General features: G+C 64.5%; 11 protein-coding genes across 19 annotated transcripts in view; 4 read left to right on the top strand and 7 right to left on the bottom strand.

The window, feature by feature from the left end:
- The window catches only part of COL2A1 (collagen type II alpha 1 chain), a 21,416-nt gene extending 8,125 nt beyond the window's left edge, over nucleotides 1-13,291 (bottom strand). The window contains exons 1-26 of the mRNA XM_062597087.1: nucleotides 13,207-13,291; nucleotides 9,981-10,187; nucleotides 8,948-8,964; nucleotides 8,576-8,608; nucleotides 8,410-8,442; nucleotides 8,202-8,255; nucleotides 7,381-7,482; nucleotides 7,090-7,167; nucleotides 6,782-6,826; nucleotides 6,626-6,679; nucleotides 6,448-6,501; nucleotides 6,257-6,310; nucleotides 6,061-6,114; nucleotides 5,890-5,943; nucleotides 5,713-5,757; nucleotides 5,518-5,571; nucleotides 5,311-5,355; nucleotides 5,150-5,203; nucleotides 4,936-5,034; nucleotides 4,788-4,832; nucleotides 3,956-4,054; nucleotides 2,319-2,372; nucleotides 1,646-1,753; nucleotides 1,504-1,557; nucleotides 1,304-1,402; nucleotides 1-23 (exon numbers count right to left, since the gene is read on the bottom strand). The exon at nucleotides 1-23 is cut by the window's left edge and continues 31 nt beyond it. Coding sequence (XP_062453071.1) covers nucleotides 1-23; nucleotides 1,304-1,402; nucleotides 1,504-1,557; nucleotides 1,646-1,753; nucleotides 2,319-2,372; nucleotides 3,956-4,054; nucleotides 4,788-4,832; nucleotides 4,936-5,034; nucleotides 5,150-5,203; nucleotides 5,311-5,355; nucleotides 5,518-5,571; nucleotides 5,713-5,757; nucleotides 5,890-5,943; nucleotides 6,061-6,114; nucleotides 6,257-6,310; nucleotides 6,448-6,501; nucleotides 6,626-6,679; nucleotides 6,782-6,826; nucleotides 7,090-7,167; nucleotides 7,381-7,482; nucleotides 8,202-8,255; nucleotides 8,410-8,442; nucleotides 8,576-8,608; nucleotides 8,948-8,964; nucleotides 9,981-10,187; nucleotides 13,207-13,291 — 1,703 coding nt within the window. The remainder of the gene's footprint in view (nucleotides 24-1,303; nucleotides 1,403-1,503; nucleotides 1,558-1,645; nucleotides 1,754-2,318; nucleotides 2,373-3,955; nucleotides 4,055-4,787; nucleotides 4,833-4,935; nucleotides 5,035-5,149; nucleotides 5,204-5,310; nucleotides 5,356-5,517; nucleotides 5,572-5,712; nucleotides 5,758-5,889; nucleotides 5,944-6,060; nucleotides 6,115-6,256; nucleotides 6,311-6,447; nucleotides 6,502-6,625; nucleotides 6,680-6,781; nucleotides 6,827-7,089; nucleotides 7,168-7,380; nucleotides 7,483-8,201; nucleotides 8,256-8,409; nucleotides 8,443-8,575; nucleotides 8,609-8,947; nucleotides 8,965-9,980; nucleotides 10,188-13,206) is intronic.
- A 16,042-nt stretch (nucleotides 13,292-29,333) lies between these two features.
- On the bottom strand, nucleotides 29,334-47,331 carry SENP1 (SUMO specific peptidase 1). Of its 4 annotated transcripts, none has more exons than XM_062597189.1 (18): nucleotides 47,246-47,331; nucleotides 46,829-46,879; nucleotides 46,300-46,430; nucleotides 45,347-45,419; nucleotides 45,067-45,226; nucleotides 43,547-43,706; nucleotides 43,126-43,229; nucleotides 42,801-43,048; nucleotides 42,593-42,647; nucleotides 42,205-42,243; nucleotides 41,464-41,548; nucleotides 41,017-41,169; nucleotides 40,282-40,413; nucleotides 39,615-39,818; nucleotides 38,565-38,644; nucleotides 32,712-32,796; nucleotides 32,179-32,274; nucleotides 29,334-31,465 (listed from the first exon to the last, which is right to left on the bottom strand). In XM_062597189.1, exons 2-18 carry the CDS (start codon nucleotides 46,830-46,832, stop codon nucleotides 31,403-31,405), a joined length of 1,872 nt encoding a protein of 623 aa, XP_062453173.1. In that variant the 5' UTR covers nucleotides 46,833-46,879; nucleotides 47,246-47,331; the 3' UTR covers nucleotides 29,334-31,402. The 4 variants fall into 4 exon arrangements, 3 of the variants coding, with proteins under 3 accessions (XP_062453173.1, XP_062453174.1, XP_062453175.1); XM_062597190.1 differs by lacking the exon at nucleotides 47,246-47,331 and adding an exon at nucleotides 47,162-47,201; XR_009960967.1 differs by lacking the exon at nucleotides 29,334-31,465 and adding an exon at nucleotides 36,748-36,815 and having other exon boundaries at nucleotides 32,260-32,274.
- A 1,896-nt stretch (nucleotides 47,332-49,227) lies between these two features.
- On the top strand, nucleotides 49,228-56,510 carry PFKM (phosphofructokinase, muscle). Its single transcript, XM_062597171.1, is given in 23 exon segments — nucleotides 49,228-49,468; nucleotides 50,643-50,716; nucleotides 50,869-50,946; nucleotides 51,318-51,507; nucleotides 51,664-51,829; nucleotides 51,963-52,007; nucleotides 52,103-52,121; nucleotides 52,123-52,212; nucleotides 52,310-52,405; nucleotides 52,527-52,619; nucleotides 52,703-52,828; nucleotides 53,003-53,067; nucleotides 53,155-53,218; nucleotides 53,311-53,457; nucleotides 53,667-53,737; nucleotides 53,962-54,049; nucleotides 54,140-54,292; nucleotides 54,451-54,615; nucleotides 54,762-54,823; nucleotides 54,953-55,064; nucleotides 55,213-55,312; nucleotides 55,487-55,592; nucleotides 55,896-56,510. Coding segments are annotated over 23 exon segments (2,349 nt in total). The 5' UTR covers nucleotides 49,228-49,377; the 3' UTR covers nucleotides 56,044-56,510.
- Nucleotides 56,511-56,933: 423 nt separating this feature from the next.
- On the bottom strand, nucleotides 56,934-63,061 carry ASB8 (ankyrin repeat and SOCS box containing 8). Of its 2 annotated transcripts, XM_062597319.1 has the most exons (5): nucleotides 62,980-63,061; nucleotides 61,593-61,752; nucleotides 59,737-59,841; nucleotides 58,498-59,137; nucleotides 56,934-57,217 (listed from the first exon to the last, which is right to left on the bottom strand). In XM_062597319.1, the coding sequence occupies exons 2-4, from the start codon at nucleotides 61,707-61,709 to the stop codon at nucleotides 58,505-58,507; spliced, it is 855 nt and encodes a 284-aa protein (XP_062453303.1). In that variant the 5' UTR covers nucleotides 61,710-61,752; nucleotides 62,980-63,061; the 3' UTR covers nucleotides 56,934-57,217; nucleotides 58,498-58,504. The 2 variants fall into 2 exon arrangements, with proteins under 2 accessions (XP_062453303.1, XP_062453302.1); XM_062597318.1 differs by having other exon boundaries at nucleotides 56,934-59,137.
- A 2,560-nt stretch (nucleotides 63,062-65,621) lies between these two features.
- On the top strand, nucleotides 65,622-73,838 carry LOC134152047 (zinc finger protein 501-like). The gene is made up of 3 exons (XM_062597088.1): nucleotides 65,622-65,682; nucleotides 67,241-67,828; nucleotides 72,717-73,838. Exons 1-3 carry the CDS (start codon nucleotides 65,622-65,624, stop codon nucleotides 73,322-73,324), a joined length of 1,257 nt encoding a protein of 418 aa, XP_062453072.1. The 3' UTR covers nucleotides 73,325-73,838.
- Nucleotides 73,839-74,270: 432 nt separating this feature from the next.
- On the bottom strand, nucleotides 74,271-76,904 carry PFDN5 (prefoldin subunit 5). Its single transcript, XM_062597364.1, has 6 exons — nucleotides 76,807-76,904; nucleotides 76,113-76,215; nucleotides 75,627-75,658; nucleotides 75,121-75,195; nucleotides 74,703-74,808; nucleotides 74,271-74,600 (listed from the first exon to the last, which is right to left on the bottom strand). The coding sequence occupies exons 1-6, from the start codon at nucleotides 76,876-76,878 to the stop codon at nucleotides 74,521-74,523; spliced, it is 468 nt and encodes a 155-aa protein (XP_062453348.1). The 5' UTR covers nucleotides 76,879-76,904; the 3' UTR covers nucleotides 74,271-74,520.
- A 782-nt stretch (nucleotides 76,905-77,686) lies between these two features.
- On the bottom strand, nucleotides 77,687-89,670 carry ESPL1 (extra spindle pole bodies like 1, separase). Its single transcript, XM_062597089.1, has 30 exons — nucleotides 89,590-89,670; nucleotides 88,340-89,458; nucleotides 88,021-88,125; nucleotides 87,720-87,840; nucleotides 87,289-87,425; nucleotides 86,979-87,172; nucleotides 86,659-86,901; nucleotides 86,282-86,426; nucleotides 85,703-85,858; nucleotides 85,271-85,462; nucleotides 85,006-85,140; nucleotides 84,814-84,933; nucleotides 84,437-84,608; nucleotides 84,028-84,156; nucleotides 83,755-83,911; nucleotides 83,572-83,681; nucleotides 81,977-83,124; nucleotides 81,119-81,524; nucleotides 80,816-80,974; nucleotides 80,356-80,569; nucleotides 79,997-80,181; nucleotides 79,739-79,866; nucleotides 79,532-79,654; nucleotides 79,269-79,424; nucleotides 78,972-79,142; nucleotides 78,791-78,895; nucleotides 78,545-78,657; nucleotides 78,381-78,464; nucleotides 78,093-78,257; nucleotides 77,687-77,921 (listed from the first exon to the last, which is right to left on the bottom strand). The coding sequence occupies exons 1-30, from the start codon at nucleotides 89,668-89,670 to the stop codon at nucleotides 77,687-77,689; spliced, it is 6,708 nt and encodes a 2,235-aa protein (XP_062453073.1).
- Nucleotides 89,671-91,768: 2,098 nt separating this feature from the next.
- Nucleotides 91,769-96,127, bottom strand: MFSD5 (major facilitator superfamily domain containing 5). 5 transcript variants are annotated; one of them, XM_062597272.1, is made up of 2 exons: nucleotides 96,064-96,127; nucleotides 91,769-93,672 (listed from the first exon to the last, which is right to left on the bottom strand). In XM_062597272.1, exon 2 carries the CDS (start codon nucleotides 93,619-93,621, stop codon nucleotides 92,263-92,265), a length of 1,359 nt encoding a protein of 452 aa, XP_062453256.1. In that variant the 5' UTR covers nucleotides 93,622-93,672; nucleotides 96,064-96,127; the 3' UTR covers nucleotides 91,769-92,262. The 5 variants fall into 5 exon arrangements, with proteins under 5 accessions (XP_062453256.1, XP_062453253.1, XP_062453254.1 ...); XM_062597269.1 differs by having other exon boundaries at nucleotides 91,769-93,906; nucleotides 96,064-96,124; XM_062597270.1 differs by lacking the exon at nucleotides 96,064-96,127 and adding an exon at nucleotides 94,953-95,095 and having other exon boundaries at nucleotides 91,769-93,906.
- Nucleotides 96,128-98,580: 2,453 nt separating this feature from the next.
- LOC134152050 (nuclear receptor subfamily 1 group D member 2-like) lies at nucleotides 98,581-115,632 on the bottom strand. Its single transcript, XM_062597090.1, has 9 exons — nucleotides 115,629-115,632; nucleotides 112,473-112,766; nucleotides 104,647-104,934; nucleotides 104,069-104,157; nucleotides 103,234-103,378; nucleotides 102,243-102,571; nucleotides 101,318-101,503; nucleotides 98,910-99,120; nucleotides 98,581-98,822 (listed from the first exon to the last, which is right to left on the bottom strand). Exons 1-9 carry the CDS (start codon nucleotides 115,630-115,632, stop codon nucleotides 98,626-98,628), a joined length of 1,743 nt encoding a protein of 580 aa, XP_062453074.1. The 3' UTR covers nucleotides 98,581-98,625.
- Nucleotides 115,633-118,785: 3,153 nt separating this feature from the next.
- Nucleotides 118,786-126,288, top strand: RARG (retinoic acid receptor gamma). Its single transcript, XM_062597282.1, has 8 exons — nucleotides 118,786-118,982; nucleotides 122,513-122,661; nucleotides 122,762-122,903; nucleotides 123,273-123,430; nucleotides 123,781-123,957; nucleotides 124,035-124,239; nucleotides 124,501-124,659; nucleotides 124,749-126,288. Exons 1-8 carry the CDS (start codon nucleotides 118,835-118,837, stop codon nucleotides 124,922-124,924), a joined length of 1,314 nt encoding a protein of 437 aa, XP_062453266.1. The 5' UTR covers nucleotides 118,786-118,834; the 3' UTR covers nucleotides 124,925-126,288.
- Nucleotides 126,289-129,310: 3,022 nt separating this feature from the next.
- The window catches only part of ITGB7 (integrin subunit beta 7), a 6,483-nt gene continuing 4,387 nt past the window's right edge, over nucleotides 129,311-131,406 (top strand). Inside the window, exons 1-4 of the mRNA XM_062597091.1 lie at nucleotides 129,311-129,319; nucleotides 129,689-129,878; nucleotides 130,607-130,777; nucleotides 130,887-131,128. Of these exons, the coding sequence (XP_062453075.1) occupies nucleotides 129,311-129,319; nucleotides 129,689-129,878; nucleotides 130,607-130,777; nucleotides 130,887-131,128 (612 nt within the window). The remainder of the gene's footprint in view (nucleotides 129,320-129,688; nucleotides 129,879-130,606; nucleotides 130,778-130,886; nucleotides 131,129-131,406) is intronic.

Below are 131,406 nucleotides of genomic sequence, written 5' to 3' on the forward strand. Positions count from 1 at the left end.
TCGCCAGGGCGGCCGGTGAGACCCTAGGAGAAGAGGGGAGGCAATAGGGGACGGCTGCGGGTGCCGGGTGCCAGGGTGCGACCTGCCTCCGGCATGGAAAAGCGGGTGCTCCGCTCACGGAGGAGGCACCAAGGGAGCCGGCGAACCCCAGAGAGCACCATCGTGGCCCCAGAGGGCACCCGCGCCAGACCCAGCGAGCACCTCCTAGAGCCCCAGGAGCACCCACACCAAACCCAATGAGCACCTCCTAGAGCACCCACACCAAACCAGTGAGCACCTCCATCAGCCCCAACAGCACCCACACCAAACCAATGAGCACCTCCAACAACCCCAACAGCACCCACACCAAACCAATGAGCACCTTCCTCAGCCCCAAGAGCACCCACACCGAACCAATGAGCACCTCCATCAGCCCCAAGAGCACCCACACCAAACCCAATGGCACCTCCAACAACCCCAAGAGCACCCACACCAAACCAATGAGCACCTCCATCAGCCCCAAGAGCACCCACATCGAACCAATGAGCACCTCCAACAGCCCCAACAGCACCCACACCAAACCCAATGAGCACCTCCAACAGCCCCAACAGCACCCACACCAAACCCAATGAGCACCTCCTAGAGCCCCAACAGCACCCACACCAAACCAATGAGCACCTCCATCAGCCCCAACAGCACCCACACCAAACCAATGAGCACCTCCAACAGCCCCAACAGCACCCACACCAAACCCAATGAGCACCTCCATCAGCCCCAACAGCACCCACACCAAACCCAATGAGCACCTCCTAGAACCCCAAGATTACCCACACCAACCCCAATGAGCACCTCCATCAGCCCCAAGAGCACCCACACCAAACCCAACGAGCACCTCCAACAGCCCCAAGGAGCATCCTCAATAGCTCCAGGGAGCACCCACACCAAACCCAATGAGCACCTCCAAGAGCCCCAGTTGCCACCTCCATTAGCCCCAGGGGGGCACCTCCACCAGCCCCAGAGATGATCTTAGCCCCCACAGAGGGACCATGAGCCACCACGCACCGTCCCCCTCCCCTGGCGGCACTGACCCAGCCGAGCTCTCCTGCCCGCCAGGAGGGACGAGGCAGCGGCCGCCTGGGCCGGCGCGACCCTCCTCTTCCTCCGGGCAGCTGCCGCCGGGCCGGGCGGCTTCACCCCACCGAGGCACCCGTTTAACGGGAAAGACCCGGGAGCCGGCGTGGGGCTCGGTGCCGGCACCGGGGGGGGGGGGGGGCCCTCGTTTCGGGGCGCCGGCCCCAGCGTCCCCACCGCGGTGCTTGCTTACCCTGGCGCCGGGCAGGCCGGGCTCTCCGGGACGGCCGGGATCGCCGGTGGCTCCCTTGGGACCCGCGAGGCCGGCGGGACCGCGCTCGCCTGGAGCGCCCTGCGGGGGGGGGGGGGGGAAATGGGTGATTTTCGGGTGTTCACCGGGGGTGCCCGGGAGCCCCCCCGCAACCCGCAGCCGGCGTCGCCCGGCCATCCCACCTTGGGGCCGGCCAGCCCGTCTTGTCCGGGGAATCCGCGATTGCCGGGAGCGCCCTGGGGGAGGAAGAAGAGGGGGAGGAAGAGGAGTGAGGGCGGGCGGCAGGTCGGCAGCCCGCGCCGCGGGGCCGGGGCGCCCACGCACCCGCTCGCCGGGGGGTCCGACGGGGCCGGCAGCGCCGGGCTCTCCGCGGGCTCCTCTCTTGCCTTCCTCACCAGCCGGTCCGGGAGCACCTTGGGGTCCTGCAGGGCCCTGAGGAAGAGGAGGAGAGCGGGTCGCGACGAGCCTTCCTCGTCCTGGGGGCGCGGGGAGGCGACACCCGCCGGTGCAGCCGTCCGCGCTCCCCCCATACCCACCCCGTCCTTGCACTTTGGTGTGGGGAGAGGGGGGGGGACCCGTGGGGCAGGGCAGCACCCCAGGGTGGTGGCGGGGGACGGAGCGGAGGAGAGGAAGAGGAGGATGAAGGGGGGGAGGGAGGATGGCCGGGGGTGGGGGGAGGATGGAGGGCGGGGAGGTGCCGCCGTTCCGTGTCCCGACCGCGCCGGGGCTCAGCGGCACCCGCCGGGGATCCGGCCCCGGCGCATTGAGGCTGGTTAATGAAGCGACGGGGGAATTTTTCCCGGCCCCGGGAAGCGGGAGGCCGAGACCCGGAGCAACACAGCGGCTATTGTTCCCGGGCTCGGCGGCGCGGGAGGGGGGGACGCTGCCCGTCAAGGGGCCTCGTTAGGGGAAGAGGCTCGTTAGGCGCCGCCGAGACGCCGGTTCGCGGTGGGAGGGGGGACCCCGAGGTGCCGGGGGCGGCCCCGGAGCTACTCACCGTCTCGCCCTTGGGTCCCTGCTCGCCCTTGAAGCCTGCGATGCCGGGTTCTCCCTGGGGAGCGGGGAGAAGGCGGCTGGGTGCCGGCTCCGTCCGATCCCCGTGCCCGTTCCCGGCCCCTTCCTCGGCCTCAGCCCAGCCTCGGCCCCGTCTCTCTCCCCGGGCTCTTTCCTGTCTCCTTCCATCTCTTCCTTCTCCCTGTCTCCATCCTCACGCCTATCCTCACTCCCAACTCTTTCCCCATCCCCGTTCCCGTCTCCATCCTCTCTGCTGTCCGGTCCCCATCCCTGTCCCCATCCTCATCCTTGTCCCTATCCCCATCACATCTCCATCCTCATCTCCACCCATCTCCATCCCCGTTCCGGACCTATCCCTGTCTCCAGCTCCATCCCTGTCTCTGTACCCGTCCCCATCCTATTCCCATTCCTGTCCTTGTCTCCATCCTCATCCTCATCCCGTCCCTGTCCACATTTTCTTACCTGTCCCCATCCCTGTCCCTGTCTCCATCTTCATCCTTGTCCCTATCCCATCTCCATCCCCACTCCTGCCCCACCTCTGTCCCTGTCCCCATTCTCTTTCCTGTCCTTATCCCTGTCCCCGTCCCATCCTCATCCCATCCCTGTTCTTGTTCTCTTTCCTATCGCCGTCCCTGTCCCCATCCTTGTCCCTATCCCATCTCCATCCCCATTTCTGTCTCATCCCTGTCCCTGTTCCCATCCTATCCTTGTCCTTTCCCTGTCCCCATTCCTTCCTGTCCCCATTCTCTTTCCTATCCTCATCCCTGTCCCCATCCTTGTCCCTATCCCATCTCCATCCTTATTTCTGTCCCATCCCTGTCCCCATCCTGTCCTTGTCCTTTCCCTGTCTCCATTCCTTCCTGTCCCCATCCTCATCCCTGTCCCCATCCATCTCCATCCTCACCCACACTCTTGTTCCCAACCCATTCCCAAACCCCATCCTCTTTCCTGTCTCCATGCCTGTCTCCATCCCTGTCTCCATCCCCATCCTTATCCCCATCCCTGACCTATCCCTGTCTCCATCTCCATCTCTGTACCAATCCCCATCCTATTCCCATTCCTGTCCTTGTCTCCATCCTCATCTCCATTCTCATCCTCATCTCATCCTTGTCTCCATTTTCTTTCCTGTCTCTATCTTCATCCTTGTCTCTATCCCGTCTCCATCCTCATTCCTGTCCCATCCCTGTCCCTGTCCCATCCCATCCTGCTCTCATCCCTGTCCCCATTCTCTTTCCATCTCTGTCCCTGTCCCGCCTTCATCCTTGTCCCTGTCCCATCTCCATCCCCACTCCTGTCCCATCCCTGTCCCCATATCCACCCCCTTCCTCATTCCCAGCTCTGTCTCTGTTCCCATTTCCATCCTCATCCTCTCTCCCATCCCCGGCCCCCTCCCGGTCCCCAGGGGTGGCACGAGGGGGATCGGGGCAGGGGAAGCAGCTGCCCCCGGGTGACGTGGAGAGGGGACCCCACCGAGGGGACCCCACCGAGGGGACCCCCCAGCCCCCGACCACGGCCAGCTGGGGGCGGAGCCTGCGGCCAAGGGGGAGGAGCCGAGACGCCTGGGCAGAGCCTGGGCGAGGTTGGGGGGGCTGGTTTGGGGTGGGGGTGGGGGTCACTTACCGTCTGGCCTTTGGGTCCCAGCGGGCCGGTGGCACCCTGGGGGCCGGGCGGGCCGCGGGGGCCGGGGAAGCCCGGAGCACCCGCGATGCCCGGGGCGCCCTGCGGGCAGCCGCCGCGTGAGCCCCCCGCGTCCTCGACGTCCCCGAGCGGCCCGCGGCCCCCCAGCATCCCCCCCCAGGGTCCCCCAGTAACTCACCCCCCCCCAGCGTCCCCATGTCCCCCAGCATCGCAGGTCCCCCCACGTCCCCCAACATCCCCATGTCCCCCAGGCCCCCCATGTCCCCCAGCATTGCAGGTCCCCCCACATCCCCCAACATCCCCATGTCCCCCAGGCCCCCCACGTCCCCCAGCGTCACGGTATCCCCCCATGTCACCCCACACCTCCACATCCCCCAGCATCGCGGTGCCCCCCATGTCCCCCAACATCCCCATGTCCCCCGGATCCCCCCATGTCCCCCAGCATTGCGGTGTCCCCCCCACGTCCCCCAACATCCCCATGTCCCCTGGGTCCCCCCATGTCCCCCAGCATCGCAGGTCCCCCCACGTCCCCCAACATCCCCATGTCCCCCGGATCTCCCCATGTCCCCCAGCATCGCAGTGTCCCCCCATGTCCCCCCACACCTCCATGTCCCCCAGCATCGCAGATCCCCCCCCGGCACCGCCCCAGCATCCATATGTCCCCCAGCATCGCGGTGTCCTCCCACGTCCCCCGACCACCCCACATCCCCCTTGCCCCCCCCACGCCTCCCCACGCCCCCCCACGCTGGGGAGGTGTGTGGGGCGGGGGGGGGGAGGCTCAGGGCCCCCCGACGCCCTCCACCGCCGCGCTCACCGCTGATCCTTTGGCTCCGGGGATGCCGTCGGTGCCGGGGTTACCCTAGGGAGACGAGGCGCTGAGGCCGTGCCTCAGTTTCCCCAACGCTCGGCAGCGCCGGGGAACGGACGGACAGACAGACGGGACAGAACGGGACGATACTTACGGGGGCTCCGGCGGGGCCGGGAGAGCCGGGGGTGCCGGATTCGCCGCGGGGGCCTTGGGCGCCCTCGGGCCCCCGGGCGCCCGTGGGGCCAGCTTCGCCCTGCCGAGAGATGGGGGTGAGGCGGGGGGGGGGAGGAGGCGGCAGCGGGGGCGCACGGTACCCCACTGCCTCCCCCCCCGGCACGTTCCCACCCCCAACCTCACCGGTGCCTCACCTTGGAGCCGGGGGCGCCGGGGAAGCCGGGTGCTCCGGCGGGTCCGACGGGTCCCTGCGGATTTGGGGGGGGGGAGGGAGGATGAGAGCGTCAGCGGCGGCGGAGGGGTTTGGGGGGGACGGAGATGGGGGGGGGGACGGGGCGCGGAGCCCTGTACTCACGGGGGGGCCGGCGGGGCCGGGGAGGCCGTCGTTGCCGCGAGCGCCCTGCGGAGGGAAGCGCCGGGTGTCGGAGCGGGGCCGGGTGGGGGGGGGATTTCACCCCCTCCCCCAAACCCCTGCCAGCGGGGTGCAGGAGGAGGCGGCGGGGGGGGGGGAGCCCCAATCTTCCTCCTCCTCCCGCTGCTCCAGGTTTCGCGGGATACTCACGGCAGCGCCGGAGGGGCCGGGACGTCCTCTCTCGCCGGGCAGCCCGCGGGGTCCCTGCGCAAGGAGACGGCGGAGGCAGCTGAGGCCCGGGAACGGTGCCCCCCCCGTGCCCCCCACCCCACCCCGTGACCCCCACCCACCCCCCCGGCACTCTCCGTGCCTCGGTTTCCCCCTCCCGCCACTGCGGGGTCTCACCATGGGTCCGGGCGAGCCGTTCTCTCCTGGGGAGCCGGATTCACCCTGCGGGGAGGGTGGGGGGAGAGGAAAAAAAAAAAAAAAAAAAAAGCAGGAATGATTCGGGCGGCCGCCCCGACGCTGCGGCGATGGGCTCGTGGCCCTCGCCACCCGCTCCGTCCCGCGCCGGCGCGTTACCTTCGCTCCGGGGGCTCCTGCTTCTCCTTTGGCGCCGTCCAAGCCGGGGTAGCCCTAAAGTGGGGAGGGGGGGGGGGAAAGCAGGGATGCGGTGTGGGTGGGGGGGGGGGTGTCACCCACCGGCAGCGCCGAGCCGCGGGGGCACCGGGGTTACGCCCGGCGGGGACTTACGCGGTGACCTTTCACTCCGGGGAGACCCGGCGTGCCGGGGAAGCCGCGAGCACCCTGCAAGAGAGAGCGCGGAGAAAGGGTGGCGGGGAGGGGGGGGGGGTCAGGGTGGTGGTGATGGGGTGGGGTGGGGGGCGAATGTGGCACCCCCCCCCCCGCCCCGTCCCCGACCGCCCCGCGCCGCCGGCGTCGGCCTCACCTGGGGGCCGGGAGCGCCGCGCTCGCCGGCTTTGCCGGGTTTGCCCGTCTCACCCTGCGGGGTTGGGGGGGGGGAGAAGAGAAAAAGCCGTGAGCTCCGGGGGCCGGGAGGATTTGGGGGGGGGGGGGGCGCCGGCAGCACCGGCATCGCCGCCGGCATCAGCGGCACGAGCCGCCCGTTCTCAGACTCACGTCGTCGCCGGGTTTCCCGGGAGGCCCCGGCGGTCCCCGGGGACCCATCGGACCCTAGGAAGGACAGAGACGGAGCGGGCTGAGCGCCGGGTGTCTTCGGCACCGGGAAAGGGGAGGGGGGTGGGGGGGGGGTTTCGGGGGGGGGTCGTGCCGGCTCGGCTCGCCCGCCGGTACTCACAGCGGCGCCGGGCTCGCCGGGCTCGCCGGGGTTGCCTTGAAATCCTTGCGGACCCTGCGGGGGGGGGGGGGGAGAAGGGAGCCGTCAGCCGCGGGCGCCGGAGCCGCCGGGAAGGGTGGCGGCGTTGGAGGTAAGGGGGGGGGGGCAGGTACTTACGGGAGCGCCGGTGGGGCCGGGGGGGCCGCGGGGTCCCATAGGGCCCTGTAAAGGGGACGGGGACGGACAGAAAGACGGCCGTGAGGGCCGGGCGAGGCAGCGGGGGCCGGGGCGCGGGAGCCCACCCGGCACCCGGCCACGCTCGCGCCGCCGCCGCCGCCGCCGCTCGGGCAGCGCTTGCCAAGCGGCGCTCGCGGGGCGGCGATTCCCAGCAGGAAGGTTTTTCCCGGGAAAAACAAAACAAAAAAAAAATTCCTCCGCCCCCCCCCCCCAACACCGCGCCGCCGGCTCCGGGCGCCCGGCGTTACCATGGGGCCTTGCATGACGCCCATCTGCGCGCCTCCGGCCTTCTCGTCGAAGCCGCCCGCCATCTGCGCCGCGAAATTCTGCGGAGAAACGACCCCCCCCCCACCCCAGCAGCTCAGGGCACCGGCGAGACCCGACCCCCCCCCCAACCACCACCACCCCCCCCAACCACCACCACCTTCTCTGCCAGCACCGGCGGCGGCGGAGCCGGGAGGGTCCCGTCCCCGCGGCGCTCGGGGCGCCAAGGACCCCCCCCCCCCGCCAACCCCCACCCCCCTCCGCCATATACTCACTCCGCCAAGGCCGGGGGGACCGGGAGGGCCGGGGGGGCCGGGCGGGCCGGGGTTACCGGGGGTGCCGGGTTCGCCATCCCTGCCCCGGGGGCCGGGAGCGCCCTGTGGGGGGGGGGGAGACACCGAAGTTGGGGCGGGAGGCGGCGGTGGCGGTTTGGTGCCCGCGGGACGCCGCCGGCCCCCGATTCCTGCGCTGGCCACCCCCCGCCCCCCAATTCCCATGCTCACCGCCCCTCACCCCCCAATTCCCGTGCTGGCCACCCCCCGCCCCCCAATTCCCACGCTGGCTGCCAAATTCCCACGGTCCCGGCCGCTCCCCGCCCCCCAATTCCCGCACCCACCACCACCATCTCTGGATTCCCGCGCCCACCGCTGAATTCCCACAGTTCCGGCTGCCCCCCGCCCCCCCAATTCCCACGCTCACCACCCCCCGCCCCCCAATTCCCGCACCCGCCGCCAAATTCCCGCGGCCCCGGCCGCCCCCCGCCCCCCAATTCCCGCACCCACCACCACCATCCCCAGATTCCCGCACCCACCGCTGAATTCCCGCGGTCCCGGCCACCCCCGCCCCCCAATTCCCGCACCCGCTGCCGAATTCCCACGGTCCCTGCCGCCCCCCGTCCCCCAATTCCCATGCTCACCACCCCCCGCCCCCCAATTCCCGCACCCGCTGCCGAATTCCCGCGGCCCCGGCCGCCCCCCGTCCCCCAATTCCCATGCTCACCACCCCCCGCCCCCCAATTCCCGCACCCGCTGCCGAATTCCCGCGGCCCCGGCCGCCCCCCGCCCCGCGTTCCCGCGCCCGCCGCGGCGCCTCTCACCTTCTCCCCTTTCTCGCCGCGGTCGCCTCGTTGTCCCTGTTCGCCTGCGGGACCCTGGTTGGGGAGGGTGGGGGGGGGGGGAAGGGGGATGAGGGACGGGGTCAGGACAGACGCCCCCCCCCCAGATTCCCACCACCGTCCATCCGTCCGTCCCCCCCCTTCCATCCCCAAACGCGCCAGCGACGCCGGCGGAGGAACGTGCTCCCACCTGCGGTCCCGGAGGCCCTCGGGGTCCTACGACCTGCAGCAGCGGGGTTTTGGGGGGGGGGGGAGGGGGGAAAAAAGAAAGAAATAAGTAAAAGCGCAGAGTCAGCCGGGTTCGTGCTGCGGGCGGGGGGGGCCAGGGGGGCCGGGGGCGCCCGGCGCGCACTTACATCTTTGATATCGCCGGGTTCGCCCTTCTGTCCCTGAAATGCAAAGCCCGGGTGAGCGGGACCCGCGTTCCCCTGGGTTTCCCACTTTTTTTGGGGGGGGGGGCATGCTGTGATTTCCCCCCCCCCCCCGCGCCACGGTTTCCTCCATCCAGCCCGAATTTCGGCATATCTCGCGCGAGGACGATGCCGCCGGCCCGGCCAGGAGGCCGCGGCGGGGACCGAGCGTCGAGGCCACGAGGCGTCCCGTTTTGTTTTGGTTTTTGTTTTTTTTTTTTGGGGGGGGTAAAAACTGCGGGAAATGGGGCCCCTCGGTGGGGAGGGCGCCCTGCATCATGGGGGGGGGGTGGAGGGGGGGGGGTGCATCAGCCTCACCTTGGGGCCAGGTTGTCCTGTTGGAGGAAAAAAAAAAAAGAAAAAGAAATTAGCAGCAGGACGTGCCGGGGGGGGGCGGCGGTGGGGGGGGGGGGACACGGCCCCAGCCACAGCCCGGGAACCGGGGAGGGCGTGTGGGACCCCCCCCCCCGGGGTGCGAGGGTGCAGGGTGGGAGACTGGGAAGCTCCCGCGAAGCCTGCGGGGGTGGGAGCGGGGGGGGGGGGGCGAAAAGCGGGACGGGGCCGCAGCGGCCGGCAGCGCTCCGGGCTCGACCCTTCCTCCCGCCCGGGGGGAAGCGTTCGGAAAAGCAACCGGAAAAAAAAAGGCAACTTCTGCATTTTGGGGGGGTTGGGGGGACTCCCGGGCAGCCCTGAGGCCGCGCGCGGGGCTGCCGCTGCCCCCGGTGCCCGTTTCCCTTCCTATTTTGCTTTCTCCCCCCCCACACCTTTTTTTTTTATTTTTTGCCCCCGGCAATATTGGGAATTTCGGTTCTGCGGCAGGTGCCGCCGGGATTTTCCCGCGCTGGCAGCGCCCGGGGGCCGCTCGCCGGCCGCCGTTCCCAGCCTGCGGTTTGCGGTTAGGAAAAAGCCGGCTGCGCGCGGGCCAAAAAATAATTAAATAGATAAATAAAAGAAAAAAAAAAAAGAAAAACTACCCGGGGGGGGGGGGAGTTGGTTTTCTAGGGATTCGAGGAAACCTCGCTGGGCGCCGCGCGGGGCTGCGGGCTCCGGGCCGGCCCTGGTGGAGCTTTATGTCCCGGGCGGCGGGGGCTTTTCCAGCTGGCATTCCTGGGGCAAAACAGCCCTTTCCTGGGGCAAAACAGCCCATTTCGGAGGGAAAACCTCCTGTTTTGGGGGAAAAACCTCCTGTTTCGGGGGGAAAAAACCTCCCGTTGCCGGGGCGGGCTGCAGCAGAAGTTGCTTTTTCCCAGCGGGACGCCGTGGATGAGCGGGCGCAGCTCATCCATCGCCGGTACCCGAGTCCGTTCTCTCCAGTAATTTATTTATGGAAGGGAAATAAATAAATTACGACCGCTGGCAGCAGGCTGGTCAGTGGGGCATATGGGGCAGCACTCTCCGAAGGGGATTTCTGGGCTGGGGCAGTCGCGCATCTCCTCGCAGATAATCTCGTCGCAGAGGACGGTCCCCGTGTCGCACACGCAGATCCGGCAGGGCTCCGGCTTCCACACATCCTTATCGCTATAGCTCTGCCCGTCCTGCACGCAGCTGCCTGCCTCCTCTGCGCCGAGCGGGAAGGGCGGCGGGACGGGGCCGGGACGGAGCGGGGCGGGGGGGGGGGCGGGGGCGAAGCCGGGGGCAAGGCGCGAGGATGGGGGGATGAATCCCCCCAAAATGGGGAAGGAGAAGGGGGAACGATGGGGAATAAATAGGGAAGGAGAGGGGTGAATGATGGGCAAGGAAAAATGGGGAATAAATGGGGAAGGAGAAGGGGGATCAATGGGCAAGGAAAAATGGGGAATAAGTGGGGAAGGAGAAGGGGGAATGATGGGGAATAAGTGGGGAAGGAGAAGGGGGAATGATGGGGAATAAATGGGGAAGGAGAAGGAGAGAATGATGGGGAATAAATGGGGAAGGAGAAGGAGGGAATGACAGGCAAGGAAAAATGGGGAATAAATGGGGAAGGAGAAGGAGGGAACGACGGGCAAGAAAAAATGGGGAATAAGTGGAGAAGGAGAAGGGGGAAACGATGGGCGGGGGGGGAACAATTACGCAAGGAGAGGGAGTAAGGGGGAAAGGAGAGGGAGAAATAGCATCACGGCATCGGCACGACTCGAGGCATCACCTGCCCCCAGGCCCTCCCGGCACCCCGGGGTGGCCTGAGGAGGGGGGGATGGGCGCCTCCCTCACAGGGTGCTGGCGGGCACGAGAAAGCAATGGGGCTGGGGGGGGGCTGCAAAGCGGCGCCACGCTTAAAAAATAAAATAATTTTTAAAAAAAGGTTTTTTTTTCCTTTTTTTTAATTAAAAAAAGGAAAAAAAAAAAAAAAAAAGAAATCCCCCTGCGCGAGGCCTTCGCCGCCGGGGGAGGCCCCGACGCGCTCCTCCTCGCCGGCCCCCGGCCGGCTGCTTTTCTCATTAGGCGCCGAGCGGGGTGCCGGCGGGGGCCGCGGCGGGCCGGACAGCGAGGCCTTTTGTGGGCCGGGCCGGGGGGCAGCTCCTGGGGGAGCCCCGAAGCGGGGGGGGGGGGGGGGGAGGAGGAGGAGGAAGGGGGGGGGGCCGGGTGTGAATGAAGCTCTTCTGGAGCGGAACAGAGCCCTCGATTCACGGGCGCCCGCCGCGGACCCGCTTTAAATAAATAAGGGCAGCGGTTCAACTCCATCTGGAAAGCGTCGCCGCCAGCCCTCGCCGCTGAGCAAACAAACCTGCACAAAGCGGGATTGAGCCCCCCCGACCTCCCCCCCCCCCGCAACCCGCGCCACAGCTGGGGGGGGCAGGAGGAGGAGGAGGAGGAGGAGGAGGAGGAGGAAGGACAGACCCCCCACCGCCTCCCCACCGCCTGCCTCCGCGGCACCGCGGGAACCCCGGGCACCGCGGGAACCTCCGGGGGGGCTGCGGGAACCTCTGGGGGGGCTGCGGGAACCTTCGGGGACCTCCAGGGCCCGCGGGAACCCCGGGGACCGCAGGAACCTCCGGGGGGGGGGGGGGCTGCGGGAACCCCAGCAACCTCCGAGGGGGCTGCGGGAACCTCCGGGGGGGCTGCGGGAACCCCAGCAACCTCCGGGGGGGCTGCGGGAACCTCCGGGGGGGGCTGCGGGACCCCAGCAACCTCCGGGGCCCGCAGGAACCTCCGGGGTCCACGGGGACCTCCGGGGGGGCTGCAGGAAACCCAGCAACCCCCCAAGGGGGCTGCGGGAACCCTGGGGTCCGTGGGAACCTCCAGGGACCGTGGGAACCTCTGGGGGGGCTGCAGGAACCCCGGGGCCTTTGGGAACCTCCGGGGGGGCTGCAGGAACCCCAGCAACCTCTGGGGGGGGCAGCGGGAACCCCGGGGCCTGCAGGAACCTCCGGGGAGGGGGCTGCAGGAACCCCGGGGTCCACAGGGACCTCCAGGGGGTCTGCAGGAACCCCAGCAACCTCCGGGGGGGGCTGCGGGAACCCCCATGGACCACGGGAACCTCCGGGGACCGTGGGGCTCCCCCCCAGACCCCCCCCCCCCCCCGCGGTTTCGTGCAGTGCAAGCGAGCGGGTGCCCCTGTTCGGGGGTGATTTTTGCCAGCCAACGAGGCATGGGGGGGGGGGGCGTGCAAGGGGGGGGGGTGAGGCCAGCGCGGGAAAAGGGGGCGCCGGAGCCGCGGGGAAGCGGAGCGCGGGGGTGGCGGGTGTCCCCGTCTCGCGTGTGTGTGTCCCCTCCCTCCCGCCCCCTCCCCAAAACACCGCCCCAAACACCGCCCCGATCCGCCGCCCCACACCCGGGGTCCGTCCCCCCCCAATAGGGCCCCAGCACCGTCCCCGGGACGTGGCCCGGGACGTGGCCCGGTGTCCCCGCCGTGCACCCCAGTGTCCCCGGGCCTCCCCCCCCCCCCCCGGACATCCTCCTCTGGCCCCCACGGCGCCCCGCTCCCCCCCGTTCTGCCCCCCGCTCCCCTTACGCTGTCCCCCCCAGCTTATCCCCCGTTGTCCTTACACTGTCCCCCACTATCCTGCGCTGTCCCCCAGGGTCCTTATGCTGTCCTTACCCTTCCCCCTTCTGTCCCCCGCTGTCCCCCGCTGTCCCCCCGCCCCATATTATCCCCCACTGCCCCACGCTGTCCCCCACTGTCCTTACACTGCCCCCCACTGCCCCAACTTGTCCCCCACTGTCCTCAAACTGTCCTATCTTGCCCCCACTGTCCCCTTCTGTCCCTTGCTGTCCCCCACTGTCCTTAAACTGTCCCCAACTGTCCCCCACTGTCTCATCTTGTTCCCCACTGCTCCCCTCTGTCCCCCCAACTGTCCCCACTGTCTCATCTTGTTCCTCACTGTCCCCCTCTGTCCCCCCCCCTGTCCCCAACTGTCCCATCCTCTCCCCCACTGCCCCTCGCTGTCCCCCACTGCCCTACCTTGTCCCCCCCGTCCCGTCTTGTCCCCCCACTGCTCCCTGCTGTCCTTAAACTGTCCCCCCGCTGTCCCCCCCTCCCCCAGGAGCGCTTGTGCCGCCCCCTCGCAGCGCCGCTCCGCGAGGCCCGACGGCGGCGGCGGCTCTGGGGGGGGGGGGTCGGCCGGGTGGGGGGGGGTCGCGGCGGCCCCGGGGCCACTCACGGAGGTCGCGCTGCTGGGCGGCGGCGGCGGCGACGAGGAGCGCGACGGCGGCGGCGAGGCGGAGCAGGCGGCGGCCGGCGGGCATGGCGAGGCGCCCCTCACCGTGCGGCGGGCCGAGCAGTGCCGCGCCGCCCCGCCGCCGCCTATATGTGCCGGGCGCGGCCCCCCCTCCCTCGCTGTAACCCGAGCCGGGGCGGGAGCGCGGCCGCCGGCGCAGCGGGGGGGGGGGGGGGGGGGGGGGGAACGGCGCCGGGGGCACCGGCCCCCCCCCAAAACTGCCCCCCCGGGCCACATCCAAATGTCGGGGAGGGGGGGCTCCCCCCCTCCCCCCCCCCGCCATCTCCCCCTCCGAGCCTCAGAGGGGTCTGGGAGGAGGGAGACCCCCCCCCTCGAATCCTTGGGGGGGGTGTGAGACCCTCCGCCTGGGGGGGGGGCTGAACCCCTATCCTAGGGGAGGGGGGCTTGAGTCTATGCCCCCCCCGCCCCCCAATCCTAGGGAGTCCTGGGAGTCTGAGCTCTCCTACCCCCCCCTCAAAGTCCTGGGGGTCCTGGGGGTCCTGCCCCCCATCCCAGTGGTCCCAGGGGTCCTGGGAGTCTGAGCCCCCCCCATAAAAAAAATCCTGGGGGTCCTGAGGGACTGAGTCGCCCCCGGGTCCTGGACGGTGCTGGGAGGCCGGGACCCCTCCCCATCGTGGGGGGTCCTGGGGGGCTGAGCACTCCTCCTAGGGGTCTGTGGGGGGGGAAGTGAACCCCCCCCCCGAAGGTCTGAGCCCCCCCCCCCCAATCCTTGGGGGTCGGGAGAGCCTGAGCCCCCACTCCCACTCCTCAGATCCAGGCGGGGGGGTGCTGAATCCCCCTCCTGGGGGTCCAGTGGGTCCTTGGGGGCAGAACTCCTCCATCGGGGGGGGCTGAGTCCCCCCCCTAATCCTGGGGGGTTCTGGGGGGCTGTATCCCCCCTCCCCTGGGAGTCCTGGGAACCATATCCCCCCCAGCTCATCCTGGGGGTACCGGGGGGCTGAATATCCCCCCCCCAATCTCAAGGGGTCCTGTGGGACCATATACCCCCATTGCTGGTGGTCCTGGGGGGGCTGTACCCCCCATCCCTTCCTACATGGGGGGGTCTGGGCCCCCCACAGTCCCTGCCCTAAATGCCCCTCCTCACCCTGGGTCCCCCCCATTCCCAGCTCCGGACCCCTCCCTGCACCCCCTGCCAGCCCCAGATACCCCCATCCCTCTCCCCGCCCCAATTCTGGCTGGTTCGTAGCTGAAAAAGGGGGTTCAAGCCCTAAACTGACAGCTCCCCCCAACATCAGCTTAGCCCCCCCCCCAAGTCGTTCATCTGTCTGGACACGGGCCCAGCATCCCCCCCCCCAATAACAAGGGGTGCAAATTAGGGGGGGGCAGGACCTGATCCCTCCAAGCCCCCCAAACTGTCCCCAAGCTCCCCCCCCCCGCATCTGCCCCTTCCAGTTTTGCAAACGTGGGTCCCCCCCGCCATGGGAGGTGGGGGGAGAATAGGGTGATGGTGGGGGTGGGGGTCCCGCACCCCCAGGGCGGCGATGGGCGATGGTGGTGGGGGCGTTGCAAGGTTGCGGGGTGGGGGGGGAACATTTTCCAGCCCGTGGCAGCGCCCCGGGGCCAGCTCCGGCCCCCCCCCATCGCTGCCCCCCCCCCCCGGTGCCACGTGCGCACCCCAGCCCCGCTGGCCGCAGCACCCTGGCCGGAGTCGCACCCCCCCCCCCCGGAGGTGCTGCAGGCGGGGAGGGTGCTGGGTGCTGTCAGGTGATGGACGGGGCCTGCCCCGGCCTTTAAAAGTAGCTCGGCGGCTCCGGGAGCAAATTCCTGGCGCCGACGCCGCTCGCTCCCGGCTTTGCGCCGTCCCGGCAGCCCGAGTTTGTGCCCGTGGTGCCGGCGGGCGGAGGGCATCGCCCCCCCTCTTCCCCCCGACAAATAAATGTGATTTTTTAGTTATTTTTTCGGAGGCAGGAGGGGCGCAGTTTTGCATTTAGGGTTTTGCAAAAGTGACATGAAAAAAAAACAACAATAAAAAAAGGATTTTCGGGGGTGGGGGCGGCTCCGAAGCCTCGCGGGGTCCCCGGAGGCGCCCGTGCAACAAGGCGCCTCTGTTCCGGCACCGGGCTGGTCCCCCCGGCCCGCCGGGGAAGCGGCGTGGGCAGCGGCGCCGGAAAGGCCGGACGCTCCGCTCCGCTCTGCTCCGCTCGTCCCGGGAGCCGGGCGGGATGTTGCCAAGGAAGAACGAGGCTGGGAGAGGATGGAGCCAGAAAAGGATGGGACTGGGGAGGGATGGAACTGGGAGGGATGGGACTGGAGTAGGATGGAGCTGGGGAAGGATGGAGCTGGGGAAGAATGGGAACAAGGAAAGATGGAGCTGGGGAAGGATGGAGATGAGGAAGGATGGAACCAAAGAAGGATGGAGCTGAGGAAGGATGGAGCTGAGGAAGGATGGAGCTGAGGAAGGATGAGACCAAGGAAGGATGGACTGAGGAAGGATGGAGCTGAGGAAGGATGGGACCAAAGAAGGATAGAAGCTGGGGAAGGATGGAGCTGAGGAAGGCTGGAGCTGAAGAAGGATGGAGCTGAGGAAGGATGGAGCCGAGGAAGGATGAGACCAAGGAAGGATGGAGCTGAGGAAGGATGGGACCAAGGAAGGATGGAGCTGAGGAAGGATGGAGCCGAGGAAGGATGAGACCAAGGAAGGATGGAGCTGAGGAAGGATGGGACCAAGGAAGGATGGAGCTGAGGAAGGATGGAGCCGAGGAAGGATGAGACCAAGGAAGGATGGAGCTGAGGAAGGCTGGAGCCGAGGAAGGATGGAGCTGAGGAAGGATGGGACCAATGAAGGATGGAGCAGAGGAAGGATGAGACCAAGGAAGGATGGGACCAAGGAAAGATGGAGCTGAGGAAGGATGGGACCAAGGAAGGATGGAGCTGAGGAAGGATGGAGCTGAGGAAGGATGGAGCAGAGGAAGGATGAGACCAAGGAAGGATGGAGCTGAGGAAGGATGGAGCCGAGGAAGGATGAGACCAAGGAAGGATGGGACCAAGGAAGGATGGAGCTGAGGAAGGATGGAGCAGAGGAAGGATGAGACCAAGGAAGGATGGGACCAAGGAAGGATGGAGCTGAGGAAGGATGGAGCTGAGGAAGGATGAGACCAAGGAAGGATGGGACCAAGGAAGGATGGAGCTGAGGAAGGATGGAGCAGAGGAAGGATGAGACCAAGGAAGGATGGGACCAAGGAAGGATGGAGCTGAGGAAGGATGGAGCAGAGGAAGGATGAGACCAAGGAAGGATGAGACCAAGGAAGGATGGAGCTGAGGAAGGATGGAGCAGAGGAAGGATGAGACCAAGGAAGGATGGGACCAAGGAAGGATGGAGCTGAGGAAGGATGGAGCTGAGGAAGGATGAGACCAAGGAAGGATGGAGCTGAGGAAGGATGGAGCTGAGGAAGGATGAGACCAAGGAAGGATGGACTGAGGAAGGATGGAGCTGAGGAAGGATGAGACCAAGGAAGGATGGAGCTGAGGAAGGATGGAGCTGAGGAAGGATGGGACCAAGGAAGGATGGAGCTGAGGAAGGATGGAGCTGAGGAAGGATGAGACCAAGGAAGGATGGACCGAGGAAGGATGGAGCTGGGTAAAGACGGGACGAGGGAAGGCTGAGGCCGAGGAGGGCTGGATCCGAGCGAGGACGGGCCCGGAGCCGACCGGCTTGGGGGAAGCTGGGACCGGGGTGCAGCTGCGGCTCGTCCGGCCGCCGCCTCCTCCCGCGGCTCCGGCGAGGCGCTGAGCTCCACGTGCACCGCCGCTGCCTCCCCCAAAATCCTCCCCGGCAGCCGGCGCCGCACGAACCCGAGTGCCGCCCGAAAACTTGGCCGAAAACGCCGCGGCTCCGGCCCCCGTCGCACAGCACCGCTCATTTATTATTATTAATTATTATTATTATTAAAACCGCGGGTCGCCGCCGTGCCTCAGTTTCCCCGGGCGCCGGGGGAAGCCGGCGGCAGGCGGAGGAGCCGGCGCCCGGCCCTTGGCAGCCGGCGGCTCCGCGCAGCGGCCAGGAGCTGGCTCCCGCCGGCGCTTTCCAGTGGAAAACCGGCGCCGGGAATCAACAACGCTCCTCTCCGCCGGCTCGTCCCGTTAACCCGCCGGCCCCCGGCGGCTCCGGCGCCCCGCGGCCGCGCTGGATCCGCCGGGGACGAGCGAAGCCCGGAGGCCCCGACGGGGTCAGGCAGCCCCTTTTTTTGGGGGGGGGGGGGAGGCACGAGGGAAACGCAGCGGCTGTGGCTGCCGGAGCGCTAAAGCCACGCGAGGGAGCGTCGGAAACCCGATTTCCTCCGGATCGGTGTTTTCCACGTGGGTTTTGGGCCGCGGCCGCCTTCCTCCCCGCGTCGCCCGCCGCTGCTGCAGCTGGAGCCTGGCGGAGCTGCCAAACTGGGCCGAACTGGGCTGGAATGGGTTGCAGCGGGCTGCAACAGGTTGCAACAGGTTGCAATGGGCTGCAGGAGGCCGAAACGAGCTGCAACAGGTTGCAAAGCTCTGCAGTGGGTTGCAGTGGGCTGCAATGGGTTGTAAGGGGCTGCAATGGGCTGCAACAGGTTGCAGTGGGCTGAGAAGGCTGCAAGGGGTTGCAATGGGCTAGAATGGGCTGCAAGGGGTTGCAAGAGGCCGAAATGGGCTGTAGTGGGTTGCAACAGGTTGCAATGTGCTGAAAAGGGCTGCAATGGGCTGCAATAGCTTGCACTGGGCTGCAGTGGGGTGCACTGGGCTGCAGTGGGGATGCACTGGGCTGCAGTGGGATGCAATGGGCTGCAGTGGGTTGCACTGGGCTGCAGTGGGGATGCACTGGGCTGCAGTGGGATGCACTGGGCTGCAGTGGGTTGCACTGGGCTGCAGTGGGGTGCAATGGGCTGCAGTGGGGTGCACTAGGCTGCAGTGGGATGCAGTGGGCTGCAGTGGGGTGCACTAGGCTGCAGTGGGATGCAATGGGCTGCAGTGGGATGCAATGGGCTGCAGTGGGGATGCACTGGGCTGCAGTGGGTTGCACTGGGCTGCAGTGGGGATGCACTAGGCTGCAGTGGGGATGCACTGGGCTGCAGTGGGTTGCACTGGGCTGCAGTTGGGATGCACTGGGCTGCAGTGGGGTGCACTAGGCTGCAGTTGGGATGCACTGGGCTGCAGTGGGGTGCACTGGGATGCACTGGGATGCAGTGGGTTGCAGTGGGCTGCAGTGGGGTGCACTGGGCTGCAGTGGGTTGCACTGGGCTGCAGTGGGGTGCACTAGGCTGCAGTGGGGATGCACTGGGCTGCAGTGGGTTGCACTGGGCTGCAGTGGGGTGCACTGGGCTGCAGTGGGGATGCACTGGGCTGCAGTGGGATGCAATGGGCTGCAGTGGGTTGCACTGGGCTGCAGTGGGGTGCAATGGGCTGCAGTGGGGTGCACTAGGCTGCAGTGGGGATGCACTGGGCTGCAGTGGGGTGCACTGGGCTGCAGTGGGATGCACTGGGCTGCAGTGGGGATGCACTGGGCTGCAGTGGGTTGCACTGGGCTGCAGTGGGGTGCACTGGGCTGCAGTGGGGTGCACTGGGCTGCAGTGGGGATGCACTGGGCTGCAGTGGGTTGCACTGGGCTGCAGTTGGGATGCACTGGGCTGCAGTGGGGTGCACTAGGCTGCAGTTGGGATGCACTGGGCTGCAGTGGGGTGCACTGGGATGCACTGGGATGCAGTGGGTTGCACTGGGCTGCAGTGGGGTGCACTGGGCTGCAGTGGGTTGCACTGGGCTGCAGTGGGGTGCACTAGGCTGCAGTGGGGATGCACTGGGCTGCAGTGGGTTGCACTGGGCTGCAGTGGGGTGCAATGGGCTGCAGTGGGGTGCACTAGGCTGCAGTGGGATGCAATGGGCTGCAGTGGGGATGCACTGGGCTGCAGTGGGGTGCACTGGGCTGCAGTGGGGTGCACTAGGCTGCAGTGGGGATGCACTAGGCTGCAGTGGGATGCAATGGGCTGCAGTGGGGATGCACTGGGCTGCAGTGGGGTGCACTAGGCTGCAGTGGGGATGCAATGGGCTGCAGTGGGTTGCAGTGGGATGCAATGGGTTGCAGTGGGCTGTAATGGGTTGCACTGGGCTGCAATGGGATGCAGTGGACTGCAGTGAGCTGCAATGGGCTGCAGTGGGATGCACTGAGTTGCAGTGGGCTGCAGTGGGATGCAGTGGGTTGCAGTGGGCTGCAATGGGTTGCACTGGGCTGCCATGCACTGAAACGGGCTGAAAAGGGCCGAAACGGGCAGATTCTGCCGCAGACGGAGGAACACACGGCCAGCGCGGTTTGAGGGACCCCCCCTCTTTTTGTCCCCCCCCCCCGACCCCACTCACGATCTGCAGTCTGCGGCCAGGAGCCCGCCCGGGAATTAAGGCGGCAGGTTGGATCTGCGGGAAGCGCCGGGGGGCTGCGGGGATTTTACCGGGAGGGGGGGGGGGGGCCGGAGCCGTCGGCGGGCGCAGGGGCCCCCGGAGGCCGGGCGCGAGCCGGGTCGGCTCCGGCCGCGCAGCCGGCGGGGGTAACGCGGGGCCGCCGGCACGAGCCCTCCCACGCTGGTGCCCCTCCAAAAATAGCATGGTTTTAATAGCTTGTTCTTTCTTTTTTTCTTTTTTTTTCTTTTTTTGCTTTTCCTTCACCTTCTCGGTTTTATCGCACCGGTGCGGGTTTCCTTCCTCGATCGCGGCAGCCCCCTTATTTGCTCCCTTTTCCCCCTTATTTTCTCCCTTTCCCCCTTATTTTCTCCCTTTCCCCCTTATTTGCTCCCCTTTTCCCTTTATTTGCTCCCTGCTCCCCCTTATTTACCCTCTTCCTCCCTGTTTCTCCCCTTATTTGCTCCCTTTTCCTCTTATTTGATCCTTTTCTCCCCTTACTCTTCCCTCCCATATTTTCTTCCTCTCTCCCCTTATTTACTCTTTCTTCCCCCTTTTTCCTCCCTTTTCCTCCTTATTTACTCCGCTTTTCCTCCTTATTCGCTCTCTTTCCCCCCTCCCTTATTTGCTCCCTTTCCCCCCTTATTTGCCCTCTTTCCCCCCTCTTTGCTCCATTTCTCCCCTTATTTGGTCCCTTTTCCCTTTATTTGATCCTTCCCCCCCCTTATTTGCTTCCCCCCCCGTATTTGCTCCCCTTTTCCCCTTATTTACTCTCGTCTTCTCCTCCGCTCCACTTCTCCTCCTCCTTCGCTCCACTTCTCCTCCTCCTCTGCTCCACTTCTCCCCCAATTCACCCCCCCACCCCTGCCTGGCCCCCCCCCCCCCCCCCGTGCCCCGGTCGGGGGCCGAGCGGGCGCCCCGGTGGCCCGCGGGGCTCTGCTAAGGCCATCGGCGGCCGCGGCGCCGCTGCCGCCGGGACGGGCCAAGGCAGCTCTGGAATTCGCCGCGGCGGGAGCGGAAGGAATGACATCAAGGCGGCGGCGCACCGGGACCCGCGCGCGCGGACGCCCTTAACTCTGCCCACCCCGGTGCCGTCTCGGCCGCCGCCCCCACCCCGCCGCCGGGGCCCCCCCCACACCTCCCCTGCCGCGCATGGCGCCAGCCGGATGGTCCCCAGCTTGATGCCACCAGCCAGGAGATGGTCCTCACCTTGGTGCTTCTGTCCCCACCTTGATGCCACCAGCCGGATGGTCCCCACCTTGATGACACTGCCCCCCATCCTGATGCCACCAGCCAGGAGATGGTCCCCAGCTTGGTGCCACCAGCCAGGAGATGGTCCTCACCTTGGTGCTTCTGTCCCCACCTTGATGCCACCAGCCGGATGGTCCCCACCTTGATGACACTGCCCCCCATCCTGATGCCACCAGCCAGGAGATGGTCCCCAGCTTGGTGCCACCAGCCAGGAGATGGTCCTCACCTTGGTGCTTCTGTCCCCACCTTGATGCCACCAGCCGGATGGTCCCCACCTTGACGACACTGCCCCCCATCCTGATGCCACCAGCCAGGAGATGGTCCCCAGCTTGGTGCCACCAGCCAGGAGATGGTCCTCACCTCGGTGCCACTGTCCCCCATCCTGATGCCACCAGCCGGGAGATGGTCCCTGCCTTGATGCAACTGTCCCCACCTTGATGTGACCAGCCACGATATGGTCCTCACCTTGGTGCCGCTGTCCCCACCTTGATGCCACCAGCTGGATGGTCCCCACCTTGATGACACTGCCCCCCATCCTGATGCCACCAGCCAGGAGATGGTCCCTGCCTTGATGCAACTGTCCCCATCTTGATGCCACCAGCCACGATATGGTCCTCACCTTGGTGCCGCTGTCCCCACCTTGATGTCACCAGGCAGGAGATCATCCCCACCTTGATGCCACCAGTCAGATGGTCCTCACCTTGATGCCACTGTCCCCACCTTGACACCACCAGCCAGGAGACAGTTCCCAGCTTGATGACACTGTACTTGTCTTGATGCCACCAGCCACAACATGGTCCCCACCTTGATGCCACTGTCCCCACCTTGATGTCACCAGCCAGGAGATCATCCCCACCTTGATGCCACCAGTCAGATGGTCCTCACCTTGATGCCACTGTCCCCACCTTGATGCCATCAGCCAGGAGACAGTTCCCAATTTGATGCCACTGTCCCCACCTTGATGCCACCAGCCAGATGGTCCCCACCTTGATGACACTGTCCCCACCTTGATGCCACCGCCCCCACCTTGATGCCACCAGCCAGGAGATGGTCCTCACCTTGATGCCACTGTCCCCACCTTGATACCACCAGCCATATGGTCCCCATCTTGATGCCACTGTCAGCAGCTAGGAGATGGTCCCCATCATGGTGCCGCTGTCCCCACCTTGATACCACCAGCCGGGGGTATGTCTCTACCTCGATGCCACCAGCTGGGGTGAGTGTCTCCAGGTTGATGTTCCCACCCGGATGCCAAGTTCCCCAGCTTGATACCACCAGCCAGGAGATGGTCTCTGCCTGGGTGTTGCTACCCAGAGTGAAGGTCCCCACCTGGGTGCCACCAGCCAGGGCAACTATCCCCACCCTGCTGCCACTACTGGCGTGAACGTCCCCGAGATGACGCCACTGGCCCCACGTTGGTGCCACCAGTGGGGGGAACTGTCCCCAGCTCCGGTGGCCAACGCCAAGCTGCAGCTTTCCAGCCTCCCCCCACCAAAAGAACCCTCATTTTGCCTTTAATTCCAAGCAAAACGATTGTGTTTTTACCTCCCCCCCCCCCAAGTTTTCGCTTTGAAAACAAAGAATTTTGGAGGAAAAATAAATAAATAAATTTGGGATGGAGAAAAGCACCATGGGGTAGGGGGGGGGCCGAGGGGCCCTTTTGCCTCCGGCCTCCGTTTCGGGCTTGTTTCTTTGCCCCATTCGGCGCTTGCCCAGCGCCGCGAAGCTGCCGGCTCCGGGGGGGGGCCGCGCTGCCCTTCGCCTCCCAAAATACCCGCGGTCCCGGGCAAAAATAGCCATCGGCCTCGGCTCCGAAACCCGGCAAATTTCTCTTTAATAAGAGTTTTTTTCAGAGGTTTTTTTTTAAAAAAAAAAAAAAAATAACTCCGAGCTGGGTTTCTCCCTGGAGCCTCGAACCTGGCAGCTCCGATTAACCTCAGACCTTCCCCCAAATATTTCCCCTGGCTCGGCCGGGCGGCGCGGGAAAGGGCCGGCAGAAAGGCGCTTTGTCCGGCGCCGCTCCCGCGTGGACGCGGCCCCGGCGGCAGGGAGCCGAGTCCGTCGGCTGCGAGGAGCTAAAGGGATTTTATTTATTTTATTTTATTTTTTTTTTTGGGGGGGGTGGCTTTTCCCGTTTTCTTTTTCTTTTTTTTTTTTCTTTTTTTTTTCTTCTTTTTGCCACTTTTCCCCGCGTTTCGGGCCCGGCCGCCGCAAGGTCCCGGCTCCTCCCGGAGCGGCCGCGAGGTGGGAAGGGGCCCGGGGAAGCCGCTGGCATTTTTGCGAGATGATGTCAAATAACTGCGGGGCGACGACAAGCCCCGGCAAGGCCGAATTCCCGCGGCCTCTTCCTCCTCCTCCTCCTCCTCCTCGGAGGGGCCGACGGGCCGGCGAGTCCCCGGGAAGGTGACGCCGGACAAAGGGCTCCATTGAGCCGGGCGCTGCCGGGAAGCAGACGCGGGAATCGGAGAGGGGGGAAACGCGACACGGTTTTTTTCCCCCGGTTTTTCCGGAGGCTGCTGGCGTGGCAAAAAAATAAAATGAAATAAAACAAACCCCCACCACTCCGAAACGGGGAATCTTCCCCCAAAGGGAGACACCGGGGGGGGTGGTGGGTGCAACCGTCTTATTAGACATCAGGGAATCCACCGGCTCGGGGGCCTCGTCCCGCTGCCCGGCCCGAGCCAGCCCCGCGGTGCGGGACACGACTCCGAAACGGTTATTAGAAATGGAGAAAGAAAAAAAGAAAATTAAATAAAAAAAAAAAAAAAAAAAAAAAAGAGGAGGAAAAGGGGTGGGGGGGAAAAGGCAAAATAACCAGAGCCGGAGCGCCGGGAGGGCCGAGCGGCGGGCGCCGGGGCCAGCGGGGCCGGCCGGGCCCTGGCAGCCAGCGCTGCCCGCTAATGAGAGCGCCGATTATCCCAAATTAATGAGGGCTGGAAGGAGGCCGGCGCGCGGGAGAAGCCCCTTCCCGCGGCGGGAACCGCCGCGTCCTCCCCCCCCGCCCCCCGTTTAATCCTGACACATCGTCCCATCCTGTCCCATCCCGTCCCGTCCCGTCCCGCCGCCGTTTCCCAAATCCGCAGCGCTCCGGGCCCGGGGGGAGGCGGAGAGCCCGGCACGTGGCGCCGGCGGCTCCCGGGGACGAGGCCGCCGCGGGAACAGGAGACCCGGTGGGAATGGGGATCCCTGCGGGAATGGGGGTTACCGTGGGAATGGGAGCTGCTGTGGGAACGGGAGACCTGGGCGGAATGGGAACCGCTGTGGGAATGGGAACCACCCTGGGAATGGGAGACCCAGGGGGAACGGGAGACCCAGGGGGAATGGGAACCACTGTGGGAATGGGAACCGCTGTAGGAATGGGAATCACCGTGGGAATGGGAGACTCAGGGGGAACGGGAGACCCGGGGGGGATGGGGACCTGGGGGAATGGGAACTGCCGTGGGAATGGGAGACTCAGGGGGAACGGGAGACTCAGGGGGAATGGGAACTGCTGTGGGAATGGGAACCACCCTGGGAATGGGAGACCCAGTGGGAATGGGGATCCAGTGGGAATGGGAACCGCTGTGGGAATGGGAGACTCAGTGGGAACGGGAGACCCAGCGGGAATGGGAACCAACCTGGGAATGGGAGACCCAGTGGGAACGGGAGACCCGGGGGGGATGGGGACCCAGGGGGAATGGGGACCCAGCGGGAATGGGAACCACCCTGGGAATGGGAGACCCAGGGGGAACGGGAGACCCAGGGGGAATGGGAACCACTGTGGGAATGGGAACTGCCGTGGGAATGGGAGACTCAGGGGGAATGGGAACCGCTGTGGGAATGGGAACCACCCTGGGAATGGGAGACCCAGCAGGAACGGGAGACCCAGGGGGAATGGGAACCACCCTGGGAATGGGAGACCCAGTGGGAATGGGGATCCAGTGGGAATGGGAGACTCAGTGGGAACGGGAGACCCAGCGGGAATGGGGACGCTGCGGGAACGGGAGCCGCCGCGGGAACGGGAGCCGCCGGCACTCTCCCCCCCTCTTAAAAACCGAGCGGCGGGGGCTTATTTTTATTATTATTGTTATTTCCACCCCTGCTCCTCGAACGCAGGGAGTAACCGAGCCCTCCCGCGTGTGCGTCCATCCGTCTGTCCGTGTGTCCCCCCCCCCCCCCCAGGCCGGCCGCCCCCTTGCAGCGACGCTTCCCCGCGGCCACCTATTTGGGGTGGCGGCGAGCCAGGTCCGGCCCCGCGCGGGGCTGCACAAAGCCGCCCTCTGTGCCGGCGGCCGGAGGATGCCGAGAAAGCCGGGGGGGGGGGGGGAAAGAAGAGGAGGAAAAAAGGAAAAAAAAAAAAAAAAAAAGAAAGAAAGAATCAGCGTTTCTTGCAGCGCGTGCGGGGCCCGGCCCGAGGGTCCCGCGGCTCGAACGGAGACCGGGCTGCGCCGGGAGCGCCCGCGGGGCTGCCCGGAGCCTTCGGCCTCGGCGGTGGGGCTGGGGGGGGGGGGGGACACACCGCAGAGGGGAGGTGGAGGCCGGGGACACTCACCCCCCCCCCCGCCCCGGCCACCCCTCTGCCACCCGCCAGGAGCCACGCGGCGACGGGGACGAGGAGCCAGGCGAAGCGACACGTGGCGCCAGCGTCCGTCCGTCCGTCCGTCCGCTCTCCTCGGGGTGGGGGGGGCTCTTACCCCCTGCAGAGGACAGAACAGGAGGAAAAACTCCTTTATTTTTATTTATTTTTTATTTTTTTTATTTTTTTTTTGCTAAGAGGAGGGAAAAAAAGGAAAAATAAAATGGGGGGGGCAGCGCTCTCCGCCCCCCCCGGCCCGCGCCCGGCGGCCCCAGCACAAGGCCGGCTGTGTCCGCGCGCGCCGTAAATCTGGGATGCTGCTTTGTAGGAACGCGACTAATTATTTAGCCGGAGCAACTGGAAAAAAAACACGGCGAGGCCGATGTTCTCGCCGGAGTTTACCCAACAATACGGATGCCAATCGCAACACGCAGCGGCTCGCTGCAGCCTACAAAGGGCATTTTTGTCCCGGACGAGCTTTTTTTTTTTTTTTTTCCCCTCCCCACCAGCAGGTCTTATTAATTTTGCGCGTCCATCGGCGGCGCTGGCGCTTGGTCGGGCGAGAAAAGCAAAGGGAAGGGAAGTCGCTTTTGGAAAGCGGTTGATAAGCAAAAGGCTTTGGAGGCTGCGGGCGGCTTTTCCGGCCGTTCGGAGCCGCTACCGCGCGGCCCCGGGAGGAGGCAGCTCGCGGCCAGGGCGGGTTGCGCGGTGCCACCTCGCCGCGTCTCCACGGCGGCCGCTCCGGCGTCCCTCGGGGCCACCGCGGCGGGCCGGCGGGTGGGAGAGGGCAGGCGGGTCCAGGACGAGCTCCGCGAGGTCCTTGCTTCGCCGTTGGCTTCCTTGCAGAGTTTCGGGCGAACGCGTCGCCTCCGCTCCCCATCCGTGGAGGTAGGAGGCCAGAGAAGAGCAGGAGATTCCTCGGAGCCCGGTCGAGCTGCATCACGGGAGCAGGTGCCGAGGCTCCAGGCCCCTTAGCCGCGGATACGGACACGGATGGATCCGACCCAGCACAGACATCACTTTTGGGTGGGCGACTGCACCACGGGAACAACGTCCCCGTGAAGGATCGATCTCTCCGTACCGGGGACCTCAGGTCTGGTCCTTGCCACCGCTCCGTCCTTTGCTCAAGGGGCTGCTGGGTGCCTGACGGTCAGAAGACCCCAAACTTGCTGTTGGGGGACGCTTCAGAAGGTGAAAGGCCCATCCTCTGCCACCCATGAGCTAACCTGGGCTAAAAAAAGTCACGAAGACGAGCCTGACCTCACGCTAGCTCTTTGAAAGTCAGATCTTCACCATCATCGGCGGGCTAGCTGGGAGCGGGGAGGAACCCTGCTTTGGAGACACCAACTGTCCATCAAGAGAAGCTCGTTCAACCAAATCCAGAGCAGAGCGACAGTGATTAGACTGGGAAGCATGGGAAGAACGTGGCCCAACGGCCCAAGAGAAGGCCCAGGCCTGTCCTCGCTCCACAGAGAGCCAAGGATGATCTGTTTACTCAGTAAATCGAGAAGGAAGCCAGAAGGTCAGCGGTGCTGCCCACCCTCCAGCCCCACATCTGGCCGCGGGCGCGGGTGGCCAAGTCCTCCGTCAAGGCACCGTTTTGTTGAGCCGATGACCCGAACCGCCTCTTGGCAACCTGCTTTCCCTCTGTTTGAGCATACCTGGTCCAGGTCAATATTTGGAGCCGCCTGGAGTTAGCAGGAGACAGGTGGCAAAGCTGGAACCTGCCCTGGAAACCAGCAGAGCCAACGCGAAGGATGAAGAAGCTCCAAGGGCCGTTCCAGGGAACGCGCGGCTCTCCGGGGACGGGGAGGTCCTGCCAAGCCCAGCCGCAGAGGGGGGCAGCTCCAAAGGGAGAGTCGAGGGCTTTCAGCACACGCTTTTTCCGCACTCCCCCCCCCCCTTACAAACCAAGAACGAGCCTAGAACGGGAGGAAAAGATGGAGAAAGATCCCTGGGCGCTTTGGTGCAAAAAGGAACATCTCGTTTCCGCGCGCTGGACAAAGCAAACAAAACTGGTTCTCCTAAGCGGTAACCTGCAAAGGTTTTATCCAGCGCGTTTGCAAAGGAACGTCACGGTCCCCGCGCCGGCAGGGCCGGCGTCACTAGCTGGTGCCTGCAGGTGGTCAGGAAAGGACAGGAGGGTTTAAGACATCCCAACTGCTGGTTTCAGCCCCGAGGGAGCCCGGTCAGTGCAAACCACCGCCGGGGGCTGCAAGCAAGGGGGCAATTTGGCACGGAGCATCGCTTAGCACGGGATATCGCAAAGATCGCACGCTCTCCAACCGCCTGGAGAAGCGTCGGCTCTCCAACCTGCAAGGCCGAGCCGCGCTCGCGTACCAAACCCTGCAGGGCCGGGCAGAGGGGCTGAGCCGGCTCCTCCAGGGAGAAGCTCCCCGGGCACGGACAGGGCTCAGAAGGGCTCCGAGTCGCCCCGCCACGATGCTGAGGTCCAGCACCTTGGCTAAAGACGTTTCACATACGAGAATCTCCAGGCAAAAGGTGCTCGAAATCCACGCGAGCGGGACGGGCCAGGACCTGCACCCTCAGCTTTGCTCTCCCACCAGTTAACCCCAACGAGTTCCTCCAGGGTGGCACCAAGCTGCAACCCCCTCATCCGGGCTCCTCGCGCCCGTCTCTGCAGCGCTGCCTTTCCCCACCCTGCCGTGAGCCCTCCGCCAACTCAGCCAGCAGCTCCGGACCGGCACCAGCTCCGGTCTGAGCTCAAAGAAAAGCTCCTGGAGCAAGACGCTGCACCAAGACGCTGCACCAGACGCCCCTCCCGGGGGATCGAGGCCTGGCAAGACACGAATCAAGGCCGCCAACGCTGGTGAAGACGCTCACGCCGTAAACCCAGTTAACACGCGTAAAACAGGGCGGATAATTCCCGACTTCCAGGCATAGCTTGCAAGCAAGAGATGAATGGAGCATTGAGCCTTTGGGTGGGAGACAGCGAAATGGGTATTTACAGAAGCCACGTGTGCGTGCATGTTTGCGAGGAATGTTAGAGATGCTAATAACTGGCCCTTTGGAAACATTAGGCACAAAAAAAAAAAATCTTGCTCATGTCTAGGAATAAGGATACAGGAAGGAGGAAAAAGTCAATATGACCTGAAAATCCCCAGACTGGGATGGGCAGGCAGGCTGGGCTACATGATTTATTCTATTAATAAGCCAGAAAGAAGGGCACGAATAAATGCTGAATGCATTTTTCGTGGCCGCAGAGGGATGGGAGCCGTGTGTCTAGGGAGGTGTGTACAAGCGTCTTTAGGTTACCGGCGTACGCGGGGCACAAGCCGCCTTTGACAACGGCGATTTTCTCCACGGCTTTTCGGAACTAGGGAGCCAACGAAAACAACGGACTTGTTGATTTTGTTACCGGGACATTGTAAGAGGCTCTTTCAGACCAGAACTACTGTTCCGAGTGTTTCGGTGGTGCCTGAAAGCTCCGACTGATACCGGGTCCTGCCTGGAGAAAGGGGAGGGGGGGAAGTAAGCAAGCCCTGAACCACTATATTACTGGAATGGCCCAGGAATCAAAAATCAGGACCCCGATTCCCAGCTCACAACCCACGCTCCGGCTCAAGGAAGCAGCGAGACGAAGAGGTGATAACGCACGAGTCTAAAAGCCTTTTAGCTCCGGCTTGCAGCGGTTTTAGGAAGAGAAAACTGGCTTTTTCCTCCCTCTATCAAATTCTTTTAGGTGGGAAACATGAGCACTAAAATGCCTCTATTCCGACAGCCTAAGCCTGCTGGGAGTGATTTATTTTAAGGAGAGGGTGAATTATGTAAACTAGCCTTCCATAAGCGAGCACTGTTCGCTAACAAAGACACTCCTGCTCCCGGTGCTAGCAGGGATACAGTTTTACAGCTAATTTTATTTAACAGCGAATCATTACAAAAAAGAAAAGATACAGTTTACTTTTTTTTTTTCCCTTAGATCTTTACTTGCAGTAAAAGATAGAAAAAGGTAATAAATCAGCTCGGTATAAAACAAACAGACAGGAGAGGGAGGGAGGGAGGGATACAAACCAGCCTACAAAGAACACAACTTGGTGGGAGCGAGGGGCAAAGGCAGAAATCTTGTACAAAACTACTGCTTACAGGTACAGAAAATGTATAAAATATTACTCCCTATCTGGAGACAAAAATACAAAAGTGGACATTATTTAATTTTTACTTATACTTAAAAAGATTATGTACACTAGAGAAAAGAACCAGGTTCAGCAGCTTGGAAAGCTTGTCAAACACTCACCACTTCCTCCCAAACCTCATTTGAGAATAAATTAAAACAGCTGAAAGCATCAGCAAAGCTTCATCCAAGACTGACCAGAGAGCCTAAAGGAATTAGGTGCTCAAGGTAAAATGCTCAAAAGCATCGAGGCATCCCGGGGGCCCCCAAAATCCCACTTCTGGAAGGTTTTTAAGTGCTTCTGAGCATTTTACTTTTCCCCCACTCACTGAACGAGACCCAGGTCGCTAGTCCTCAAGGCTTCCGGGAGTCACACGCTGAACATACCTAGAGATACCTTTGGAAGCACTTCTGAACTCGAATACGATGCCTGGATTCAGTGCCACCTTTGACCTCATGTCAGCATTCACCCCCAGGCAAAACATGTGCAAAATATCATGGAGAGAGGGGATGACATGGAACGATTTATATTCGTTCTGCTCAGCTGGGGTCAGCTGCACCAGGACCAAGGTGGAAAGAATCCACAGCCTCATCTCTTACTAGGAGATAAAGCACGGGCAGAAAAATGCACACTCAAAACTTTGTTCTTTGTCAACTCTAGAAAACATTTGAAAATATATACAAAACAACGAATTGATGCATTGATTCTACGCTACAACAAGTCAAATTTGTACCTGAATTCTGTAAACACTTGATGCTAAGAACTGGGAGACGAATTCCTCGGGCAGAAAAGTGACTCTGCAGAAACGGTATCCAGCGCAAACAAGTTACCTTCACGGGTCACCCAGGTCCTGCTTAACAGGCCTGTGGGACACCCTACCTGCCTCCTGGCCTCACGATGGCTCTTCAGGGAAAGCCCACAGCCACGTCTAAGCCACACCGCAGCTGTCCTAAGTACTGACAGCACAAGCAACAAGTAGGTTATAATCTCAGGATAGGTGACAGCAGGTAGAGTTTGTGATAGGTAACAGAAAAAATGCTGGCTTGGGGACAGAGGGGAGATAAGATGGGAGGCAACTGTAGAGGTCACATCAAAAAGCCAACGTTGCTCATCAGAATCACTTTTCCTGGCCATTTCTGAAAAGGGTTTGCTTCCTTCTTTCCTGTTCCTACCACACAACTGCCAGCCCAACCACCTTGTGGCAATCCAAGAGCAGCTGCTTGCTACACGATGGTTTTCCGTTTGGTTGGTTGTTTTGTTTTGTTTTTTTTAAAAACAGGGCTACCTCTAAGGGCAAACTCTCCCTACATCCATCCCCAAATAAACTTTAGTCTTCCCCCACCCAACTTACAAGCCCCCTTGGTACGGAGCACAGTTCTTCCAGTGCTCAGAGCATCCAAAACCGGTTAAGTGCCTTCCCTTCCCCTGAAATCCAGGCCACCCGCGCAAAGAGTCACATCATCAGCTCAGCGATGCTGACAGCAAGAGCTGAAAAAAGCAGAAAAACAAGAGTTCCTCGGAAGTCCAAAGCAGCCCCCCACCTGGAGTCTCAGCACCTGAAATTGCTTGTAAAAATAGGTTTTGAAATAATAAAAAAAAAAAAAAAGAAAGGCAAGTGTGCTTCTGAACATTTCCGTCGCGCATTGGTCCATGAATGATGTTTTATCAAAAATATCATACAGAGTTCATTTGCGGTTTCTTTGACTGAACCCCCGTGCGGGTCCATGCCTGCCACAGCTCTGACTGCTGAGCAGGGCAAATCTGGGCACTTCTGATACAATCTCTCAAGGAACCAGCTTTCGGCACATCATCATCATCATCACCACCATCATAACAGCTTGCGGTGAAGGATTTCCCAGGCCATCCGCTTTCGGAAATAGGGCATGTGTTGCTTTGGGTGGGAAAAGGAGAGACAGACAGACAGAGAGAAGAAAGAACGTATATCAGCACGTCTTTTGATGTTGGACCATGCACTGACCAGTCACTTCCCCGAGTGTGTGTGTGCATACATATATTTTTAATAAATGGTGCCTTTCATGGGGAATTTGCTTTCAGATTATTTAAAGCAGAGCAGCAAATAAGATGAGATGTAGGTAGTAACATAGCTGTGACGACATTCTCTAGCAACCAAAACACTCACACAAAGGATGTTCCATGGAGGCTAATAATCTTAAGCAACACTGACATTGCCTTGGGACTTGGGCTGCAATGCTCCACTTTTATTACCAGTATTACTGGTGCCATATGTATGAAAGACTATAGTTTTGTGAGCTATGGCCAACCATACTGGTCGCGTGTTTGGGTATAATAGAGGACCTGCAGATGTTTCTTCAGGACAATTTTATACAGCCAGTGGGGGAAAAAAACCCTGCCACTGGACTTCAGCTGACAGTCTACATTCGAAATAGCACCTTGTGCCAGCTCTTCTCAAAGTAGCACTGATATGACCAGGCACACGGGCAGGGAGGCATTTTTAACCAAACAGAAAGAAAGTAAAGGGAAAAATACTAAAATGAGAATATACACAAGTAAGTGTCACCCACTTCTGTCTCTCCCCTGAGCACAGGGAGCAGCAGAGCATGCCGGGGTGGTGGCCAGGCCTACCTGCGTGAAGTTGATGGGCTTGTCTTTGGTAATGCAGTCAGCGTATTTGCAGGCAAACATCCCGCAGTCGCTGCCGTTCATCTGCTGCGGGATCTCCTGCACCAAAACGACACAAACCCAAGTGTCATTTTTAGAGGAGCCAATCCCCACACTAATCCCAAAGGAGGAAGAGTTCCAAGTCAAGGAGCTCTGTCCAAGAAATCCGACAGGTCCTAAGGAAGCAGGTCAGGATGGATGGGTGAAGGTCGGCACGGGTAAGAGGAGGCCAATAGAGCAGGCAAGCTCTGCGTGGCAGGAACAGAGGTGGCACTGCAGCTGATGAAAGCTTCGCTACTACTACCATGGATAGACGGATGGGGATTTGCAGCAAAGCATTCGGCCACTGAGGATCAGGGACTTGTTCACCCTCCATAGTTACTGTGAGAATATGTCACCACCAATAAAACAACCCAGGAAGAGTTTATCCCAGCCCAAATCAAAAGCAAGGACCAAGACAGAGCCTTCCTTCCAGACTCCTGACTGCACAAACTTACCTGACTCTTCTTACTCAGCAAGGACCAGCCATTAGTGTCGAATTCTTTCCTTTTCTTGTCAAGACTTTCCTGTTTTAAGTATTGCCTGTAGGAATGAGAGAACAAAAAAGCTTACTTAGAGGAATAAGGAAAACTAGCCAACGTCCAATATGCTCAATGTCAGTTTACCTAAAATGTCCTCAGACACGTTTGCAGAATTAATGCAAAATGGAAGTCCAATATTTTCTTCTCAGTACTGGCCATTTTAAAAAGGGCTCTACAGACTCGCGCTTTGAGGAGCTCCAGGCAATCAAAAGAAGGACCAAGCAGAACCTAAAAACCCATCCCAAAAAAAATACCTGCCAAGCAAAGAGTCAAAACCACAAATAAACCAGTGAGAACAAATCTGATTTATTTGAGTGACTCACAGCAGAGAAAAGCTCAGCAACCACTGGGCTGCCTCAAAAAGCTTCTGCAGGCTGAGAGTTATGTTCAAGGAGAGACTGGAAAGGTGAACTCAGTCCATTATAGCTTCCTGCAGATTAAAGCCTCTTGTCTTTTGAGGATCTAGCTTAGCATAAAAGTAGATAGCACCGAGTATGTAATAATCTTAACAGCATCCCAGCAGCTCTGAAACAATCACCCTGGTGTAAATCAGGGAACACCACGAAACTCCTCTTCAGGCTGGTGGCAGGTTCAACACACTGGCAGGCTTTTTCCCAGGGCTTTTCTCTCAGGGTTCCCTCTCACTACAGACTTGAGCTTTCCTTACCCCAGCAGAACAGTTCAAGAACGCTTTCAAGTAGAGGCAAGCTAGGGAAGATGGACCCCTTGACCCTGATTTTCTCAAGTAAAATCCCAGGACTGGGGAAGGAGGAGAATCAGCAATGGGAAAAACCCACGCTACAGTCAGCCCTGAGGTACCTATACAGGAACTGAACCAAATGCAGTGGATGCTCACAAAAAAAGTGTCAAACCAACAGTAGGAAAGAGAGAAACAACCCTCTTCAATGACCAGGGCAAGCATGGAGCTGTTGGGAGATTGTACAGAGCACGAAACAGTATTGCAATAAACGAAGGTGGAGAAGGGAAGACCTGTTACTCCAGTAGGGAGCACCCAAAGATTATTTCAGAAGTAGCTGGAAATGAGCCAGGCACACAGGGGGGAAGAGGGAGAATGAAAGATACGTTTTACAAGCCTCCAACAGGTGAAGACAAACACTAGAACAGTCCTGTTCCAAGGCCCAGAACTGAGGAGTGAGGAAGCCCCGGCCACTCTTCCTCAGGATTGCTGACAGGTATTGTCACATCTTCTCTGCCCTAACAGGCTTCTGCCAATTCAGCCCAAATTACAGCACTGGACAAACAGGCAGGAAGTTTTTGTTTTTCCCTCTGGGCTAAGATCAGTATCTGCATGAAGAAGTTTAGAAACTCCACCAAGACCATGCACAGAGCATACCAAGGCAACTGTAAAGTTTTTTCCGTTGCAAATGAACACCTTGAGTCATTTGGTTTATGAGGAAACTCAAGAGGGGCACACTCACAAAGAGAGGCTTTAGGGAGCCTCAGGAGATAAGGTGATGTGGTCAAAATATTCTCAGCGGCCCCAAAGGAAACACTCTGTTGCCTACCAGCGTCACTAAGTGACGTTCAGCTTTTCAGACGCCCTGTTAATCTTAGTCACAAAAGAGCTGGACAGATCTACAGAAGTCATCTTCACGCTGGCATCTTCTCAAAACAGTTTGAGGATTCTTCTCACTGTTGTGGCTGTGATCAGAAAACTTGGAAAGAAAAAGGAGGGGATTAAATGCTGCTGGCTCGAATGGATGGGTCAAGAGAGCATCTGGCACAGAGAAGAGCGGAGAAGGTGGGTTTGGCCGCCAACACGGAGAGATGTGCCATCTTTTGGAAATTTGATCGACTAAGACTTGGCTAAATCACATCTTGCCATTAGCAAACTCTGAAATGAGATGGAGAAAAGGGGAGATGTGACCCACAGGCAAACCCAAGAGACAGAGGGTCAGAATTTTTCTATCCCAATTCTAAATAAGAAATAAAAAGAATATATACATCATTTGAAGAAAACTTCAAACGCTTTAGGCAAGTTAGAGGAAAAGCTCCCACACAGCTGGGTGATCAAAGACAGCCGGTATCTGACAGGGGAGATGCTCGAAGACTAGCAATTGTTCCCTCTAAGACAGTGCCACAAATAGGTTTTGCCGAACGTTAAGATATCAAGGAGGAGAGTCTCCCTTCTGGTAATCCACTGAAAACCAGACCACTTCCAGACAAGCATTTTCTATCAGCTTTTACTAGGCAGATGCATGCCCCGAGCCCAGTCTCCCAGCAAAGGGTCTGCCAGCTGCCAGCAATCGCTGTAATTGCTCTTGGGCAGCCCTCTGCCTGGCTGCTTTGACTGCTGCAGTTCAGACAAGACAAACTCAACAAGGGGGGCAAATCTTAAGGGAAAAAAAAAAAAAAAAAGCCTTTCATTGACAGCACAAAGCCTCTGTATCTCCTCTCCAGAAAAGAGCTAATAGACAGATAAGAAACTCCTTGTGACTACTTCAAAATAAGGGTGAGCTGAGCCTCCAGTGCTGGATGGGTGACTGCAGGAAGGCAGTAAATATCTGCACCACAATACAAACACCAAGAATACATTAATTAGCTAATGGCCTCCTTTCAGCTGCAAAGAAAAAGAAATCCTGGCAACTGCTGCCTGTCACAGAATCCATCTGAATCGTCAGTTTAAAAAAAAAGAGCAGTATCACACAGCCCACTCTGCTCCACATGGTAAGAGATGGGTAGTGAAGCCGCACAGATAAAGGGACACTTCACACGAGACGAGGATGAGCCTCCAAAGCGATGCTTCCACGTGGACTGGGTCTGCACATATGGGATGGGGGCGGACAGAGGATCTGAGCGCGAGACTCCGTCTGGCAGACGGAAGAAAGCGGTGAAGTTTAAACAGCGCCTGCGCTTCAGTGGATAAAGCCACCAAGTGGCTTCTACGTGTCCAGTTTCATCTGTAAGAAATACAAGCCAGAGCTACAACGCTGACACCTACACAGCAGCTAGGAAATTCCAAGTTGTTTTCTAAGAGAGCAAGGAATTAACTTACTACGCACAGTTTGCATTAACTGTGACCATCAGCATTGTGATTTCCTATAAGCAGTCTCTGCAGATCTAGCACACACAGACATCGGCTAACATCAGGTACTTGTAGTACCGGTCTTGCCTAGACAACAAGCTTTATGGAGGGGACTGAAAGAAAAATGTGCTAACTTCAAATTGTGAGACAATTCAGGGAGGCAGAATTTAACTGTACCTGCTGAACTTTGTCAGTACCTCAGTGAGAAAAGCTTAATACAATTTAATCTAATTGCATGCCAAATCAAAAGCCAACATACCTACGATCCCTGCCAAATACTGCAGGTTTCTAATCTCATTTTCCTAAATCCAAAAACGGATTTTTGCCCCTTGCAGTGCTTAGGCATGCAAGAATCGTCAAAATCAACTCTGCAGTACGCTGCTAAATGTCTAAAAGTCTTGGAAGTAAGGGGAATTTTTAAGGTAAGCATTACAAATATTGCTGCTAGCCAGAGACAAGATGATTTCACAGGCACAATTAACTCTGTGCACTCTTATCCCTTGAGACTTCCTCACTGGTGGACGCTAAAATCAAGATTTTAACTAACCGTAACAGGTTGGTTTATATCTGATCCAAAACACACAAGCCTCTAGCAGAGCTGAGATACCGAGCGTTGCCTTTCCCAAGGAGAAAATCCAGCTAAACAGAGTCAGCTTTCCTGAAATCCACTCCAGGAGGTCTGACAGCCAAGTCCCAGATACAAAAACAAAGTATGACAGCCAGTCCACCTACCAAGCCACAAACGTCTGTGGGCCCCCTTGCTCCTAGCCTGGCCAGTGGCCGTGGTGTTTAATCTGTTACCTTCTCTGTGCCTCAGTTTCCCTCCTCTGTAAAACAAGGCTAATCATCAGAAACTCACCACCTTTAGGAAGCTCTAAAGATTGAAAGCATGAAAGGGTCACTAACCATGAATAGGACCTCCGTCCCTTCTTCCCGGTGTGATCCTCCCACTGCATTCAACCAATAAAAGCCTCCTAAAAGGAAACAGAGGGAAAACAATTATGTCCAGGGCAACAGTGACCTGAAATCCTGGGTCTCCACCACTTATCCTGCATGGACTGATACAACTTGTATCCTCTGGTACTGCCTGCTACCAACTTGGAGACTCCTTCTTCATCCCAGACCCTTAAAAGAGCTATGGAGAGGATTTCTGGGGCACCCTCTCACCTCCCAGGTGTCTCATTTCACCAGATGCCTGTGCTTCTTCATCGCAATCAAAGAAATTCTAGTTGAAGGAACAGATCACCTAGATCACCCCTGCCCAAAGGCAGGCCAGCTCTGCCTGCACCATTCTTGAAAAAAGTTTGAACACAAAGGCATGAGCAACACAGCAGAGCTAAGAGAGACTCTGCTCAAAGCCATTTCTAAAGACTTCATATTTTCCCCTTCTATTTTCCCTGTTTGGACCAACACTACAGGCCACTAGTGAAAAGAAAGAGAAATAGCTGTTTTTACAGTCAGTTAAACAGCCTTGGTGCGTGCAGACTGCAAAGCACCTGAACTGGAAAAGGAAGGTGCTAAACAGACTGGAATTGATTAAATGGCATTTGTCTCCTGTCTGCCTTTATCATTATTAACATTCCTTGACTGAATGAGTGACACCTCCCTAGAAGCACTCAACCTCAGGCCAGAAGCTTTTGAGACTCAAGATCAGATTCCAAAGTCAGCATTAGAACAAAGCCAAGACAAGAAACAGAACCTAAGGATGACCCAGGGTCAACATCTGAGCAAGAGGTGCTTGCGACTGCTTTTCAAAAGTCACTCTGGAATCTGACTCGTATCAAGTCTGTTGGTCCTACATAACTTGTACCTTCAGAAAAGAGGAGGGTTTTTCCCCCCTACCCCATCGCTTTTAATCGCACTCTATTCAGGAGCTCCTTCAGACTATGGGAAAACAGGGAATATTTCAAGCTGGCCAATTCTGGATTTGACTTGCCAGTACAGCTCTAAAATTGCTCAGGAGAGTAGGCAGCCAACGCCACCCCCCCTCATACTACCACTCAGGTTGCTAAAAGCAAAACCATATTTGCTGTTTGAACCCAGCAAGAACAACTTCACCCAGCTCAGGCTTGGGACACAGCACAGCATGTTATATCCTGGTGGAACTCAATACAGAAGAGACTTTATGGACTTTATCCATATCCCGATTCAACAGACACTCCAGAATTCTACATACACCACTCTCTCCAGAAATCTCCTTCTCCAGACAAAAGACCAAGTTACTGAGTTGTTCTTTGCCACAAGCAGGAAAAGCTTCCACCTGAAACAAATGGCCAGGAGATGCCATTTCTTGAAGCAGCTGCAGGACTAGTGAAGAACCTCTACTCTTTAGGGTCTGAGAAGCTGCTGTTCTCCTATAGAAGATGCACAAGATGACCCTGCTACAGCAGATGGATAACGTCTGATGTCTTTAACAGACGGGTCTGCAACCTGTCTGTCCCTACAGAGGTAACACCAGCCTCACTGACAGATCTTCTGGGAACAGATGAAGACAGAGGTTCCATACAGGACTCTCTTGCAGACCAAGTGCCTTTATTATTGTGGACTGTGTGAGCAACACAGGATGAAACATAACGCATGAAAATCAAGATGTTCCTTCGATGCCTCCTCTCAGGAACCAGAAAGGGACTGTTACCATAAAAGAGTTGTTACTTCACAGTCAGAGCAAACCAAGAAGCTGTCTGATTTTGAACAAACATAACTCAAACTTAAGTGCTACTCACAACAGTATCCTGCAGGCTTCGCTGTTTATTCCACCCATGGAGTCATAATAGGTGATGGTTTTTTTCCTGAAGTCTACAACCTACATAAAGAGAGACTCATTAATAATGCAACAGGCAAGAGGAGTTCATCTGTTTGCCAGGACACACCTGCAAGTCTTGGCCTTGCTAGAACAGAAGTTAAGTTTAGAGCATTTCAGAGCAATTCCCCTAAAGACACAAAGGATTCCTAAGGACTTCTAGCTTCCTCAATACACCACAGCCCTCTCCCAAAATCTCCCCCTTGCTGCTGCATTACTTAAGCACTTCAATCTCTAAATCAGGTTCTCCTCAGAACACCCCAGCAAACACACAAGAGCACTGTTATCCTTATTGCTGAAGGCACAGACTGACGGATACAATTACAGAAGGGTTTGCTCCACCTGACTTAATGCGATTCAAGAAGTTAGACCCCCCAGGCTATTCTTTGGGGCCCCATGCCCCATTTCCACATCATCACCCACCAGCGTGGTAAGCATGGTCTTTCAGAGTAGCTTAACATCCTTCAGAAGAGGTTTGAACTAACAAGGCTGAAGCAGACTAAAAGGCCACGTGCAGTTTGTCACTGCACAGGGGCCAGCAGCCAAGCGAAGGGACATAACAAAACAGAGGCACAAGGTGGAGAGAGCTGCAACGTATCGGTCTTCTAAATCGTTCTAAAAGGATTCCGTGGCAATGTCTCTAAAGATGAGTTTGTGGGAATGTGGAAATGAGATCTTTCTCCAGAGAATAAGCAAGCCTTAGGTGACCTTCACAGCTGCCTCTTTTTCTTTGTTCTGTTTTTCTTTCTAAAGAAGTCCTTTAAAGGCTAGAAAGACACCAAAAAAGTTACAGCTCTCTTCGCTCACTCTAGAATTTGATTTTAGCTACAAACTTGAATTTTTCCCCCTATGCATAAGTGCCTGACAGCTATTTCACTCAAAGGCCACAACATTTTAGGTTCAGTCACAGGAGAGTTTATAGGATGATCTGCTCCAGCTTCATTCTGTTGTGAATTACTGTAAAAACACTTACTGCTAGGCACCAATGCACTCCTAGATGAATAGGCACCAAGAGGATGTCCACAGAGAAGATATCTACTTTTTTAGTCCACCGTTTCACTGCTTGGTACCCTGCAGTTTTTAATTTGGTGAAGAAGAAGGTATTGAATGCATGAACTGTTGGCAAACCCTTCTCTTTGCTCCGCTCCATCAGCAAGTTCATGTAGAAATTAATTATCTGGTGAAGAAAAAGCATTCACAGCACTTTAGATTGTTGGCACCTCTGCAAAAAGTGCTCTGCACATGCAGAAAAGTAGGTAAGAAGTTGTTTTTCCCTCCATCTGTCACTCTGAAGACCTATGTCAGGGAGATTTAAAGTAGCTCAACAGCCCTGAAAGCTTCAAAAGTCCTAAAAGACTTAGAAATGCAGTTGTACATATTTAGGATTTGGAATTTTTGCCCTTATCAAGTCTGTGGTCAGTCCCACTCCTCAATTTTTCTTATTTCTTCAAGTATATATTCTACAGAGGGGTTACTTCATAGATTAACCGCTCCAGCATGTGAAGCAGAGCCCTTAAGTGCTTTTCACCCTCAAATCACTCTGACGTCCTTATACAAAGAGAAGGCAGACATCTGCTCGTTTTAACATACTTTAAACTGCTAAAGAAGGATGCCTCAAGGGCACAAGGTGGACTCCTCACCTCATCGTTGAGCCAGTTCAGATTATTGAGGGTCTGAATGTCTTTCCGAGTGATTGTTAACCGAAAAGCTTCACTGAGGACCTCATCCTGATTCCCACCTCGGAACACATTCTTTATTTCTTTTTCCATTTCCTACAGCAGGAAAAGAAAAAAAAAAAAAAAACATCATTGAAGTGAGAGTTCCTGCTAGGCCCATCACAAAGGCTAAATTTAAACCCGGACTTTTCTTTACTTCTTGAAGGATACAGATTTAATTAAAAGCACAAAAAACAAGAGGGAACAGCTATCTCCTTCTGTGCGCAGGACTCAGAAAATTTTCTTAGTACTGGGAAAGGCAACAGCATGCAATTGGGACAAAGCTTTCGAGGAACCTATGTCACAGCAACAAAGAGAAAACACCTCTGAAAACAGGTTCAGGTCACCTCTTTAAATGGAGAAATTATTTGGCTTACTCACTAGTTCATGCAATGAGATAAACACAAGTCAGGTTTAAAGCATTAGCAGTAAGAATGATATGGGATACAGCTTTATTCAAACTAAACTTCCCTGCTGTTTGACTCACCTCAGGCTCCGATTCTGAGAGCCACGAATGACTTGTCTCGTCATTTGGTCCCACCTCCTAAATCGCAGGCCCCCAAAGGCCACCCAACTTGTGCTACCACTTGAGTTACAGCACATTTGAGCTTCTCATTTAGACTTGTATTACGCTTGTTCACTAGATCCAAGCGGATTTACCTCAGTGATTTCAGGGAACTCCTCTTCACCATCAGCTGACTTAGCATCTTCTTTCTCTTCTGGAACCACTGTGACAGGAATTTCTTTCTCGAGGGGAACTCGAAGATTTAAATCCACCAGATCCTGCACTGAGTGTTCCTGTTCCTGCAATCGCTAAAGGAGAGACCTTCAGATTACAAAATGTCCACGAGAGCCACCTGCCTGGGGGCTTATGAGGGAGCAACACGGAGCCAGCTGGTCCAGGAGATGCAGAAATGGGCATGGAGGGACAGCACGTACTTTGGCAGGGCTCTCAACAGTACTGTGGCCACGGAAAAGGGAAACAATGAAGACACTGGGGCTTGAAGGAGTACATTTTTGTTGTTTTTCCATTTCCAATTTGTTTTTTGTTCTATGATTTAACATTCTAACTTGCACAGGCTATTTTCAATAACTGCTCTCCATTACCTGGCTTTGCAGCTGTAAGGCCAGTGCTTTCTGCTCTTCGATTTGACGCCACCTCTCCCGAGCTCGTGAATCATAGACGCTGGTTCTGAAAAGCAAAGTTGATTTGAACAAATCAAAACTTTGCCTCATGCAAACACAGACAGCCAGAAAACAGATCCTTGAAAGGTAAGAAATGAGCCTGTAGGTACTCTATACAAAAAAAAAAAAAAAAAAAAAATCTGACATCTTAAAGAGCATCAGTGCAATTCTGGTGGCTGCAGAGGAGAATAAGAGACCTGTTACCAGGAATCAAAAGGTGCTATGAATTCCTCATCCCATGTCGCTCAGCTCACATGTTAAGTGGCACCGATGAGGGAGATGCTCTTTCCAGCACATGTCCAACAAAGCCACCCTTTCCTAACTCTGTTCTTCCTACCCTCCCAGCCTCATGGCTTCCAAGAGTAAAGGAGGGGCAATTTTAGTCCTGACAGATAGACGCTGAAGCAATAGGAAATAGAATTAATTGCAGAACTTAGGGTAAGGAGAATATATAAGACCGGGGCCTATATGACAATTTAAGCCCAAGATTTCAAGGCTCCAAGAGACTAGGTCACTCACTTTTTTCTTTAATCAAGGGAAGAAAAGCACTAGAAAGATAGTAAACTTTTGTAAATCTATTCCCAGAGTTTAGAAAAGCCTATTTAAACGGTCAGCAAACAACCAGAGCCAAAAGAAATCCCAAAATCACAAACATGCACTTACAGTTCCTTGATCCACAGTTCTGCCTGGAAGAACGGAAGGCTAGAAAGTGAGAGAAAAGACAAGTATGAAGTGTTTTCCTTTACATGCAAAGCAGATAACTGTCTGAAAACTGATTTATAAGCAGTATCTGGACACTCTTATTCCTAGAGGGATAAGAACTTCAGACAGATCTGTCTATAATTTGCATCCAGCTCTCAAGAAAGGTATGATATATTAAATTCAGACTAACTATTTATGAGCTTCTGTAAGTTACTACAGCAAACTGTTCTCTCCAAGCAAGGCATGCAAAGAATCAGGAGTCACCTTTTACTCTGCAATCTCATCTCTCAGTGGAATCAAAAAAGCTACTATAATCCTTCCCCCACACCCCTATTTTACAGCCTCTTACCTTGGAGCTGGAGTTCTGGAATCCTTTACCTTGAGCAAAATGACAGAGTCTGACCCTACAGAGGGCAAGATTAAAGAACAATGTTATCCTCAAAATTATTACTAACTTCCCCCAATGCTGCAAAATTCTAATTGCAGCATGGAAAAAGAAGTGGTTTTGCCATACACATTTAAGTTGATAGCTAAGATGTTTTGTTTTCTTTTGTTACCTTCAGACTGTGTGTTAGATGCTGGTAGATTTTCTTGGTGATGCTGGGCTGTGCAGTTATTGGACTCAAAGATATTTGAGGGATAGTTAGGTGCAGAGTAGAGCGATGGTTTATGGGATGGCTGCTCCTGTGCTCTAAGAGCACTGGTTGTTGAACTGGCTGGTGCAATATTGTGAGCTTCAAACAGCTTTGAATTCTGGCTGGGAGTTTCTTTCACTAAGGTTTTACTGGAATTCGAACACCTGGACCTAGGAACAACGGACAGTAAGTTTCCAGCAACTACATGCAGCACTGTCAGCTGGAGAAGCATATTTTACATACTCACATATGGAAGGGGAACAGTGAGGAGGGTTTGGACGTGGAGAATTGCTTTCCTGTGACCATCTGAAGTAACTGCCTGTAGATCTCTCGCTCTTCCTCTCGAACAGTCTGCAGGGAAATAACCAGACACCTCTAGCCAACGTGATTTTAAAACAAAGACACTACGAATACCAAGCAAGCACACTTGGTGCAAGTACATCCAGCGGTCCTGAAAAGTTCAACAGTCAGCTAAGATCAAACCGACTGCAACTTGAAGCGCGAGTATGAACAGGGTCCGAGGCAGTTTCTACCTGATGTAAGGAACAAATCCAGCACAACCAAAGTCAATTAGGGCAGCTTCACCTACCTCAAACTCTTCATGACGCTAAAGAGAAATTACTTCAGAAAGCAGCACACATTAATCAGCCTCCTGGCCTTATCTTTACCTCTTCAGCCGTACTGACGAATCGCCTCGGAGTTTTCTTAGGGCTAAGCAGGCTACGACGACATGGACCGCTCCAGGAAGGACTCTGAGCAGGTTTGATTGGAAAAGCTGATGCATGGCAATGGTGATTTGACTTTCCTACAAAACTGTTGGACGTCCCACTGTGAGCAGAAAAGCAAAAGGGTTTCTTTGATTTCATGCTTGTTTTATTAGGTAACACTATACCTCTTTGCCCCCAAACCCAGTCAAGATTCAGGCTACCCAACTTCAGTCAGAAACTAGTACTTTGCCTTTTAAACTATTTCAAAGCCTAAGTCTAGGTCTCCATCAGCTTGATCTGCCACCATTCCTGATGCTAGAGAACCAGTGACGCTTGTGTGACCAGACAGATGCCACCAGGTGGCACTGCAAGGCCGAGGAACCACAGCCTAGAAACCCGGACTGAGACCTTCCCGCCAGATCCAACTGCTCTCCCTCCCTTCTGATCCACAGTCCACAAAATGGCTGAACCTTGCCTTGAGTCACAAATCCCGACACTCTTTCAAAAAAAAAGGGGATGCTCTCCCTCGCCTTGCTTCTCCCCACTCCCCCAGGTCAGGCTTACCTCCTAGCCCATTAAAAATACACGGGTCGATTTGGAATTTCTCCCATTGAAAGAAATTCCACATACTGCAAACATCTGTCTCTGCTATAGCGATTTTCCACAGGACTAAGATTTGCCCTGGTCTAGAGGGGCACCTGCTCCCCGCAGCAGCCAGCCGCAAAACTAGCACTGCGTTCAGTCTCGTGCGCGCTAAGCACGGTTTCAGCACGACACTTTGATGTATTATTTCTCTCCTGACTCCCTGGTGTTATATCAATGCTCCCACCATCAGCGCTCCAAACGCACAAGCAAGGTTACTCTCAAAGCAATCGCTTTCCTCTTCCATCGTAGCCGCTGCTGTGCAGAGCTCCACAAAGATGCTCGCACAAACAACAGATCAAACCCTTTGTTTCTGAATAGCCACTTCGGGCTCAGCTGATCTGCAAAAAAACTTAAAAAGTCTCCCGCTGAGCGGTCAGAAGAGAGCTTTTAACTGGCCAGTTAGAGACTAAACTTTTTTTTCCCCCCATATAAATACACTATCCCACCTTCTCATATTCCAACTATCCTCATCAAGGGTCTTACAATAGGACAACTTAAAAAGAGACTGCCTTTTTGGATGGACTCAAAAATCAGCCTGTTACACTATTAGCTCCCAGGAGAGGCAGGTCACCCCCCACTGAGTGTTGCTTCTACTCTCAGTAGCAGTTTTCACGTCCTTTATAAAGGATCTTTGTCACAGGTAGGTTATAAACACTGAAAGGCACCTATGGACCCAACCATGACCCATTATAAACCCATGCAACCCATTTCTACACTGAATTGAATCTGCATTAATACTGCCAGTTTGTGTGGGTCAAATCTCCACTCACCCCCCTTCAGGTTCCCAACAGAGGGTCCTTTAGGGGAAGTTAAACACGGAGGAGATGCGGACGCACCTGGGGTTTTTGCGCGATTCCAGATAAGAACCTCGACTCACTCGAGGCTTCTGGGGCGCAGAACCCAGAGTGGGAACCAGACCTCTCCACTGCCCGTTGGCGCTTGAGCCGAACGGTCGAGGTTCTCCTGGTGCCTGGAGGGCATCAGGACACGGAACTTCTGCAGGGAAGAAACACAGCAACAGTCAAGAAAGAGTCACGTCTTCATCCCCACGCTACTGGAGGAAAAAAAAAAACAGGAAAAAAGAAATTTATATCCAGGGCAGAAACGATATCTTACCTGAGCTGTAATTGAGAGTACAAGATGCATTTCCAGCAGGGCAGGTGAAGCTGCCAATCTTGTTTGGTAAGAACTGTGCAAAGAGATTTTTTTTAAAAAAAGGTATTGCTCTCAGTTTTAAATCCCAGACGCAACAGAACTATGAAGGGACGTGACAAGTTACAGTTCCTCTTCATCCCTGATCACATAACTACAAATTAGGAACTAACGAAAGAGCAGAATGACATAATGTTACACCAGTGCTGGCCTGACTGCATAGCACGTTGTCACCAAGGTGTCACTCGCTCTCCAGGGAGCCTAAAATCAACTCTGCCAGGTAGGATTTCAGTTTTAACGAAAAGAGAAAAACAAATGTTGTTTTCACCTTGGTTTAGGGCAAAAAAAGAAAAAAAAAAACAGTTTCGTAGCTATGCTGGTACTGTCTCCTAGCCGACTCGTCGAGACACGCTTGCCTGACACATGCACGTACTTGCAGACTCCATAAAATGAACAAACCTCTGTACTGTTTGTACACACAGAGGCTCGTGTGTACACCAGCAATTTCAGTTTTATAAGCTAATTAGTAACTAACAGTACAGCTCTTACAGCACTCTATCAGTTCAGGAAGTATTTGGCACTATCGAGAGCAGGCAATCAGCACCACTCTACAACAGAAGAGTCGCCGCTTGAAACACCCAGCAGGGTTTGAATTCTAAGGTTAACACACGCTGGTATGTTATACTGCGACAGCAACTCGACGTTGCACAGAAAGGCCCTGCCCACGGTGGCTTCCAACTCAGGAGGAAGACAGACACCCAGAGGAAACAACGAGGGAAGTAATCGGCCCAAACGAGCAGCTGCCTACGCACAGCGTCCTCCGGGAGGGGTCGGAGCAGAGGCTTAAGAGCGAAAAGGAACAACATCAGGGACAAAGGACGGCTCTGCCAGGGGAGAGGAGTAAACAGGTTGCAAACCTTGCTGTCTGCCTGCGAAGGCGGATCCCGCAGGCTCGCTCTCGGTTGCGGGGGGAAAGCCTTGAACATCGAGCTGTGGTTAGCCAGCGCCGCGTCCCTGGCGTCCATCCTCATCGGGTCAGCAACTTCATCTGAGGGAAGAGCGGCCGTGAATCCCCAGAAGACTCGAGAGCAGAAGGTTCTGCCTGGTCGTGCTCGAAGAGGTTTGCTCTGCTTGGAGCAGAGCAGCTGCGGGCTGCGTTAAAAGGCTTTGCTTTTTATTTTATTTTTTTTTAAAGAAAACACAAATGCACAAGAAGATCAGTGAGAACTAGAGCCCTTTCCTCAGTCCGTGCAAGCCTCCAGCCAGCTCCTCCGATACGCACCCGCACCTCAGCGCTGCCTCTAACCTCCGAACACCTTTTTCGCTGTAATCACAAGAAACTACGCGAGGGGCGTCAAAAAGTCCCGAGAGCGGGGACGGAGAGCGGGCAAACCCCGGGGCGGCGCGACCCCCCGGCTGCGGCGGGGCGCAGACGCGGGCACCTACCCATCTGCGGGCTGCTCACATCCCGGCCCGGCGCCTCTCGCCCCGGCGGATCTGCAAGAGAAGGGGCAGAGCGAGAGCACCGCGCCGGGAGGGGAAATAAATACAAAATAAATTTAAAAAAGCGAAGACACCGCCGGGCCCGGGCGCCGCGGCGGCCCGGGGGAAGCGGCGAGGCGGCGGCGCAGCGCCGGGGCTGTTATTAAGCGAAGCCCGGGTGCGGAGGGGGGTCCCGGGCCGGGCCGCGCCGCCCCCCGCGGCTCCCACCGAGCAGCCGGCCCGGATTCCGCCTCCGCCTCTCTCGCAGCGCGGCCGCGGCGGCGGCGCGGGACGCACCGGCCGCCGCTACGCTCCCTCCCTCGCCGCGGCGGGGACGGCCCGGGGCTCCGGCGCGGGTTGGGGGGAGGGGAAGGTGCTCACCGGAAGCGGAAGCTCCGAACCGGAACCGGTGCGGAGCCGCGCGCGCGCGCGCGCGCGGGTTTCCCGGGCGCCTCCGGTAGCGCCCGGCAACGAGGCGGACGGAAGCGGAAGTCCGAGCAAAGCGCGACGGCGCCGGAAGTGACGAAGGAGGGGGGGAAGCGGCGGCGGGAAGGGGGCGCGCATGCGCGGTGTGGCGGGAGGCGGGGCGGGGGGGCCCCCTGGCGGCGCGGATGTCCCGGGTGTGTCGCCATGGGGGGCCCTATGGGGGGGGGGGGGAGACACCCTATGGGGCGGTATACGTGGGGGTGCCTCACCCTACGGGGGGATTCACCCTATGGGGGGGTGTCACCATATAGGGGGCATTCTATGGAGGGGGATTAATCTATGGGGGGGGCTTACCCTATGGGGGCAACCTAGGTGGGGAGTGACTCTATAGGGGGGCACCATATGGGGGCCCACTGTGCGGGGTGTCACCTTATGGGGGGCACTCTATGGAGGGTCCCCAGTTGGGGGGGGTCACCCTGTACGGCAGCGTCACCCCATGGGAAGGGCGGGTGCCGCTCTGTGGGGCGCCGCCCTATGGAGGGGACACCCTGTGGGGGAGGGTGTCACGCTGTGGGGCAGTGTCACCCCCATAGCCCCGCCTGGGGGGTCCCGTTACAGGGTCCCCTCAAGGCCGGTCCCGTTATAGGTGGTCCTTGCAAGAGTGATCCTGCTACAACGGGATCCCTGCACAGCCGCTCCCGTTACAGCCGCTCCCTGCACAGTCAATCCTGTTACAGATGGTTCCTGCACAGCCGATCCCGTTACAGCCGATCCCATTACAGCCGATCCCTGCACAGCCGACGCCTGCACAGCCAGTCCAGTTACAGATGGTTCCTGCACAGCCGACCCCTGCACAGCCGACCCCTGCACAGCCAGTCCCGTTACAGATGGTTCCTGCACAGCCGATCCCGTTACAGCCGATCCCGTTACAGTCGATCCCTGCACAGCCGGCCCCTGCACAGCCAGTCCCGTTACAGATGGTTCCTCCACAGGCAGTCCCTGCACAGCCAATCCTGTTACAGCCGATCCCACTGCAGATGGTTCCCGCACAGCCAATCCCGTTACAGCCGATCCCTGCACAGCCGATCCCTGCACAGCCGATCCGTGCACAGCCGTCCCCCCGGCATGGGGGCTTTCCCGGACCTCTCCCTGGAGGCCTCCAAGCTCCTCTTGTCGGCCTCGCTCACCTTCGCTGCCGTCTTCCTCTTCCTCACCCTCTTCCCCTTCAGCCAGAAAGGAGGGGAGCCAGGTCAGTGCGGACTGGGACCAGCAGGGCAATTGAACTGGTGCCAGCAGGGCACGCGCACCACTGCCAGCAAAGAGTTTGGACTGGGCCCAGTAGTGAGAGCAGACTGGTACCAACAGGAAGGGAAAGAAAAGGGGAAAGAGGTGAAAGGGGAAATGAAAATAGGGGAAAAGAAGGAAAGCAAAGGAAAAGGAAAGGAAAAAGCAAGGGGAAAAGGAAAAGAAAAAAAGGAAAGGAAAAAAGAAAGGAAAAAGCAAGGAGAAAAGGAAAAGAAAAAAAGGAAAGGAAAAAAGAAAGGAAAAAGCAAGGGGAAAAGGAAAGGAAAAAAGAGGAAAGGGAAAGGGAAAAAGGAAAGGAATAAGGGAAAAGGGAAACGGAAACGAGGAGGTTTCCCCTCTGCATCCCCGGGGAACTCAGCATTTTTTCCCATCCTGAGGTGCAAAATACCTGAGCTGGGTTTGCAAACAGGGTTGGAGGGGGAAACTGAGGCACGGGGTGATAAAGCCCCGTTTCACCTGTGGCTGGCAGCGTTTGGGGACCAACAGCCCCACCGTGTGTGCGTGTGTCCCTGTGTCCCCCCCGCCCCCCCCCCCCCGCAGTGTTTTTGCAGGGCTCAAGCGCCAGCTGCCCTGCTAATCTCGCCGCCCTCCCTCCCTCCCTCCCGATTTAGGGGCTGACGCGGCGGCCGGTGTCGCTTGCGCCACGACGTCCCCCCGCCTTGAAAGGCGCCGGGGTGCTCGGCGGCTCGCAGAGGGCGAGCGGCACCAGCCCGCTCTGATTTTCCCCCTTTCCGTGTTTTTTTTTTTTTTTTTTCCCATTTTTTCCCCCCGCAGCACGGAAGATGGAGCAGTCGTCCAAACTGCGGGGCCATGCCGAGAGCCTGGGAGCCGGGAAGGCCATCGCTGTGCTGACGTCCGGAGGGGACGCGCAGGGTAAGGCCGGGCTCTCTCGGGAGCTACCTGCAAAACCCTGGCGCCGATTTAATTGCCAAGTGGGCAAAGAAGGGGTTTATTCATGCCCAAACCCCTCCAAAATATTTGCACCCAAATCCTTCCAAATTATTTGCACCCAAACCCCTCGCTGCAAGGCTTCGTGTTCGCGTCAGGCATTCGGGGCTTGGGCAGGCACCAGGGCGCCTGTGAAAGCCCCCGACTCGGAAAGCGGAGCTGCTTTTGGTGAGTCTGGGAGGGTTTTTAGCTGCTGCTTTGGGATAATCGGTGCCATCCCCCACCGTGGCCTTTCTTGCCTTATGGAGAAAGCTCAAAGCAATAAATCAGGCTGGGAATAAACCACTTCAAAAGTCTCTGAAGGTTGGGAAACGCCGGGAGAAGCGGGGCGGAGCGGCGGCGTTACGGGCAGGCAGGGGCTGAAGGGCAGAGTTAAGGGGAATTTCCCCACCGTCGAAGGCTGGGAAAGAGCTCTGGATTCGTTTGCCTTTTCTGCTAAGGAAGAGGAGATAAAATCAGGAGATGCAGGGAGAGAGGAGGAAAGGGGCATCCGGGCTGCCCAGAAAAAGGCAAAAAACCCCGTGAGCTTCCCCAGTCCCGCTTAACCGAGCCGGGGAATTAAAGCAAATGCCACCAGGGAGCGTTTCCAGGTGAAGCTTTCGCGTCCGCCCCGCTGGGAGCTCGGCTCAGCCCTGCCGGGTATCTGCTTTGCTTCATCGGCCGGCACCTCGCTGTCAGCGCCGGGCTGGCGTGACACGAGTTGTGTCCGTCGGCGTCACATGAGCGCGGTGGCTTTTCTGGGAGCGCGGGCGGCTCGGGTTACGGGCGGCCCCCGGCGAAGCTATTTGCAGCCGCTAAATGTCAGCAGGGCAAAAATAAACAGGAGCTGGGGGGGGGGTAGCGGAAGCGGAGGCTGCCCCGTCCCGCGCGATGCCGGCACGCAGGGCTGATGCCGCCGCTCCTGGGAGAGCCGGGAATGGAGCCGGGATCGGGCCGCAGCTGCCCGGGAATGTGGAGAGCCCCCGGGATGCACCGAGCCCGGGGCAGGGAGGGGGGCGAGGAGCCTCCTCCCGCGGAGCTTTGCGGCCGCTTTGAACCGGGGCCGAAACGCCGCCGGGCGTTGCGTCCGCCACGCTCACGCTTTCCCTCCCCTTTGCAGGCATGAACGCGGCCGTCCGGGCCGTGGTGCGGGTCGGCATCTCCCTGGGCGCTAAGGTCTACTTCGTGCACGAGGTCGGTACCGCCTCGGCCCCCGCCAGCTGTCCCCCAAAGCGTGTCCTCAGCGCCGGAGCGGGTCGAGCCCGGAGGTGCCCGGCGCAAAGTCGCAGCCCGATTCGCCTGCCCCGAGCCCAGGCCCGAGGGCTCAAGCTCCACTTTCACCCTAGGGCTACCAAGGGCTGGTGGACGGGGGAGAAAACATCAAGGAGGCCACGTGGGAGAGCGTTTCCATGATGCTGCAGCTGGTGAGCAAGGGCAGCTCGACGCAGGGATGAAACCCGCCGTGAAGGTCACGGCGCTGCCGGGCAGGGCGGCCGCAACATCTTGACCTTCTCCTTGGCCGGGGCCGGCCCGTAACCGGACGCCGGGGCCACAGCGAAGGTCCACGTTCGAAAATAACGCGAAACCGGAGCCGGCGGCTCGCGTTTCGCAAACAAGCCCTGGCCGCAGGGCGTCGCCACGAAGGGGGATACGGGGCTCGAAGGCCCCGAAACGGGGCGGTCTCGCCCGCAGCGTAACGCCGGGGCGCGGGTCGCAAGAGGGGCAGGTCTGGGAGACGCTTCGCGCGGGTGAGAAATCCCCGACGCGGGAGGAATCGTTTTCTCGGCTCCGCCAGGGCGGCACGGTCATCGGCAGCGCCCGGTGCCAAGATTTCCGGACGCGCGAGGGCCGCCTGAAAGCAGCCCGCAACCTGGTGAAACGCGGCATCACCAACCTCTGCGTCATCGGCGGCGACGGCAGCCTCACCGGAGCCGACACTTTCCGGGCCGAGTGGAGCAGCCTCCTCGCCGAGCTGGTGAAGACGGGTACGGCCCCGGTTCCGCCGGCGGTTTTTTGCGGACGGGTCGGTTTCGTGCCCCGGTGAGGTTCGCGCCGCTCCGTGGGGAAAAGGCAGGCGGGGGCGACGGCGGCGCCCGCCGCGTCCTTCCTTGCGCCGGTGATGGTCCCGACCCTGCTCGCAGGGGGGATCACGGCGGAGGAGGTGAAGAAGTCCAGCTACCTGAACATCGTGGGCATGGTGGGCTCCATCGACAACGACTTCTGCGGCACGGACATGACCATCGGCACCGACTCGGCCCTCCACCGCATCATGGAGATCGTGGATGCCATCACCACCACCGCCCAGAGGTACCACCGCCAGGGAGGCGCCGGCCCACCCCCGGGACCGAGGGTTGGGGGGGAGCCCAGGCGTCCGGGTCGCCGGCCCTGCTTCCCACGGTGCCGCCGAGCCGGGAGTAACGCTCCGCCGTGTCTCCCGCAGTCACCAGCGGACGTTTGTGCTGGAGGTGATGGGCCGTCACTGCGGGTAGGTCCCGGAGCGGCCGCCTGGCTGTTGCCCGAATGCCGGATTTGGGGAAAAAAAAAAAAAAAGCCCCCAAACGGCCTCGTCTCTGCCTGCAGCTACCTGGCTCTCGTCACCCGCCCTGGCCTGCGGCGCCGACTGGGTCTTCATTCCTGAATCGCCTCCCGAGGACGACTGGGAGGATCACTTGTGCCGGAGGCTGACGGAGGTAAGGGGGCGCCCGGTGGCGGCGAGGAGGGGGCTCGCTGGGGCGCTCCAGCCCCACAGCATAACCCCACCGCTGCCACCGCCGCCGCTCGCCCCAGACCAGGCTCGGCGGCTCCAGGCTCAACATCATCATCGTGGCCGAGGGCGCCATCGACAGGCACGGCAATCCCATCACCTCGGACGACATCAAGAACGTAAGTGGGATGGGGGTCTCCATCGAGCCCCATTTTCCATCTCGTCCCTCCGATGCCGCGGATCCCCCTGAGTGGTCCCCGCCGGAGCTAAACCTCGCCGCCGCCTCCTCCTCGCTCGCAGCTGGTGGTGAAGCGCCTGGGCTACGACACCAGGGTCACCATCCTGGGCCACGTGCAGCGCGGCGGGACGCCCTCCGCCTTCGACCGCGTCCTGGTAGGGCACCTCCGTCCCCGCCGGGTCCCCGGGGTCCCCGCGCGGCGGCTCCGGGCCTGCGGTGACCCCGACGCGCGTCCCAGGGAAGCCGCATGGGCGTCGAAGCCGTCATGGCCCTGCTGGAAGGGACCCCGGACACCCCGGCCTGCGTCGTCAGCCTCTCGGGAAACCAAGCCGTGCGCCTGCCGCTCATGGAGTGCGTCCAGGTGGTGAGTACGGCACCGGCGACCCCGGTTCGCCCCGCTGCACCGGGGGCTTTCCACAACCCGCCGTGCCGAGCGGCCGAAAACACCCCTTTGCAAACGGGAGCAGCCCAGCCGCCCGCTGCAGTGAGCCGCCCCGGCGCCTCCAACCCGCCTCCGTCCTTTTTTCCCTCCCCGCAGACCAAAGACGTGACGACGGCGATGAACGAGAAGCGCTTCGACGAAGCCCTCAAGCTGCGGGGCCGGTGAGCGCCCGCGGCCCCTCCGCCGGGGATGGAGCGGGGACGTGCTGCCCGCGCCGGGGCTGCCTCACTCCTCTCCCATCCCTGCAGGAGTTTCCAAAATAACTGGAACGTGTACAAGCTGCTGGCCCACATCCGCCCGCCCCCAACCAAGGTAGGCGCCGGGACCGGGGCCGCGGTGGGGGAAAACGGCGCGCGGCGGCGGCGCCGGTTCGCGTCCCTCACCCCGGCGCTTCGCCCCGGCAGAGCGGCCACACCCTGGCGGTGCTGAACGTCGGCGCGCCGGCCGCCGGCATGAACGCGGCCGTGAGGTCCACCGTGAGGATCGGCCTCATCCACGGCCACAGGATGCTGGCGGTGCACGACGGCTTCGAGGGGCTCGCTTTTGGCATGGTACCGCCCTCCCCGGCGCCGGGGCAGAGCAGGGGTGCAGGGGATGGGACATTTCCCTTAACACCCGGAGCGGTAATACCCGTACGGACGGGCTCCCGGCTCCGGAGAACCCCCCGCCGCGGTCTCCCTCTGCACGAGGGTTTGTCCAGCCCGCTCCTCCTCCGGCCTCGTGGGTGCCTCCGACCATCACCGTTTCTGCTTTCTCCCAGGTGGAGGAGATCAGCTGGGAGACAGTCGGCAGCTGGACTGGTCTCGGTGGCTCCAAACTGGGGACAAAAAGGTAAAACTGCCCTTGCTGTGGAAATCCTGCAGCGTTTACAGGCCACTGAGCTGCAGCCAGCCGTCTGCACTAGAAACGGCAGCTCGGCCCTGGGCAGGTGCTTTTAGCCGCGTCCCGACCCGGGTGCACCCAGCCCCGGGGGGAGAAGGGGCTCGGGGGCTCGGGCCAGCCGGCACTGAGGTCCCGGGATGCTGCCGCGCTGAAGCTCCTGCTGCTCCTGCCAGGACTTTGCCCAAGAAATACTTTGAGGAAATCAGCGCAAACATCACCAACTTCGGCATCCACGGGCTGATCATCATCGGTGGCTTCGAGGTGAGTGCGGGGGGGCCGGTACGGGCACGGAGCCGCCAGCCCCCTGCGGCCCCGGGACCGCACCGCCACCGCCCTGCCCGCTCCCCGCAGGCCTTCATTGGCAGCCTGGAGCTCATGGAGGGCCGCGCCAAGTACGAGGAGCTCTGCATCCCGCTCTGCGTCATCCCCGCCACCGTCTCCAACAACGTCCCCGGCTCGGACTTCAGCATCGGCACCGACACCGCCCTCAACACCATCACCACGGTAGGGCTCCCCGGCGGGGGCCGGCCGAGCCTCGAGAGCAGCCCGCGCGGGGACCGGGCGTCCCACGGGCGCTGCCGGCCCCCGTTTCTTCCCCCTCTCGGCTCCCCATCGCGTTTAACCGCCGCCGGGTTTCTCGTTTCTCCTCCCTGCTCCACCAGACCTGCGACCGCATCAAGCAGTCGGCAGCGGGGACCAAGCGGCGCGTCTTCATCATCGAGACCATGGGCGGCTACTGCGGCTACCTGGCCACGCTGGCGGGGCTGGCGGGCGGCGCGGACGCCGCCTACATCTTCGAGGAGCGCTTCAGCATCCGCGACCTGCAGGTGGGCGTCCCCCGGCCGAGGGGGCAACCCGCTCCGCCAGCGCTCGGGGACGGGAGGTTGCGTTTATCCCTCCCCGGGTTTTTTCTGCCTCCTCCCGCTGTATTTCAAAGGAAGGGCTCTGACCTCCCTCTTGTCTCCGGTCACAGATGAACGTGGAGCATTTAACTGAGAAAATGAAGACGACGGTGAAGAGAGGCCTGGTGTTGAGGTAACCCCGGCTGGGAGAGCGGCACAACCGCCACGGCGGCACTCGGGGCCCCGAGGACGAGACCCGGCGCGCTCGTGCCGCCCGCTGCCGCGCTGAGCCCGCCCCAGCCCGGCTGCGCTGCCTCGGCAGGAACGAGCGGTGCAACGAGAACTACACCACCGACTTCATCTACAACCTCTACTCCGAGGAGGGCAAGGGCATCTTCGACTGCAGGAAGAACGTGCTGGGGCACATGCAGCAGGTAGGGATGTGCCGCGGTGGCCGCTGGGCTCCTGGCAGGCTCTTGCCTTGCCCCACGGCGGGGCCGATCGCCCGAGGGGCTCCGACCTGGGGCCCTTTGCTTGGCCGCAGCCCCCTCCACGCACTCAGGAGGCTTCTTCCCCACGCAGGGCGGCACGCCGACCCCCTTCGACAGGAACTTCGGCACCAAAATGGGTGCCAAGGCTGTGGCCTGGATCACCGGGAAGATCAAGGAGTGCTCCAGGCACGGTAGGTCCCGCGGCGGAGCCGTGTTCGAAGGTTTTCGCTTCCTTTTCAGCCTGCTCAAAGCAAAAGTCTCTTTTTGCAAACTGGAGAGCGGAGGAACGTGGGGCCGTGCCAAGCCGCCCGCCGCTCTCCCCAGCCGGCGGAGACGCTGAGCCCGCTGCCGGCCTTCCCTTGCAGGTCGCATCTTCGCCAACACGGCCGACTCGGCCTGCCTGCTGGGCATGCGCAAGCGCAGCCTCGTCTTCCAGCCCCTCAACGACCTCAAGGAGCAGACAGACTTCGAGTAGGTGCCCCCCGGGCCCCCTGCCTTCGCCCCCTTCGCTGCCTCCGCCGCGGGAAAGAGGGGTGGGAACTGCCTGGGAGGGAAAGTCGGGCACCAGCAAAGGTGGACGTGGTGGAAGAGGGTTTTCTGAAGTGAGAGAAGTATCAAAGAAAAAGAGCTGGGTGGTAAGAGCTCACGCGAGGTTATTCCTCGCCCTGGAGGAGGAGGGCATCGCTAGAGGGAGCATAAAAAAGGGATGAGAACAGCTTGACGGGCGACACAGCGCCGTCTCCATCGCGGTCACCACCCTTCCTCTCGCCCCAGGCACCGCATCCCCAAGGAGCAGTGGTGGCTGAAGCTTCGCCCCATCCTGAAGATCCTGGCCAAGTACAGCATCGAGCTGGACACCTCGGAGAAAGCCCACCTGGAGCACATCAAGCACAAGAGGACCTCGCTGGAGTCCAACATCTAAGAGGCCAACGCCGGCGTGGCTCCCCCGTAACGAGTTTTCTTTTCTCGCGCTTCGGGGACCTCCAAATAAAGCTCTCTCCGTTGTAGCTCACTTCCGCGGCTGCGCGCGCAGCAGCCTCCCGCTTCTGCAGCCCTCGGGGCTGCGTTTGGCCACGCAGCCACGCGCAGCGGCCAAGAGATGTCGGCAAAGCAACGCACGTGAAGGGCACCTGATGCACCGGCGCAAGGGCGGTTTCCTGAAGCCGATGGTTTCCTCAGGGCAACTTGGGCTTTTGAGAGCCCTGCAGTTAGTTATTTGGTGGGGTTTTAAACAAAAATGTTTCTCAAGTGGCTCGTGTTATGGCAGGATGTTGCACTGACCCAAGAGCAAGCAGTCTGGATAGAGTTACTAGGACATCTCCTTAGTTTAAGTTCCTAAATAAGATGCTTCAATAAACCAGCACCACTGACCAGTGGTGGCAACACGAACGGTGCTTGAATCCTCTGAAATCTGACCACCAGCGGAGGCACAGCACATCTGCCATGCGCACGGGTTCGGGCCGGGCTGCTGTGGCTCCGGCCAGCCGAGCGCAGGACACCCCGGCCGCGACGGCTGCGCTTGACGGGAATCCCACTGCACGTTTCTCAGCACAACAGTTACCTTATTTTCTCCTCCAAGTTTCTCCCCTAAAGTAATTGTCTCTGGAGGGGCCGACCGCAGCGACTGCCGCGCTGAAGCGGGACACGAGGACAGGACAGGGAGGTCTAGACGACGAAGGTGCAGTCAGGGCTGGGAGAGAAGGGGGAACAGGCAGGGGAGAGGGGGATTGAAACTAAAAATCTACACACAATTCAGGGCCAGCTCTGCAGCAGCAGCGCAACACACAGACCTTCCCATGCACAGCTCACGGCTTGCGGGGAGCCATTTATTTCTGTGAATACAAGACGCAGACACATGAGATACTACAACCAGGCGGCAGGCAGCAGCTCCGTGCCCGGCAAGCTCTGGCAGTATTTTGAGAGGAGATCGCCTTGTTTTCCTTCTTTCGGAGCCTTTTGCCTCTCCGTCCACGGTTACAGTATGTGCTGGGAACGCTCCTTTTGAGAGCAAAACTTGCTAAACAGAGAGGGCACTACCTGAGGAATTCCTGCTCAGCTTCCCACACGGACGTGCTGCCGACGTGTTTATGTATCACCTTCAAAAATACACATATATACATAAATAAAAAAATCAGCAGTGAAGTGAGCGGACAGTGCGAAACCGAAGCGGCAAACTAAGGAAGAGCTCAGATGGGCTACTGCGTGGCACGTACGAGCCAGCCCCTCAGGTCAGGGGCACGGAGCATCCCGCGCTCGGAGTAAAGCTACTCCGGGGAGCAAGGGGAATCTTTCTGCTGGCAGGAATTACAACCTCAGGATGCCAAACTTGCAGAGCGGAGAGCAACGAGAGCAGGGCTGCGATCGCTTCTCTGCCCCAGAGCAGCGTTCTGGTAGGCACCAGCCCTGACCAGGCAGCAGGGATCGGTGCGCTCGCTCCAGTCTGGCTCCAGCAACCACAGTAATTCACTCCGAACGAGCATCCCCGCAGCGACCAACTCGCACCTTCATCCAGACGCTTCCCTCAGCGTTCCCAGCGGTCGTGCTTGGTATGCCACGCGCTGCGGGCTCCTCTATCCCACCCCCTTCCCCTTGAAAAGGCTGATAGGTCTTAAAAATTACAGAGAAGAGGGAGAAAAAAAGAAAAAAAGAGACCTCTCCCATGTGTTGAAAGGAAGTCCAGGGTCCTGCACAAAGCCTCAGGGGCTGCAGACAAGCAAGCACAGGGTGCTGTGCTCAGGCGGCTGCGCGCAGGCAGTAGCGCCGAGCCAAGGCACCAGCTCGCACCGCTCTGTGATACGACGACTCGATACGCGCGCTCGGGTGTGCTTTTCCCTGGACTTCCTGCCAACACGTCGCTGCAACGTGCCTGATTTGTCCCGATTTCCTGCCTCAAGTCCTTCAGCAAACGAAGAAGATTCTGTCAGTTCTTCTCCCCTCACCAAAAGGGCCTTGCCCTCACCAAGGTCTGCCCCAACTCAAAAAAAAGGAAGTTAATCCAACTGCCGGGATACAATTTGCCATTTTTTAAAGGAGGATATGTTGTCTTACGAGGATGCAGGTGGCTCGAGGCTAAAACTGAAGGGAGAGAGCTCAGGAGGAGCTGAGTAGGCAAATAAACTGCACTTGGCAGACACGAGCGGCACCAGAGGATCCCGCTGTCCCTGCGTCGGACAGAGGAGCAAAGCAGGAGGAAACCCGGGATGGCGACCGGTCGGCCCCTGTCCGTCGGGGCGGGAGGGGGATCCGGCATTCATGAGTCACAAACCAAGCAATTTATCTGGTTACTCTCGGTGCCCCTTGAAGCAGGGGTGGGGGGGGGGGGAAACGGGGCTGCGAGCCAAGCGCAATCCTCCCCCCGCCCCCCCCCCAGCCTCACCTCTCGCTTAGCTAAGGAGCAACACGTATTCCTTCAGGGACGCGGGCAAAGGCAGCTCCTTCACGGCCTCCGGCAGGAACTGCACGCCCAGGCTGCGGCGCACAGCGTAGCGAGACAGCGTTTTTAGGGTGCCCGGGGCAGAGCAGAGCAGGGTGAGCTTTTCGCAGAGCTGCTGATCCCTGGTTACCTCCCGGGGCATGCTGCCATTTTTCCGTAGCTCAAAGTGTCCGATAGCCCGGTGGAGAAGGTCGAAGCAGGAATCTTCGCGCTCCGTGCCCAGTCCTCTGACGAGCAGCGCGACCAGCCGCGAGATGGGGGTCTGGCCTTTCAAATTGACCACCCGGACCTCGGCTCCGAAGTCGAGCAGGATGCTCACGCTCTCCAGGTTGCCCTTCATGGCAGCCCAGCTCAGCGGCGTGTCGTTGTTGTAGTCGCGGGCGTTCACCAGGGCGCCGTTCTCCAGCAGCGACCGCACGCACTCCGCGTTGTTCTTGAAGGCGGCCCAGTGGAGGGGGGTGTCCTTGTTGCCGTCCAGCGCGTTGGGGTTGGCGCCGTATTCGAGGAGGATCTCCACGCAGGTCTCGTCCTTTTCCGCGGCGTAGTGAAGGGCAGTGCGGTTGTAGCCGTCCAGGGCATTAACCTGCAGGGAAAGAGCAACAGGGGAAGACAGGGCAAAAGCAGATTTGCTGGTGAATTCGCTTCCCAAACGCTCCCACTCTGTCTGTTCCTCCTGACATCAGGGAAAGTTTCACCAGCACTACACAAAACCCTTTATCCCTGCATCACGTTTGCATGCCTCGCCTCTCATTTACAGAATGGGAAAATGAGGCGCAGTGAGGGGTACGATCTGCCAGCTGTCAAGGGGAAGTGCCAAAAATCAGGCAGGAAACCTAAAACGTTTTAATTCTTCCCTTCGGCTTTCACCACAAAACTACCTCCCCTCCCCAGACGAGCCGGTGCCTGCGAGAGCTCAGGCACAAACGCTTTGGCAATACGGAAACAACCTCCCTGCTCGTACGACATAGCTTCAGCCCTGCGAGGGAGCAGAACAGCTGCTGTTAGCCTAAAGCACCAAAGCATAAAACTGGCACAGCTTAAAAACGTGGCTGATGGTTCTGTCTCATGGGAAAGGAGGAGGCTCAAACTTCAGCTGTTTGTCACAGCCCACCAGCAACCCAGCAAGGCCCCTCGCGGGCTCGCGGCTTCTTGGCCCCGTGCACGCTTTCCAAACGCTTTTACCTCCGCTCCCTTCTGCAGCAGCAGCTCTACGCAGTCCGCATCAGCCACCATACACGCGCAGTGCAGCGGTTTCAGGGTGCCATGCATGCAGTTCACATCTGCTCCCTGCAGAAAGGCAGGAAACCGCAGCCAGGATTAGCGAACCCACCTGTTCTTGGCTTGTTTCCATCACGGCCTCCGCGCCGCGGCGGAAGCGATCCTCCAGCCAGTTGCTTTCAGCTGATGAGTCCTGATTTACCAGCGAGGCCCCATTACAAAAGGTTTATTAATAGACATCCTGGACACGTAACACTCCTGTGCAACCCACGGGTTTGTTATGAGGCGGGTACGGCGCCAGCCAGGGCTCCTCGTGCTCAGTGTTGCGCAAATACCAGAGAGGCGGTTCTGGCCACAGAGAGTTCAGAGTCAGGCTGACGTCTCTGCAAAGCAGATGCGTCTGACAGCGCACGTACCCGCTCCCTGCCCAGCCGATCTAGAGCTAAGGAATGTATCGATTTAATTAATCTTCCCCAAACAACTTCTTAAAAAAAAAAAAAAGACTGGGATGCCCCAGGGGCGCAGCTGCTCCCTCTGGCTTTCCGCACTGAAAGGATCCAGCACCAAGAGGCTGCAGCGAGGTCGGCACATCACACAGTCTGCTGACAGGGGCAAGCAGGCAGCTCTGCCTCCTTCCCAATATCACCCGCAAATAAAGTCAGCAGCTGCTTTAAAAGCCACCTGCAAGCCTCTAACATGTTCCTCGCACCTGGAAGCGTTCCCTGGTGGCTCTGCAGCAGGAGACAGCCCTGCTGCGGAGCACCCTCAGCTCGAGGAACTTGCCTGTTTTGAAAGGGTGCCTCCGAACCACCTAACTGCTCTAATACACTTTGCGGAGACCTTGCGACCCGAAATAGCTCAGCAGCTGCCTGGATCAGTCAGGCTTAACCAGGACTCTCCGCCATCTAGAAGACAGTAATCCAAACTGACGAGGAGCTCCCAGGCTCCGTCTGCACGGGGCTGAGCGAGGGATGAACTTCAGCCGTACAAACAAAATCCCGAGCCCGAGGCGCGTGCAGACAACGCACAGGAGTTCGGCACGCGGTGCTCTGAGCTCGAGTGCAGCTGAGAAATAAACCTGACTCTGTCCTTGATCGGATGGAAACAGAAGCACTCACCAGACAGAGGTAGAAACCTTCCTGCCAGCACTGAGTCACGAGCCAGCCTGTGAACTCATGGATAGGGCTGTTCCACATCTTCTCTTTCAATTATAAAGGCTCCCCTACTTTTCCTTCAAATAAGTTTCACAGAAGCCCAAAACTACCACCAAACCCCAGGTGTTTAAGGCATCGAGCAGCCCAGGTGGCCCAGCAGGATTTGAACATCATCAGCTGAATGAGGCAGGGCCAAAAGCCAAGACACAGCGGCTGCTGGCCCCAGCTCCCAGGGCCTCCCTGGTCCTAGGCAAGCTCTGAGAAGAGAGACCGCTTTCTGCGGCACCCGCAAGAAGCAACAGGGAGAAACCCCAGCTCCCTAGCTGCTCCCTTCCTGGAGGCCTGAACCACGGCGTATTTATAAACGACAACCCAGCAACGCCGTCACATTTGGAGAACGCGCGAGAGAGGATAAAACAGAAACGACGCCCGGCCCTCTGTTTACAGCGTGCAGCCTCCGGAGCTCTCCGCAGGCCGCCCGGCCCCTCCAGAGACGGTGCCCTCAGGGAAGGATCACACCCGGGCAGCCCCAACACAAAGCTGGGTGCGGAGCCAGCCCCGAGCGCGGTGCTTGGCATCGCCGGGACGCTCAGGCGCCCGGGGCAGGGGACAGCGAAAGCGATTAGGCCGCGGGAAGGCGAGCGAAGCCCGCGGCGCCCGCCTCACCCTGCCGATGAGGTCCTCGACGTTGTCGTGCGGGAAGGAACGGATGGCGGCGATGGTGCGGATGAGCCGCTCCGACAGCGAGTACTTGCTCTGGATGCTCTGCATGATGTACCACATAGTGCAGGCCGGGCGGCCACGGCCTCCGCATGCTCTGGGCGGCCTGCGCGAGGGGAGAGCCCTGAGCCCCGGCAACCGCCGCCGAGTCGAGCCCCCCCCCCCTTACTAAGCCTCCCAGGAGCCCCTCTACCTCTGGGGTTCGGCCCCAGTGAGGCTCCCACATTGCAAGACCCCCCCCCACCGGGCCTGGGAGCCCCCCACATACCCCCGGGGCTGGGCTACAGCAGGGCCCTGCCACACACAACCCCCCCCCCCCATCACTCACCGAGCCCGGGAGTCCCCCACACCCCCGGGGCTGGGCCGCAGCGGGGCCCTGCCAGGCACAACCCCCCCCCCCCATCACTCACCGGGCCCAGGAGCCCCCCATACCCCCAGGGCTGGGCCGCAGCGGGGCCCTGCCACACACAACCCCCCCCCCCCATCACTCACCGGGCCCGGGAGCCCCCCACACCCCCGGGGCTGGGCCGCAGCGGGGCCCTGCCAGGCACAACCCCCCCCATCACTCACCGGGCCCAGGAGCCCCCCATACCCCCAGGGCTGGGCCGCAGCGGGGCCCTGCCAGGCACAACCCCCCCTCCTCCTCCTCACCAGGCCCAGGAGCCCCCCACACTCCTGGGGCTGGGCCGCAGCGGGGCCCTGCCACACACAACCCCCCCCCATCACTCACCGGGCCCAGGAGCCCCCCACACCCCCGGGGCTGGGCCGCAGCGGGGCCCTGCCAGGCACAACCCCCCCTCCTCCTCCTCACCAGGCCCAGGAGCCCCCCACACTCCTGGGGCTGGGCCGCAGCGGGGCCCTGCCACACACAACCCCCCCCCCCCATCACTCACCGGGCCCAGGAGCCCCCCACACCCCCGGGGCTGGGCCGCAGCGGGGCCCTGCCAGGCACAACCCCCCCCATCACTCACCGGGCCCAGGAGCCCCCCATACCCCCAGGGCTGGGCCGCAGCGGGGCCCTGCCAGGCACAACCCCCCCTCCTCCTCCTCACCAGGCCCAGGAGCCCCCCACACCCCCGGGGCTGGGCCGCAGCGGGGCCCTGCCAGGCACAACCCCCCCCATCACTCACCGGGCCCAGGAGCCCCCCATACCCCCAGGGCTGGGCCGCAGCGGGGCCCTGCCAGGCACAACCCCCCCTCCTCCTCCAACCAGGCCCAGGAGCCCCCCACACCCCCGGGGCTGGGCCGCAGCGGGGCCCCCTCGGCGCCCCCGGGCCCGGGCCCGCCGAGCCCCCGGCGGAGGGCAGAGGCGGGTCCCGAGAGCCGCACTCACCCAGCGCGGCCGCTCGACGCCCACCGGGATCGGCCGCCGCCGCCACCCGGAAGGGGAAGGGGCGAGCCCGGAAGCGGGAAGGAGCTACGGCGCCTGCGCAGGGAGCGGCCGCGCCGCCGCTATTCCCCGCCCCGCCTGCTTCTCCGCCAATCGGCGCCCGGCCTCCACCCTAGGCCCCGCCCCTTCTGTTTCTGCGCCAATCGAATCCTCTTCCCTCCTCGTAGGTCCCTCCCCCCGTGCCCTGCTCTCCTCCAATCTTCAGCTTTGCTGTTTCAGGAGCGGCGCTTCTCGCCGGGCTGGCCTCCAATCGCCATCCTGGGCACGTCACAAGCCCCGCCCTTGCCCCGGCTCTCCACCAATCCGCGCTCTGCCCGCTAGCGCGTCCCGGCGAGCCCAACTCCCGCCGTTGCCATGGCAACGGGGCCTGGCACACGGCAACGGGGCCTGGGGCGCCCCCAGCCCCCCCTGCGCCCCAGCATTGCCATGGCAACGGGGCCTGGGGCACCCCCAGCCCCCCCTGCGCCCCAGCATTGCCATGGCAACGGGGCCTGGGGCACCCCCAGCACCCCCTGCGCCCCAGCATTGCCATGGCAACGGGGCCTGGGGCGCCCCAGCCTGGCATCGCCATGGCAACAGGGCCTGGGGTGCCCCCAGGACACCTGCACTCTGGCATCGCCTTGACAACAGGGCAGGGTGACACCAAGTCATCATTGTGCTGGGCGATAGGGTGCCACTGTGACAGGTGACAGCTCGTCACTGTGCCGGCTGACAGCAGGGTGTCACCGCGCACAGCCAGCTCGGAGGGACAGGGTGACCCAGCCGCCTGGCAGGTAACACCCGGTCTGCGGGTGACCCAACACCCGGACGTGGTGACAGCCCAGCTTTGGAGGGACCTGGCACCTGGATGGGGTGACCCAGCACCCTGACACAGAGACAGTCCGCCCCAGCTCTACAAGGCAACAACAGGACTTGGCAACACCCCGACCATCCTCAGGGTCCTGGTTACAATGGGAGCAACAACAGCCGTGTAAGCCCCGGAGCCAGGTGACACCACAGCCAGTTAAAACCAGTGGCTTCCAGCCTGGGCAGCCAGTTCACTGGGTGAACAACAGGCGGCTGCGTGACCCTGGAAGGGTTAAAACCATAGAGCTCCCCAATCCCGGTTGTAACCACTGGGGAGTTGTAACCCTGGAGGACCGGGCATGGGGGGCAGGACGGGGCGGCGCGGGGGGGGACGCGGAGGCCGGCGTGCACAACCGCGTATCGGCCGCCGGAGAATCCCCGGCGGGGCCGGCGGGGGGAGGGGGGACCGAGGTGGCGGGGTTCAGGATGGGGGGTGCAGGGAGACCCCTCATCCCCATCCCGGTCCTGCTCCAGCCCCCGTCCAGCTGCAAACATCTGGGGCAGGGGTGGTTATGGGGGGGCTGCAGGGAGACTCCTCATCCCCATCCCGGTCCTGCTCCAGCCCCAGCCCAGCTGCAAACATCTGGGGCAGAGGAGGTTATGGGGGGGGGGGCAGAGAAGGGCTCTTCCTGCTCCCCCCCAGCCCCATCCAGCTGCAAACATCTGGAGCAGAGCAAGATCCCTTTGAAGGGGGCACAACACCCCCCCCCCCGTGCTCCTCCCGCCCCCCCCATCTGCAAACATCTGGCACAAAGATTCGGCGGGAGGCACAAGGACCCCCGACCCCCCCCCCGGCCTCCCAAGCTCCATCCAGCTGCAAACATCTGCCCAGAGGCGGCAGCATCCCCGCCCCCCCCCCATACCCCGTATTGCCCCGCATCCCCACGTCACCGCGCCGCGCAGCAGGATGCCGTCCATGTGTGTGTCCCCCCCCCCGAACCACCTTCCCCGCCCCCCCCAAAAAAAAGACCCCCCCAACCCCCGGGACGCCCCCGTCCGTCCGCGCGGTGCCCGGTTGGGGGGGGGGGGAGGGGGGGCCGCGGCGGCCCAGGCACCGAACCATAGAGCTGCGCGATCCGCCAGCTCCTAGAGCTCACGGGCCGCGCGGGCGCTGGGGGATGCCATACGGCCAGGCCCTTCCGCCCCGCTCCCGCGCCGGCCCCCCGCCACGGCCACCGCCACCCCCACCCCACCCCCCCAAAAAATAATATACACCCTCTGCCAGGCCGGGCCCCGGCGAGGCCGGCCGCTGCGGTGAGTCGGGGCCGGAATGGGAGGGGGGGGTTCGGGGCAGGGGGGGCTGGGTACCACCCGGGGTCGCATCCTGCCACAATGCCGGGGGATGGGGATGGAGATGGGGTTAGTCCTGCCCCATGGTGGGGTTCCCCCCCTCCTCCTTCATCTCCTCCCCCTCCCCCCCCCCGCCACGTGCCCGGGGCAACGTCTCCATCATCTCCTGGCCAAGGGGGACAGCGAGGACCGGGGGCCACATCCTGCAGGGCCAGGCAATGGGGTGGAGGGGGGCTCAGCATCTTCCCAAGCAGCAGGGAAACTGAGGCACAGAGGTGCTGCGGTTTTCCCTGGGAGGGGGGAAGGGGAGGGTGCAGCACCCACCCTGCATCCCACCGAGGGTCCCCAGGGGCCACCCCCGGGTGCCCCAGCATCACCGCGGGCGTTTGCCCCCTCTTTCCTCCCGCCGGGGCAGGGTTTCCCCGCGTGAGCGTGCCGGGAGCGCGGCGATGGAAGGCGAGGGGGAGCCGTCCGCCCGCGACGCTGAGCTCCCAGAGGGCACCTCCGCGGGTGAGCCCCCCTCAAAAAGCAGTGTCCAGCCTCCCCCCACCCCAGCCCCCGGGAACGGCCTCGGCTGGGGACGGTGGCAGCCCCTTGGCCTCGATCTCGGGGTGCTGAGTCCTTCTGGCGGGTTCCCCCCATGGGCTCCGTCCCGCCGGCCTGCCCCAATCCTGGTGTGTGGGGATGCTTCGGTCCCTTGGCGCGGGGATGCCCTGATCCTGCAGCCCGGGACACCCCAATCCCAGAGCGGAGAGACGCCCCAATGCCGGGCTGCTGTGATGCTCCGTTCCCCTGGCGTGGGGATGGCCGAATCCCGGGGTGCAGGGATGCCCCATTCCAGCAGTGTGGGGATATCCCAATCCCGGGGTGCAGGGAAGCCCCATTCCCGCAGTGTGGAGATATCCTGATCCCGGGGTGCAGGGAAGCCCCATTCCCGCAGTGTGGGGATGCCCCGATCCCAGGGTACAGGGATGCCCCATTCCCGCAGTGTGGGGATGCCCCGATCCCGGGGTACAGGGATGCCCCATTCCCACAGTGTGGGGATGCCCCGATCCCGGGGTGCAGGGAAGCCCCATTCCCGCAGTGTGGGGATGTCCCGATCCCGGGGTACAGGGATGCCCCATTCCCGCAGTGTGGGGATGCCCCGATCCCGGGGTGCAGGGATGCCCCATTCCCACAGTGTGGGGGTTCCCAATATCCCACCTCTCCCACAGCACAGAGGGGGAATCCAGGCTCTCGGGGCCCCTCCGCGGGGCTCTTCACACCCCCTTCCCCGCCTGGGCGCCAGGCGCTGTACGGCCACGCTGGCCCTCGCCCCGCGCTCCGGGGATGCTCTGCCGGCATCATTCCCTGCGCCCAGGCTGGACACTTGTCCCCGTGCAGGGACAGGGCAGGTTGGCAGGGGACACGTGGCATTGGCTCAGCCGGGAATTAAACCTGGGCTTGGGAGGAGGATGTGGATGTCCCATCACTGTCCCTGTCCTGGAGGGGGAACAGAGAAGGGGCAGTGGGGATGGGGAAGGGATGGAAGAGGGATGGAGAAGGAATGGAGGAGACGGAGAAGGGATGGAGATGGAGAAGGGATGGGGTAAACGGAGACTGGATGGAGAAGAGATAGGGATGGAGAAGGGATGGAGAATGGGTGGAGAAGAGACAGTGGGGACAGGGAAGGAATGGAGGATGGATGGAAAGGGGATGGAGAATGCATGGAAAGGGATGGAGGAGATGGAGAAGGGATGGAGGATGGATGGAAAAGGGATGGAGGAGATGGGGAAGGGATGGAGGAAATGGGATGGAGAGGATGGACAAGGGACAGCAGAGCCGGAGAAGGGATGTAGCTAGAGAAGGGATGGAGGGGATGTAGAAGGTATGCAGGAGACGGAGGAGCGATGGAGAGGATGGAGAAGGGCTAGCAGGGCTGGAGATGGCGAAGGGCTGGAGAAGGGATGGTGGGGCCGGAGAAGGGATGGAGGAGATGGAAACTGCATGGAGAAGGGATGGAGAGGATGGAGAAGGGCCGGTGAGGCGGGATGCCCGCGCCGGCGCCCAGCTGCGCTCTCCCTCACAGCCCGTGCCAGGCCGGCGAGCGCCGCCGCCTCGCGGCCGCCGGCTCCGACCTCCGGCGGCGAGACGCCCGGGCTCCCGGGCAGGCGGCGGCGGCGGTGGCGGCAGGGGCCGGCGCGCCGCGAGCGGGGCCTGCGGCCGCTGAAGGAGCTGCTGGGGCTGCGGCGGGCCCGCCTGCGGCCCACCATCTGCAGCGAGTGCGGCAAGGGCTTCAGCCGCAGCTCCGACCTGCTGCGCCACCAGATCACGCACACCGGCGAGAAGCCCTACACCTGCGGCGCCTGCGGCAAGGGCTTCAGCCAGAACTCCAACCTCGTCACCCACCAGCGCATCCACACCGGCGAGAAGCCCTACGGCTGCGGCGCCTGCGGCAAGCGCTTCAGCGAGAGCTCGGCGCTCATCCAGCACCAGCGCACGCACACCGGCAAGAAGCCCTACGCCTGCGGCGAGTGCGGCAAGCGCTTCAGCGTCAGCTCCAACCTCATCCGCCACCGGCGCACGCACACCGGCGAGAAGCCCTACGCCTGCGGCGACTGCGGCGAGGCCTTTCGCCACAAGTCCCAGCTCCGCCGGCACCAGGAGCTGCACGCGGCGTGACGGGGCGCCGCGAGCTCCCGGGGTGCGGGCTGGGTGGTGGGGGGGGGGAGAGGGGGCTACGCCGCCGCGAACTCGATAAAAACGCGGCCCCGCCGCCTCCGCCCCGCGCAGCGCCGGCGGCTTCGCCGCGGCCCGGCGGCCTCGTGCCTCTCCGGTGGTTGCAACCGCGTTTCGGCTCCCGCCCGGCGCCGGCCGGCACGGCGGCGCGACGGCTTTTCGCGGCCGCCCGCTCGGGCGGCGGGAAACGGCCCCGCGGGAAACGGCCCCGCGGGAAACGGCCGGGAGCCCGGCGGCGCCGACGGCTCCCCGCGCCCCCGGGGCTCGCAAAGCGGCTCGCCGAAGCGCCGCCCGGAGCGCCGCGGGGGGCGAACGGGAAGCTTGGCGTAACCGCCGCTAATAAAGGCGAGCGCTCGCCCCGTTGCATAATTTTCAACCGGTATTTGCACATGGAAAAGCTCCGCGGTGGAGCCGGAGCCGTTAAACAAAGCCAAGCTGGGGGGGGGGGATCGTGCGGCTTTTCCGCTCCTTATTTTTACCCATCTGCCCCCGATCCCCCTTCCAAGGGCTAAACCTGCTCTGGAAAATGTCCCAGCCCCCAAAGCAGCGGTTCCCATTGCCGGAGGGGGTTGGACCCCCCCACACACCGCCCCGGTCCGGGGTCCTGAGCTCCAGCCAGGGGGAGGGGGGAGGATTTGGGGCTCCTGGAGCCCGGCGGGGGCGCGATGGAGCCGGGAGCTCCCCCCCCCTCGCCTTTCCCACCTCTCCGCTTGCAAAGAGCCCAGCGGAAAAGCATCCGGCTCCCTCGGCTCCCTGCGAGCAGGCAGCACGGCCGGGGGAATGGGATGACGCTGGGACCTTCCTGTTCCCGGCCTCCCCCGTAAGCCCTGCCTCGCGGCCGGGGGCCAACGCCAGCCCTCGGGACCCCGAGTCCGCAGGAAACGGCCCCGAAAGCAGGCGCCCCCCCCCCCACCCCGCGCCTCCACCCCATCCTTCGGAGAGGTGAGTCGGAGGCCGGGAACGAAGCGGGGGCCGGAGGTGGGGGGGGGGGGAAGCGGCATCGTGGGCGAAACCGCTGCCCTTGGGGCCGCGAACAGGGCGCCCGGAGCCGCCTGGGCCGCGGGAGCGCCCCCCCTCCCCGTCCCCCAATCCGCCCCCTCCAGCCCGGACGCCGGGGCCCCCCCCTCCCTCCCCCGGCTCCGGCTCGGGGTCGGAGGCGGCCGCTCGCGGCAGGGCCGGGCAGCGGCGTCCCGCTGGGGCTGCGGGGCTGGAGCGGGCGTCCCGCCGTCCCGGCTTTCCTTTGTGCCTTCGCGGCAAAACCCCGGGGCGCCGGCGGGAAACTGAGGCACGGAGAGGGGCCGGGAGCGGAGCCAAACGCCCGGCGGCCTGGGCATGGCAGGGATGAACGAGCCCGGGGGGGCTGGAAAAGGGCCAAATCCTTCCCCCCCCCCCACCACCAGCAGCAGCAGCACCCCTGCCCCGTGCTCCCGCTGGCGCCGGGTCTCGTCAGCGAACCGACGGATCCCGGCGGGAAGAGGCCTCGGCTGGGGCGCCGGACGCCTGGGTCCCCGCTAGCGGAAAGGCTGTTCGGCCTCGTCCTGCCACGTTCGGGGCGACGCGAGGCAGCGGGGGGAGAGGGGGAGGAAAAGGAGAAAAAAAAAAAAAAAAGAAAAGGAAACGCGGCTCCGTGCCTCAGTTTCCCCCGGCCGCGGAGCCGGGGGAAGGGGCTGAGCCCCCTCCGCCCGGCCGGGGACGCGGCTTCCCGGGCCGCCGGCCCGGAGGTCCCCGGGCCCCGCCGGACGTGCTGCGGCCGTGCCGATTTCCATCGGTTTTTCCGGCGCTCGGGATAAACCGCCGCTCCGGGAGGCCGAGTTAACTCGCCGGAGCGGCGTCTCCGCGAGCGTGCGGGCACCCCGGGGCCGCTGCCCTCGGCGCTCCCGGCAGCCCTGCGGCAGAAGTGCCCCAGGCGCTTTTGGGGTGCCCCCGGCACCGCAGCGAGGGGGTGCAGATGCCTTCAGGACCCTCTGGACACCCCAGCCAGCGGGTATGGGCACCTTTTGGGGTGCACTGGGCACCTAAGGGGGCTGCCGGTACCTCTGGGGTGCACTGGGCACCGCCGAGCAGGGGGTGCAGGTAACTTGGGGGGGGCACCCAGGATTGGTGCAGGCACCTTTGGGGGGCACAGGGCACCCTGGAGGTGGGATGCAGGCCCCTTTTGGGGTGCACCAGGCACCTCTGGGCACCTGAAGTGGGGGGGGAGCAGGCACCTTTTGGGGTACAACAAGCACCTTTAGGCACCCTGCGAGGGACTGCAGGCCCCTTTTGGGGATGCCCTGCGCATCTTTGGGGCACCCTGGAGGCAACTACGGGCACTTTTTGAGGTGCCCCTGCACCCTCGGACACCCCAGAGGTGGCGTGCGGGTACCTTTTGGGGCGCCCTAAGCACCTGGAGGGGAGTGCCGGCACCTGTGGGGGGGGGCACCCCGAAGTGGGGGGAGTCAGGCCCCTTTTGGGGTGCATTAAGCATCTTTGGGCACCCCGGCGGGCGGGGGGGGGTGTGCAAGCACATTTTGGGGTGCAACAAGCCCCTCTGGCCCCCCTAGAGCAGGGGTGCAGGCTCCTTTGGGCATTGCAGGGCCCTTTTTGGGGTGCATTAGGTACCTTTGGGCAGCGGGCGGAGGAGGAAGCGGGAGGGGGGCGTTTTGCGGTGCACCGCGGAGGGGGCGCCGGAGGCAGCGCGCCGGGGCCGCTCCCCCCCTCCCCGGCGCCGGCGCGGAGCCGCCGCCTCCTCCGGGCAGGAAGCGGCGAGAGGCGGCGCCGCCGCCACCGCCGCCGCCGCCGCCGCGGCGCGGGCACCTCGGTGGCGGGGCCGCGCCCGGTGAGCGCCGCGGGCGGGGGCGGCGGCGGCGGCGGGGCCGGGCCCGGGGGGGGGGGGGTTTTGCTGGTGGGGGGGGGCGGGTTGCACCGCGGCTCCCCCCGGTCCCCGGTGCCGCCGCCCCCCGCTGCACCATCCCGCTCCGCCAAGATGGCCTCGGCCGCCGAGCCGGCGGCGGCGCCCCCCGAGCCCCCCCCAGCCCTTGGCGACTGCCGCTGGAAAGGGCAAATTGGGGCATCCGGATCTGCCCCCGCGGGCGCTTCCCCCCCTCCCCCCCCCCCCCCCGCTGGATCCTGGTCCCCGCTCCCGCGGACACGCTCCATCCCCCTTTCCAGGCTGGATCCCCTCTTCCTCCCCTTCCGCCAACGGATCCGTTTTTTCCACCCCAAGGAGCCGTTCCCCGGCCCCCCGGAGCCGGGGGGGGGGGGGGCAGGGTGCAGCGGGGGCCTCCGCGAGGACGCTGGGGCCGCACCGCCCCCCCCCCCAGCATAAAGGCGGCAGCTGCCTGCGTGGCCGTGGGGAGATCTGCCTGGGATGGGGGGGGGTTTCTTTCCAAATCTGCCTCGGCGGGGTCGGGAGAAGCCGCTCACCCAGCCCCGGGGCCGCCCCGGCCACTGGGAGACACCGCAGAGCAGGGCTGGCAGCACCCCCAGCTGCCCATTTCGGGTCCATCTGGCGGGAGGGGGGGGGGACTCCGGCACCGTAACCGGCTGTGATTCCCTTCCAGGTCTCCGGAGCCGGCTGGGAGAGGTCGGAGCAGCGCCGGCACCTGCCGACTTCCCTAGGAGCTGAGGTACCCGGAGCGCCGGGAGGCGCGGACCAGAGCGGAGCGGGCTGTCGTCCCCCCTTCCCACCTCCGAGCAAGATCCGGGAGCCGGCGGAGCCTCCCGGTGCCGGTCACAGCCCGTAACAGCACGTTTTCCCACCGTGCCCTGACCCGGATGCCTGGGACTGGCCGTTCCCCAAAGCCGGATGAGACCAGACGAGCTGGTCTCCTCGGAGCAGGGTGGGACGAGGGCACCCGGGGCTCCCTAAATCCCCGCTCTCCTCCTCCTCGAGGGTTGGTGCTGCGGGGGGAGCCTGGACACTCTTCCCCCCGCGTGGGGACTCGGGGTTAGCGGCTCCAGGCCCCGCACCAAGGGCACCGGGCTGCTTCCAGCTCCCGGCGGGATCGCGCTGAGCCCAGCTGCAGGTGAGCAGCCAGGTCCTGCCGGGAGCAGCGGGAAGCAGGCCAAGGCCAAGCAGGAAACAAGATGCAAATTTTTCACGGGCGGGAGGAATTAACAACCCGCTGGAGCCGTCCATGCCAGGCCAGGTACGGCGGGAGGGAGACGGCTGAAAGCGGAGGACTGGGGTCCTCGCAGCCGGACCAGGGCTCGTGGTGCCATTGGGGGACACGGAGCAGGAGCGGTCGGCTGGGGAAGCTAACAGCCGGGGTGTTTCCGTGCTCCCTCGCAGGACGCTTGGGTCCATCCGCCCTCCCCATGGAGCAGGAAGAGCCCTGCGTCGTGGAGCTCCATGACTCGGACGACACGGAGATCGTCCGCAGAGTCTACATCGGTGAGGACGGGGCAAAGCCGCGCGCGAGGCCTGGGCGCAAGGGCACCCTGGGCAGCCGGGGAGAGACGGAGGGGAGAAGGGAGGGCGACCAAGCCTGCGGTGGGGCTGGAAGGGAGACGTCCGTGGGGATGATTTGGGCCTAGCTCGAGGCCAGAAGGTCCCAGCTCTGGGTTTCAGCCCCCTTCCCCGGCCTCTCTCTGCCCTGCAGCCGATGACGGCATCGTGAGCGACTGCGAAGACGAGGTCCTGCAGCACGAAATCATCCAGACCGTCATCCCGCACAGCCCGCTGGCCCCCAAGGCCAAGAAGAGAGCGCCGCAGCAAGGCGACAGAGCCCGGCCCCGGGCGCCGGCCGACGGCTCGGGCTGCGTGGCGGACGGGGCGGCCCCGGGCTACGGCGAGGAGGAGCAGGAGGGAGGCGGGGGGCCGCCGGGCCGGCACCGGGGAGCCCGCCAGCGCCCCTTCATCTGCAACGAGTGCGGGAAGAGCTTCAGCCACTGGTCGAAGCTGCTGCGGCACCAGCGGACTCACACCGGGGAGCGGCCCAGCACGTGCGGGGAGTGCGGGAAGAGCTTCAGCCAGAACTCGCACCTCGTGCAGCACCGCCGGACGCACACCGGGGAGAAGCCGTACCGCTGCGGGGACTGCGGGAAGAGCTTCAGCTGGAGTTCGAACCTCATCCAGCACCAGCGCATCCACACCGGGGAGAAGCCGTACACCTGCGGGCAGTGCGGGAAGAGCTTCACCCAGAGCAAGAACCTCATCAAACACCAGCGCACCCACTCGGGCGCCCGGCCCCACCGCTGCGGCCAGTGCGGCCGCGGCTTCGCCCAGAGCACCAACCTGCTCAAGCACCAGCGGGTGCACGCCGCCCGGAGCCAGCCGCCCCCCTGCCCCGACTGCGGCCAGAGCTGCCGCGACGGCGCCGAGCTCGAACGCCACCGGGCCCAGGCCCACGGGCACGAGCCCTACATCTGCGTGGAGTGCGGGGAGAGCTTCTCCAAGAGCGCCACGCTCAACCGCCACAAGCGGGTCCACAAGCCCCTCTTCGTGCACTGAGCTAGGGGTGGAGGGGGGCTCGGGGGGCAGCTGTGGGCTGGCTGACCGTGGGGCTGGCCGGGCTGCGAGCAGGTGGGACCTTGGACCGTCCCGTGGCCAGGATGCCACCGAGAGTCGTACCGGCACCGGCCACGAACCCGAGCTGCGGTACTGGCAGCCACCAAACGCCGCCTGGTCCATCAGCAGCAGGAACGAAGGTCCACGGTGCTCCTTGTGGCCCTGCCCCGGCCAGACACAGGCCGAGCGCGGCCACCCCAGCGCTCTCGCCGCGGCCCAAGCCTTGGAACGCGAGACCTCAGCGAACCCGTAGGGGTTGGACCCTATAGATGTATATAGCACAGCGGGGGGAGGGGGCCAGAGGGGGAACGTGTAAGGTAGAAGCCATACTACGCTGCGAGGCAGCCACCTAGTTGAGGGGAGCCAGCGCGTGGGGCGGGCAGCGCCGCCTGGCCGGGCGGTTGGACGTGGCGTGCGGCTGGACGGTGCCTCGGCTGTAGAATAAAGTATTTCTGTTTGGGGGAACGTGGATTATTTTGTGCCTGAGGCACCTCCGAAGGGAAGAGCCCAGATCCGCTCGCGCGAGGGCAGTGGGGAAGGCACCGTGCTGGGTTTTAAGGCAGCTGGGGCCCTACTGAGTTCTTACCTTGGTGCAGAGAGCAGCAAGAGAGGCCAGGGCCAGCCCACAGATCTCGGGGGTCCCCGCTGCGGGAGCGGGGAGAGCCTGATTCCTCGGATAAGGCTGATCTGGATCGCGTGATCTTTCAGGCTGGAGCAGGCCCCTTTTTTGCCTGGCAGGACTCCGCTTTGGGAGGAGTCCCAGGATGTTTTCCCCCCCTTCACGCGCCTCTCCACCCCTGCCCGGTCCTACCTCCCGCTGGCTGCGGCAGGCTGAATTCCTGCCCTTGAAACCTTCCCACTTCGAGAAGCACCAGATGCCGCCTGGGGCTGTTCCCTGCATCTCTAATTTATTCCATACACCAGCAGCGACGTGCTGCTTACAAAAAGGGAAGGGTTTGGCTGGTGCTTTGCTTCCGGGCACCGCACGTGCGTAAGAGTCAACAGCAGAGCCCTGCCGAGCTCGGAGAGGAGCGCTGGGGAAGGGGGGACCGGATGGTCTGCGTCCCAGCAGCTTTCTTCAGCAGCTCTGCTCCCATCCCAGCAGCGATGCCGACGAAGGCGGCCCCTGAGGCCGAAGGCTATGCCTTCGTCGTCACGCCCTGCGCGGCCCCCAGGGCCGTGAGCTGCTGGATCTTCTGGCTCATCATTTCCACCACGGCTGCAGAAAGACAAGGCACCCAGGCAGTGAGGGGGGGGGTGCTGCTCAGGGGCCTCCCCAGAGCGAGGACCCGCAGCGGGGCATGGGGAGATGGGCCCTTACCCTGCTTCATGGCGTGTTTCTCCTGCAGCGCGGGCTGGATTTTCTCCATCTGTTTGGTCAGGAAGTCGATTTTCCGCTTGAAAAAGTCTCGAGCGTCGTCCGCCGTCTGAGGGAATAAAGGACAGCAGAGAGCTCCAGGTACAAAGTTCCTGCTACCCTCTGGCTATGGACAATTCCGTTTACGATCTGCTGCAGAAACACAGCTGCTTCTAAGCCAGACTAAGATCCCTACCCAACAGCACTCAGTAACATTGCTCCTGGAGAGGGAGACAGGAAGAAGCTAAATTCACCCAACCGAGGCAGGGCTGTAGTCCCCTCCCAGGGGCTGTAATTCAAAGCCAGCAGCTTGCTTTCACCGCTCTGGCTCTGCTGTACACGCTCACGGTAAGCCCCAGGCATGCACACGCACACCCCTTACCTTCTCCACATAGTAGCCTGTTCCTACATCTATCAGCACGTGCTCAACGTCTGAGAGCTTTCCGGGGACGTACATCTGGCGTGGGGGGGAGTCAAGGGAAAGTGGGGAACCAAGACAACTAAGCAGCTGGGAGCAAAGTGTCTCTGCCCAGTGGAGCTGGGAACCGAGGTCTGGCAGCCTCAGCATGGTCACCACCACGGACCGATGCACAGGCCTAGCACAAAGAAGCAGTGTGCAGGTCAAAAGCAACAAGGTCAAAAATCTGTCAGCCCCAGCTCGGCCCCTGGCCAGAGAGGAAGGAAACATCCAGGGGCCCTAGCTCTGAGAGGAACGAGGAGTGTCCAGCACCTTCCCAGGAGGCAGGAGAGGCTGTATCCCTCCTGAAGCGAGCACAAGCAAGCAAAACATTCCCCCAAGTCCCTCGATCCTGGCAGCTGACATTCTCGTGTCCCCACTAGCGAAAGAAGAGTTAACTTCAGAAGACTAGCAGGGCTAGTAAAGGATACAGAGCTGGTGAGCGGGACCAGCAAGTCCTTCCCTGCAGAAAACAAAGCAGAAACACATGTTTGAGTGCTCAAATACATCAGCTGATTGCCCACGGTGCAGTGAGGGGAGCACAGAGCAGCAGCACGCTGCCAAACAGCCAGGTACCGTGTTACAAGCGCATCCGGCCTCTCTACACACCCCGCGTGCCAAGGACACTGCTGAACACCCAGGCTCCTAACAGGGAAGGAGGCACCAGAGAAACAAGCGCCTAGTCCAAGGGCATAAACTGACACAGGGCAGAGGAGTCTGGGCTCAGCTGTTCACTCAAAGCACAGGGTTATTTATCCCACCCTCAGGGAAGAAGGAGCTGTCCCGGGCAGCAGCCAGGACTGACAAGACTGAGTAGGGCACTATCAGCCTCTCCAGAAGCTGCTCAGGCAGCCCAGCAAGAGCCCCCAGGGACCTGGCACGGCCTCGCAGCGCCAGGGCGAAGGGATCTCGCTTACCCTCATTGCTTTTGTTGAGTACGTTGAGGCAGTCCTTGGCTTCCACGTACTTGGTCTGCACCACTTTGAGCTGGGCGATAGAGGATGAGAGGAACTCCACCTCCTGGCGAGAGAGCGCGAGCCCATGAGCACCCCTTCATTATAGAAGAGGTACTGGCAGAGTAGAGATGTCCCCAGCCAAGCAGCAAGTGGGGAAGAACAGGGCTGGGCCACCTCACCTGGTCTGGCTCAGCCTCATCGTCCCCCTCCGGGCCACCCAGCTCCCCCCGGCACTAGTCCCATGGCACAACCTAATCTCACCCTGCCAACCCCATCGCCTGGCCCAGTCTGCTCCCACACATCACCCCTCGCCCCCTGACCACCCAGTCCCCAAGGCCTGGTCCAGCCCCACCGTGTCACCCCCTAACCCGGTCTGGCCCAGCCCCACTTGGACAACCTGAGTTCCCATAGCTCGGCCCAACCTGGCCCCACACGTCACCTCTCAAGTCACCCAGCCCCCACAGCCCGGTCCAACCCGGCCCCACACGCGGCCTCCCGCTTCCCAGAGCCCCCACCGGGCCTGGGCTCGTGTCCCTCCCCCCCGCCATTTCGCCCCCCTCCGACGGCCCGGCTGGGCCTCCCCCGGCCCGGCCCGGCGCCCCCAACCCCCTGGCCCTGTCTCCCGCCCGCGGAGCCCGCCCCCGGCGCGGCCCACCTGGTCGAGCTGGCTCTTGAGCACCTCCAGCTGCGGCAGCGACAGCTCCGCCACATTCACCTGCTGCGCCATCTTGCGCCGCCCGCGCCGCTCTAGCACCAGCTCCCCCCCCCCCCCCCGCCTCTCGCTGGTGCCGCCCGCGCCGCTCTAGCGCCGGCCCGCGCCTCTCGCTGGTGCCGCCCGCCGCGGGGCCGCGGCTCCCCCTGGCGGACGGCGGGGGCAGCACCGCGCCCCCCTCCCCCGGGCAGGGGGCACCCCGGGGCGGCGCCCCCCTGCAGGGCGGGGGGAATCTGGGGTGCGCCCCCCCATTCCAAGGGCATGGGGGCATTTCCCGCTGCCAAGGGGCTGGCAGAGGGACTCTTAGTGCAGGGCCCCAGCTTCCAAGGAAAAGGGGGTCCCCAACTGCCCCCCCCAATCCTAGGCAGGGGCTCCCAAGGTGGTGCCCCCCCCCAAGGGAAAGGGGGTCCAAGGGGGTCTGCCCCCAAAGGAGGGCATGGGGACAGCCAGGGGGGCCCCTCCATGAGGGCAGGGGATGCCCACCTTGGGGAGAGCCAAGGCAGAGCAGAGGCAGGGGAAGGGGTGGGGGGCAGGCTGGAGGGGGGGGGGGGGGGAGAGCATGGTCCGAGCAAGCACACGGGGGCCAGCTCTAACTGCACCAGCTTTATTGTCTCACAACATACAGCGACTGTATCATATAAAATCCACTTTAAAATAAGTTAAGATCCAAGAACAGGAGTTACATGTGTACCCCCCCCACCCCACCCCAGCTGGCCCTTGTGCAAACGCTGCAAGTTTCAAACAGCTTCAGCAGCAACCAGCCATCTCCCTGGAGGGGGAGCCCCTAGGACCCGCGACCAGAGGGGACGGAGATGGGCTGGAGTCAAGAGGCGGTGGCCGAGGCAGCGCTGAGCCCTCCCTGGAGGCACACGGGCAGGCCGTAGGCGACGGGGGCAGCCCCGATGAGGTGCTTGAGCTTGGGAGCGTGGCGGGCCTGGGCGACGTAGCGCAGGAGCGGGGCACCCGAGCCCGCCTTCAGCCAGCCCTGGAGCAGAGCCTCGGCGTAGCGGTCGATGTCGCGGTCCGTCACATCCCACAGGTTGCCCAGGACGAGGGGGCTGGAAGGGAAGGAGGCGTTGCATCGGGGGAGGAGGGGGTGCAGAGGGAAAAGGGGAGCCGCTGCATCGGGGCAAGAGCTGCGGCGACGCTTGCAAGGCGGGGAAGATCCGAGAAGGGGCGGCCGAGCTTCCCAAAGCCTCCCCTCCCTCCCCACCTCCCGCCACACTCACCACCCGGCCATGATGTACTTGAGAACGATGCCGGAGCCCTCGAGGCTGCCGCGCAGGGCCAGCGCGGCGCTGCTGCAGCCGAAGAGCAGGGCCACGGCGCTGCACTCGAGCCTGGCGATGGACGGCCCGTCCAGGAAGCGGGCGCCTGCTCCGTGCCCGGCGTAGCTGCGGGGAGAAGCTCCAGGTGAGCGACCCAGGCAGTGAGGCTTTTTTTTTTTTTCCTCCTCCTCCCCTCCAATTTCCACCTTCCCGGAGCTCGAAGCAGCCCGCGCCATCCCCGACGCTCACATGTAGAGATCGTGCTCCGAGAGCGCCGCCTGCATCTGCTCCTGGCTCGGGATGGCTCCGGTCACCCCGCTCCAGCTGGGCTCGCTGCAGGAGAAAGGCGGCGAGGATGGCAGAGCGCCGAGAGCCTCTCTGCCTCCCTCCCCCGGGGAAGGGCACGCGCTCACCTCTCAAACCAGCCCCGGAAACGCTCCTCAGTGCCCGGGAGGTTGTTGTGCGGGTTGAGGATGTAGAAGGTGCTGGCGGGGTTCACGCCGCGGCTCAGCACGGACCCTGCCTGCTGCCGGAGCGGCGACACGAGACAAGTCGGTCCCAGCCCGGAGCGGAGCCCGCAGGCTCTCGAGCCCTGCGGTGCCGCAGAGCCAGCGAGGGCAGAGCCCCGGGCTGGGGCACGCGGTCCCCTGCACTCTCACCTTCTGCGCCAGGGAATAGCTGAGCAGGAAGCGCAGGGATGGGAGCCTGGTTACGGGCACGTCCCTCAGACACGCCATGCTCTCCCAGGGCAGCTTCTGCAGGTGCTGGGAGGAAGAGGAGGGGGTGAACAAGAGGCAGCAGACAGCCACACGGAGAGAAGCAGGAAGGGCAGGGACTCACCTTATCCAACACCAGGACAAGGGAACCGCTGGCCTGCCCGGCACAAGCTTTCTGCTTCTCCAGAGCCTCCTGCAAGAGGAGCTGGGCCGCGTAGGGCTGAGCTGGGCAGAGCCCAAGGGCCAGGGTCTGCAGGTCTTGGGGGGCGAGGAGGGGAGAGGCGTTCAGCACGACCTGCAGCGGGAGAGAGGGGAGTGGGAACACATAAGCGTCGACAGCATCGTGCCTTAGGTCAGCACGGGGAGCCAAGGCTGGGTTTGGCTGCCTGATGCAGGCGAGCCGGGGTCTCCCCGCGCGCACCTTGAGGAGCGCCGCGTCCGCGTCTGCCCAGCCGCACTTCTGGAGCTGGGAGCACAAGCTGGAGGTTTCCTCTGCCAGGCCAGGCTCCTGGCTGCCGGGGAGCAAGGCCCCCTTCCAGCAGCCCAGCACCAGCATCTCCAGGGTCTCGATGAGGCTCTGCAAGAGGTCGCAGCGTCACAGGGCGGCCCGGGCATGGCAGCCCTCTCCAGGAGCTGTGCCAGGTGCCACCAGGCAGATCAGGGCAAGGGAAGTTTCTTCCTCACCTTCATTCTCCGGTCCAGCTCCGAGCGGCACAACCACCAGTCTCTCTTGTCCGTGCAGCTGCTGGACTCCTTCTGCTCCTTCTGGATGGCATCGAACTCGCTCAGCACCGAGCTCAGCGGGACCTAGAAGGGGAAGAGAGCTGTGACCCGAGCCCCAGACTTGCTCCCCACAGCCAGGCTTGTCCCCTCTCCCATCCGTGCCCCCACCTTGGTGAGCGCGGTGGGGATCTGGATGGTCACTGGAGCGCTGCCCTTCTCCAGCCGCGTCAGCAGCAGCGTGTCCCCCACAGAGGCAGGCTGGAGGCTCACGAGGGTCAGCACACACACGGTCACCCCTGGGAACCAGAGCTGGAGCTTAAGACCAGCCAAGGGACAGTCCTAAGGCTGCACAGCCCTCCGGGGCTCAGCCCCAGACCGACGCAGAGCGGCGAGCTGCCCAGCCCCTGCTTTTGGCTCAGCCCTTACCGCTGGGGATCTGCTCCAGCTGCTCCCTGAAGCCGTCCTGCTCCCGAGGCCCCAGCCCCGTGGAGCTGAACTCAAAGAGGCCCTGGAGCTGAGCAAGGCGGTGGCTGCGCGCAGCGGCGCTCTCCTCCCGCAAGGAGAGTCCTTGGAGCTGCTCGGCCACATCAGCCGCCGACTTCTTTGCCTTGCTGGACAGGGAAAGACAGTTGGGGGGGAAAAAATCCACTCAAAATCACCTTTGCTGGGGTTCCAGCAGTTTTGGCAGACCCCGCTCCTGCGCAGCAGTGCTCCCAGGTTGAGAGCAGGGGAGGCCGAGAGGGTTTTGCTCCGCAAAGCCAGCCAGGAAGGGCGGTGGGACTTACTGCAGTTTCCTATGGACTATGCTGAGCAGCTGGTGGCGGGTAGTGACCGAGACAGACTCCGACACCAGGTATGCGGTGGAGACGGGGTCCTGCTTGCCCAGGGACAGTGCCAGGAGCTGACAGAGCTGGCTGTAGAGCGCACTGGGAGGACAGTGGCTGATGCAGTTGAAAGCAGCTTTCAGGAATTCACAGGCCATGTCCAGGGAAGAGACATCTGGAAGGGGCAAAGCAGCAGGAGTCGGCTCCTGCCGGAGGGCAGAGTGCCCGAGCCCTCTGCCAATGCTCAGGGCAACGGGAAGCTACAAGGGGAGGTGAAGAAGGGCCAGGGCAGAGGTTTCCAGAGCCGCCTGCTTTAGGAGTTAGGAGGGGAGGGCACGAACGTGGGTTCCCCGGCACAGCCACGAGCTCCCAGCCCCAAACCAGCACCCCGCGCAGCAGCCCCTCGGTCTCGGTCGCTCACCGCTGGCCGTGGGCAGGGAGGAGGAGAGGGCCTCCAGGTGCAGGGGGTCCCCGCTGCCAGCCCTCCGCGTGGCCAGGATGTCCTCGCTGGCGTCTCGCCGCAGGACCTCACGCTCCCCGTCTGCGCCCTCCTGCCCGCGCCGGGGCGGCCGTCTGCTGCCTGCAGGGAGACGCGGAGGAGCCTGACTCCCGGAGCCAGCGGCAGGGACAGCCCAGCACCTTGGATATCTCCTCCAGGCAGCCGCTGGCATAGCTTGAAGGCTCCCTGCCCATCAACCCCCCTACCCCAGGCAGTCTTGCTCACCTGGGACTCCCTCCTCTTCCTCGGAGGCCCGCAAAACCTCAAAGCTGATCTCAAGCCCTTCCTCCACCTTCTCCTCTTCTTCGATGGTCCTCAGAAGCTCCCGCTCCTCCTCTGCTCTCCTGCCGGGAGCCCTGCGGGTCGTCCGCTCTCTCGTCTCCTCTGTGCCCCCAGCTCTGCGGGAACCTGCCCGTGTTCGCCGGGGTTGGGCGTTGCTGCTGCGGGAACTGTCCTCGGACGAGCTCGTCTGAGACCCCTCCGCGTCGGCAGCCGTGGATTTGGGGCGCGGGGCACTCCGGGTGCGGCCTGTCGGCCGGGGAGTCTTGCGGCCGGGGCCCGGGGTTTTGCCAGCTGCCGGGGTGACCCCCGGTTTGGGATCCTCCGCATCACTGTCGTCACTGAATGTCACCTAGAGCAGAGGGACATGGAAGCGTCAGCGCAGCAGCTTTGCTCCCCGGACTGCCAGTGCCTTTTCAGTGCTGTCCCCAGAGCAGAGACGGAGCTCCCTTCCCGCTCCGCAAGTTGATAGCCCTGAAAATCCGAAGGCTGCATCATCCTCCAGCTTCCACGTACGGCCGAGGCAGCAGACGACAGCTCCAAAGCTCTGGCTGAGGCTCGCAGGCTTGTTACCTGGTGCACCAGATGGGACCAGGATGACTGACAGCCTGCACGGCACTCAGAACCCTCCCAGCCTCAGAGCCTGCGCCCGCGGAGAGGATGCAGGACTAAGCTGCAGGGATTTACAAAGAGCAGGATGGAAGCCACGAGGGGGAAACAGCTTTTCTCCTCTGCAGGGCTTTCCCCAGGGAGCAGGGATGCAGCCCAGGGCATCATGCTCAAGCCCTGTCCCTCCCCGCTTACCTTCAGGCGGGACTTGACTCTCCCCAAGGCTTTGGGGGCTTTCAGGAGCTGGGACTTGCCAGCCAGAGGGGAGGATTCGCTGAACACTGTGAAGGGAACCCTGGGGCCCGGGGCTGCCGCAGCTCCCTGGGCGCGTGTCTTGGCAGGGGGACAGCGTCCCTGGTGTGGGGTGCAGGGCACCGTCACCGGCCGGATAACGATGGGGGGCACCTCGGTGTCCAAGTTGCCCAGAGCAAAGACATCGTCCGAGTCCGCCGCAGCCAGGGGCTTCGCTCTCTGGCTCTTCTTCGCCCTGGGCTTGGGCCCAGGTGCTGTCGCTGTCACCTTCTTGCTCTTACTCCTCTGGGGCAAAGCCTCGTTCATCTTGAGCACCTTGGATTTAACCAATTCTTTGGGGTCTGTAGGAGTCAGCGGGGGCTGCCAGGCCCAAGCACTGGAGAAGACACTGGTCACCGAACCCCCGCGCTTCGTGGCCAGGCGGCAAATGGTGGTAACTGCTTTGGCAAGCAGCAGGGTGGCCCTAGAGACCTCCAGGCTGGGCAGATGAGGCCTCCGGGATGCCAGGAAGGTCAGGCCAGCTTCCAGGTGCTCCCACAGCTTCTCCTCGGGCTGGGGGCCAGCCAGGCTTTGAAAGGCCAGCGTGGCGTAGCCGGTGGCCATCAGATCGTCCAGCAGCTCCAGCGCAGGCAGGGCCCGGCCGGCCGCAGGGCCGCCCCACGGCTTGTCCCGCAGCACGGCGGCGAAGCGGGCGGCCACGGCAGCGCAGCGCTGCAGCGTGGCCTGGAGCAGGGCCAGCCCCTCGGCCGCGCTGCCGGCCGCCAGCTCGCCCTGGGCGCAGGAGAGCAGCCAGCGGAGGCAGAGAGCCGAGAGGGTCAGGTCGGAGCACAGGGAGCAGGAGCACGTGGAAGGGTGGGCCAGGAAGCCCAGGCGTCTCCTCTGCTTGGGCTTCAGCTCCGGCGACGTGGTGAGAGCAGCGGCTTTTTCCGGCCCGCTCACCGTGGCCACAAACTCGAGCGTGGGGCCCTTCAGAAAGCCCTCCTCTTCCCTGGGGGTCTCCAAGCTGGGATCCCGCTGCTTTCTGCCCTCAGGCTTGCCCTTCCGGGGCAGGATCTTCATTCGTTCTGGCTGCTTCTCACTGGCTTCAAACTCTGCAGGCCGAGGAGGAAAAGCAGGTTAGTCCGACATCCTTCCCGCGCAGCTCTCCTGAACCGCGACGCCGGCTCCTGCCGCGTCGCCTCTCCCAGGAGGGCTGCCGTGGGGGAGGGATGCGGGAAGCCAGGCTGGGATTTTCCAGTGCTTCCCCCCCCCCATCTTTCAACCCAACACTTCTGCTCCCCAGGAGGAGCCCAGCTGGGCCTTTATCAGCTGCTGGAAGTAGCTCAATAGGCTGAAATGCAGTGGACCAAGTTTTTTGCCCAGCACCAAGCCCGCTTCCACATCTGGGCCAAGAGAAACAGCTGCTCCAGGAGCATCTGCACTGAGCAGATCTTTCATCCCCAAAAGCAGGCACAAGCAGCATCCCCGGCACTGCCCACGCTCAGAGCTCACGTCTCCCCCGTCTCCTTCCTTCCTTTGAGTCAGGAGGGGGAACTCACCCGTGCCGGATTCCAGGAGGAACAGGGCCTGCTGGAGGTCAGAGCGGCTCAGCTCCAGCTCGCTGCGCTGCAGCTCCAGCTGGGCCTTCAGCACCAGGAAGGCAGCGCACCTGGGGGGACACAGCACTCAGCCTCCCGACAGCCACGTCCTCCTCCGCGGCACTCCTCGCCACGGTCACTCACCACCGAATCGCGTGCAGTTTCATTGCCAGCTTGACAGCCTCCAAGCAGAAGGCTTTGGCTTCGCACACCATCTCCACCCTGCTGAGGAGGGCCACAAGGTGCTCCGAGCAGGCCAGCAGGTCAGCCAACACTTGCCACTTCTGCAGCAGGTTTTCCCCTGCAAGGGAGGGCAAGCAGGTGACCAGCGACACCCTCCCCAGGGAGGCAGGCAAGGAGCAGAGTCCTTCCAAAAAAGCAGCTGCTTTTCAGTTCACACAAGCAAATAAAACTCACCATAATCCACAAACTGGACATCTGACATGGTCTTGTGAGAGCCCAGCACGTTGCTGCCCATCAGCAAAAGGATGATGCTGCGGAAGAACTTGTGGGCTTCAGTTAGAGCAGTCTCGGGCGTCCTCCACCCTGCACAAGAGCGGTTGTGGACATCAGCGCTCTGCCCAGCATGAGACCAAGTCACCTGTCCCAAACCTCAATACAGCAGTGGGAAAGACTCCACTGCAAAGTGGGACTTTGCAGAGCCTGGCAGCCTCCAGCTTCTCCCCTCCTACCCCCAAAACAGGGTCTTGTTCACAGCCAATTTGGAGAAACCTAGAGGTCAGTGTTTGCACAGAACCCCTGCGGCTTTTTCATCACTCTCACCGCAGGGTTTTTGACACATCCACTAGGCCCCCTGGCAACCCACCTTGAGCAAAGATCTGCTGCCTGAGCTCCAGCGAGAGGCGGGCAGCGGGAAGGCTCAGGTAGACGGCCGTTAGCTGAAGGACATGGGCTCTGAGCAGATACCAGACCTTTGCGATCCTCTGCAGAGCTGGGTTCTGGAGCACTTCCAGCAGCAGGGCAAGGCCTTTCTCAATCTGGATGCAGAAGCAGAGATCAAGGGGAGGAGGAAAGCTGTCACCATTCAGGATGTCTCCATGTTCACCGCGGTGGGCTATGGTTGCTAGTGAGAGGTATTGAGGACTGCCAGAGAGCTGCTGAGCTTTCCCCTTGCTTGGACCCCACATCACAGGCAGAAAAGGGTTTAGCCCAGCCTCACACAACCAGGTCTCCCCAGCGTACCTGGTGGCTGGCACAGCAGAGCTGGCTGTGGAGCAGAAGGCACGTTTGCTTCAGCAGCAGGTAGGAATCGCTGCTGCTATCTGCCTTCTGCAAGCAGGACTCTGTCTCCTCTAGGAAGAGCTGGAAGGAGACACGACAGCGTGAGGACTGCTGCCTTGGGAGCACAGTCTTGTCCAGCTGCCCCATACTTGCCTTGGCATAGCTGGGACACTCCAGCTGGAAGAGCAGCTTGGTAACCTGGCACAAGGCACTGGCCATGCCCAGGCTGTCTCCGAGCACACTGCACAGCGACCTGACCAAGAGGTAGCTCTCCACGGCCTGCAGAGGCTGGGGGCACAAAAACCGACGTGGTTATGCTTGGAGACAACCCCAGGGGGGATGCTATGTCCTTGTGGGGGCTGCTCTCCCTCCAGCTGTCTCCGCTACGCGGTCCAGCCAAGCCTGCGGCAGCCGTTACCTTGGCCATCAGTCGGTAGAGAGCTGCCATGAGGTGCAGGGAGGCCACGGTCTGCTCCAGGCTGCGCACCCTGGGGACTCCCTTCTTCTCCAGGAGCTGCTTCCACAAGGCAAAGGCGTCGTCCAGGCTCTGGCACTGAGCTAAGGACACGTCACAGGTTTGAGGAGCTTCTCCAGATAGACCAAACCACAGCTAAAACCACCACCACCCCTTCCCACCTGGGTGCATAGGAATAACTGAGCAGGGAGGAAAGGCATCTCCAGCAATGCCTCCACCCCACAGGAATACGTTTCCCTGCTCTGCCATGTGGCAGACCCTGGAGATGGGCATCTCCCAGCATGCACTTCCCTCCCCACATCAACCCCATTGCCACCCCATCCTCTGGCAGGGGAGCCTTGCTGGCTGAAGGGGCCACAAGAGACTCAAATCCACCACGTTCTCACCAGACTCTACAGCCAGGTTGAAGGCGATGCCGTCATACAGGAATTTGTCCTCCTGCAGCTTGTCTTCATAGTTGAGGTCATTAGGCTCAAAGTCATCCAGGTGCTTCTGCCCCTGAGCTTTGGCTCTCTGCTCTCTCTCTATGCCCTGCGGCAGGTTGGGAGGCAGCACCAACACATGTTAGGAGACACAGGCAGGGCTTCCAGCCCTTGGAGCCCCGCTAGGGCTGTGAGAAGGCTTCTGGTGGCCTCAAAGGGAGAGGGCTGAGCAGGGAAGAGCTGATGAGGGCAGCTTCCATAGGCAGTGCCTTCAGTCAGGAGGCACCAGGCTTGCCCACACCAGTTGGGCATAACAGAGAGCCCTGAAAGTGTAGGGGGGGGGTTCAGGAGGGTGGGGAGCTGCTCTTCCTCGTAACTGTTGAGTTTGGAGGAGATCCACAGGTTAGGCAGGTGCACAGAGTAGCTCTTGTGCCCTAGGATCACTGCAGCCTTTCCAGATCTGGGCCACCCATCAGCAGCTGCTGCAGCCCAGCTCAGCAGCCTGCAGCTCCCCTTCGTTGCCCTCACCTACCTCCTCCAGTTTGAGCTCCAGGGTGCAGATGTACAGCCAGAGCAAGGCCTGTGCTCGGTCATCGAGGAGCTCATCCTGGTTCTGGGCAGTCCTGGGCACAGCCTCCAGCAGCCGCAAGGCCTCTCGGATCGAGTCCAGGGAGGAGCTGCCAGAGACGGGGATTAGAAACACAGCCTTGTGCACCCAGAACTCATGGAGTATTCGAGGAGGAGAACTAGATATACCCCATGGCTTAAGACATACCTAGAACAGCAATAGCACCCCTAAACCTTTTAAATCCCTTGAGCACCCTCCTCAAAGGCTCTTTCGGGCTCCCAGAGACACAGGACAGAGCCACGTTTGGCTGTAGCTCTCCCAGCACGCCTGTATCCACCCACCAGTCCGTGTGCGCCGCGTAGTCGTGGTAACACAAGACCTGGGCCAGCTCCACCAAGCCAAGAGCCCGCTCGTGCAGGCGGCCACTCTCCTCCGAGCAGATCTCCAGCAGGTCACAGATGACATTGTAGCGCTCCTGGCCCGTGTTGGCCCTCACGGTCTTGTAGGCCTTCAGCTCTTCGAAGAGCACGGCCACCAAGGTCCCGGCATCCAAGTGGTGTCCCTCCAAGCCATCCTTCAGGGTCCTGGGATAACAGGTGCTGGTTAGGGGGCTCTGCCCAGCACTGCCCCACGCGCACAGTGCCCCCGGGTCTTGCCTTACCGCAGCCGTATCTCCTCGGCCCCCTGCTTCGTGGCTTCCGTTTTGACTCTAGCCCACAGAGAGATGGGCTCCGCCATCTGCTCACGGATCCCGTCCCGCAGGGCCGCCAGCCACTGGACGACGGACACCAGGGCGCTCTCGAACCGACCCAGCTTCCGGTAGCTCTCCACCTGCAGCCTGAAGCATCTGTGCAGCTGCGGGGAGAGCGCGAACAGCGTGGTAGGACCAGCTTCAGTGCCCCGCAGGGTTCCTTCTCCACCTCCCTTGGCAGGCTCAGTCCCAAGCTGCAGCCCCTCAGCTGGCTACTCACCCTTTCTGGGGGTATCTCTGGGTATTTATAGGCATCTGCCATCTCCAGCCTCCTGCAGAGGAGCTCCGACAGGGAGGTGGCCTCCTCGTGAAGATTCTGGCTGTAGAAGATGTACGCCAGCTTAAACGTGCATGACGCTGTCAGAGAAAAATCTGAGTGTTAGAGGTGCTCTGGAGAGAGGACACTGCCCTCTCCCCTCACCCAACGAGGACTTACACCCCCTGCCCTAACCCGACACGCTCTTTGCGGCTCGGAACCTGATGCTCTCCAAGCCGCCCGGGAGAAGGCAGATACTGAGCTGTGTCCCTCAGCTAGGGGCTTCAGACACGGGGAAGGGTCCCAGTCGCTGCCCTGGCTGCGGTGGGGCATTCGACCCACATCAGCGCCCGGAGCCCGGCTTTGGGCTCCCCTGCTGCCACGGGGACACTGACCGGTGACGTCGAGGTACTCGGCTCGCTCGTTCGCGGGGAGCCCCTCCAGCGCCGCCAGCATCCGCGCCACGGTGCGTCGGCAAACCCCCACGAGCCGCTCCAGGCCGGGCCACCCCGCCGCCTGCACGACGGCCGCAGTTAGAGGGAGAGAAGCGCAACGGCGCCCGACCATAGACCCCTCCGAAGGGCTTCAGGCCTCGGCCACGTTGCTGAAAGCCTTGGGGAACCCGGCCTGCCGCCCCGGAACGGGGAGGCTTCCCCCAGCCCTGCACTGGGGACCGTCCCACTCCGCTGCCGGTACCTGGGAGCCCTGGAAGGCATCGTACGCCACACTGGTGAAGAGCTGGAGGCTGTGGTAGAGCAGCTGTTTCACCGCTAGCTGTTGTTTAATGCCGTCAGGAGGAATCTGCAGAGAGGAGGGAAGAGTTTTCTCGCAGACCTGAGCGCACCAGGGCACCGACGGTGGGTGCCGGAGAGGACAGAGATGCCGGCAGGGCCGCCCCACCGGAGCGGCGGACCGCTCAGCAAGCCCGGAGCACGGTCACCGTCCGTCCCACCGCTCGCAGACGAGCGGGACGCCCCGCGCCGGGCGGCCTCCCCGCTCCCGGCGGGAGCCTTACCTGCTCCAGCAGCCTGCGGAGGATGCAGCAATACCCCTCGGTGAAGGCGCAGAGGCCGAGGACGTCCTCCCGAGCGAAGGGCCTCCGCTCGCTCCTCTTCACGTACCCGCTGAGGGACGAGACGACGAGCTGGCAGCTCTCGGCCAGCACCCGGACAAACCGCTCCGAGACCTTCGCCGCGGAGCCGAGAGCGGCGGCCGCTCGCGAGAGGGGCGGCCCCGCCTGGCCCGCGTCCTCGGCGAGCGCCCGGCTCAGCCGGACCCCGGCCTCCAGCAGAGCCAGCGGGTCGTTAAAGCACTTCGCTGAGCTACCAGCTGCGCCCAGAAAGCCGCGGGCTTCCTTCGCAGCCTCCAGGGCCTCCTCGTAGCAGCCACCCTTGCAAAGACGCCGGCAGCGCTCCAAGCTGAGCTCGAAGAAGCACACGGACCGCTGCAGGTCCGACGGCTCCGCCGCGCCGCCTCCCTCCCGCAGGGCCGCGAGCAAGCGCCCGGCGAGCTGCCGGCCGAGGAAGGCCGCGTCGTCGGCGCCGAGGGGCGCCCGCCGGGCTTCGAACATGACGGCGGCCGCAGCCGCCTGGCGAGCCGTCTGGGAGGTGAAGAAGGGCGGCTCCCGCGGCAGCAGGGCGGCCCCGTCGTCGTCCTCCAGCAGCGCCAGGAAGCGCAGGGCCCGCAAGCGAGCCGAAAGCGCGGCCCTGCTCTCGTCCGGCGCCCGGCCGGCTTCGGCCAGGGCGTCCGCCCCGTTCCACAGCACGCCGAAACCGCTCCTGGCGACGGCCGCGAAGTCCTCGGAGGGAGCCTCGCGGGGCCGGTACGTCAGCAGCCGGGCGCGGAGGAGGTCGGCCGCCTTCCAGCAGGCATCGCCGGCCCCCCGGGCGACCGCGTTCCTCAGCAGGTGGTAGAGGATCTTCTCCAGGTACAGAGGTGCCGGCCGGGGCGTAGCGGCGACGTAGCCCCGGCAGGCGACCTCAGCCAGGGCCACGAGGCCGGCGGCGTGCGCGGCGCAGGCGCCGGGCTGCCCCAGCTGCTGGACGCAGGCTCGCAGGACTCTGTCGCACACGACGCTCTGTCGGGAGGGCTGGTTCGACGCGGCCGCGTCCTCCGGGGCGCTGGCGAGGCATCCCTGGAGACGAAGGGACCGTCAGAGCCCCGACGCATGCGGCCGAGGGCCTTCCTCGCTGCGGGATGTGGGGGGTGGGGGGCACATCCCGGAGCCGGGGGTCGATCCCGCAGAGGGGCGGCCCCGAGCCTCACCGTCAGCTCCGAGAGCAGCGCCTCCGTCTCCTCCCGGCTGCACGTCCGCGCCGCGAAGTCGGCTCCCCTGAGGCGCATCATCTTGCTGCCGGCCCGCGACGCGGTGGGACGAGTCCGGCACGGGGGTCCCTGGGGGCTGCCCAGCGCCACCCGAGCTAAGAGGCAGCACGGAGCCCGCTGCCCCACTCCCCAGCCCCACACGTGCTTGTGGCCCCACTCCTCAAAGCCCTCGCTGGGCTCAGAGCCCCTCAGCCCCATTCCCAGCTCCTCCACAGACCTCAACCCCATTAAGACCCAGTCGTCCCCCCCCAGGACGTACAGCCCCTCCCAGCCCCTCATCGGCTCCCAGACCCCCCAGCCCCACTCCCCAGCCCCATCTCAGGGCCTGCAGCCTCCCAGCCCCACTCCCAGGTGCCCCCAAACTACCTGTCAGCTCCCTCACAGGGGCTGCAGTGACACCAGCTCCCCTCCCAGCCCCCCAGGTGCTCCCCAGTCCCCTCCCAGGGCCTGCAGCCCCCCACCAACCTGACTCCCAGACCCCTCAGCCCCCCAAGCGACCCCTCCCGGGGGCTGCAGCCCCTCCAACCCCACTCCCAGCTCTTCAAGCATTCCCAGTCCCCTCAGACCTACTTCCCTGCCCCCTGCCAGGGCCTGCAGCTCTCCCCAACTCATTTTCCAGCCCCCCCAGCCCCCCAAGCGCCCCCTCCCAGGGTCTTCAGCCCCCCCCCAGCCCCCCAAGCGCCCCCTCCCAGGGCCTGCAGCCCCCCCAGGCCCTCAAGCGCCCCCTCCCAGGGCCTGCAGCCCCCCCCAGGCCCTCAAGCGCACACACACAGCTCCGCTCAGGCCCTCCCCACATACACGCACACACCTTGGGACCTGCAGCCGCCCGGCCCCACTCGTCGCCGCCCCCCCCCCCCCCGGACTCACGCGTCGCCGCCCGCAGCCGCCCGGCCCCTGCCGCGCGCCCGGTTCAAATCTCCGCCGCAGCCAATCAGCGCGCGGCACCGCCCCCTCCGTCCGCGCGCTGCACGCCGGGAGTTGTAGTCCCCGCCGGGGTGCGTGGCGGAGGGCAGAGCGCATGCGCGCGGGCGAGCGGCCGCCGAGGCGCGGGCGTGCGCGCGTGTGGGCGTGCGCCAGGGACCCCGTGTGCACACGTACGGGGTGCGATGTGGAGCCTGGGGGCACAGATCCCTTTGCAGCAGCGAGCTGTTGCACACACGGACGAGCGTGCAACAAGCTGCAGGCAGACCGCTGTGCAGCGAGGAGCCGGCGTGCATGCCGATCAACGTGTAAAAGGGGCCAGCGTGTACACTCTTGTGCAACAAGGAGCCTGCGTACGGGAGTGGAACGGGTTTCAGTGTGCACAGATCCCTGTGCAACAGCAAGCCAGTATGCACACTGATGAGGGTGCAACAGTGAGCTGCTGTGCAGGTACCATTGTGCAAGGGGTAGCTGATGTGCACATAGATCAGCGTGCAACAGGTGTCCGTGCACAGGCTCCTCTGCAATGAGGGGCCAGTGCACAGCGATCAGCACACAATGACATGCCAGTGTGTAACAATCCTTGTGCAATGGGGTGCAGGAGTACAGGCATCAGTGTGCAACGCAGTGCTGGTGCACAGGAAAGCGTAACAGGATGCCTGTGTGTGCAGATATCCTCGTGCAATAGGCTGTCCACGTGCACACAGATCCACTCACAGCAGAGCTGCCAGTGTGCGCAGGGATCCATGTCCAACAGGGCACGTGCGCGTGCACGGATCAGCACGCAGCGAGGCGCTGCTTTGCACACGGGTCCCCGTGCAGCAGGGCTGCCAGCACACATGGATCAGCGCAACAGAACCGCCGGCACGTGCACAAATCCTGCTGCAACACGGATACACGTGCACACAGGGACCAGTGCACACTCCTGCCTGCAGGCACAAGGTTCAGCGTGCACTGGGCCAACCTGTCTGCGCACAGGTCAGCGTGCAACAAGCTACTTGTAGAGAAAAAAGGAGAGAGACCACACAAGCGACACGCCAAGGAAGGTGTGAGGGGAAAGGCAGCAGCACCTCCCGAGCTTTGCAAAGCACCAGGGGGAGCGTGCGGGTCTCGAACCACCCGTCACCGAGTCTGCTTTCGGTTTTCTAAGCGTGCTGAAAAACAGCAGGCTCCCAAGAAATCAGGTGAGGGGAAGGGATCCGAGGAAACACTTTTATTTTCTTAAAAAAAAAAAAAACACCAGAGAGGGCTGCCGGGCTCAGTGCGCGGAGCAGCCAGGGGTAACGCATCCGGCGCCCGGCAGCGCCTCATCCCTGCGCTCGCCTCCGGCTATCCGAGGAGTCCAGCGCTGAGCAGCCGGCGTTTGCAGTACTTCACCCGCTGCGACAGCCTCCCCTGCCGCCTCGGGCGTTCGGCAGTTGCACAAGAGAAGACGCGAGGGAGGCAGCTGCGGTTGGGATGCTCTGGGAATCACCAGTCAGCCAGGGGTTCACTTGTGCTGTTGTCACGTGTGATGGTGTTTCTACAGCGAGCATCGACCGGTCACAGTCGCTTCGCCTCGCCAGGGCTCCACGGACCCTCTTCCACCTGCAGGGCAGGAGTCTCGGGGTCTGACATGCTGCAGGCAGCACTCGGTCCCCCAAACTCACAGGCAATCTCGCAAAGGCGCCGACTTTGCGGTCCAGCGGCTCGTCAGAGCTCGGGGGAAGACGGGTCCGTCTGTCCCTGCGGAGCGGGCACCCGGAGCTCTGCGTTGTTGCGGACGACAGTGAAGAGGCTGACGACAGCAAGCAGCGCCATCACCATCATCACGGAGCAGATGGTGAACATGTTCCTGGTGCCCGTCTTGTAGTCGCTGTCATGGAGGATGAGCATGCCGAGACAGGCCAGCAGGTTCAGGGGGATGCGGAACCAGTTCATCACCCCGACCTGGTCCTTCTCCGGAATCACCTTCCGCCGGAGGAAGCCCATGGCAGGGAAGTAGAGCCCACAGGAGAGCTCGATGAGCAGGAAAGCCAGGAAGGACTCAGAAGGGCTCTCTTGGCCAGGGTTGGTGGAGAAAGTGAGCATGAAGAGGGAGAAGAAAACCATAAGGACAGAGAGTGAGAGGATGTGGATGGGCTGGAGGTGGTACCTTTTGGAGATGGCAATTCGATAGAGAGAAGAGCCCACCATGCTCGCTGCCATGAAGCTGGAGAAGACAATGCCCAAGGGTGGGCCGTGAGGATCCAGCACAGGTGTCCACAAGAAGATGAAGATGTAGATGACACTCTCAAACAAAGCCTGGATGGTGCCCAGGAGCAGGACACGCCGGTCCGAGAGGAGGCACTTCAAGCCATCCATGCAGGTCTTGGAGAGCGCCCGCTTCTTCCCATAGTTCTCGTCCCAGTTTTTCATGGCAAAGATGCCCGTCAACATGAGGAGGGGGATGGAGACCATGAATGGGGCCACTGGGCCCAAGCCCAGCCACTCCGCAAAGAAGTTGGCTACTACCCCAGCCCCGACGGCAATGACATTGTTCCAGAAAGCAGCTCGCGAGAAGGTGGCGGGGATCCATTCCGCCGGGAAGTCGTAGCGTTCCACGTGCTCATGGACATACCATGCCTCAAAGGCGGAGAACAGCAGCGCTGTGGACAAGCCACCTAATATCCTCCCGACCACCAGGACAAAGTAATCCCAGGAGAGCTTGGTGAGGCAGCAGATGGAGTAGGTCAAAGAAAAGAGGATGCAGGATTTCTTCCGGCCCAGCCAGTCCACCAGGGACGTAGAGACCAGCCCGAAGAGGACGCTGGAGGCAAAGCCACACACGTAGATGATGGCAATCTGCCCCTCCAGGAAGCGGTAGTGCTGGTAGAGTTTGTAGAGGTAGGGGCCCTGCAGCCAGTCGGCGGCCAGAGCCAGGAAATACACCTGGTAGTAGTCCCGCTGGAACTGGAGGAAAGCTGGGTTGGTGCACGCGCTGCCGGTGAGCTTGGAGCGGCAGGCGGAGAACTCCAAGCCCAAGCACACGGCCAAGAGGACGGCGAAGGCGGCATAGGCGGTGAAGAGCATGGTGCCTCAGGGCGTCACGGGCATCTCCGGGAGGGGGCTACCGCGAAGCTCCTGAGAGGAAAGAAAACGCTGTGACATCCGGACGGGAGACGCACCGCGCCGCAGGGGCGGCCCCGAAGCAACCGCTCCGCTGCCCTGCCCGCGTGAGCCGGGACGCGGTGGCATCCCGGGGCCGTGCCTTCCTCAGCAGCCGGTTTTGAACCATCAGCCTGCAAAGCTCTCCGGACACGTCCATGAGGACACAAGCCGTAGGCAGGGCTGACTCCAGCGAGGAGATGGGAAGGGCTGTGGGAAATGAGAAGGGCTGAATTTAGCGGGGAGTCACAGGGCGGAGCAAAGCAGTTACAAAACTTGGTCTGAGAAGCAGGAAAAGCTCCGCAGGACACCGGTCTGTCGGGTCGCAGGCGAGTCTCCGTAAAGGCAGCGCCATCACTTAGAAACGGAGACGGTAAAGCCCGTCCCGCAGCGCCGCCGGGATCACTCGCAGCAGCCTCCTCGGCCCTCTCTCTGCTTCCCAGCAGCGACAGCCTGATCCGCAGAGGCTGCTGCCTTCTCTCCCTCCGTTTGGAAAGACAAACTCAACCTCCAGCCACGCCTCAACCCTCCTCCACCGCCGCCTCACACGAATTTCCGCCCCTCCGCCGGGAGGTGAAGCGACGGCGCGTGTCCGCGGCGCTCCCCGCAGCGACCTGCCGCCCCTCGGCCGCGGCTCATCCCGCAGCACCAGCCTGCTCCCCGCCGCGCCGCGAGCCCGCCGAGCCCTGGCCGAAGCGCTCCGGAGCGGGAACGAAGCAAGGGGCAGCGCAGAGGGTTTCAGACTCTTTGACATCCCTCTCCTGCGCCTTCCCAGAAAGCCAACGGGTTCAAGGCAAATTGCAAACAGAAAAGCTGTGTAACAGCAGGAAAAATAAAGTCACATCCTGTTTTCTTTAAGTCCCATGGGGACGGGATAGCCCTCAGGGTAAGAAAAAGCACGTGATACGCTGGGAGGACCGATGGCATCCAACGTCTGTCTGCCAGGGGCTCAGTTTCACTCCTACACCAAGCATTCGAGCAGAACTGCAAAAGCATCCTCCAAAAAATTACACTAAAATGTTCCAAAACCTCTGGTTTCCCAGTTCTGCTGTGACCTGCCTTGTCCCCTGCTCCTGTCCCTAGTCCTCGCTCCCAACCGGCCCCTCACATCCTCCTCGCGCTGCCTCGCAGCCGGATCTTTCCAGGTGACTTCAAAAAACAGATCAGTAAGTAAAGCGCGGGCGAGCGGGTCCCAGGGCAGGGCCGGGCGCGCGGCCAAGGCCGCCGTCTCGCCCCGCCACCCGGCCCCACCTCACCCAGGCGGCCTCGGCTCCCGGAGCAGCGCCGCGGGGTCCGGGCGCTCCCGCGGGCCGAATGGGCTCCCCGAGGCGCCGTCCCGCCGGAGCGGCCGCCCCGCTGGCCCCGGCCGGCGAGGGAGGAGGGCGAGGGCCGGTCCCCGCTGCCGGGAGAGGGGCGAAGGCCGCGGGCTGCCCCAGCTTCCCCCCCCCCCCCCAAAAGGCACCGCTGGTGTTTTTGTCCCCCGCCCCGTGTCCCTCTCCTGCCCCTGGCAGCCCCCTCCCCACCCCTGACCCAGAGGCTCCCCTGGCTCAGCCCCCCTGCCCGCCCTGGACCTATACATCCCCTCTGCGCTGATCTCGCAGCTCCTGCCCTATACGGCCTCCCCCCCACAGCTCCCCTCTCAGGGACCCCACGGCCCCCATAGGGCTCCTCTCCCAGCCCCAGGTCAGCACAGTCCCCCTGCCCCACAGGGCCCGTCCCAGTGACTCCCAGCCTCCAGCCCCACACAGCTCCAAAGGGCCTCTCTCAGTGAGCACACAGGCCAGCCCCACAGGGCCCCCTCAGTGTCCCCACAGCCCTGGCCCCACATGGCCCCAGAAGGCCCCCCCCCCAGTGTGTCTATAACCCCGGCCCCACACGCCCCCCACAGCGTCCCCATAGCCCCGGCCCCACACGGCCCCACAGTCCCCCTCAGTGTCCTCATAGCCCTGGCCCCACATGGCCCCAGAGGGCTACCCCAGTGACCCCACAGCCCTGGCCCCACACGGCCCCAGAGGGCTACCCCAGTGACCCCACAGCCTCGGCCCCACACGGCCCCAGAGGGCTACCCCAGTGTCCCCACAGCCCTGGCCCCACATGGCCCCAGAGGGCTACCCCAGTGACCCCACAGCCCTGGCCCCACATGGCCCCAGAGGGCTACCCAGTGTCCCCACAGCCCCGGCCCCACATGGCCCCACACGGCCCCCCCCCCAGCATCCCCATAGCGCTGGCCCCACACAGCCCCACAGGGCCCCCTCAGTGTCCTCATAGCCCCGGTCCCACACGGCCCCACAGCTCCCCCCCTCCCCGGTGACCCCACGACCCTCCGGAGCCCCCTGTCCCGCCCCACGGGGCCCCTCCCGGCCCCACCTGCCCCTCTGCGGGGGGAGAGGCCGCGCGCTCCGGGCGCCCCCGCGCACCCACTTCCGCTTCCGCGTCGCCCGGGCTGAAGCCGCCGCGGCCGCCGCCATCTTGGCAGGCGTCACGCGACGCGGGCCGGCGCTCGCCCTGCCCCCCCGGGGACCTTTCCCCTGTCCCTGACCTTTGCCCCCCCCCCAAAAAATGACGTCACCCCCCGAAAAATATCATCCCCCCTCCAAAGAAACAGATCCCCCTGGGGGGGGAGTGTGAAACCTCCCGTCACCGTGGCAACACACCCTCCAGTTGCCATGGCGACGGGGGGGCAGCCATGGGGAGCACAGGAAGGCCGAGAGGTGGCCGTGGGGCGGCTGTGGGGCCGTGGGAGAGCCGTGCAGCAGCCCCGGGGGCCGTGGGGCGGCTGTGGGGCCGTGGGAGAGCCGTGCAGCAGCCCCGGGGGCCGTGGGGCGGCTGTGGGGCCGTGGGAGAGCCGTGCAGCAGCCCCGGGGGCCGTGGGGCGGCTGTGGGGCCGTGGGAGAGCCATGCAGCAGCCCCAGGGGCCGTGGGGCGGCTGTGGGGCCGTGGGAGAGCCGTGCTGCAGCCCCGGGGGCCGTGGGGCCGTGGGAGAGCCATGCTGCAGCCATGGGGGCTGTGACATGGCTGTGGGGGCCATGGGGCAGCCGTGGGGGCCATGGGATGGCCGTGGGGCTGCCATGGGGCAGTCTCAGAGGCTGCGAAATGTCCCCAGGAGCCGTGGGGCAGCCGTGGGGGCCATGGGATGGCCGTGGGGCTGCCGTGGGGCAGTCACGGGGGCTGTGAAACAGCTGTGGGGACCGTGGGGCAGCCGTGGGGCAGTCACGGGGGCTGTGAAACGGCTGTGGGGACCGTGGGGCAGCGTGGGGGCCATGGGATGGCCGTGGGGCAGCTGTGGGGCAGCCATGGGGGCCGCGGGGTGGCCGTGGGGCGGCCGTGGGGCCTCCAGCGCAGCGCCAGCCCCCCGCCCCCCCCCCCCGGCTCCGCCTGCTTTTCGTTCAGTATTTCCTTTATTGCACTTCAAGATTAGACAAAAAATAAAACCCTCTGCAGCGCCCCAGCCCCAAAAGTGCAAAGTTTCACCCTCCCCCCCCACCCCCTGGCCCTGATATGTGTCCAAGGGGACCCGGACGCCTGGGCCCCTCAGCCAGCTCGGGGACCTCCCTGTTCCCAACCCCGGGGTGGGGGGGGAGCCCCAGTTGGTCCGAAAAGCCCCCAAACGGCCCAAATTGGCCTCAGAGCTGCGGCAGGCAGGGCAGGACGGAGGGGACGGGGGGGGGGATACGCGGCGGGGACGGGGTCACCGTCCTCGGGGTGCCGTCGTCACCGGGGTGCCGTCGCCCCTGGGGTGTCCCCAAGGACGCCGTGGGTCATCCCCGAGGCTGCAGGGCAGCACCATCATCCGGATGCCACTGTCCCCAGGGTGCCATCGTCATGGGGGGGGTGCCGTCGTTCCCAGGGTCCTCAGGGTGTCCCCAAGGCCGTGGACTGCCATCATCCCCCCCAGGGTGCCATCGTCATCGGGGTATCCCCAAGGCCACAGGGCGCCCCATTCCTGAGGGCATCCTTGTCCCTGGGGTGTCTCCAAGGCCACGGGGCGTCCCTGTTCCCAAGGCATCGCCATCCCTGGAGCGTCTCCAAGGCCGTGGGTTGCCTCGGTCCCTGGGGTGTCCCCGAGGCTGTGGGGCATCCCCATCCTTTGGGGTGTCCTCAAGCCGTGGGGTGTCCCCATCCCTGGAGTGTCTCTGAAGCCATGGAGTGTCCCTGTCCCTGGGGTGTCCCCATCTGTGGGGCGTCCCCGTTCCAAGGACATCCCCATCCCTGGAGCATCTCCAAGGCCTAGGGGGGCCCCCACGCTGGGGGTGTCCCCAAGGCCATGGGGTGTCCCCATCCCTGGAGCATCTCCAAGGCCGTGGGGCGTCTCCATCCCTTGGGTGCCTCCATCCTTGGGACATCCCCGTTCTTGGGGGGCGTCCCCATCCCTGGAGCATCTCCAAGGCCGTGGAGCATCTCCATCCCTGGGGTGCCTCCATCCTTGAGACGTCCCCGTTCCTGGGGGGGCGTACCCATCCCTGGAGCATCTCCAAGGCCGTGGGGTGTCTCCATCCCTTGGGTGCCTCCATCCTTGGTACGTCCCCGTTCTTGGGGGGCGTCCCCATCCCTGGAGCATCTCCAAGGCCGTGGGGCGTCTCCATCCCTTGGGTGCCTCCATCCTTGAGACGTCCCTGTTCCTGGGGGGGTGTCCCCATCCCTGGAGCATCTCCAAGGCCGTGGGGCGTCTCCATCCCTTGGGTGCCTCCATCCTTGAGACGTCCCCGTTCCTGGGGGGGCGTCCCCATCCCTGGAGCATCTCCAAGGCCGTGGGGCGTCTCCATCCCTTGGGTGCCTCCATCCTTGGGACGTCCCCGTTCCTGGGGGGCGTCCCCATCCCTGGAGCATCTCCAAGGCTGTGGGGCGTCCCCGGAGGCGCGCCGGTGCCGGGCTGGGGAGGGTGGGGTGTGTGTGGGGGGGGGACACCGCCGGGCTGCCGCTGGCGGGGGCTCAGGGCTCGATGGGGAAGGCGAGGAGCTTCTCGGCGTGCTGGCTGTTGAGGCTGCGCAGGTCGGGCAGGCGGAGCAGCAGGCGGGCGAAGAGCCCGGCGTCCTCGGGGCGCCGGCGGGCCAGCAGCGCCCGCAGCGCCCGCAGCAGCGTCTCCTGCAGCGCCTCCACCGCCTCGGCCGCCGCGATGCCCGCTCGCTCTGCGGGGCACGGGCGGGCGTCAGCGCCCCGCGCGGGACCCCCACCACCACCACCACCGCCGCCGCCGGCGCCGGCGCCCCGCTCACCCGCCGACAGCAGCACCACGGCCATGAAGAGCGCGAGCTCCTGCGCGTCGAGCGCCAGCGCCGCCAGCTTCTCGCTGAAGTCGAACATGGCGTCGAGGAGGGCGCCCATGCCCAGGGCCCGCAGGCTGCTCAGCGAGTAGGTGTCGCCGCTGAGGAAGGTGAGGGCCTTCTGCGCCGGGTGGAAGAGCGCCGCGAAGCGCACCATGAGCACCTGCGGGCAGAGCGGGCGGCCGCCGGGGCAGGGGCTGAGCGCTACGGCAGCGCCGGGCGCGGGCGCCTCTGCCCGCGCGTGTGCACCGGCGCACGGGCCGCTGCTCCCCGCCAGCAGCGCCACGCGCGGGGCGCCGCTGCGCACGCCCACGGGTGCACACGCACACGCGCAGCCCAGCAGCAGCGCCATGCACACGCGCGGGGCAGCGCTGCGCACGCCCACGGGTGCACACGCACACGCGCAGCCCAGCAGCAGCGCCATGCACACGCACGGGGCGCCGCTGCGCACGCCCACGGGTGCACACGCACACGCGCAGCCCAGCAGCAGCGCCATGCACACGCGCGGGGCGCCGCTGCGCACGCCCACGGGTGCACACGCACACGCGCAGCCCAGCAGCAGCGCCATGCACACGCGCAGGGCAGCGCTGCGCACGCCCACGGGTGCACACGCACACGCGCAGCCCAGCAGCAGCGCCATGCACACGCGCGGGGCGCCGCTGCGCACGCCCACGGGTGCACACGCACACGCGCAGCCCAGCAGCAGCGCCATGCACACGCACGGGGCGCCGCTGCGCACGCCCACGGGTGCACACGCACACGCGCAGCCCAGCAGCAGCGCCATGCACACGCGCAGGGCAGCGCTGCGCACGCCCACGGGTGCACACGCACACGCGCAGCCCAGCAGCAGCGCCATGCACACGCGCAGGGCAGCGCTGCGCACGCCCACGGGTGCACACGCACACGCGCAGCCCAGCAGCAGCGCCATGCACACGCGCAGGGCAGCGCTGCGCACGCCCACGGGTGCACACGCACACGCGCAGCCCAGCAGCAGCGCCATGCACACGCGCAGGGCAGCGCTGCGCACGCCCACGGGTGCACGCACACACACAGTCCAGCGCTGCGCACGCCCACGGGTGCACACGCACACACAGCCCAGCAGCAGTGCCCTGCACGCACGCAGGGCAGCGCTGTGCACGCCCACGTGTGCACGCACACACACAGCCCAGCAGCAGTGCCCTGCAAGCACGCAGGGCAGCGCTGCACACGCCCACGTGTGCACGCACACACACAGCCCAGCAGCAGTGCCCTGCACGCACGCAGGGCAGCGCTGCGCACGCCCACGTGTGCACGCACACTCACAGCCCAGCAACAGTGCCCTGCACGCACGCAGGGCAGCGCTGCGCACGCCCACGTGTGCACGCACACTCACAGCCCAGCAGCAGCGCCCTGCACGCACGCAGGGCAGCGCTGTGTACGCCCACGTGTGCACGCACACACACAGCCAAGCAGCAGCGCCCTGCACGCACGCAGGGCAGCGCTGTGCACGCCCACGTGTGCACGCACACACACAGCCCAGCAGCAGCGCCATGCACGCACGCAGGGCAGCGCTGTGCACGCCCACGGGTGCACACGCACACGGGCGCCCACCAGCAGCGCCCTGCACGCACGCAGGGCAGCGCTGTGCACGCCCACGTGTGCACGCACACACACAGCCCAGCAGCAGTGCTCTGCACGCACGCAGGGCAGCGCTGTGTATGCCCACGTGTGCACACACACACAGCCCAGCAGCAGTGCTCTGCACGCACGCAGGGCAGCGCTGTGCACGCCCACGTGTGCACGCACACACACAGCCCAGCAGCAGCGCCCTGCACGCACGCAGGGCAGCACTGTGCACGCCCACGTGTGCACGCACACACACAGCCCAGCAGCAGTGCCCTGCACGCACGCAGGGCAGCGCTGCACACGCCCACGTGTGCACGCACACACACAGCCCAGCAGCAGTGCCCTGCACGCACGCAGGGCAGCGCTGCACACGCCCACGTGTGCACGCACACACACAGCCCAGCAGCAGTGCCCTGCACGCACGCAGGGCAGCGCTGCACACGCCCACGTGTGCACGCACACACACAGCCCAGCAGCAGCGCCCTGCACGCACGCAGGGCAGCGCTGCACACGCCCACGTGTGCACGCACACACACAGCCCAGCAGCAGTGCCCTGCACGCACGCAGGGCAGCGCTGCACACGCCCACGTGTGCACGCACACACACAGCCCAGCAGCAGCGCCCTGCACGCACGCAGGGCAGCGCTGCACACGCCCACGTGTGCACGCAGAGCGGCGCCGCCCGCACACGGGCGCCCGCCCGCACACGCAGCCCCGCAGCGGCACGCGCGCGTGCCGGGAGCCGCCGGCGCTCACCTGGAAGGTGCCGGCCTTGAGCAGCAGCACCTGGTCGTGCTGGCCCAGCGCCTGGAAGCCGGGGATGCTCTTGGCGAACTCCACCACCTCGGTGACGGCGGGCGTGAAGCAGCGCGAGAAATCCTGCCAGGCCTGCTGCCGGCTGCCGCCCGCCCCGCACCACGGGCTGCGGTTCAGCGGGCAGGCCTGCGGCCCCCGTCAGCCCCGGCCCCGGACGCCTGGGCCCTTCCCCGTGGCAGCCCTCTCCAGCGGGGTTTTGTGTGTGGGGGGGGGACTCGGACCCCTGGGTGCCCACCCCAAGGGTTGGGGTAGCAGGAGGGCGTCCCGGACACCTGGGCCCCTGCCCGCGGCAGCCCTCTCCAGCGGGGTTTTGTGGGGGGGGGACTCGGACCCCTGGGTGCCCCCCCAAGGGCTGGGGTAGCGGGAGGGGGTCCCGGACGCCTGGGCCCTTCCCCGTGGCATCTCACCCCAGGGGGTTTTGTGGTGGGATTCGGACCCCTGGGTGCCCACCCCAAGGGCTGGGGTAGTGGGAGGGGGTCCCGGATGCCTGGGCCCCTCCGCATGGCAGCCCTCTCCAGGGGGTTTTGTGGGGGGAAGGAATCGGACCCCTGGGTGCCCACCCCAAGGGCTGGGTTAGCGGGAGGGGATCCCGGACGCCTGGGCCCCTCCCCATGGCAGCCCACTCCAGGAGATTTTGCCGGGTGTGTGTGTCTTGGACCCCTAGGTGCCCTCCCCACAGCAGCCCCCCCCCCCCCCGGGGGTCTTTTGGGCGTTCTTGGACCCCTTTGAATGCCCTCCCCAAAGGTTCGTGGGGGGGAGGGTCTCGGGCCCCTGGGTGCCCACCCCAAGGGGTTGTGTCAAGGGGGGGGGGAATCCTCTCAGCCGCCCCCCCCTTCCCCAGTGCCTTGGTTTCCCGGGTACTCACGATGCCGCGGGGGCCGGGGGGCCGCCAGGGGCAGGCGCGGGGGGGGCCGCAGGCGAACTCGCAGGGGGGGCAGCGCCCGGCGGGCGGCGGGCCGAAGCGGCGGGCGCCCTCGGGGGGCTCGTAGCCCCCCGCCGCCAGGGGCCCGCCGCCGAAGATGGCGCGGTAGGCGCGGGAGACGGCGCCGATGGCCTCCTCGGCGGCGCCGTCGGGGCTGGGGGGCGCCTCGGGGCCCGGCCCCCCCGGCCCCTCGCCCAGGCGCTGCAGGTAGCTCTGCATCTCGTCCAGCAGCCGCTGCTTCTCCCGCTTGGGGATGCGCCCGAAGCGCACGGCTGCGGGGGCACCGCGGCCCTCAGCATCGCGGCCCGGGGGGCACCGGGGTCTGCTGGGGGCACTGGGGTCTGCTGGGGGCACTGGGGTCTGCTGGGGGAACCGGAGTGCAGTGCGATGCTCTGGGATACGCTGGGAGCACTGGGATGCGCTGGGGTGCAATGGGAGCACTGGGGTGCAGTGCGATGCTCCGGGATACGCTGGGAGCACTGGGATGCGCTGGGGTGCAATGGGAGCACTGGGGTGCAGTGCGATGCTCCAGGATACGCTGGGAGCACTGGGATGCGCTGGGACACATTGAGATACGTTGGGAGCACTGGGGTGCAATGGGGTGCACTGGAAGCATTGGCATGTCCTGGAATGCACTGGGAGCATTGGGATGCCCTGGAATGCACTGGGATGCATTAGGAGACGGACACTTGGAGGAACTGGGATGCATTCGGATGCCCTGGAATGCACTGGGATGCATTGGGAGACAGACACTCGGAGGAACCGGGATGCACCGGGATGCATCGGGAGCACTGGCAGACGGACACCGGGTGCACTGGAATGCACGGAGAGCTGGAGGACACTGGGAGCCCTGGGACGTGCGGGGGGCCCTGGGAGGCGCGGATGGGGCACGGGGGGGGGGCAGGGGGCCCTGGGGCGCGCGGGGGGGGCTCACCGTCACGGGACATGCCCACGGCCAGGCACTTCTTGAAGCGGCAGTGCTGGCAGCGGTTGCGGTTCATGCGCACGATGAGGCAGTTCTCGTTCTTGACGCACATCTTGTAGCTGATGTTCTGCTGGATGCTGCGGCGGAAAAAGCCCTGGGGGGGGGTGGGGGGGGGCCACGGCGTCAGCCCTGCCACCCCTGCACCCCCGGGCACCCTTCGGTCCCAGGATCCCTCCCCCCCAAGACCCTCCCCAGGAACCTCAACCCCCACCCCGTCCCCTGGGATCCACCTGGACTCCCCATGGGGACCCCCCCCCAGTCCCCTGGGATCCCCCGTGACCCCCCTGGACTCCCCAGGACCCCATGGGACCTCCCTAGACCCCTGGGATCCCCTAGGACCCCTGTGACCCCCTCGACTCCCAGGGACCCCATGCGGACCCCCCAATCTCCTGGGATCCCCCAGGACCCCATGGGACCCCCCCAGGTCCCTGGCATCCCCCAGGACCCCCCAGGGCCCCCAGACCACCAGGGACCCCTCAGTCCTGTCCCCTCCCCACCAGATCCCTGGGAACCCCTGGGACTATTCAGGGACCCCCCCCCCCCGGACTCGCCAGGACGCCCTGCACCGCCGTGGGAGCGCTCAGGACCCCCCAGCCCCCCCGGACTCCCCAGGGCCCACCAGGACCCCCAGACCACCAGGGACCCCTCAGTCCTGTCCCTCCCCCCCAGGTCCCCAGAAACCCCTGGGACCATTCAGGGACCCCCACCCCGGACTTGCCAAGACACCCTGCACCGCCATGGGAGCGCTCAGGCCCCCCCGGCCCCCCGGGACCCCCCGGCCCACCTTGCAGCCCTCGCAGGCGTGGACGCCGTAGTGGAAGCCGGAGGCAATGTCCCCGCACACCTTGCACAGCAGCACCATCCCCCCCGTCTCTGGGGGGGGGGGACGGGGGGGCTCAGCACCCCCCTGACGCCATGGGGACCCCCTACAGCCCCCCCATACCTGCAAGAGACCCCTCTGCACTCCCAGGACCCCCCAAGGACCCTGCAGCCCCAAACACCCAGGGACACCCCCCCACACCCCTAGAGACCCCTCTGCACCCCTAGAGACCCCCCCCCCAGGCCCCTGGAACCCCTCTGCACCCCAGGAGTGCCCATGCATCCCCAGGGACCCCCTCATGCTCCCAGAGATCCCGTTGCCACCCCTCGAATCCCCTCTGCACCCCCCAGGCCCACCAAAGACCCCTTTGCACCCCCAGAACCCCCCCAGGGACCCCTCTGCACCCCAGAGACCCCCCAGAGCCCTCCCCAGGCCCCACACCCACCCCTCAGGACCCCCCATTCCCCATCCAAGAGACCCCCAGCACCCCTCCCCACCCAAAGGGGCAGAGGGCAGCCTGGACGCCTGGGTCCCCTCCTTACTGGCGAAGGTGCCGGCGAGGCCGTTGGGCTTGGGGGGGCCGGCACGGGGGGCGGCGGGGGGTGACTGGCCGGGTCCGGGGCAGCGGCCCCCCTCGGGGAACTGGAAGGCCACCTTGGGCGAGGGGGGAGCGGCGGGTGCCGGCGGGGGTACCCCTAGCTCGGTCAGCGTCAGCCCCTCCAGCGCGGGGGGCAGCGAGAGCGGCGGCGAGGGGGCCCCCGGGGCGCCGGGGGGGCTGCCCCGCGTGGGGCTGCTGCCCGCCGTGGAGCCCACGTAGAGGATCACACCACCTGCGGGGGGGGGGACATGCAGGGGGTCACCTGGGGCCCTTCAGGTGGGCATCGGGCCCAGGGTGCCCCTCACCGTGGCGTCAGGGCTACGGCACCCTCTCGCTCTGGTGTCGAGCCTGGGTGCCCATCACCACGGCGTCAGAGCCCAGGTGCCCCTCACCCTGGTATCAGGGCTGGGGCACACCTCCCCCCGGTGGTGAGCTCGGGTACCCTTCACCCTCGTGTCAGGCTGAGGGTGCCCCTCACCCTGGTGTCAGGGCTGCGGCACCCCTCATGCTACTGTTGATCCCGGGGGCCCCTCAGCCTGATATTGGACTGGGGGTGCCCCTCACTGTGGCATCAGGGCTCGGGCGCCCCTCACCCTGGCATGGGGGCAAGGGTGCCCCTCACCCTGGCATCAGGCCTGCGGCGCCCCCCACCCCCCACCCCCACCCCGGTGTCGGGCTGAGGGCGGCCCTCCCCGTGGCATCAGGGCTGCGGTGCCCCTCACCCCGCCGCCGAGCCGACCCCTCGCCGGGGCTTTCGGGGCAGCTGCGCCCATCCCCGCGGCGTCGGGGCTGGCAGCCGAGCGGCGCCCCTCACCCGGCCGCCGGGGCCACGTGCGGCGGGGCGCACGCGGGCCAGCGGCGCACGTGGGGCCGAAAGTAGGACACGACGCGGGGCCGCGCGGCGGCGGCGGCGGGCGGGTGTGGGGGGGGGGACGGGGGGGGGGAGCCGTGCCTGCGCCCACCCCTTCGCCCCCCCCCCACTGCCTCGGGAGTGGGGGGTCCCTCCTGCACCCCGTTTCGCTCAGGGCGGCCCGCAGTCCCCCCCAAACTGCCCCGCTGCCCCCCCCAAATTGCCCCCACTACACCCTAAACCGCCCTGCTGCACCCCCAAATTCCCCTGCTGCACCCCCAAATGCCTCACTGCACCCTGAAATGCCCCTGCTGCACCCTTACAGTCCCCACTACACCCCAAACTGCCCCACTGCACCCCAAAATCCCCTTGATGCACCCCAAAGTGCCTCAAGGCACCCCAAAATGCCCTTCCTGCACCCCAAAGTGCCCCCAGCGCAGCCCACATTGCCCCCCTCTGCACCGCCCCGGCACCCCGGTGCAAGCCCAAGCGCACGGCTCCCAGCTCCCTGCACCCATCCCGCTACGCCCTGTCTTTGCACCCCACCTGACACCCCTCCCTGCCCCACTGCACCCCCCAGGAGCCCCCCACCCGCCCGCGGCCCCCCGCTGCGCTGCAAGGAGGTCGCGGGCGCACGTGGCAGCGCCGAGCCGGTGAGCGGCAACGTGCTGGCGCGGGGCCCGTGGCCGGGGCACCCGACCGCCCACGCACGTGGCGGGCGCCCCGGGGCGGTGCTGGGGGGTGCAGTGGGGCAGAGTGTGTGGGGGGGGTGCAACGGGCAGGGGCTGCAATGGGGCAGAGCTGGGGGGTGCAACGTGGAGGGGTGCAATAGGGATGGGTGCAATGGGGCAGAGCTGGGGGGTGCAATGGGGCACAGTGAGGGGGGTGGGGGGTCGCTCCCCACGGAAGCAGCGAGCACCCCAGGGGCTGCAGCACGGGCCCAGGCATCCGGGATGGGGGGGGGGGTGGGGGGGCAAACCTGGGAGGCTCCGGGCTGGAGCTGGGTTGGGGTCTGGATCACTAAAATCGGGATCCTTTGGAGCCGCTTCGGGATGTGGGTCGGGCTCAAGACTCCCCCGGGGGGGGGGATGGCGGGGGGGGGGAGTGCGCAGGGTGCCCTGGCCTGACCCCCCCCCCACCGCCCCCCCCCGTGCCGCCACGGCCACCAGCGAATTGGGTCAATGTCACGGTGTTAGCGCAGAGGCGGCGCGAGCGGAGCCAGGCTGCGGGGGGGGGGGGGGCTGCTGCCTCCCTGGCTCGGAGCGTGCACACGCGTGTTCACACGCACGTGTGCATGCAGCGGTACGCTGCACAGAGCGCGCACACACACGTGTGCGTGTCTGCGGTCCAAAGCAGCCCGCGCACCCTGCTGCTCCTGTTTCCCGCCTATCCTCCCCAAACTCGCGTCTGGCAGCATGCGCACACGGGCAATACACTTGCACACGTGTGTGCAAACATACCCAGACACATCTGTACGTGCAAATATGTGTATGCACGTGCAAGCGCACATGTGCACATGTGCCTACATGCTTATGTGCTCATACATGCGTGCACACACACAATTGCATGTAGGCACGAACACGCACACACGCCTGCACGCCCCCAGGCTCAGGCGTGCATGCACACGGGCACACTCATGCTCGCACACTCACAGGCAGGCACACGCACGCGTCCACGTGTGCACGCTCACGAGCACGCGGCACACGACGGCCCGGGCTCCGGCCCAGCACGCGCCCCGTGCCACGCACACGCGTGTGCCACGGGGCCGCGGGAGCCGCGCGCCTGGCTGGGCGGCCTGCGGGGCAGCGCGCGCCATCGCGATGTCACCGGCGCGTCACCCACACACTGGCACACGCCACTGTGACGTCACTGGGATACTGCGTCATGCCACTGTGATGTCACAAAGATACCAGCGTTCCTCACTACATCATGCCACTGTGACATCACCGAGACCCCAAGTGCCACTGTGATGTCACAAAGATACCAGCGTTCCTCACCACATCATGCCACTGTGACATCACCGAGAGCCCAAGTGCCACTGTGATGTCACCAAGACCCTTACGCTCACCACTGTGATGTCACCAGTACCCTGACACAGGCCACCACGATGTCAATAAGACCCCGACACTCGCTAGCGTGACATCAGCAAGACCCCAACACTCGCCACCATGACGTCACCGGGCCACCAGCCCGGTGGCACCGCGCAGCCCCCGCGAGCCCCCGCCACGTCCCCGCCGCGGGACGCCGAGCCCCCGTCAGCCCAAGGACCGGGGAGCCGCTGGCACGGAGCCGGGCACTACGCAGCCCCACGTCACATCAGGAAAACTCGGGGACAACAGGCAGCACCGGGGCTGTGCCGGCACTGGGGACCCTGCATCACCCACAGCCCAGCCCCACGGCAAGACTGGGGTCGGGGCGCAGGGCCCGCAACAAGAGGTGTCCCCACAATTCAACCAGGCGCACGGGGGATTCGGGGAAACCCCCGGTCCCGGGATCACACACGCACGACGCAGCCCCGCACACACGTGCGCTCACGCACATACGGCGTGTGCCCGAAACACGCACGAGTGCCCGCCGCACCCAGTGGGCACCGACTCAGAGACACCGCCGCGCACGGACACCGTCACGCCGGGCACGGGCACCACTGTCTGCCCCCACCCGCACACCCACCACACTGGGTGCCGGCAGCGTGTGGGGTGCCCAGCAGTAGCGCGAGGTGCCTGGGCGTCCCCGGGGCTGCCAGGGACTCCCAGGGAAGCAGAGCACTGGGTGCTCAGGGTGCTGTGGGTGCAGGACGTCCTGGGGGCAGAAGGTTCCTGGGGTGCTCAATGGTGCAGGGCGCAAGGATGCCCAGGATGCTGAGCATGCAGGATTCCCTGGATGCTGGCGTTCCTGGGGTGCAGAGTGCTGGGGACGTGCAGGGCGCGGGATGCCAAACTCCCACGGTGCAGGATGCCTGCGGTGCCCGAGGGTGCGTGACGCTGGGGGTTCCCAGCATGCCGGGATTCTGGTCCGGGGGGTCCCCAGGGTGCAGGATACACACAACTCCCAGAGAGTCTGCGGGTGCAGGGGATCCCTGTGGTGCAGCATCTCGTGGTGCCTGACGGTGCTGGCATAGGGGTCTCGGGGTGCCTGATATTCCCGGTGCAAGTAGTTCCAGAGTGCAAGGGGTGCAGGTCACCCAGTGTTGTCAGGGGTGCTGGTGCCTGGTGCAGGAGGTCCCCAGGGTGCAGGGGGTCCTGGGATGCAGGGATTCCTAGGGCCCCCAGTGCAGGGAGCCCAGGGGTGCAGGGATCCTGGGTGTCTGGCGTGCAGGGGGTCACAGGGTGCAGGGATGAAGGGCACCCTCAGTGCAGGGGGACCCCAAGGTGCAGGGAAGCCCAGTGTCTCCCCGGTGCAGGGGGTCCTGAGCCGCAGGGATGCGGAGCACCCCCAGGGCAGGGAGCACGGGGTGCAAGGATGCATGATGCAGGGGGTCTGGGCTGCAGAGGGTCCCAGGACACAGGGATGCTGGGTGTCCTCGGTGAAAGGGGTCCTGGGGTGCCAGGGGTCTCAGGGTGCATGGGCTCTGCGATGCAGTGATGGCAGATGTCCCAGATCCAGGGGGTCCCCAGTGCAGGGGGTTCTAGGGTGCAGGGATGCCCGGTATTCCCAGTGCAAGGAGGACTGGGGTACAGGGATGCCAGGTGTCCCTGGTGCACAGGGTCCTGGGGATCCTAGGGTGCAGGGATGCAGGGATGCCCGGTCTTCCCAGTGCAGGGGGTACCAGGAAGCAGGGAAGCCCGGTCTTCCCAGTGCAGGAGGTCCTGGCATGCAGGAAAGCCCGGTCTTCCCGGTGCAGGGGGTCCTGGGGTGCAGGGATGCCCAGTGTTCCCAGTGCAGGGGGTCCCAGGGTGCAGGGATGCAGGGAAGCCTGGTCTTCCCCAGTGCAAGGGGTCCTGGGATGCAGGGAAACCCGGTCTTCCCAGTGCAAGGGGTCCCGGGATGCAGGGGAGCAGGGATGCCCAGTGTTCCCAGTGCAAGAGGTCCTGGGATGCAGGGAAGCAGGGAAGCCCGGTCTTCCCATTGCACAGGGTCCCGGGGTGCAGGGATGCCCGGTGTCCCCGGGATGCAGGGGCTCCCAGGATGCAGGGATGCAGGGATGCCCGGTGTTCCCGGGATGCAGGGGCTCCCGGGATGCAGGGATGCCCGGTGTTCCCGGTGCAGGCATGCAGGGAGTCCCGGTGTCCCCGGCGCAGAGGGTCCCGGGGTGCAGGCATGCAGGGAGTCCCGGTGTTCCCGGCGCAGGGGGTCCCGGGATGCAGGGTGCACGGGGTCCCGGGGTGCAGGGAGTCCCAGTGTCCCCGGTGCCGGGGATCCGCGGTTGCAAAGACGCCGCGGCGGTGGTGCAGCCGGGGCCGGGGCCGGGGCCGTGCCTTACCCGCGCTGCTCTCCATGCTGGCCGGGCCGGGGCGGGCGGTGCGGCGGCGCGGGGCCGGGCCGGGCGGCGGCGCGGCGGGGCCGGGCCGGGGCCGGGGCCGGGACCGGGGCCGGGGCCGGGGCCGGGGCCGGCGGCGGGGCCGGGGCGCGCGGGGGCGGCGGCGGCTCGCGCTGGCATCGCCGCGGCCCCGCTCATGCGGCGCCCGCACGTGACCGCCCGCGCTGCCCCACTGACACACATTCGCGCGCGGGCACGTGCCGGGCGGCGCCGCGCCGCCTGCACTGCGGGATCGGCGCCGCTCGGGCTCCTTCGGCACCGCTCGGCGCCGCTCGGGCTCCTTCGGCGCCGCTCGGCCGCGTTCGGCTCGGCGCCGCTCGGTTCCCTTCGGCGCCGCTCGGTTCCCTTCGGCGCCGCTCGGTTCCCTTCGGCGCCGCTCGGGTCGCTTCGGCCCGGCGCCGCTCGGCAGCGATGCGCGGCTGCAAGGCTGCAAGGCTCGGCTCGGCTCGGCTCGGCTCGGCAATGCACAGCTGCAAAGCTCTGCTCAGTTCGGCAATGCATGGCTGCAACGCACGGCTGCAAGGCACAGCTTGGCTCAGCTCAGCTCGCCTCAGCCTAGCATGGCTTGGCAATGCACAGCTGCAAGACACGGCTCGGCTGGGCTGCAAAGCTCAGCTTGGTTCAGCTGAGCGCAGCTGTAAGGCGATGCGCGGCTGCAAGGCAACAGCTCGGCGTGGCACAGCACAGCTCGGTGGCAAGGCACGGCTCGGCAGGGCAAGGCACTGTGCATGTGCATGCTGTGGGCATGCCTGGCCACAAGGCACAGCAAAACCAGCCACAGGGAGCAGAGCAGCGTGGCGACGCGCAGCAGTGTCTGGCACGACTCGGCTTGGCAAAGCGCAGCTGCAGTGTTCAGCAGAGCAGGACTTGGCCTGGCACAGGCTGGCAATGCATGGCACAGCTCGGCATAGCTCACCGTACTACTGGCTGCAGTGCAAAGTGTGGCGTGGCACAGGCTGGCGTGTGCAATGCACGGCTGCAGCACCCAGTACTGCCTGTCTCACCGCTGCAATGCATGGCTGCAATGCCCACCACTGCCCGGTGCAGCACTGCAATGCACGGCTGCAGTGCCCAGCACTGCCTGTCTCACTGCTGCAATGCACGGCTGCAGCACCCAGCACTGCCCAGCGCAGCACTGCAATGCACGGCTGCAGTGCCCAGCACTGCCTGTCTCACTGCTGCAATGCACGGCTGCAGCACCCAGCACTGCCCGGCGCAGCACTGCAATGCACGGCTGCAGTGCCCAGCACTGCCTGTCTCACTGCTGCAATGCACGGCTGCAGCACCCAGCACTGCCCAGCGCAGCACTGCAATGCACGGCTGCAGTGCCCAGCACTGCCTGTCTCACTGCTGCAATGCACGGCTGTAGCACCCAGCACTGCCTGTCTTGGTGCTGCAGTACCCAGCACTGCCCTGCACTGCACGGCTGCAGCACCCAGCACTGCCCATCTCGGTGCTGCAGCCCGCAGCTGCGATGCACAACATTGCATGGCTTGGCGCAGTCCCGGGGGGGTTGGGGGGCTTGCACCCCCTGGCACGGTGCGCATGTCCCTGCACAGCCCGTGTGGCCCTGTCCCCACTGTGGCCCCTGCGCAGAGCCCCTGGTCCGTTGCGCATGGGCCCGGCGCGGGCAGCCCTCCACGGGCGCGTGGGAGCCGGCCCCCCCCCCCCCCCCCCGCGGCGGGCGCTAAGCCGGCACGCTTGCGCGGGGATTAGCGCCAGGGAGGCATGTGCGGGGGGGGGGGCTCGGCGTGACTTCCCGGCAGCACGTGGCCCCGCGCCGCACGAGAGCAGCGGGGGGGGGGTTGGGGGGTGGCACCATCCCTCCCCCCCCCCCCGTGCACGGCTGCATGCTGCCACGTGCAAGGAAGCCACACGGCCCGCGGAAACGCCGGCCGGGACCCCCGCCCCCCCCCCCCGCCGCCCCTGGGGCACCAGGAGAGCCCCGTCCTCCCTCCCTTTGCCCTGCAATAGCCCCAGCCCTGAGCAAATGCCCCGACCCCTGTGCAAATGCCCCAGCCCTGAGCAAATGCCCCAGCCCTGAGCAGAAGCCCCCGACCCCTGTGCAATTGCCCCGACCCCTATGCAATTGCCCCAACCCCTGTGCAAATGCCCTGACCCCTGTGCAAATGCCCCAGCCCTGAGCAGAAGCCCAGACCCCTGTGCAATTGCCCCGACCCCTGTGCAAATGCCCCAGCCCTGAGCAGAAGCCCCTGACCCCTATGCAATTGCCCCAACCCCTGTGCAATTGCCCCGACCCCTGTGCAAATGCCCCAGCCCTTTGCAAATGCCCCAGCCCTGAGCAGAAGCCCCCAACCCCTGTGCAATCCCCACCTCATGCAGCCCCCCCTCACGCTTGCCCCCTCCCCCTCCGTGGGGCAGGCGCCCCGGCCCTGCTGCCGCTTCCCTTTCCCTGAGCCCCCCCTGACCCCCCCAGACTCACCGGGCCCTGGCGGCGCTGCTGAGGGGGGCACAGCTCTGCCCCCCTCCTCACTTGGTGCCCAGCTCCTGGCGACAGGCGGGGCATGGAGAGGGGGGGCAGCCGCGGGGGCGCCAGGGGGGGCGGCAGGGTGGGGGGCAGCAGGGTAGGGGGACGCATGCGGGGCAGCAGGGTGGGGGGCAGCAGCAGGGGGGGTTGCAGGGTGGGGGGGCGCATGGGGGGCAGCAGGGGGGGTGGCAGGGTGGGGGGCAGCAGAGTGGGAGGGTACAAGGGGGGTGGCAGGAGGGGTGGCAGCAGCTGGGGGGGTGGCAAGGTGGAGGGCAGCAGGGTGGGGGGGTGCAAGAGGGGTGGCAGGGTGGGGGGCAGCAGCTAGGGAGGTGGCAGCAGGGTGGGGGACACCAGAGGGGGCAGCAGGGAGGGTGGCAGCAGGGTGGGGGGCAGGGTGGGAGGCAGCAGGGAGGGTGGCAGGGTGGGGGGGAACAGTGGGGGGGGCAGCAGGCTGGGGGAGCCCAGGGCAGGGGGCAGCGGGCGGCAGGGCAGGCCATGGGGCGGAGGGGGCCGGGGGGCCGCGGGCCGGGCCAGACCAGCCCCATGGCGGAGCCGCCCCCCCAGCTCCCCCCCCTCCCCGCCGCCCGGGCGTATTTATAGCCCCTAAAGCCGCTATAGGATATGTTATAGCCGCGGGGCACGTGGGGGCGGGGGCAGGGCCAGCGCCGCGGCCCCCCCCGGCCCCCCCCAGGCCTGACCCCCCCCCCGGCGCTGACACCCCACGCTGCGGGGGGGGGTGGTGATGCTGCAGGGGGTCCCCATGGTGGGGGGATGGGTCTTGGCACCCTGGGGTGCCCCGGCACGGCGAGACCCGTTCGCAGGTGGTTTCGCAGGTGGGTGTGCATACAGGTGCACGCGGGTGTGCATGGGCGTGAGCGCGTGCCTCAGTGTGAGCGTGCATCCAAGCGTCAATGCAAATGTGAGCATGAGTGTGAGTGCAGGCGTGAGTATGAGCATGAGTGCGTGCACGCTGCTGTGTGCGGGGCAGCGTGTGGGGTGCACATGTGTGTGTACAGCAGCACTTGCAAGGTGTGCAAGTGAGCGTGTGCCGGCGTGTGCTGGTGTGTTGCCGTGCACCAGGGGCTGTGCGTGCCGGAGCAGCACGCGCATGTGCAAGGCGGCCCGAGAGAGCGGGCCAGCGAGGCGTGCGAGGCTCCGCGTGTGCGCGCGGGCGGCGCGGGCAGGGGACCCGTCCCCGTGGCCGTGTGCACCCGCGCGTGCCCCCCCCACCCCGTGCGCCTTTGCACCCCCACGAGCGCCCACGCCCGAGCGCGTGCACCCCGCCACGCGCGGCCCTGCAGCCCGGACGCCGGGGCCCTGCGCCTCGGTTTCCCCATCGCTGCCAGGCAGCGCAGCGGGGTGGGGGGTCCCCGACACCGGGCCGGACGCCTGGGCCCCCTGGGGGGGGGCGCGTGCCTCAGTTTCCCCCCAGCGGAGCCCCCCGCGGCCTCACGCTGGCAGCCGAGGAGGAGGAGCGGGAGGAGGAGGAGGAGGAGGGAGGCAGGCCCGGGCTTGCGGGCGGCGGGGAGCGGCGGGAAGGGGCGCCCGGAGCCGATTCGGTCATGGAAAAAGGTTTGGGTGGAAACGCCTCGGCCCGGCGCGCGCCGCCTCAATGGGGGCTTTGTTCGGCGCGGCGGCGCGAGGGGCCCCGGCGGGCGCCGGCGCCCCCCCCTCGCCCCCCGCCGCGCCTCCGCTTCCCCCCTGCCCCCTGCACGCAGCTGGGGCAGGGCGCCCCCCCCCCTCCCCCGACCACCCCCCCCCTCCCGGCGTGTGTGCCAGGCCGTGGCACGGGCGGGCGAAGCCGTGCAAAACTGTGCAACGTCGTGCGGTGCCGGGCAAAGCTGCGCTGTGCCGTGCAAAGCTGTGCAGCGTTGTGCAAAGCTGTGCAGCGTTGTGCAAGGCTGTGCAGCATTGTGCAACGCTGTGCAATGCCAGGCGATGCTGTGCAACGCTGCGCCGTGCCGTGCCGTGCAATGCCGGGTGATGTCATGCCATGCCAGGCGACACTGTGCAACGCTGTGCTGTGCCATGCCATGCAATGCCAGGGCAATGCTGTGCAATTCTGCGCCGTGCCGTGCCGTGCAACACCAGGCGATGCCGTGCAACACTGCGCCATGCCGTGCCATGCAATGCCAGGCGATGCCGTGCCATGCTGCACCATGCCGTGCCATGCAATGCCTGGCAATGCCGTGCAATGCCGTGCCGTGCCATGCAATGCCAGGTGATGCCATGCAATGCTGCACCGTGCCATGCCGTGCAATGCCAGGCGATGCCGTGCAACACTGCGCCATGCCATGCCGTGCAATGCCAGGCGATGCCGTGCAATGCTGTGCCATGCCGTGCAATGCCAGGCGATGCCGTGCAATGCCGTGCCATGCCATGCAATGCCAGGTGATGCCGTGCAATGCTGCACCGTGCCATGCCGTGCAATGCCAGGCGATGCCGTGCAATGCTGTGCCATGCCGTGCAATGCCAGGCGATGCCGTGCAATGCCGTGCCATGCCATGCAATGCCAGGTGATGCCGTGCAATGCTGCACCGTGCCATGCCGTGCAATGCCAGGCGATGCCGTGCAATGCTGCGCCGTGCCGTGCAATGCCAGGCGATGCCGTGCGACGCCGTGCGACGCCGTGTCGTTGCAGCAGCAGCCACGCGATGCCGTGCGATGCAAAGCGTGCGGCTCCCCGAGACGGGAACCTCTCCCTCCCCCCAACGGCCACGGAGTAACGAGCTCAGATTTAATTACTGTCACTGATTAGCACGAGGGGGAGGGCCCCTGCCAGGAACCCGCCGCGGTTTCCCCCCCTTCCCCTGCCAGCTTCCTCCGCAGGGTGCCCGCGAGGCTGCTCGGCGGCGCAGCAGCACCCGTGCACGGCGGCGGCGCGGGTGCACCGGGGCCGGCGGGCGCGGGGGGGGGGGTCCGGGGGCAGGCGAGCCGGGCCAGCGGGCGAGCAGGAATGTGGCCCGGCGGGTCGCGGCGCGCCCGGCGCTGCCGGCCCCAGGGGGCCGCGGCCGTGTCCTGTCCCCCTCACACCCATCCACCCAGTGGGGTGACAGCAGGGACCGTCCCCCTCCCCCCCCCCGGAGCCCTTGCACGCTCATGCACACTCACGCATGGCACTGCAGACTCGTGCATGCTCACACGCGCTCGTGCGTGCTCAGGCGCGCTCCTGCACGCTTGCGCGCTCTTGTGCACGCTCATACGCACACACACACTTAGCACCCTGCAGCCCCCTTCCAGGCCCCCCGGGACAGCAGAGCCCCCCAAGCCCCCGGGCGCCCTGCGGGGGCCAGGAGGGTCCCTGCTCCCTCCCCCCACCCCCGGCCCCAGGCGGGGCCTGGGCTGAGCCCGGGCAGCTCGTGACACCCGTGGCCGGCGGTGCCCTGCGGTTTCCTGCCTGGCTGGTTATTTTGGGAAGGCGGGAGAGGCCCGGCCAGACGGAAAAGCTGACGGAGCCGCGGGCGGGGGGAGGGGGGGGGAGGCGCCGGCGTCCCCCACGCGCGGGAGGGACCCAGGCGTCCGGGAGGGATCGCGTCATCGCGGTCCCGGCTGGGCCCTGCCCAGGCCGCTGCGGTCCCTGTCCCCCGTGCAAGCCCTGTACAACCCCCGTGCAACCCCCCGTGCAAGCCCTGTGCAAGTCCCCATGCAATCCCTGTGCAAACCCTGTGCAACCCCCGTGCAAGCCCTTGTGCAACTACCCTGCAACCCCTGTGCAAGCCCTTGTGCAAACATCGTGCAACCCCCCGTGCAACCCCTGTGCAAGCTCCCGTGCAACCCCCGTGCAAACCCCTGTGCATCCCCCGTGCCAGCCCCGTGCCAGCCCCCGTGCGAGGCCCGGCGCGGGCTCTCGCTGCAGGCAGCGACGGCGGCAGCAGTGCCGGGGGCACGCCGGCCGGGGGGGGGCGGGGGCGCAGAGGGGGGCCGGGCAGGGGGCCCAGGCGTCCCCCACCTCCCCGGGTGCCCCGCGGGCCCGCCCCCCCCCCGCGGAGATGCCCACCCTCGGGGAGTACCGGGGTCCCGGGGGGCCCGTGATGCCCCGGGCTTGGCGTGACTCCCGGTTTCCCGGGATGCTCCGGGAGCGCTCCGGGGCCTTGGCACCGCTCCCGGTTTCCCGGGATGCTCCGGGCCTTGGCGGGGGCCCCTTTTCCCGGGATGCTCCGGGAGCGCTCGGGGGCATCGGCGCCGCTCCCACCATCCCGCCATGCTCCGGGAGGCGCGTGACAGCGGCGAGGCCTCACACGCGCGTGTGCAAGAGGCGCCTGGGGGCCGGCGTAGGGAACAGCCGGCAGCCCTCGCGCGGAGACCCTCTTGCAACCCTCGTGCTCACCCCCCTGTGCAACCCTTGCACGGAGACCCTCGTGCAACCCTTGCACTGAAACACTCGTGCTGATCCTTGCACGGAAATCCCCTGTGCCAGCCTTGCACATCCCCCCCCCCCCCACCCCGTGCCAGCCTTGCACGGAAACCCCCTGTGCCAGCGCTCGCACGGAAACCTTCCCCATGGCAACCCGCACACGGAAATCCCCGGTGCCAGCCCTTGCACAACCGCCCCCCCCGTGCAACCCTCGCACGAAACACCCCCGTGCCACCCTCGCCCGTGCGACACGCGCCCTGCACCACCGCCGCGCTGCAGCCGCCTCGTGCCCCCCCCTCCCCGCGTGGCCTCCCCCCCTCCCCGCGCAGCCCCTCGCACGGGCCCCCCGTGCAAGAGGCGTGCGAGAGGCGTGCGAGGCGGGGGAGGGGGTGCGGCGGCGCCTGGCTTTAATTAAGGCGGTCAGGGCTAATTGGGAGCTTGTGGCGCGGCGGGCGAGTCCGTGCACACGTGCGCGTGCGCCCGCCCGCGGGGCCCCGGCACACGCGTGTGCGGGGGAGGTGGCGTGCACACGCTAGCGCACGGCTTGCACACGCAGGGGACACGCCCGGGGGTGTGGGGTGGCGCTGGGGGACACACGGGGGGGACATGGGGGTGGTACGGGGTGACACGCACAGGGGGGCGTGGGGGTGACACGGGGGGACATGGAGTGGCAGTGGGGGACACGCACAGGGGGTCGTGGGGGTGACATGGGGGTGACTCGGGGTGGCACGGGGGGGCACGTGCAGGGGGACATGGGGGGCACGGGGGGGCACGGGGCTGGCAGGACGGGTGACATGGGGTGACCCAGGGGTGGCACCAAGGGACATGGATGGAGGCGCGGGGTGGCATGGGGACAGTGGGGTGACATGGGGGTGACACGGGTGGCAGGACGGTGGCACTGGGCCCCTCCTGTCCCCCCTCATTAATGTTCCCAGTCTGGGGGTAGGGGTGGTGAGAGGGCGCAGGGGGCTGGGGCACTGGGAGGGACTGCGGGCACTGGGAGGACTGGGACAGGTGACAGGGTACTGGGGGGGCCCAGAGGGGAGGTGACACAGAAACTGGGGAGGTGACATGGGGACTGGGAGACACTGGGAGGACTGGGAGGGCGGTGACAAGGGACTAGGGACACTGGGAGGCACTAGGAGGAGGTGACAAGGTGCTGAGGACACTGGGAGGCACTGGGAGGGGCGTGACAAGGTACTGGGGACACTGGGAGGCACTGGGGGGCTGGAGGACTGGGAGGAGGTGACAAGGGACTAGGGGCACTGGGAGGCCTGGGAGGAGGTGACAAGGTACTGGGCATACTGGGGATGCTGTGAGGCACTGGGGGGCTCTGGGACTGGGAGGAGGTGACAAGGGACTAGGGACACTGGGAGGCACTGGGAGTAGGTGACAAGGTGCTGAGGACACTGGGAGGCACTGGGAGGGGTGTGACAAGGTACTGGGGACACTGGGAGGCACTGGGGGGCTGGGGGACTGAGAGGAGGTGACAAGGGACTAGGGGCACTGGGAGGCCTGGGAGGAGGTGACAAGGTACTGGGGACACTGGGAGGCACTGGGGGGCTGGAGGACTGGGAGGAGGTGACAAGGGACTAGGGACCCTGGGAGGCACTGGGAGGAGGTGACATGGTACTGGGGGCACTGGGAGGCACTGGGAGGCACTGGGGGCACTGGGCGCCCACCCCCCGGGCTCTGCAGCGCGTCCCCGCCTGCGCGCGCGCCCGCCCGTGCGCGCTCGCGCGCCCCGCCCCCCTCCCCCGCGAGGCCCCGCCCCCTCCGCGAGGCCCCGCCCCTCCTATGTGCCCCGCCCCCTCCGCGAGGCCACGCCCCCTCGGCGGCCCCGCCCCCCCGGCGGATGCTGCGCGGCGCCGCGTGAGCGCCCGAGCGCTGCGGCGGCGCCGGGGCCGCGCCGGGCCGGGGCCGAAGCGGGCCGGGCCGGGCCGGGCCGGGCCGGGCCGGCGCCATGTACGACTGCCTGGAGGCGCTGGCGGTGTCGCGGCAGCTCTACGACGTGACGAACCGCGGGGCCTGCGCGCTGCGCAAGGCGGGCTACGGGCCGCGCTGCGGGGCCCTGCCGCCCTTCGGGTGGCCGCCGCCGCCCGGCCGCCGCTGTACGTACCGCCACGCGGGGCGGGGGGTGCGCGTGGGACACCGCGCGGGACACCGCGTGTCCGCGTGGGACACCGCGCGGGACACCACGCGGGACACCGCGCGTCTGCGTGGGACACCGCGCGGGACACCGCGCGCGCGTGGGGAACTGCGTGGGACACCGCGTGTCCGCGTGGGACACCGCGCGGGACACCGCGTGCGTGCCTGTGAAACCGTGTGCGTGTGAAGCTGCGTGTGAAGCTGCCGTGTGCGCGTGAAACTGCGTGTGAAAGTCTGAAACTGCGTGTGCGCGTGAAACTGCCTGTGAAACTGCGTGTGCGTGTGCAACTGCGTGTGAAACTGCGTGTGTGACACACCGCGTGGGGGGTTGTGTGAGTGTGAGAGACGCTGGGTGAGCGTGTGTGTGTGTGGGGGGGGAGGCTGTGCGTGTGTAAGAGTGTGTGTGTGACACTGTGAGAGACGGTGTGCGAGGCTGGGCGCGTGTCACGGCGTGCGTGTGTGTCAGCGGGTGAGACTGCGTGTGTGTGTCACACTGTGTGTGGCGCGTGGGTGTGCAGTGCCTGTTGGGGTGTGCGTGTTGGGGTGCGTGTGTGCGTGTGCAGTGCCTGTTGGGGTGTGCGTGTGCAGTGCCTGTTGGGGTGTGCCCGTTGGGGTGTGCGTGTGCAGTGCCTGTTGGGGTGTGCCTGTTGGGGTGCGTGTGTGCGTGTGCAGTGCCTGTTGGGGTGTGCGTGTGCAGTGCCTGTTGGGGTGTGCCTGTTGGGGTGCGTGTGTGCGTGTGCAGTGCCTGTTGGGTGTGCGTGTGCAGTGCCTGTTGGGGTGTGCTGTTGGGGTGCGTGTGTGCGTGTGCAGTGCCTGTTGGGGTGTGCGTGTGCAGTGCCTGTTGGGGTGTGCCTGTTGGGGTGCGTGTGTGCGTGTGCAGTGCCTGTTGGGGTGCGCGTGTGCAGTGCCTGTTGGGGTGTGCCTGTTGGGGTGCGTGTGTGCGTGTGCAGTGCCTGTTGGGGTGTGCGTGTGCCGTCACAGCTCCCTCTTTGTCTGTGTCCCGGTAACAAAAATTTGGGGAGGGACCCGGCTTGGGGGGGAAGGACGGACAGACGGACCCGGTTGGGGGGGGCTCTGCGGGGGGGACGGACGGACGGACATACAGGGGACAGGGTCCCGGGACAGGGTCCTTGCGGGGGAGGGGGGGTGTCCTGGGACAGGGCCCTTGTCAGGGTGGGATGGGGGTCCCGGGGGAGGGGACAGGGCGCTGGGGGTGTCAGGGTGCTGGGGGGGGGACACACACTCAGGGGTGCTGCCCCCACAGCCGCCCCACGGCGGCGGGGGGGGGGGGGGATTCGGCCGCCGGCTCTTTCCCGCTGCCGTTTCCATCCCGGGGTTGTTCAATCTGGAAATTTGGCAGCGTTTCGGGAGCAAACAGGATGGGGGGGGGGGGACAGGGGGGCCGCTAGCGAGTCGGGAGCTGCCGGGACCCCCGGGATCCCCGTGGGGCCGGGCCGCCCCCCTCCCCCCCCCCCCCGCCCCATCCCCGTCGCCATCCCCTCCCCCGGCCGGTCCCTCCCAGCACCCCCCCGCTCCCCGGCCCGACTGGTTCCAGTTCTGGCCTGGCGCACCCCGCCCAGGCGCGCGCTGGCTGCCAACCCGGCTCGCCGCGCACCAATGTGGCACTTAACCCCTGCGGGGCTGCCCCAAAACCGCCTGCCCCCCCCCCACCCCCCCCAGCACCCCGTCCAGCGCTGGTGGCGGGGGGGGGGGGGCAGCTGCTGACAGTGACACGAGCAGCTCCCCCACCCCCAAACATCTGGGAAGCCCCCTGATTTTTTTTGGGGGGGTCCTAATTCCCTACCCCCCCCCCAGCAGTGCTCGTTCCTCCCTGCACCCATCATTCTCCAGCTCTGGGGGGGAGGTGGGGGAGATTGGGACCCCTTTGCCCCCCCCACCATGGTGTCCCCCCCCCCCCCTGCACTGTTTTGGGGTGCAGCGTTGTCTTTAAGATGAGCACCCAAATTTGGGTCAGGAACACCCCCCCCCAATTAAAAAATAAATAAAAAGCCGTGTTTAGCCCCAGCGTGGCTAAGGGGGGAAACTGAGGCAGGGCCCGGGGCGGGCGCGCGTCCGCCTGTGCGCGCGGCGGGCGCGGGTGCCGCCGGCGGTGCTCGCCCGCCGCGTGGGTGTTGCCGGGTGTGGTGCGTATTTGCGGTTGTGGCGTTGTGGTGAGTGTTTCTAGGGCGGCGGAGGAGCCCGAGGGGGGGGCCGCGCTGTTTGTTGTTGGGTGACCATGGTGTGCACGGGAAAGCGGGGGGGGGGGGGAGGGAAGGAGCGCGCACGCGCGTGTGCAAGGGGCGTGCGAGGGCGTGCACGGCTGGCTGGGGTCCCTGCAGCGTGTGTGTGTGTGTTTTCGGGGAGGGGGGGGGTTGCGTGGGCCTGGTGTTCCCCCGTCACGCTGTGTGTGTGTGTGTGTGTGCACACGCGTGTGCGAGGGGGTGGGGGTGTTCCCCTCCTCTCGTGAAGTGTCAGGAATGCGGGCAGGGAGACAAACGGCTCCTCGGGCCCAGCTGCAAACATTTTATGGCTGGTTATAAATGGCCTGTTTGAAGCTCGGCGAGGGCAGGAATTTCCTCAATTTCAGCAATTTAGGCCTCTTTTTTTTTTTTTTTTTAAAAAAAAAGAAAAACCGACCCCAAAAAAAAAGAAAGAAAAAAGAAAAGAAAAACACCCGGCCTGGCCCGGGCGCACGCACGCGAGGAGGAGGCGGCGGCGGCGGCGCGCTGCCGTGCCCGCGCGGGCTGGCCCCCGTTTTCGGGGTCCTTTTTTTTGGGGGGGGAGGGGACGACACACACACACCCCCCCGGGCACCCAAGCGGCAGGAGGCCGCCTTGGCTTGGCTTCCCGGCGCGGGTGCCCGCCGCCCGCTCTCGGTGGGCGCCCTCCCCGCTGGCGGTGACGTCCCCATGTGTCCCCCCCCCCCCCCGCCCACCCCGGCTGGCACCCCGCGGTGGAAAGGACCCGGCTGCCGGCGGCGGCGGCGGGGGGGGGGGGGGGGGGGAGCCGGATGCCCCTGCGGCTTTCGGAGGAGGCCGCCGGGCCGGGCTGGGCCGCGGGCACCCGGGAAGGAGGGTGAATCACGAGAGGCCGCAAAGCCGGCGCCGCCCCGGTGCCCGCGGCGAGGAGTTGGGGGGGGGGGGGGGGGACAGGCCGGGCCGGGCGCGTCCCCGCCGTACCCACGGCGGCGGGGCGCCGCGGGAGCCCGGCTGCCTGCCCCTCCGTGCCCTTCACCCCTCCGTCTCCCGTCCCTCCGTCCTCGTCCCTCTGTCCTTTTTCCATCCATCCATCCATCCCCGGCTGGACGTGGGAGGCGGCGGCGGCGGGGGGGGCGGGGGGGGGGGAGGAGACGGGCAGCCGGCTCCCGGGACGCCTGGCTCCTTCCCGTGCCTCAGTTTCCCTCCCGGAGGGGGCTGCCGCGGCTCCTCGTCCCGGCGGGTCCCTGACGGTCCCTTGTCCGTCCCCCCCCCCCCCCCGTTTTCTTTCCCGACAGCCGTGGAGACGCAGAGCACGAGCTCGGAGGAGATGGTGCCCAGCTCGCCGTCGCCGCCGCCGCTGCCCCGCGTCTACAAGCCCTGCTTCGTCTGCAACGACAAGTCCTCGGGCTACCACTACGGCGTGAGCTCCTGCGAGGGCTGCAAGGTGAGGGGCGCCGCGGGCCGCGCGGGCGCCCGGCCCCGGCCGGGTCCGACCCGCCGCTGCCGCCCCCCCCCCGTCACCGCGGGCCTGTCCCCTCCGGCAGGGTTTTTTCCGCCGGAGCATCCAGAAGAACATGGTGTACACGTGTCACCACGACAAGAACTGCCAGATCAACAAGGTGACGCGCAACCGGTGCCAGTACTGCCGCCTGCAGAAGTGCTTCGAGGTCGGCATGTCCAAGGAAGGTGCGCCGGGGAGGGAGCCGCGGGGGCCGTCGGGCGCGAGCGGGGGCCTTATTTTGGGGGGCTGGAGGGTGGGCAGGGCCGTTTCGCCCCTGCCCCGGCAGGCTGGGGGGCCCGGGCAGCCCCTCCGGCCGTGTTGTGCTATATGTGGATATCCTGCCGCTCGCGTATCCTGTCCCCGGCGCCCCCGGGCGCTGCCGGCCGGGGTGGGAAGGGGGGGGGGGCAGGAAACGCCGCCTGGGGAGGGGGCGGGCGCGGGGGGCACCTCCTAGCCCCCCACCCTGCCAAGGGCGCAGCCCCCAGGGTGCCGCAGGTCCTGCTGCCACCCTCTCCCCCCCCCCCCGTTCACCCCGTCTCTGCTCCCCGCCGCAGCCGTGCGCAACGACAGGAACAAGAAGAAGAAGGACGTGAAGGAGGAGCCGGCCGACAGCTACGAGATGACCCCGGAGCTGGAGGAGCTCATCCAGAAGGTCAGCAAGGCCCACCAGGAGACCTTCCCCTCGCTCTGCCAGCTGGGCAAGTACACCACGGTGAGAGCCGGGCCCGCGCCCCACCGCTGTCACGAGCTGGGCCGGCCTCGGGGCGGTGGGGGGGAGGCGCCGGGGCCTGGCCAGGGGGGTGCCAGGAGCAGAGATGGGGCTACGGAGCTGGTGGTGGTGGGGGGACACCCAAAAATGCCTGGCTGCGGTTAGCGCATCGGTCACGAGGTGGAGCCGGGTTCTCCGTGGGTTTGGTGGGTGCCGCAGCCTGGCTGGGCCTGGGGAGAGCGCTGGGACCAGGACACCTGGGTCCCCTCTCCCAGCCCCTTTGGGACCGGGGACAGGACGGGGACAGGGATACCAACACGTCCCCCTCGCTGACCTCGTCCCTCCGCCTCCAGAACTCGAGCGCTGACCACCGGGTCCAGCTGGACCTGGGGCTGTGGGACAAGTTCAGCGAATTGGCCACCAAGTGCATCATCAAGATCGTGGAGTTCGCCAAGCGCCTGCCCGGCTTCACCTCGCTCAGCATCGCCGACCAGATCACCCTGCTCAAGGCAGCCTGCCTCGACATCCTGGTGAGGGGCTGGGGGCCGCGGGCAGCGCGCCGCCGCCGAGCCCGGCAGCCCCCTGACGCCCTCCCGGCTCCCCGCAGATGCTGCGGATCTGCACGCGCTACACCCCCGAGCAGGACACCATGACCTTCTCGGACGGGCTGACGCTGAACCGCACGCAGATGCACAACGCGGGCTTCGGACCCCTCACCGACCTCGTCTTCGCCTTCGCCGGCCAGCTCCTGCCCCTCGAGATGGACGACACGGAGACGGGGCTGCTCAGCGCCATCTGCCTCATCTGCGGAGGTGGGGGGCGCGGGGGGGGAGTGGGGGGGGACACGCGTTTGGGGCCGAGGAGCAGAGAGAAACGGGGCACGGGGATGGGTCCTGGGGGGCGGAGGGAAGGATGCCGGAGCTCAGGGGACGCGAGGACGGCCGCGGGGACGGAGGTGGAGGTAGAAGAACGGGACGCCGGGGAGCGGCGGCTTCGCCGTGATGCCCCCCACCCCACCCCACCCCACCCCGCGGGGCGCCGGGCACCCACGCGCGGGTGGCCGTGGCCTCCAGACCGCATGGACCTGGAGGAGCCCGAGAAGGTGGACAAGCTGCAGGAGCCGCTGCTGGAGGCGCTGAAGGTCTACGCGCGCCGGCGCCGGCCCAGCAAGCCCCACATGTTCCCCCGCATGCTCATGAAGATCACCGACCTCCGCGGCATCAGCACCAAAGGTGAGGTGGGGGCTGCAGGGGAGGGGGGGGGCGCACCGTGGGGCGGGGGGGGCTGACGGCTGCACCCCCCCCCCCCTCCTGCCCCCCAGGCGCCGAGCGGGCCATCACGCTGAAGATGGAGATCCCGGGCCCCATGCCCCCCCTGATCCGGGAGATGCTGGAGAACCCCGAGATGTTCGAGGACGAGGCGGCGCGGCCCCCCCCGCCCCCGGAGCCCCCCAGCGCCGAGGACAGCCCCGCCGCCGGCCCCCCCGACTCGCCGTAGCCCCTCCCCCTCCCCCCCCCCGTGCCCGGGGGGAGGGGGGGGCAGGGGAGGGGGACGCTCACAACTGCCTTCCAGACCCCCCCCCCGCACTGTTGGGGGAGGGGGGGGGCAGCTCAGCTCCAGAGACTGACGGAGTCAAGCCCGGGGGGGGGGACCCCGTGGCACCAGCTATTGCCTTAAGCCGGGGGGGGGGGGCGGCCCCCACCCCAACCTCAGCTTCATGCCAAAGTCCTGGCACCCCCTCCGCCTCCACCCCCCCCCCCCCCCCGCCCTCCCCAGCCCTAGTGCTGGGGGGCAGCCGAGGGGGGGGGGCAACAACGGACAGGCATCGCCCCCCCGCTTTCCCGAAAGACTGACGCCCCATGCGTGCCCCCCCCAGGCTGTGCCCCCCCGCCCCCCCAGCGCCGAGCTGGGAGGAGCCCAGGCGTCCGGGACTTTATTTATTCGCGTCACAAGACGGATGGAGACAGGGTGGATTTGGGGAGGGGGGCACCCCCGTTCCCCCCTCCCGGGGGCACTGCTTGGGGGGAGGGGGAGTTTTTGGACAAAACCGCCTCCCCCAGCCGTAAGGGGGGGGCATTTTATTTGCTGTTTTCTTTGTAAAATTGGGGATCAAGGTGGGGGGTGGGAGGAGGGAGGGGCCGCTTGTGGGTTTTGCTTTCTATGCTGGTGGGGTGGGGGGGTCCCCAAAATCCCCCCCCCAGGCCCCCTCCCTATTCCTTGGGCACAGAACACTATAGAGACCAAAGAGGGGGGGCACAAGGTGAGCCTTCCCCCCCCCAAAAAAAAGCCCACCCCCCTGGGCTGCTACCGGGGGGGGGCCCAAGCCATAGCTACCAGGACCCCCATGCTGTGGGGGGCCCTGCCCCATTTCCCCCTCCTGCGGCAGCTTTATGGGGGGGGGGGGGGCGCAGCCTCGCTGTCCCTCAGCTGCCCCAGGGACCAAACTGCCCCCCCAAGTCTGTTACCCCCAGCCTCGTCGGGGTGGGGGGCTCTTTGCCCCTGCCCCTTGCAGCGCTGGAGCTGCCCCCCCATTTCCACCCCCATTTTGGGGGTGCAGGGCCTTAAGGGGGGGGCCCATTACACTACACGCCGTGGGGGGCCCCCCCGGGGCAGCACTTTTCCCCCGTTATTTATTCCTTTGCGTTTACACCGGGGTCCCGGCCCGGGGCGGGGGGGGGCCCAGCCCGCTGTCCCTGCTGCCCCCGCCACCTGGGGTGGGTGGGGGGCTCGCACCCATGTTTACAGCCCGCCCGGCCCGGGGTCCCTGCTGGCCCCCGGCTCCCCCCCCCTGCCCCGCCCCGGGGTGGGGGGGGGGGACACGGGACTTTTCTATTTTTGCAAAATAAAGTGATGGAAACTCAGTGCCCGGCGTGGTCTGCATGGGGTGATGGGGACACCGCGGGGGGCCCCCCGGGCCGGGGGGGGGCACCCCGGGTCGGGGGGTGGGACAGCCCCCCCCCCACGATGGCAGGTGACAGCCTGGCACAAGGGCGGACACCCTGGGCGGGGGGGGTGGGACAGCCTGGGGGTGCTCCCAGGGGGACAGCGGAGGACGCCGTGGGGCGTTGGGGAGCCAGGGGAGTGCAGGTGCACACGCGTGTGCACAGACACATCTGTGCCCCTGCACGGACATGGGTGGGGCCAGCCGCTGGCACACATGCACACGCGTGTGCAAAGCAGGGTGCATGGGCCGAAGCGTGCAGGCCTGTGCCTACAGCGGTGTGCACACGTGCCCTTGTGTGTGTGCAAGTGTGTGCCCGGAAGTGCACGGACCCATTGGTTTGCACACGTGTGTGCAGATGTGGATGGCCCTGCTCATGCATGTATGCCCTCGCGGATACACATACGCTTGTGCACACCACTGTATGTGCAAACATGTCCTTGTGCAAGCACGTGTCCCAACATCCTCCATGTGCAGATGTGCCCTGTACACACACACACGTGTGCAGATCGACCTCATATATGCACACGTGTGTCCAGATGTCCCCTGTGTGCAGATGTGCCCCATGCACACACGCACACATATGCCCCTACGATCCCCATGTGCAAATATGTCCCTGCATGCACACATGCAGGTGTGTCCCCATGCATGCACACGTGTGCCCCCCACGTGCAGATGCGCTCCCGGTGCACACTCACGTGTGTGCGGGTGTGTCCCCCTGCAGGCACTCGCGTGTCCTGACGCCCCCCAGCGTGCAGATGCGCTCCCGGTGCACGCTCACGCATGTGCGGGTGTGTCCCCACGCACGCACACGTGTGTCCCGATGCCCCCTACATGCAGATGCGCTCCCGGTGCACGCTCACGCGTATGCGGGTGTGTCCCCCTGCACGCACACGTGTGTCCCGATGCCCCCCGCGTGCAGATATGCCCCCGGTGCACGCTCACGCGTGTGCGGGTGTGTCCCCGTGCACGCTCACGCGTGTGCACGGTTCCCCCGCGGCCGCCGGGGGGCGCCGCTGCTCCGCGCTGCGGGTCCCGCCCCCCCCCCCCCCCGGGCGCCGCTCCGGGGCCACCGAGCAGGAAGGGGGAAGGGGGGGGCACCGCCGCCCCCCATATACGGCCCCCGGCCCCCCCCCCCCCCGTGTGGGACCGGCACCCCGGCACCCTCCCAGCGTCCCGCAAACTGCCTGCAGCCCCTGAACACCCCCATATACCGCTGCACACGCCCCCCCCCACTGGCAGCCCCTGAACACCCCCATATACCGCTGCGCACCCCCCCCAACACAGGCAGCCCCTGAACACCCCCATATACCGCTGCACACGCCCCCCCCAACACCGGCAGCGCCCCAGGACCCCCATATACCGCCTGTACACGTCCCCCCCCACTGGCAGCACCCCGGCAGCCCCCATACACCGCTGTCCCCGGTCTCCGCGAGGGCCTGGGGGGGGGGGGGGGCGCAGCCCGGGGCCGGGACCCTTCCCGCAGCCTGGGGGGGGGGGGGGGCGCGCGGCTCCCGCTGCTGCCCCGGCGGCCCCGCGGACGGGGCTATACCGGGGGGGGGGCGGCTCCTCCCAACACCCCCCGCCCAGCTACAACAGGGGTCCAGGCGTCCGGCTCCCCCCCCCCCCCCCCCCGCCCGGCGGGCAGTGCTTGGTGGGGGAACCAGGCGCCCCTCCGTGACTGTGTGTGTTTACCGCGGGGGGGTTACTGCCCCCAGGACACCTGGGTCCTTTCGGGGGGGAGGGCGAGCCGGGACGCCTGGGCCCCTATTCTCCCGCGCAGGGGGGGGGGGAGGGGGGGGGGAAGGAGCCAGGACAGGGTGGGGCGCAGCCGGACGCCTGGGTCCGCACCTGCGGGGGGGGGGACAGAAACCGGGGGGGGGGGAGGGAACCTACCCCCGCCCCCTTTGCCCCGCGGGGGGGGGGGTGGTCCGTGGTCGCGGGAGGGGCCAGGGCAGGATGCGGCCCCCCCTCCCCCCCCCCCCCGGGGCAGGGCTCAGCCGGTCCCCGCGGTGCGGAGCGGAGCGGTGCGGAGCGGCCGGGGGCCATGGGGCGCTCGGGGGGGCTCCTGCTGCTGGCGGCGGCGCTGGCGGCGGCGCGGGCAGGTGAGGAGCGGCGGGGGGCTGCGGGGGGGGGGGGCTCGGGGCGCTCCCCCCCCCCCTCCGCGCCCCTCACCGCCGCCGCGGTGCCCGCAGAGTCGTGCGCGCCCCTCGCCCCGTGCGACGCGTGTATCCGCTCGCACCCCGAGTGCGCCTGGTGCGAGGACCCGGTGAGTGCGTGACCCCCCCGGGACCCCCCCCTTCGGGACCCCCCTCGGGACCTCTTTCCCCCCCCCCGGGATCCCTCCCGGCTCTGCACTCGCTGCCGGGGAACGGGGCCGCGGTGGGGGGGGAGGGAGGCGCCGGTGACCCTGGGGGTTCGGGGGGGGGGGAGGGCATTGGGGGTGCCGTGGGGGTCAGGAGGGACCCGGGGGTGTCGGTGTCCCTAGGGGGCTCGGGGGGTGCCGGGGGTGTGTGTGGAGCAATGGGGGCGGGGAGGGGACAGGGGTGCTGGGTGCTGGGGGATGCGTCCCCTGGGTGCTGTGGGGCTGGGCCCCACGCGGCCTGACCGCCAGGGTCCCTGCCGTGCCGGGTGGGGGGCCCTGGGGGGCCGGGGGGTACCGGCCCCCCGCACCCGGCCCTTGCGTGACTCCCCCGGGCCCGGCCCTGCGGTTTGTCACCAGGAAGCAGCAAAACCTCGGTGACAAACAGCCGTCGGGGACGGGGCCCCCCCGCGGCACCCGGCACCCGCCTCGTCTCGCGCGTCCCCTGCGGGGGCACCCCGGCCGGGGCTGGGTGCTGTGGGCGCGGAGCCAGGGGCACAGGGTGGCGGGTATGAGGAGATGCAGAGCAGCGGGCGCGGGGCGATGCGGGGCGCAGAGCAGTGGGTGCTGGGTGCGGGGAATGGTGCAGGTGGGGAGCTGTGGAGCGATGGGTGCTGGGGCGACGTGGGGCAGCAGTGCACAGCGATGGGTGCAAGGGGATGTGGGGCGCAGGGACATGGGTTTCATGGGGTAGATGGGGTGCAAGAGGCGGGCTGGGTGCAGGGGGGCTGTAAGGTGCAGCGGCTGGGTGCAGGGGGGATGTGGGGTGCAAGGGCTGGGTGCAGAGGGGATGTGGGATGCAACAGCTGGGTGCAGGGGGGATGTGGGGTGCAAGGGCTGGGTGCAGAGGGGATGTGGGATGCAACAGTTGGGTGCAGGGGGGATGTGGGGTACAGGGTGACAAGGGAGCGGCACGGGTGGGGGTGCTGGTGCTGACACCCCCCCCCGTCTCCCGCAGGAGTTCACGCAGGGGGGGCAGGCGGAGGCGGCCCGCTGCGGCACCCGGGCGGCCCTCGAGCGCGCCGGGTGCCCCCCCGGCGCCGTGGTGGAGCCGCGGGGCCGCGTGCGGGTGCTGCAGGACGTGGTGCTCGGCGACGGCGGGGGTGCCCAGCTCGGCCCCCGCTCCCTGCGGGTCTCCCTGCGGCCCGGTGCGCGGGGATGGGGACAGAGGGGGGGCAGGGAGGGAGGGAAGGATGGAGATAGAGATGGGGATGGGGATGGAGGGAAGGATGGAGATGAGGATGGAGGGAAGGATGGAGAAGGATGGAGAGGGAGATGGAGGGAAGGATGGAGAGGGAGGAAAGGATGGAGACGGAGATGGAGGGAAGGATGGAGAGGGAGGGATGGAGGTGGGGAGGGAGGGAAGGAGATGGAGGGGAGATGGAGATGGAGAGGGAGGGAAGGATGGAGAGGAATGGATGGAGGGAGGGAGGGATGGAGATGGGGAGGGAGGGAAGGATGGAGATGGAGGGAAGGATGGAGATGGAGGGATGGAGGGAGGGAAGGATGGAGAGGGAGGGATGGAGGGAGGGATGGAGATGGGGAGGGAGGGATGGAGATGGAGAGAGGGAAGGATGGAGATGGAGGAGAGGATGGAGAGGGAGGGAAGGAGGTGGGGAGGGAGGGAAGGATGGAGAGGGATGGAGTGATGGAGGGAGGGAGGGATGGAGATGGGGAGGGAGGGATGGAGAGGGAGAGAGGGAAGGATGGAGATGGAGGAGAGGATGAAGAGGGAGGGAGGGAGGTGGGGAGGGAGGGAAGGATGGAGATGGAGGGAAGGATGGATTGAGGGATGGAGGGAGGGAGGGATGGAGGGAGGAGAGGGCGGCGGGGTGGGGGCGGCGGGCGGGCGGGCGCTGAGGGCGGCGCGCCGCAGGCGAGGAGCGGAGCTTCCAGGTGCGCTTCCGGCGGGCCCGCGGCCACCCCGTGGACCTCTACTACCTCATGGACCTCTCCTACTCCATGAAGGACGACCTGGAGAACGTGCGCAAGCTGGGCAGCGACCTGCTGGCCGCCCTGCGCAACGTCACCTCCTCCGTCCGCATCGGTATGTCCGTCCGTCCGGCCAGCCGGGGCGGGGGGGAGGGGGGAGGGGGGGAAGCCGGGGAGCCCGGACGCCTGGGCCCCTCCGCAGGCGCCGCTCTGCGCCCGGCCAGGCTTCGGCTCCTTCGTGGACAAGACGGTGCTGCCCTACGTGAGCACGGTGCCCTCGAAGCTGCGCAACCCCTGCCCCGCGCGGCACGAGCGCTGCGCGCCGCCGGCCGCCTTCCGCCACGTGCTCTCGCTCACCGCCGACGCCAGCGAGTTCGCCAGCCGCGTGAGCCAGCAGCGCATCTCGGGCAACCTCGACTCGCCCGAGGGCGGCTTCGACGCCATCATGCAGGTGGCCCTGTGCGAGGTGGGCGAGCCGGCGCGCGCGGGGCGCGAGCGGGGCGCACGTGGGCAGCGCGTGATTTGCATTGCAGGTTACCCACGCGCTGCACATGGGTTGCGAGGAGGTTGCACGCGAGTTGCGTGGGGGTTGCACACGGGTTGCAAGGAGGTTGCACACAGGTTGCATAGGGGTTGCACATGGGTTGCATTGCACATTGCAAGGGGGTTGCACACGGGTTGCATGAGGGTTGCACACAGGTTGCATTGCACGTTACATGGAGGTTGCACACAGGTTGCATGGAG

The sequence above is a fragment of the Rhea pennata genome, chromosome 29 (genome assembly GCF_028389875.1).
Source record: "Rhea pennata isolate bPtePen1 chromosome 29, bPtePen1.pri, whole genome shotgun sequence".
Lineage (NCBI taxonomy): Eukaryota > Metazoa > Chordata > Aves > Rheiformes > Rheidae > Rhea > Rhea pennata.

Bases quoted from the DNA above. Each gene is read 5' to 3' on its own strand.
- ESPL1 (XM_062597089.1), bottom strand. From the start codon at position 89,670: ATGATGCGCCTCAGGGGAGCCGACTTCGCGGCGCGGACGTGCAGCCGG. The intron at 83,912-84,027 runs GTGAGTTTTATT...CCTCCCTTGCAG, and splicing joins TGTCCAGTTTGTGGATTATG to GGGAAAACCTGCTGCAGAAG. The intron at 83,682-83,754 runs GTGAGTGACCGT...GTGTCCCCCCAG, and splicing joins AAACTGCACGCGATTCGGTG to GTGCGCTGCCTTCCTGGTGC.
- LOC134152047 (XM_062597088.1), top strand. From the start codon at position 65,622: ATGGAAGGCGAGGGGGAGCCGTCCGCCCGCGACGCTGAGCTCCCAGAG. The intron at 65,683-67,240 runs GTGAGCCCCCCT...TCTCCCTCACAG, and splicing joins CCCAGAGGGCACCTCCGCGG to CCCGTGCCAGGCCGGCGAGC. The intron at 67,829-72,716 runs CGTGACGGGGCG...ACCGGGGAGCCC, and splicing joins GCACCAGGAGCTGCACGCGG to GCCAGCGCCCCTTCATCTGC.
- ASB8 (XM_062597319.1), bottom strand. From the start codon at position 61,709: ATGTGGTACATCATGCAGAGCATCCAGAGCAAGTACTCGCTGTCGGAG. The intron at 59,842-61,592 runs GTGAGGCGGGCG...GCCTTTCTGCAG, and splicing joins TCGAGGACCTCATCGGCAGG to GGAGCAGATGTGAACTGCAT. The intron at 59,138-59,736 runs GTAAAAGCGTTT...CTTTCCCTGCAG, and splicing joins TGCTGCAGAAGGGAGCGGAG to GTTAATGCCCTGGACGGCTA.
- MFSD5 (XM_062597272.1), bottom strand. From the start codon at position 93,621: ATGCTCTTCACCGCCTATGCCGCCTTCGCCGTCCTCTTGGCCGTGTGC.
- PFDN5 (XM_062597364.1), bottom strand. From the start codon at position 76,878: ATGGCGCAGCAGGTGAATGTGGCGGAGCTGTCGCTGCCGCAGCTGGAG. The intron at 75,659-76,112 runs GTAAGCGAGATC...TGTTTTCTGCAG, and splicing joins ACTCAACAAAAGCAATGAGG to GGAAGGACTTGCTGGTCCCG. The intron at 74,809-75,120 runs GTAAGGGGTGTG...TTATTCCCTCAG, and splicing joins CAGGCTACTATGTGGAGAAG to ACGGCGGACGACGCTCGAGA.
- LOC134152050 (XM_062597090.1), bottom strand. The intron at 104,935-112,472 runs GTGAGTCTGGGG...CCCCCCCCGCAG, and splicing joins AGCAGCGCCGCCAGGGCCCG to GTGGTGTGATCCTCTACGTG. The intron at 102,572-103,233 runs GTGAGCCCCCCC...GTGCCCCCGCAG, and splicing joins CGTGGGCATGTCCCGTGACG to CCGTGCGCTTCGGGCGCATC.
- SENP1 (XM_062597189.1), bottom strand. The intron at 40,414-41,016 runs GTAAATCCGCTT...TTCCTGCTGTAG, and splicing joins AGTTCCCTGAAATCACTGAG to GAAATGGAAAAAGAAATAAA. The intron at 32,275-32,711 runs GTAAGTTTGTGC...GTTTTGGTGCAG, and splicing joins TGCTGAGTAAGAAGAGTCAG to GAGATCCCGCAGCAGATGAA.
- RARG (XM_062597282.1), top strand. From the start codon at position 118,835: ATGTACGACTGCCTGGAGGCGCTGGCGGTGTCGCGGCAGCTCTACGAC. The intron at 123,958-124,034 runs GTGAGGGGCTGG...GGCTCCCCGCAG, and splicing joins CAGCCTGCCTCGACATCCTG to ATGCTGCGGATCTGCACGCG. The intron at 124,660-124,748 runs GTGAGGTGGGGG...CCTGCCCCCCAG, and splicing joins CCGCGGCATCAGCACCAAAG to GCGCCGAGCGGGCCATCACG.